Source organism: Malus domestica, chromosome 13 (assembly GCF_042453785.1).
Source record: "Malus domestica chromosome 13, GDT2T_hap1".
In the NCBI taxonomy this organism is placed as follows: domain Eukaryota; kingdom Viridiplantae; phylum Streptophyta; class Magnoliopsida; order Rosales; family Rosaceae; genus Malus; species Malus domestica.
Genome location: NC_091673.1, coordinates 12,293,122 through 12,415,761, shown reverse-complemented (window position 1 = coordinate 12,415,761; position 122,640 = coordinate 12,293,122). Strand labels below are relative to the sequence as shown.

Below are 122,640 nucleotides of genomic sequence, written 5' to 3'. Positions count from 1 at the left end.
CACAAGGGTAAAGGAACAGTATCACTGTTGGATAATTGGAAAGTCCCTGTGTGTCAACCTATGTGCTTCGTGGCAAGGTAGACTAGCAAACATGCCCAACCTTTACTCACATTCGAGAAAACTCCCAACAAGATTGCTTGCTCCAAAATCGAAGAGGCCGTCCTCCGAATCTCGAGAGCCAGACTCCCAACATGACTACTTTTTCAAAAATCGAAGAGAGGGTAAAGGAACAGTACCATTGCTGGATAATTGGAAAGTCCCTGTGTGTCAACCTCTGTGCTTCGTGGCAAGGTAGACTAGCAAACATGCCCAACCTTTACTCACATTCGAGAAAACACTCCTAACAAGATTGCTTGCTTCAAAATCGAAGAGGCACCGCCCTCCGAATCTCGAGAGCCAGACTCCCAACATGATTACTTTCTCAAAAACCGAAGAGACACCGCTCTCCGAATCTCGAGAGCCAGACCCCCAGCATGATTGCTTTCTCAAAAATCGAAGAGGCATCGTTCTCCGAATCAATCGAAGAGGCGCTCGCTTTCTCAAAAGCTGGGCTGCTCAGAGACCACGAGGGCCGATCTCAGAAATCAAAGAGACACTTACTTTTCCAGCCTTGTCAGCACCTGTCACACGCACACTCAGCTTTGCGGAAATTATGGGCATTCTGTCGAAGACTTCTGGTGAAGTAGAAAGCACATGAATCTTACTGCTCAATCACCCACTTCCCACACGCAACAATAGCTCATGGGTACCACAGATAACTTTGCCAAAGTTCTCTGCCAAAGTTGAGCACGTGAAGCTTGCAGCTCCCACTACATCGCTCTGACCAAGAAGAGTAAAAGAATAGCAAAGAAACAGCACTAACAAAGTTTAGACACATAAATTTTGAAGGTCTAGCTACCATATTATTACCCACAAGGGTAAAGGAACAGTACCACTGCTGGATAATTGGAAAGTCCCTGTGTGTCAACCTCTGTGCGTCGTGGCAAGGTAGACTAGCAAACATGCCCAACCTTTACTCACATTCGAGAAAACACTCCCAACAAGATTGCTTGCTCCAAAATCCACCGTCCTCCGAATCTCGAGGGCCAGACTCCCAACATGACTACTTTCTCAAAAATCGAAAAGGGTAAAGGAACAGTACCATTGCTGGATAATTGGAAAGTCCCTGTGTGTCAATCTTTGTGCTTCGTGGCAAGGTAGACTAGCAAACATGCCCAACCTTTACTCACATTCGAGAAAACACTCCTAACAAGATTGCTTGCTCCAAAATCGAAGAGGCACCGCCCTCCGAATCTCGAGAGCCAGACTCCCAACATGATTACTTTCTCAAAAATCGAAGAGACACCGCTCTCCGAATCTCGAGAGCCAGACCCCCAGCATGATTGCTTTCTCAAAAATCGAAGAGGCATCGTATCCTCGATAGGATTGCTTGTTCGAAAACCGAAGAGGCACCACTTTCCCAACTTCAAGAGCCGGATCTCCTTGGATAAAGCTTGTCTGTAATCTTCACACGCAACATCAGCTTTCCAGATACCACAGACCACTTTTTCAAAGTGCTCTGACAGAGTTAAAACATGTGAAGCTGACAGCTCCCACTACCGTGCTATGACCAAGCAGGGTAAAGGAATAACATTACTACTTGTTAGGGAGACTCCTATATATGTCGACCTCCATCCCCAACGGACAGGCAGACCTGCAAAAATGCTCAATCCTTCCTCATATCTGAGAGGGCACTCCCAACGAAGCCTTTCGAAATATTCAGCTTTCTTCCCCCCCCCCCCCGATAATACCTCTGCAAACAAGCTATACTAGAGCAAGAATATCTCATATCATCAGGGTTAAAAGCAAGAGTATCCCATATCATGCTTTTTCCCTGTCTTTTCCTTTGGCCTTGTTCTTACCTGCAAGACAAGGAGAAAGAGAGCAATCAGTCAGCACTTGGAATCAAGCTTCCAGCCAGGAACTGACTGCCTGGAACCCCTTACCTGATTACTTACCTGGCATTGCTCTCGAGTACTCATCTTTAACATCTTATGCTCCCAGGGAAGATACCGCATCTGCCTGAGGAACAGATAGAGCAAGTGAGAAGGATACAATGAAGCATGTGGAGACAAGCGTAACAGCACACGTGCCGATACATCCATTACTCTGTCAAAAGCAAAAGTATCCCATATCAGCAGGGTCGAACGTACTCTAGATTTGATGGACTTGTTTTGACCCTCAAATTCTTCAGTCGGCCTTATACTCTGGAGGAAACCAGAAAACCCTCCAGCTCAGTTCAAGAATAAGCCTGTGGAAAGTTACTTCTTCAAAAGCAAAAGTATCTCATATCATCTCTTCTCATTTTTCTTCTCTTTATCCTTCATGCTGCCTGCAAGATAAGGAGAATGTGAACAATCAGCCAGAGCTCTGATTGCTTACCTTGTCTGTCACCTCTTTCAGCAGATCCCCTAGCTCGGCGACTTGGGGACTCCTACTACATGGTTTGTATCGCGCTTGACCAAGTCTGAAACTACAAGTAAGCTTCAAGTGAAATTGATACATTACCTTGTGCATCTCCACCAGTTAAAGATATCACCCCTGGATGGAGGAAGAGTACTTCCAGAGAAGATGTCACATCTACCTATGAGACAGATAAGGCACGTCAAGACGATACCACACTCCGATACTTAGAAGTTTCGTGATTACGAGATCATTCTCCCACAATATTTCCTAATGTCATTTGTACTAAATCATTCACTTGTACTCACTAAAGGAGAGCTTGAACCTATGTACTTGTGTAAACCCTTCACAATTAATGAGAACTCCTCTATTCCGTGAACGTAGCCAATCTGGGTGAATCACGTACATCTTGTGTTTGCTTTCCTATCTCTATCCATTTATATACTTATCCACACTAATGACCGGAGCAATCTAGCGAAGATCACAAAAAGCGACCGTTTTCGCTACCTAGGATATATCTTGCAAGAGAACGGAGAATTAGAGGGAGATCTCAACCATAGAATACAAGATGGATGGATGAAGTGTAAGAGTGCATCCGGCGTGTTGTGTGACCGTCGTAGGCCACTGAAGCTCAAGGGAAAATTTTATAGGACGGCAATAAGGCCAGCGATGTTGTATGGCACAGAATGTTGGGCGGTGAAGTATCAACACGTACACAAAATGGGTGTAGCGGAGATGAGGATGCTTCGTGGGATGTGTGGGCACACGAGAAAGGATAAGATTGGGAATGAGGATATCCGAGGTAAAGTAGGAGTAGCCGAAATTGAAGGAAAGATGAGAGAAAATCGGTTCCGGCGATTTGGACATGTGCAAAGAAGGCCTACTGACGCTCCGGTTCGAAGATGTGACTACAGGACAGAGGTTCAGGGCCGAAGGGGTAGAGGAAGACCTAGGAAAACTTTGGAAGAGACTCTAAGAAAAGACTTAGCGTACTTGGATCTAATGGAGGACATGACACAAAACCGAGCGCAATGGCGTTCTAGGATTCATATAGCCGACCCCACTTAGTGGGAAAAGGCTTTGTTGTTGTTGTTGTTGTTGTTGGGTTGTTGCAGTTTTGGGGTAAGAACCGAAATAAAACCAAACCATTAGTTTTGGTTCAGTTCGATTTGATTTCAAACGATTTTGGTTTTGATATGTGCCTCACCGGTAGGCCCATTAAAAGATTTGCATTAATACAAGTATAAAACATTCAAACAAATTACAAAGTTCAAAACCTAGTCATTTGCAAACTAAATGCTTTATAGCATTAATACAACCCAATTGAAAACAATTCAAGATCACCATCACCATACTAAAATTCAAACAAAGTTCAACATCAAAATGCCTTATTCATTACTTTAATACAACCCAATTGAAAAAGTAAACTACCATACTTAAATTAAAGTTCAAACAAAGTTCAACATCAAAATGTATTATGGCATAAATATTAGTACAACGAAAAAATAAATTGCTCATGCAATTCACCAACAAAGTTTTGATGCTTTAAATCGCTCAACCCTTTCTTTTTCCCTTTCCTTTTAGAGACTTTACTCTATGAAGGTTTAGGAGGCTTTTAAGCTTGTGAACGGGCTTGAGAAGACATTCAAGTTTGAGAAAGCAATACTTGGGAAGACCTTAGACCTTGTGAAAGTGAAACTGATGGATGAGAAACCATTGAACCTTACCTTGTGAACCAGAAGTGTAAGATTACCTTGGAACTTGTCATTCTGGTTGTGATTAAGAGTAAGAGAGGCGATGCCTAAATTCGAATGAGTCAAGGCCAAGTTACGATGTGGATGAGTCCATATTAAATGTATGGACTCAACCAAATAACCAATTATATTATGACACCTAATTGACTATTAAAATAAATATTTTTTTATATTATATGGTGTGGTTAGTTTTCTGTTCGGTTCCAGATATTAAGAATCGAAATCAAACAGTTTCTTAAACTTGCGGTTCTGTTTTATACGTGTATCGGTTTTGGTTTTCAATTTCAAGTGCACACCCCTAACAAAAGGGAAGTCACGTATAAAAATCTGATAAAAATTTTGATATCGACACAATTTTAGTAAACAGAAAGAAATAAAAAATCCGATAAAAATTTCAATATACTTAGAGCAACTCCATTGTTGCTTATTGCCTTGGGGATAGGCAACCCAATCCACACCCCTCCCCAAAACACTCCAACTCACTCGAGCAATTGAGCTCAAGGCAAGCTCAATGAAAAAGTCAGGCAAGAATCGTCTGGCCCAGCACCCTACTTATATGACGCAAGGTTGAAGTCATCATGACATCAGCCACAATTTAAATTATTAAAAAATTATAAAAAGTTATTAGAAAAATATATAAAAATTTATAAAGAAACTAATTAAAGTATAAAAAAATTATAATTATTTTCTATAAGTACCTAACCATGTTCTTCCGCTTTACACTATATTTCAAATACTTTCAATCAATATTTTATTATTATCCGAAATTAAAAATAAAAGTTATCTTTTATTATTTTATAAAATAAAAAAATACTAATATTTTGGGGTTAATCTCTGTTTACTACATGAAGTTTCATGGTTTTCAACATTTAGTACATAAAGTTTTTTTCATCCCAGAGTCATACCTAAAGTGTTAATATTTGAAACTGTCCCAAAATTAACACTTTAGGTATGACTCTGGGACGAAAAAAATTTCATGCACTAAATGTTGAAAACCACGAAACTTCAAGGTAGTAAATAGAGATTAACCCAATATTTTAATAAGAATTTCCTAGGCTATTCAATTTAGAAGTGAAAATACATTTGACCAGTTATTATTACTATGCATTAAGATAATTAAGATGCCTATTATCCAGGAGAGCCTTACCGCACTGGAAGTGCTCTTATGCTTTTGCAAACCTTTTTTTTTTTTTTTTTTTTTTTTTGGCAAACCTGTTGTATAAAAAAATCTGAAATTGACGGGACCTTAAAAATCTGAAAATGTCGGGACCTTATCCTCCAATAGAAAGAAATATAATGGTGGGGCTGGCTGGGGATTTACAGTGCTGAATCCGGATGATTCTCAACTTGCAAATTTTGTGGTGGTGGATTCTTTGGATACAGAATAAGCATCCAAGTTGGGTCTATACCAAGCATGTGCGGAAGCTTGGCCCCAATAACATCATTAACAGCTTAAAGTAAAATGGCTGATTCCAAAAGTGCTTCTGTCATTTTAACTTATCATGGATGTGGATATAAGCAGTTATACCCATAGAACAAGAAACACGGATATAAAATCTAACTGTGCAGTGTGCACTCAGATAGGGCATGCAACATAAATGATCTTGCATTGATTTAGTCTTTTCACATGATACAATTACTGGATTCATCATTTTCCAGTTCCCTGATCAACAATTCCATCATTTTCTTATACATAGGCATGTAGTGATCATTAATCATCGTTCTAGAAAGTCGAAGCTTACTGTACAGTTCTCTACGTGTCTCGTATATACGCACTCGCTCTTCAGCCGGTGGCCCGTTGTCATCTAATTTAGTAGGATAGGATGAAGGGACTGATATAATGTGCATGATTCTGCCAGGGGGATAGAAACGATGGTTCTCTGAAACATCCGAGGAAGAGATCGACGTGCTGCTTTCTGCAACGTCAACTAGCATATCTTCTTCCTCGGTTATTTCTTTCACTGCGGCAGCTTCTTCCTCTCGGGCCTCGACATTGACTTCATGCTCCTGCCTCTTAAGCTCCTTCTCCAGTTCATACCACAACTCGCCTTCAGTAATGTCTTCAACAGAAGATGTAGCAGTATTTCCATCCACTGGCAAAAGCTGCTCCTCTTCATCGGTATCATCATGGCCTGATCCACCGCTAGAACTAGAGTCTGAGTTATTCAGCATTGGGTCTACGATTACTCCATCGTGAGATTCAGAATCCTTTTCACATATAATAGAAGATTCTTGCAAATCGTCTGCTTTAGAGTTTGGTAATTGGCCCACATTACGGCGACGTACACCCATGCAAGACCATGATGATATAGATGAATGGGTTCTCACAACAACATTCTGTGCACGCTTCATCACAACCTACAAGTTGCAAAGCATAGCCTGTTATAACACAAAGTATGAGCAAGATTGGGATACAAAGGATGCAGGGTGGACACTGGACAGCAGTAACTGATGTTCAATAATGATTATTAAACAAATAGACCAGTATAATATAATTCAAATGAGCCAATTAGCACCATTTCAGTAACGGTTCACAAGTACACTGTACAAATTATGAAACATAGATTTACCTGTGTGCTGCTGGATACTGGTCGCAATAGTGCACCTGCACCAGCAACCCTCGCTTTTGCACTAGCAATAGAAGGTAGACGAGAACCCAGAGCAGTTGCAGAGCGATAAACAACATTCAAAACTCTGGTCCGCTCAACTTGATCCCGCAAATCATTTAACCATGAGGAAGCTGTGACCTGATAATGACAAATTCTCATAAGAATTCTGGAAATGTCTAACAGACGAGAATCAAACTATACTCATTATTAGAAAGAATGAATGCTATATGCATCCACTTGAATATGGTAAAAATAAAATACCTCAGAGCGGAGGTCATCAACAGAAGCTGCTGAGAAAGTAGGAACCAGGTCGGAGCCATTGATTATAGTAGTGATGAAGTGCTTGCCAGATTCTGCCAACTCCCATGTTATACATGCAGCTGGAAAATGAAAATTAGGTAGGTACTTGAGCATTTTCTACCAAAGCAGACAAAAAAAGACCCAAGGAAACACTTTTTTGAAGCAAAGCACAGATACCAATACACCAACCTATAAGCATAAAACGACACCCCTACCCACACACATTATCTGTTCTTCAAAAGTAACGACTCAAATTTAATACCTTATATCTATTGAATTTATATGTGCATTTCCATGAACAAATGGATATGAGAACCATTAACAAAGAGAAATTCAGCAGACATACCTGGAGCAAATGTAATGCAAGTGCTTGAAGAGAACTCTTTTTGTTCTCGAAGAATATATGTTAACAACGCAGCTGTACCACCACCCAGTGAATGCCCAATAACCTGATATGCACATATCAACATTACTTAGGCATAAAACATGTATAAGCAGGAAAGCGATAATACAGCTTTTGATCAATTTTGAAATGTAAAATCAGTGACCAAGTGGCATGCTTTATTTAAATTAAAGTAATGGCATTTACCTTTACTTTGTAATCAGGATATTCACCAACAGCCTTAAGCAAGCAAGGAGTACTAATCTTAGCAATCCAACGGGCTGCAGCAACCATCCCACAGTGAGCATACCCTAGGATTAAGTTGCTTATTCCACCATCATGCAATACCGAATGGTGGAAAGGGGCCACTGCACCAGTTGCGGCAGTTAGTGTATCTTTGATGCTATGTGTACCACGTATTAATAGAAGGAAGCATTTTGAATTCTTATCATGTATAATTGTGAAGGCAGGCTTCAGAAGCTGCAAGCATATTGTTCTAATTAATAGATGAATCAATCACAAATTTTAAAGAGAATAATAAAACCAAAAGCTGCCTTCTCACAGAAACATAGAATTGCGAGCACCATTGTTTGCCACATGACAACTATACTCCAAACACAGTGGTTAATATGAATAAATTCTAGGACAAAACTCAATTCTCATTAATCGACCACTGAAGTCCATCTTTTTTGAATTTTTAACATCGTCACTCCATTATCACAGATATCCTTCTCTCATTTTCTGCATCAACTTAGACTCTTGAACCTGTTTCACTCTTACTTATGAAGTTGAAAAATTCGGTTGTGATCAAACGAAGGGCTTGTGAATATGGTATTGCTATAAGCCTATGACGATTTTGAATGACTAAGTGGGAAATGATGGATTTTAAGAATGTGGGCAGCTCTTGTTTGAATCTATGGATTTGCGGAGTATACTATTTTGGAATTCTATAATCCAAGGATTTGTTTGTATATGTTATTTGCTTAGCCACAAATTTGAGCGCTTAGACAGTTCTGCGGTACTAAATATCTACACAAAAATGTCTCAAAATATAGCATCTGTAGCTCGAATTTACGGAGCCAACCTGCCACTACTCTTGGTACCAAAAGGAATACGATCGATCCACATCAGTCCGATTACCAGTAGAACAATTTTGAATAAAAACATAAGCAAATGTAGACAAGTTATGAGCTTACTAACCCCGGCCTTGGGCTTCTGAAGAAGAACATCTTCCTGAGAAAAACCCCCGGACGCTAAAAACACCGGAAACGGTTTCTTCGAAAAGAGCATACAAAGCGTCAGCAACTTCAAGTAATAATTTAACTCCTCAACGATTTCAGACCCTTTGAGCTGCACACTACCACTACCAGCATACACACTCGCAACTTGTAAGTTACCCTGCGAATTAACCAAAAATTCAAGGACTTAATACTCAAATAACGAAACTTTTGCAAGCACAACCAACAAAAGAGCGAAAATTTGCAGGAAAGGACTCCAATTTTGAGCGAATTACTCACCTGCCGCCGCATGAGGTAGTTAATACCGAAGGCCAAGTCGCCGATCGGCCACTTCCCGAGCGTTTCGGAGTAGGTGAACCGGAGCGTATCGGACAAGGTGGTAAGCGACTCGACCCACGTGGCGGGCGCTTGAGCCGGTCGCCGAGAAAGCCGTTTCCTCGCCGATCTCATCTTTGAGAGCTTTCCACTCCGATCGCCGTCGTCGTCCCCGTCTTCCACCCCGCCCTCGTTCGTTGCCATCCTCCGATTGAGCACGTAGTAAAGAATCACGGCGGCTCCGGCGGCGGTCGCCATTGTTCCCGCCGCCATGTCGAGATCGAAAGCTTAAAAGAGTGACAGCACTAGCAAATTAACTCCGGAGAAACCAAAATTGATAAAATTCCAATAAATTGATCAGAAAAAAACAAAAAAGAGAGAGAATAAAGAGGGAACTGCGACGGTGAAATCACGATTTTAGGCCTCTAATAATTGGCGGGGTGGTGCAGGTAACATATTCTTTTGAATAGGGGTATTTTGGTCACGATAAGTTTTACGTTTTTGGGCGGAGGAAGGGCGCGCTGCGCGCACGTTACGGATAATGGAGTAATTTGGGTTTTGTTTGGGGTGGGTAGATTTGGCAATTAGGACAAAAGGCAACGGAGGATTTGAGGCTTGTCCGTGTTGGTTTTTTTTTTTTTTTTTTTTTTTTTTTTTTAACAAACGATATTATATATATTAAGAATGAAGGATGAACTTAATTTCATAATGGACTAATAATAATACGGTTTAAATTCGTCTTTGACGAGACTCAAACCTAAGACTTTTTGTAGAGCAAAAAGTAATCAATAAAATTATAAAGGTGATACATGGACTTTTGGATTAAAAGGACAAAATTACCCTCGAAGCACATCGGGATTCTCACGCGCATGCAATGGACAATAACGACTCAATCAAGGAAGAGTTAAAGGTGATCAAAATGGTATTTATTCAAATCCCTCTCATCACCCCTCATCAAATCCTTATTCAAAAGGTCCCAACTTTCCTATTTAATTTGGGATTAATTACCAAGTTAATTGCAAGATATTATTTCACATAAATCTTGCAATTACACTCACAATTTGACCATATATGGCCGATCCCTATTTTTCAAATTGGGCCGGTCACTCGCCTATAAATATTCTTATTCTCCCACTAAAATTCTAAGTCATTCTCTATCCAAAAATTCCTAACATACATTCTTTTTCAAATTCTAACTTTGGCATCGGAAATTCTTCGGCCAAAGTCCCCCCATTCATCGTGGGCGCGTGAGGCTTTTGGCCTTAATCTTAGGTGTTATTATTTTGCAAGTGCATTTTCATCAAAGGAGAAGACGGCGGAAATTTGTATCCACAAATTTGTGCTTTCATTGAGATCTTGATTCACACGCTCGAAGAAGACTTTCACATTCAAAGTTTCTAATTTCTCGTTCATTTGTAGATTTTTCATACGTTCTTATTCCTAGAATTTTCTATAAAATTATTTGAATAAACGTAAAAGAAAAGTACAATGACTAGAAATTCAGAAACCACAATGAACGGAATTTCATATGTTCAAGGATTTGGACCACAACGATCCATAAGGATCAACGCGACGAAGAGTGGAGCGACACCACCCCCACGGGGCACCACTATGGCAGCCACCACAGTAGCAACCATGGCAGCAACCCTTGGCGAGCCCACTGCCCACGGTGAACATGCCACATTGCAGCAGCAGGCCTAGGCCTGCACCACAAAACAGCCAACCCAGCGCAAAATAACCCATATTCAACAGGCCTACGGTGCTGCAATGGCAACTGAGGCCCAAGCAACTGCAGCAATTGGAACAGCCTAGCATGCTTCAAAACCGAGCCCAAGATCAGCAGGCACAAGCCACGCCAATGAGAGATGAAGCCTAGTGCACACACACTCTCGCGGCCCAATCCATGATCTAGCCCACTCTCGTGGCCCTCTAAACAATCAAAACTAGTTCAACTATCCCAACTTCAGATTTCTGGGCCAACGATTGAACCGGGGGTATTTTCACCTCATTTCTCTGCAGATTTGACATCTCTTAACTCAAATCTCGCGCCTGGAGCCCATTACACTTCCACTAGACAAGGAAACGCATACCGTCCAAGCTTTTCCAACCCAAATGGTGAACAACACTTGTCCCGACAAGTCATAGCGTTGACAAGTGCCATCGCGCAGCAGACGACCTTAATGAATCAACATATAATGTCGTCTTAGCGCACGGATGAACGTACACTCTCGGTTAGGCCCACGGATAAGTATACATTCATGGTTGGGACCACACTTCGATAATTAACATAAGCAACCTTCTAGGCGAAGCTAGGCCCGCAAGGAGCATCTTCCACCTGCCATAGGAGTAGGTAGCACGACGGACAGAGAGAAGCAGTCACTCAATCCGGCTCAAGTTCAACCGGCAGCCTGCAATAAATTCACTCGTCTACTAGGAACATACCATGTGCACCGCAACAACGGCATAGACAAGCCGAACACATGGAAGAACAACCTAGACCAACAGGTGACGACCAGGGGCAACCGAGAGCTCTGTTACCCCCAACGAAGGTAAATTCAAGAAGAAGTATAAAGGCTCATAATCGAGTGATTGAGTGATTTCTAATGCAATGAGGTCACTGATAAGGCACTACGATGAGACATGACCAACATAAGCAGGTCACAATTCACAGACGAGATCGAGCAAGCAGAACCCCCAAGCAAGTTCAACATGCCACATTTCACATCATTCAAAGGGGATGGAGACCTAGAGAAACACCTGAAGCATTACTGAAGCACAATGATCCTTTATCAAAACAATTATATTCTCATATGCAAGATATTCACCATCACTTTACAAGGCGAGGCATAAGATTGGTTTCATACCATGCTACCACAATTCATCTAAAGTTTCGATGAGCTTACTTTGGTTTTCACCAAGGAGTATTCATCATATTGCTCGATCAAGAAGAAGTCGGACCATTTGTTCAACGTCAAGAATAACCCAAAGGAGTCGCTTCGCTACTATGTGAAGAGGTTCAAAGCAGATAAGGTAAAGATAGTCGAATGCGATGACTCGATAGCTAATGCAGCTTTCCAAAAAGGACTTCCAGCAGACCACCCACTATTCGAAGAATTGATCATGAAAGAATATTTAACTCTCGTAGACTCTTTCGCTCTGGTAGAGAAACATGCATTTTGGGACGAAGCTCGACGAGCAGACAAGGCACCTGAGCTGCCTCGAAAAGAATCGGCAGTAACTCAAAAGAAGGAAGACATGAAACGGTACAACAACAAAAGCATGCATGAAGCCAAACGTATGGACCGATCCTCAACTAAAGGAGGCCCGGCACCCAAGAACTACTCTAAGTTCTCAATCCCGATCCACCAAATCCTCCACGACATCAAGAATGAACCATAGTTCAAGCTGCCGAAGCAATCAAATGAAGATACCTCCAAGTTAGACCATAACAAGTACTGAATATTCCATCGAGGTCCCGGTCACACAACTGACGACTGCTACACTTGGAGGAATTACCTAGAAAAGTTGGTGAAATAAGGCAAGGTCGACATATACTTGGACAAGCCAGCTACGCAGCCTAAAATGAACGCAGACATGGATGAAAACCCGCTAACTAAGATAATTCGAATCAATAACATCTTTGCCGAATCTGAGCACTTGGGGGCCACTAACAACTCCAAGAAAAGGAAGATCCAACAAGCTCTATTAGTCTACCAGGTCCAGGTAGTCAACACCCAACCTGAATCTATCTTTGGCTTCACCGAGTAGGATGCCGAAGGCGTCGACTTTTCACACGACGATGCACTAGTGATATATGTCTAACTATCCCACGCCATAGTCGACAAAATGATGATGGACAACGGCAGCGCAGTTAACCTACTCATACTCTCAGTTATTTAGCAGATAGGCCTAGAAAACATAATCATACATCGAGCGAAGGTACGTACTGGATTCAACGGTCACACTTCAGCTGCTATCGGTAAAATAACACTCGACATGAGAACACCCAATTGTCTCAAAACGGACGTTCATAATAGCTAGCGACATGTCTTCCTAAAATGAGATTCTAGGTCTGCACTGGCAAGAAAGACTGGGTGCGGTAACCTCTATTGAGTATCAAAAAATCTGATTCCAAATCCCGGGAGGAAGAGTCGGAGAGATCAAGTCAAACCAGGCCACATTTCAACAATACACTATGCAAGTACTAAATGAGTGAAAGAATAAGTCATTTACCCTTGTAGAGGATATTGAAATGTAGAAAGACAACTTTACCTTAACCGAAACGGGTCAAAAGACACTAATCACATATTTCTTGACCCAAAGCAGCGGTCGGACCACATCAACAATTTGGCGGAGGCAACAAAGCCCAACCTCGTTGATGCACATTCAAGGTAAATCCGAGCGATCTTGAATATGAAGTCCTCTGCTACTCTAAAGGAGATTCAAGGTCTGACCAGACGAGCAGCCGTACACAACCATTTCCTCTCACAGTTCATCGATCGATGCAAGCCTTTTTTCAAAGCCATTAAGAGGGCACAACAAGACAAATGACATGATGAGTGTGAAAGAGCTTTCCAAGACCTAAAGAAGTATCTAACATCACCTCTCTTACTATTTAAGCCGGAAGTAGCGGAGGACTTATACATCTACTTGGCAGTTTCAGAAGTAGCAGTGAGCTCTCCGAGCCCCATTACATGGCTCACGGCTGCTACCCTCCTTAACATGTTTCACACGCATCCCAGATGAAATAGCGTGCCTATATGCTTCAAGGAAATCTCTGAACAAGTCATCGAAGCTAATTTTGAAGTAAGTAGCCTTGAAGTAGCCCACTTTACTCAAAGACCTGCCTTGGCAATACAACAACGACACACCATCATCACTCTTGTAGCTTGAAGAAAACATACTCGAAGAAATTCTACAAAGACGCAAGGAAGAATCGTTAGATGACTACACAAAAAAATAAAAAAAATTAAGCATCAGGCCCCACGACCCAAGGACAGTAGTCAAGGGAGCCCATCCCGCGCTGGCTCTCATCTCTCCCTCTTGGCCTAACACGCCAGGCATTCTCTTGGCCCAATCCAAGAGGATGAGGGTTGGCGCCCCCACTCCTCTCTCTTTCTCACCTCTCCCACACTAGCCCAAGCCCAGTGGCCTAAAGCTCAGCACCCCAGCACCTCACAGCCTCGACCCAAGCTGAGCCCTAGCTCGCCCTTACGGCCTACGCCACTGCACCCAGACCTCAACCCACGCCGAGTCGCCACCGCACCATACCACCCACGGCAACAGTGTCGTGGCCCTTCAAGCCACCTTTTCACACATCCTCGACCCCCGTCAAGCCAAATTTCAAGGCCCGAGACTCCAAAAAATTACGAAGACAATGCAAAATTAATTAATTTTCTTACCTTGGTGCGGCTTGAAGATGAAGAAAGCAACGAAATACGATCATTTGTACGGACACGTGTAGAAGATTGCTAGAGAATGAGGAACAAATATCCTCTAACTTTCTCTCTCTTGTAAGGTAGAATAAATTGCTCCCTGAAGTTGATTTAATCATCTACTTAAGTTAGACTTAAATAGACTTTGGAAGTAATTTATTTCCCTTTCCTAGAAGGATCTAATTTCCAATTAATGTGGGAATCTACATCAAAATAGGAAACAATCTTACGTTTCCTAAAGCAAGGGAAGATTTCTGCACCTGCTATCATTTCCTGTGAGCAGCCCAATAAGTGTGGGGGCATTTGTGGAGCAAAAAACAATCAAGAAAATTATGGAGGTGACACGTGAACTTTTGGATAAAAATGACAAAATTACCCTAAAGGCACACCGGGACTCCCATGCGCATGCAACAAACAATAACGACTCAATCAAGGAAGAGTCAAAGGTGATCAAAATGGTATTTATTCAAATTCCTCTCATCACTCATCATCAAATCCTTATTCAAAAGGTAACTCCCAATTTTTCTATTTAATTTTGGATTAATTGCCAAGTTAATTGCAAGATATTATTTCACATAATATCTTGCAATTACACTTACAATTTGACCATATATGGTCGGCCCTTATTTTCCAAATAGGGCCGATCACTCCCCTATAAATAGCCATATTCTCCTACTAAAATTCTAAATCATTCTCTACCCAAAAATTCCTAAACACATTCTCTTTCAAATTCTAACTTTGGCATTAAAGATTCTTCGGTCAAAGTCTCCCATTCATCGTGGGCGCATGATGCTTTTGACCTTAATATTAGGTGTTATTATTTTACAGGTGCGTTTTCGTCATAAGAGAAGACAGTGAAAATTTGCATTTACACCTTTCAATTAGAAGTAAAGAGAAATATCACTAAATAGTAGTATTAAGTGATAACAATGCGTGTTGGTTTAGATGGAGAAATTTTTCAAAGTTGTATTATTAAGTGTGGAGTACTATTTAAACACTCGATATTTAGAAAAATAAAAATTTTATTTTATTTATTTATTTGTATCATTTATATTATATGTGTTGATGACTTTACCTTTATTAGAAAAAAATGGTAAAATAAAAAGTAAATGTAGTATTACTCTTAAAAATCTCTCGTTAAGATGGGCGGGGTAGGGACAAAAGGATAATGGGGCCCACGGGTTGAGGAAAGAGATGGCTGGATCCAACCCATCTCAATTCTCATGTGTGTGTAATTTTGTGCGCCATGGCGGTGAATGTTTATTTTATGAGGTGACAAGGCCCAAATGTTGCTAGGTTTGGTCACCCAATTTGATCCTACTTTGATAGACAGTAACTTACGTGTAGAACTAATACAATAGAACGATTTGGTTTTGATTCATTTCTAACAAAAATCATTGAGGAAATCGAACCACATTACCATGTCAAATCAATTACTGACGGTTGGTGTTGGATAATTCATACTTGCTACACATTTTTTGCATTTCCAACACGTGAAGTCATCCTACAATTCAGCATGTCATCAAACTTCAAAGTTCAGTAAGCCTTTTAAGGGAAGAGATTCTCATTTAAAAAAAATAAAAATAAGGATACTTTGTTGACCGTTAGATTTAGTTTTAATGAAATTTTGTGATTGAGATTAAATCACATGCCATATAATTTCATTAAAGCCAAATCTAACGGTCAAAAGGGTGTTCTATTTTTTTTTTTAAATGAGGATCCCTTCTTTTAAAGGCTTCCAACTAATATATTACATCGCTATGTTTAATAGCTTTGAGATTCCATTATACATTATTATAGCATCTCCAATGCACCACCGAAAAATTTGGATTCAAATCTTATATTTGAGTGTAAAGTTTTCCAATACACCACAGTGGTGTAAATGTGTTGAGTTATTGTATGACGGCGTGAATTTGAACCCTGTCAGTGACTAATTTAACATCTAATCTAACAAAATCTATTGTTTGACAAAACAAATAATATGAATACCACTTGATTGTGTTTTCTCCTACAATTCAAACATTCAAATCTTAAAATTCAAAATGAGTTTTAAAATTTTAGTCTTTGCATTGGAGAATGCAACCAAAATACATAAATCCACCATCTTTTTGGAACCCAAATTTAAGAATATATGTCTAGAATTTAAGTATTTGCATTAGAGATTATCCAATAATGAGTACCATACGTAAATAAAATGATAATGTTAGGGAGACTAAACTTGGAGATAAAATTTACAAATTAAATAATGTGTCACTAATATGAATGAGCGCGTTTATCAACGCTTAAGTAATAAAACAATCATCAACTTTTATGTCTTTTAGAGCATCTCCAAATGAGTCCAAATGAGATGTCAAAATATCCACATAAGCTATAATAGTAAAAAAGGACCAAATTAATGTTCTCAAACTGAAATTTCAATTTATATGTGGCGATGACATAAATTGGCAATACGGTTCTCATCGGCTTCATCATGGTGATGTACAACTCGCTTGTCCTCCAACTTCAAGTTTCAGCTAACCTCGCCTAGTATCAAGGCCAAAAACTTGTCGTGTTAGGTAAGTAGTGCATTCTCAAAAGAATGTCTAAATCACCAACATGAAATAACTCGCAAATAGCTAATTTGTTTTAGCCTTCCAGGTCGCAAAAATATTTTCAACAAAAGGATTGAGTCAACTGACATTTTGTAGTGTTGAGGAGAAGCCAATAAAGAAAAATCTCAGGAAGGGGTCATTGATCATAGTTGAAGGGAAAATTATTTTTATTGACCTTCAAATTGTTTCGATTGACATATGCCAAAAAAATGAAATGGTCATTGATTTGTGCCCGAAATATAAAAATTTCTAAACACATGAGAGCTAATTAGTCGTTTTAACCAATTCTTTTTGAGTTCTTGTCCTTTCTCAACTAATTTGGAATTAGACTTAAATTAAGAAGCTTAGGGCCCATTTGGTATTCTATCCAAAAAACTTTGATTGTTCCTAAAAATAAGGGTGACTTAGATTTTGGCCCTTACAATTCATGATTCCTACATAAAAACTCATTTACAAATAAACGTCCAATAAAAGCTCAAATTTAAAATCTGCAGCCACATCGGAACACTATTGACCTACTAATACAATTTATTTACACCCATGCCACTTTCCCAAATCCCTAAATTTATTCCAAATTAAAAGTTGTAGAAAAAGTGAAATAAAATATATAAATTGTTGTATTGCATTAATTGTATCCGTATCATACCAAAAATTTACCTTTTTTGTGATATATATATATATATATATATTTTGCATTAATTGGGAAGTAAATTAATTTGTTCCAATTATTAAAAAAAATATATACTAAATCCGTATTATATATTTTGAATCAAATAACACTTCTCTAACTTGTAGGTAAATTATTTTTCATGTATTGTTACATATATTAGACACATTTTATTGTTGTATAAATATAGGTATGACATAATATTTTTCAATATAATACATCAAATTATATTTCTTCTTGTTATGGGTAAATTATTCTCAATGTATTAGTGAAAAAAAGATATTATATTACACACGGGTTATAATTTTTTGTAGGTAAATTATTGAAAATTAAGTTGTAGGTAGGTAAATTAATTTTTTGTAGGTAAATTATTGGAAATTAATTTGTAGGTAGGTAAATTAATTTGTTCCAATTATATAAATATATATATACACACACACTACACCTAGATTATATATATATATAATTTTTTTTTTTTTTGAGAAAACCCCGATTATATTATTTGAATCAAATAACATTTTTGTATACATGGTAGGTAAATTATTTTTCATGTATTATTACATATATTACCCTATTAGGGACGTTTTTTGGTCAAAATATATAAAGTAGTATGTATATGATTGTTTGTAGGTAAAAGATAAAATAAAAAACATGATCCAATTCCTAAGTTTATGCAATCTTTTGTTGTTGGTATACAATATTTTGCATGAACATTTCAAATAGTAGGTAGGTAAATTAATATGGTCTAATTATATAAATACACACACACACACACACACATATATATATACACACATTTTGAATCAAATAACATTTTTGTACATGGTATGTAAATTACTTTTTTTTTATGTATTATTACATATATTAGGCTTTTTTTGTGTAAAAATATATATATGAACTCATAATACTAGATACATAGAATTAAGCCAACAATTCTCATATTTGATATTAATATGCAATGAATTTTTTAACATTAATGTCTTATTTTTCTTTTTACAAAATCATTAAGTCTCTCCTTACAATCTATATAGAATTAATTGTGCACATCAAATATGCAATAGGGGTATTTTGGGCATCTAAAAATGTAAAATGTGTAAAGTAATATGTAATTAATGAATTCACTTAGGTGGATCCTAGTCACTGGGGCTTTTTTAAGTAAAAAAATTATATCGGGTTTTATATGAAAAAAAATTGAATTTGAAGGGTTAAAGTCATATTTTCAGATTTTTAAAAATAAATTTTTTAGTTTGAATTCAAACTACCTTGAGCAGAAATTGGAGGAGAGAGAGAATTGGGAAAGATGAGGGAGGAAATAGTTGGCGAGGAGAGAGAAAGACAGAGAGAGGATGAGAAGGTGAGGGAGAGAGCAAAAAATTACGGTGAGAAGGTAAGGAGTGAGGAGAAAGAGAGGGTGATGGGACAAAGGGTGAGGAGAGAGAAAGAAGATAGGGTGTGACGTGGGGAGAGAGGAAAGAGAGGGTTAGGAGAGAGAAAAAAGAAAGGATTAGGAGAGAGCAAAAAATAGATGTTGAGGAGAAAACAAAAAAAACTTTAAAAACTCACTTTTAATGTTTTTAAGAAATAACATATGTTTTTAAGTTAGTTATGAATCTAAATTTTAAAAAGAGTCCTACCAAACAAGAATTCAACGCCTAAAACTCAAAAAATGGTTTTCAGTAAAAAAAGTTAGAGTCAAGTAGGATACCAAACAAACCTTTAGTTATTTGAAGGAAAGAGAACCCAAAATACCAAACCTTTGGTTTTGAACTCTTTTCTTCCTCCGGTCGTTTTTCGTACTTGAACTTCTTTTGAAGTTCAAGACATGATTTGCAGCCTTCCGGCAACAAAATGGTCATTACAAAAACCCCAAAACTTTTCTCTTTTCTTCATTATTTTGGCATGAATTTTTTTTTTACCAACAATCCTAGTCTGTGTGCTTTGATGGCCTTTATCACTTTTTGTTGTAGACTCGTTTTATTCTAATTGGGGTTGTTCCAGACTAATCAACTTGTAGATATGTCTCGATTATTTGAAATAGTAAGGCTAGTCCGATCCAGTGACTAGAACTAATTGTGCTTATATAGTGTGGTGTTGGCTAGGTTATCCTGTGTATTTATTTCATGTAATTGAAAATAATAATAATAATTTGAATATTTAATTAACTGTCAGTAAAAGGTAGGCCATAAATTCTTTTTATCCAGTTTGGTACTATACTTGAGTTTTATTAATGTCTATTTGAGGTGGTTGTCCTTTTTACCTAATTTGGTACTACACTTAAGTTTAACCAATGAGAAGAAGCTGAGTTATTTGAAGGAAGAAATTAACCCAATATAACATCGCCTAAATACCTAACCTTTTGTTTTCAATCTTGAAAAAAAAACAAAAAAAAAATCATTATAAGGAACTTTGTCAATGCATGTGTCACTGAAAAATTCGTATATGGATGTTTGCTTCAAAACTTCAAACTTTCTAATTTAAGCAACTGTATTCAAAGCTCGGAGTGTGGCTACAATATTTTGCAAAACTTGTGTCCGGAGAAAACTTTTTCCATGATTTTATTTCCATCACAACAAGGGATTTACATTTAGCTGAATGATGGATCATTTTTAGTAAGCCTTAGCCATGGACCATGGTCAAATTTTGGGTCTACATCCAACTACTTCATTAGTTTCATTGTTTGGATATTTGGAAGGAAACTTATATAAAATGACATTGAGCAACGTAAAATGCATTGAAATAATCCCAAAAAGATAAAACCAATGCACTTGGTATTGACCTATGTATTAGCCCTAATGGGATTGGAATTTCCTCCAAATAAAACAACCGATCCAATTCACAAAGAGGCTCGCCAATCTCAAAACAAAAGCTCCAAAAGCTCCAAATCCAAGACTTTTGATGATTTAATTGGCAAATGAAGAACGGCAAAGGTCAAATTCCAAACGCCAAGATTGCTCATATTAAGAAAGATTCCAGGAGAGAGGGTGGTGAAAGAAACTATTGGCAATTTGGCATCGGGCAACGAAAACAGGGCGCCTTTTCAAATGCGGATTCATACCCTACCACACCATAATCTACTCCTTATTAAATTGTTTTTATGATTACAATGATATGTTTTTACACCAAGAAAAGAGAGAGATCGGCTAAATCATACAATAGACAATCTAATTTAGTATTAAATTTGTCGTCTACGAGATTCGAAACCTATCACTTATAAGTGAAGAATAATATCATCAGGGCATTGTACTGAGTGTCTAATCTTTATTAAATTGTTTTTATGATTACAATGATATGTTTTTACATTAAGAAAAGAGAGAGATCGGCTAAACCATACAATAGACAATCTAATTTAGTATCGAATTTGTCGTCTACGAGATTCGAAACCTATCACTTATAAGTGAAGAATAATATCATCAGACCGTAGTACTGAGTGTCTAATCTTTATTAAATTCAAACCAAGGCTAAAATTCTAATCTTATATTTAACAGTGATTCATGCACACGTAAATAAATATTCTCTACTCCGAGTTCTACAACAAATGCGTGAACAAATATCTTTTTACATTTACCGGTCGGCGCCATGCGTGCATGGTCAAAACTTTTCGATGTGGTTGCAACGTAGATGAGCCTAAGCTTTTCTTTAAAACTCATAACAAAAGAAAAGAAAATTGAGATTAAAGTCATAGGAAAATGGTACAAGATTTCGATACAATTAAGGACCCTACAGGTAGAGTTGCAGGAAGCTCTTGTTTACCTACTCTTGATTACCAACTAATACCAAAGTTTCAACTGGGCATTATCTATGCAGTCGACTACATATTCTTCCACCTACTAGCCTCCTTTCTTCACGTGCAAGTTACTTCTTATTAGATTCAATATCAATGTTAACTTGCATGGCTCCTGTATATTGAAAAGAAAAATGTTATGGAAATTACATTATTATATGTTAGTTGTATGCATTATTTGATGAATAATGCTAAGTAAACTTTATTTGTAGACTAAATTTACATTTCAAATGATGTGTCATCAATAAAAAATAAATATGTTAATCAACACTTCAGTAATAATCCAATCATCAACTTCCATGTCGTTTAATTTATAAAATTTTGTCTACAAATTTAGTCTCTCTAGCATTACCCTTAATTAACACATCACATGATGCATTTTTGTAGTATAAATAAATAGTACGAAAGGAAAAAATAAAACTTGAGCGCAAAAATAAATGTTCTTAACTAACTAAGTTGAGTACGCTTTTGTTGCCTACCTACTAATTAAAACTCTCTCTGGGACTGTTCATCATGAGTTTCAACTTATAACCAGCTGCACCTTTTGTAGTTGCAATCTACTACTGCAAACAATCAATCTTCGGGACCCTCCATTTATATACAGCACCTTTGGTTGGATGAGTTTATTTTAGACACACTGACATTTGTAAAACAATAATGTTATTCATACCATGTTTTTGTACCACATTTTCATACTATCTTAAGTGGGCATTTGTTGTGGACAGTCACATCATTTGAATTAATCATATTTTTAAATTTAGTTAATTATTTAATAAACTAATAATTAAGAAAAACTAGTTAATTAAATGATGATTGTGGTATACGATGAGTCTTTCTTATTTTTTTCCTTGGGTTTTGCAAATTTTTAAATGATGTGGCTGTTCATATCAGATGACACCTAAAGTGGTATAAAAATGTGGTATAAAAATATGGTATGAATAACATTACTCTTTGTAAAATGACCTCTCATTGCTAACTTCTTCTACCAAGAAACCAACAAGTACCAACATAGTTTCATTGTAGCCACAATCTCCACCAACCATTTGCTTCATCTTAAATTCTTGCTTTGGAACATGTTCTAATTCTTGTACCATATTACTAACAAGTGAGAAGTATCACGATGGTCATTTCAATTTTATCGGATGTTTTAAGGGCAATGAGATATGTATATAGTCATCAACTAACTCTTAATCTCAAGGAAAGATGTAAATTGTTTTGAAACGGACAATTTTCACCTTAAAGTTCTCTCTTTAATCTATCGATACAAATTTAAAAAAAAAAAATTTAAAAAAAAAAAAAAAAAAAATGCAAATAACATCTCAAGATTTTGCAATTTTACCACCTGAAGCAAAAACTGTTTACATGTTTGTAAATTCTAATAGTGATGATGCCACAAGAGTTGATAAAAATACATTTGCATCTCCAATTTTACATCTTTGCATTGGAGTTACCATGATCCCTGTCTTTTCAACTAGTTCTTATAATTAGATACATGGATCATATTGTCCTACATATATGTTCATTAAACATCTTATATTTTTGGTTGAGATTTTAATTTCATTCATACACGATTAATTTAAAGTGGTCATATTCAAATATTCAATCAATATTTCCATTTTTTTCTTCTCCCAAAAAAAAAAAAATCAAATACATTATTGGAAATAAATATACCATTTAATTACAAGGTAGCAAAAACAACAAAATATATATACCATATAGTAAAAATCTCAACAATCAGATATGGGAAGAAAAACAACAAAATATATGTACCAATTCCTTTTGATTTAAATTTGAACCTCAAATACTAAGCTAAGGAAAATACGGAAAGGACCATACCACCTCAAAATTGATCCACGTGGCAAGATTATCGGACGACCCCTTCTTATTCCCTCGCTTTGCCACCAACTGATATCCACTTTCAAAATTCACACCCGCAAATTTTGCTCATTTTTCTTAACCGCTCCACCTCCCTCCCTCTCTCTCTCCAACCCCAACACAACAATTCAATTTCAAGCATTTTCTCTTTCTTTTCCATTTTCTCCGTTGGAGAGAAAAAAATGGGGCAGGATTCTGATTTGAAATCCCAGCTGGTGACTGAGATTTGCTCCGTTTCCGCGCGCGCCATTGCCTGCTCTCACCGGCATGGCGGCGGCAGCAGCCCTGTTCATTCGTCTTTCGTCGATTGGTATCGCCTCCTTCGAGTACGTTTTCTTGCACCTTTTGGATTCAAAATGTGAACCCATTTTGGGATTCTTCTTCTTTCTTCCCTTGTTTTATAAATTTCGAGATTGCTTGTAAATGTTTGTGGGAATTTGGAAATTCATAGGTGGAGGAAAATGCTGGCGCGGATGTTATAAGAAAGAGATATCATGAACTTGGTAGGTTTTTGTTGGTAGGTTTTGGGCAAAAAGATTGGCATTTTACATATTTCCAAGATATCAGGTATTATTGCTTGATTGGTAATATTGGTTGGGATTATTATTTCTTGTGCAGCTTTACAACTTCATCCAGATAAGAACAAACACCCAAAAGCTGAAATTGCATTCAAGCTTGTTTCTGAGGTTAGAATGGTTCTCCTTACAATTTCCACCATTTTGATTGTGTGTTGTTACTCTATAACCATATTGCACCCCTGTCCACTACAATAATGAAAACTTTGGGACCTTGGTTAGTGATTTCCAAACTCGCTTTTCCTTTTAATGCACTCTTCTACGTTGTTTTTTCCGTCTTTAGATTGAATAAATTAAAGAGGAATGGACAAAAAAGGAGAAGCGCAAAAGGAGCAAACGAGATTGTGAAATCACCTCTTAAATAACACTATCATTGCATCACTCTCCTCATATAGTACTATTGTTATAACAAATTGGCAATACGACAACGTATTGATATTTTATTTGTTTCATATCAAACTATTTAAGAGTATTTGCTACCGATATAATGAGACAGTATGGACAACATATCGAGATCATATCAATATAAGGAGACTATTTGCTATAGTCTATTTGACAGCAATTTCCTAAAGCTTTATGTTGGTAATATTATGCCTCACTTTAATTGGGGTACAACCGTACAAGCACTTTGGTGAAGGGTGAGTCCCATGTGACAACCTGACAGCACAGATTGGACGCCCAACAACATATTCATGTGTTATGGTGTGACCGCATTCAATTTCAATTTATGAACTAACTCAAATTTCTGATTTTTTTTTAATTGTTTTGCAGGCATATTCATGTCTCTCAGATGATGCAAAAAGAAGAGTTTTTGACTTGGAGAGATGGAGGAGGTTCTGCTCTGAGTGTGGCACAATCACCTACACAACAACCCACCACAACTCCCCAAGCACTGCCAATCCCAATCCTTCTTCACATCACAAGCCTTACAATCCCACAAATTCAAGGCCTTGCAAAGTAACCAAGGGACTGAAAGATGTCAGAAACAGATTCAGAGAGGAGGTAAGGGTGATAGAAAGCTGCTTGAAGGCCAATGCAGCTGCAGGAACACCAGGAAAGCAATCCTCCTCCTCACTATTTACTCCACCTGCTGCTTTTGATGCGTTTCAGAGCAGGTTCCCAAGGGAATCCCCTGTCTTCAACCCATCTGACCATAAGGTTCAGGGATACCCTCATCTTCGGGCTCGAATTTACGAGAAGCCGAAGAACTTTTGGCAGTTGAGAACTGGGCATCATGTACTCAATTATGAGCAGGGTAGAGGTAGTTATGATTCTCCAGTGTTTGAGGTCAGATCGGATAGTGGGATGTTTAAGAGTAGGTCTACTTGTGTTCGTTCATGACTGATTGATTGATTAATTGGAAAAAGATGACAGGCCTCTTTTTAGGCTCATTCAACTTTTTCTTCCTGCATTGTTTTGATTGCTAGATGATTGGTTTCTGTTTTCGATTCGACAAATAGTCTACGCTGAATTAATCTAAATTGTGAGAAAGAGATTATGAAATTGCGCAATTATAGAAACTAACGAGGACAGGGGTCGCTAGGTCATAAAAGCTCTTATTTTACGACGATAGAGACGATTGCTTCCTAATCACCTAATGATAAACCTAACCCAAACCATAGAGCTCCAGGCAAATATGAAGCGGATGGATACAAGTAATGCCTTGGAATGAAAGACAATTCCGAATCCGCTTCAGTGACGGGTGAGGCGGTAAGGCTTCCTGCACCTATGTAGTCTAGATTAAATTCATAAAGGCCAACGGCAAGCTAGTATAAAAGTGGTAGAATTATTCCAAGTATTTGATTCTTCCCCCAACTAAAGAGATCTTGGCGGAATTGCTACGTGTGAAATTGAGCACAATTTTATCGTTTCTCTTCCTTTCTCTCCTCTATAGAAAGAGAGGATGAAACATGGCGTGGTGTATTCGATCATCTGGTCAGCAAGACGTACGTAAGATCTCCCCCAAAGCGGAGATTGTGCTCTACCTAACTTGAGTGCAAGACATTTCAAGGATCTCATGAGAAATAGTAGGTAAGAAGTTGATTGTGTATAGAGTATTTGGTTTTCGTTGTCAAGCATCATGATCTAGCAACATTGCCTATCAACCAAATAAGCATCACGTAATGCGCTCGTAACTCAAACTGATTAATGCCCGAAGTTGTGTGTTTGAATCCAACCTTCCTAACATCGCTTGAATAAAAGAAAATAAGCATCTCAAATAGTAGCCCTCCCAATATGTTGAACGCACAACAATAACTCGCTAATCAGAGCCAAATTGTGTAAAAGTTTGAGATTGTACCAACCACATTACAAACTGTATAAATATAAGGTGGATTCTACAAAATTTTAAGCTGGCCTTTAACTACGTTCAGTCAAAAGAGTTACGCTGAAGGCAGGCTGCCGGAACGGAGTTGGTGTCACTTAGTGTTTCAGCTCAGGGACTTTACCACAATTTCCTCATTCTTTCTTTCCGGTAACTACTTTTGGCTCAGGAACTTTGAGAATGCCACCATCTATCAACTTCTTCAACTCTTTATTTGCCAGTTGATTGACCTTAGAGTCCGAAGATTCTAAGAATGCAGCAATCACCTTCCCACTGCAATCCCAGAGAAAGAAAAAAATAAATTAGATAAAACGACCCCGATAACTACAAATCTTATACAAAAACACTTCACGAGCTCAGAGAAAAAACACGAAAGTAATGCTCTAATTGATTCGTAGTTGTGAAATCCTCCTCTCACTATCATGTTGGTTGGGTTTTTTTTCCCCTAAAATGTTGAGTTTGAAATGTTTTTCTCTAAAGTGTAATATTATCGAGACTTGGGCGTGAAAAGTTGAAGAAAAGAAAATTACAACTACGTACAAAAGAAAGAATCACATGCTTTCTTATGCACATATCATAATACAGGGAAACAAGACAAAGAGGCTGACCTGTGACCTTGGGCCCACAAATCACACTTTCCTTTAAGTGCCTTGTTCCACAAAGTGGAAGCAAATGTGGGGCAGTCCAAGATTAGTTTTCTAATGGTCCGACTGGAATGGAAATTTTCAAGGATGTGTTCCTCTTTTGAGTCCTCTTCGGATTCTTGGGATTTAGGTTCTGCGACAAGAGATGCTATAGCTTCATATAGTTCATTCAACTTGTCATCCAAAGTTGGGTGGAGAATGCCACCAGCACCCCCAGTTGCAACCTGCAAAGCATTCAAACGCAAGAACACACGGAAGTGTTGAAAATTCTCAAACATTTCAGAATGCACATTTGACAAGCAAAGCACGGGAATTGGATGGAATGCTAAAACGTTTTCCATGGTTAATATATCTGCATTAAATGGAACTAGTGAAATAGGTACCTCATATATGACTTCTTTGCCAAAATTTGATCTAAGTAATTCCCCTGCACTTGTAATGCATACATCAACTAGCTTCTGCAAGGCATACCCGATCAAAGTCAATGTCTTAGTATAAAAGACGGTCAAGTTTAATTTAAATCAATTTCACTAATAATGTCTATGTTCAAATTGGAATCTGTTTTGTATTAAAAGCAACAAACCTCGGCCAACCCACTCTGGACTAACAACTCTTGCCTTCGAACGGCAGGATCCTTTTTTCCTCCCTCAACTGAGTGGAGGCCATCATCATGATTCATATCGGCTTCATCCAATTCCAAATCACTATTGGCCTCTTCACCAGATTTGTTAACCTTTGAAGATTTTGTTTCAGAATTGTCTGGTTCAACCTGAGAATACATAGAAACAGAGTAAGTTCTCATGCATAACGAATTACTGGCCACATACATTTCTATTTTCTACAAAAAGAGAATATGAAATCTACCTTGTTGGAAAGTGAAGGGATAGACAAACTGAGGGAAGCCAGGTCATCAGGAGTCAAATAACGTGAACAATTTGGATGAAGTAGCTGCAGTAATGGGCGCCTTCCATTCTGAAAGATTGCAATAGAAAAACATCTTTTAGGAATGTAGAGAATAGTTGAAATAGGACCACTAGAGACTGTAGATATGAAAACTTGATCAAGCCTTTATGCAGTAGAAAGAAATGACAACCTTATCGAGAACAAGATCCTTTAGGTTTTCTTGAAGCTCATTAATGACAACCTGTAATAAATAGTATCTGAATTAGAGAGGTTCACCAGAAATCTGTATATACCACAACCCCCTCCACCCCCCAGTGAAAAAAATAAATAAATAAATAAATAAAACCCTATCTGCAACAAACACCACAAGAAAAGCAAACCTTTGTAGTAAGCTTTGTGTCATCAACAGTTGAAACAAGGCAAACAAGCACCTGGGAAGTACAGAATTCATTCATTTTCAGATATGCAAAATATTAGAGTAAGCTGTATGAAGACAACTTAAACAATACAAAAAGAAGTATCAAAATAAAAAAAATTAATACACAATATCACACATAAGTGCTAAAGTAACATACAGGAAAAATAATAATAAAGTCTCCTAAGCTTACCATGCTTCCACCTTGATCAAGAGCTATTTTATGAACGTGGCCTTTCATTCCTTTAATTATCTTCTTTCTTTCCTAAAAACAAGTCATAAAATTAAAAGATAATGTAGATTAGTAGCCAAAATTCCAACACATTTAGTCAACTGACATCAATTTGCACTTGATATGATAACAATCTACCTTTGAACTGCCATGCTTGACACAGAGCATCCCAACCTTGGATCCATCCCTTGTGTGGATCACCCGAACAAGAAGTGGACCCGACAACTGTTTAATTACATCTGTGGCAGAGAACTTAAAACAAAAAACTAGATGTTTAGAAAGGAGAGACAAAATGACAAGTAAAGGCCTATATCGTAATTGTAGGCAAGATTCAGAAAATGATAATTTGCAATTAATATCTAAACCACACCTGCTCAGCTATTGTGAAGTACTCTATCAACACCCTGTGTACTATAGAGTGATCAATTATTCCTTTCTCTAAAATTGGTTGAATCACTGAAGTCATGTGCCGGAAGACTGAAGATTTCTGCAGATCTAGCTTTGAAATTATATCTAGTAACCTGAATTTGATACAAAGTGCAATGAGAATGTGATAACATTACATTCATGTAAAATGAATATACACAGCTCTTCCTTTACCTGCCCTCATTCTTCGAGACCAAGTCCTTAAACAACTGAAGCTCTGTAGAATATAGTTCCACCAAAAGCTCTTGCTTTTGAGTTGCATTTCCCAATTGGTATGCGTGCTCAACGACTATATGAGGATTTAGAAAAGTAGTAATAATATTATAACCGCTTAGAGAGTAATAAGGGAAACAAAAAAGGTTGGTTGGATATTGTATCTCCAAGTACTGCAGAGAGCATCTAACATACCTACAGAACCAACCATGTGACGAAGAAGGGAAGCAACATGTCCTCGGAGAGAGGAGATAAATGCCGCTAGCTGCTTTTTGGAGGCTGCCAAATAAAGCATAGGTAACAACTTAATAATTTCTCAGAAAACAAAAGGGTGTGCGCTACCAATGATATTCAAACTATAATAGTTTTGTATGAAAGTCAAAGAGTACAACTTTCTACATATCTACTTCCAAGCTCAACCTTACCATTGTCTAACATTTTGGTCACCAGATGAACAGCATATGTGTTGCATGCAAGAGTTAGAAGATGTGGCTGAAGCTCCTCAAAAACCGCATCCTTTTCCGCTTGTGAACAGTACTTAACGCAAGTCTAAGGTAAAAGGAGCACATAAGTACAGGCTGCTAAAAGAAAACAAGGACTTAAAACTTCAAATCATTTGATAAATGAAGATAAAAACCTGCAGAACACGAGAAGACACATGGGAACTTGCGATTTCAGGAATTTTCCCCTTCATTTTCTCTAACGCTTCACTCACCAACCTTACCAAAGTTCATAGATAACAAGAATAAGTAAATGAAGAACATGGCTTTACAGAGAGATGATTGAGGTAGAATTGCAATAGAACTCGTTTCAAACTACATACTTGGATCGATCTTCTTTGGATATATTTCGTTGCCGCATCTTCTCCCACAGATGTGCAAGCTCCTATGAAAATAAGGGGCAAAAAACAAGGTTCATCCCATTGCCACAATAAGCTCGTAGTTCGAGCATTTAAATGGGATTAACGACGCATGAATTAACGAGGCGGTACTAGTTTCGAACGCCTGGTGCACATTTTTGAATGTAATCATAAAAGGCCAAGTTTCATCAACCGATTAACATTCAAATTATGTCGCACAAGCACCACCAATACCTAATGATATTTTCCTTTCCCTATTAATCATTTGCAAATTGAAATGCTTATAAAAAGAAAAAAATTGGAGTGAACAAAACTCACTTGCTCTAAATTGTAATGACGCTTCCGCTTCTTCTTCCTAGCCTCCGCAAGTTCCTGCAACAATAGCCGCAAATCAAAATTGTTGATTTACCTTTAAAAAACAAAACTTCAGCAACATATTCTTATTGCAGGAATCAAAAATCCCAATTTCTTTGTTAAATTGATCAGATATCGACCTTGGCCCGGAGGCGGCCCTCTCGCTTCGACAGCGGAACTTGTTTCTCATGATCGAGTCCTGGTTCTCGGGGCTTGAAAGGTTTGGAGGGTTTCTTGAAGTCGGTGCTACGCGGATTTGAGGGCTTGGAGTCGAGGAGCTTGGTCTTCTTGGAAGAGGAGCTGTGGGTCTCCGGCTTATTGCCTGGGATTTGCTTCCTCTTCTTCGGCGAGCTCTTCTCCTGCTTCTTGGCCGCCATTGGAGTACTCTGGAGCTCTCAAATTCTCCTCTGTCTTGCGTTCTATTGAAGGGTTTTTTCGGGATTTTTTGAAAAGTAACCATATTTTAGACCCCATATAGAATTATAGCCACCATTTTAGTTTTTTTATAATTATAACCAAAACTTGATGTAAAAGTACTAATATACCCTTAATGACAAAAAAAATCCCCATTACTCTTAACCATGAAAAAACAACAATTAATTGAGATCTTAAAGCATAAAAGACGTAGCCTCTTGAATACTACTCGGTGCCCCTTACTCTCGAACCCCTCCATTTCCTACACTCTTTTTTAATCTATATATATATATATATATGTGTGTATGTGTGTATGTATGTATGTATGTATGTATATAGATATAGAGTAGATATAGATATTCACATATTGCTGTTAAATTAAGGGTATATTATGAAAAATTGGCAAATGGTGCTCATCTGGTTTAAGGTGAGAAACCAAAAGGTTGCGAGAGAGTTTAAAGCAGTTTTTGTTGTGAGAAACCCTAATATTAAGGGTACATTAATACTTTTACATCAAATTTTGGTTAGAATTATTATAAAACTAAAATAGTGGCTATAATTATATATAGGGTCTAAAATATGGTTACTTTTCCAGATTCGGGTATGGGCCGAGACGGGTTTGCTTGAACAGTACGTGGGTTTCCGGGCTCGCAAAGTTGTGAATTTAGAAAAATTAATTATTACCTGAACTTATTTTTTTCTTACAAAAAAATGTTTGGGCTAAAATAAGAGAAGTTTTTTTTTTTTTTTTTTTGAGTACCTATCTACTTTGTATAACGACATGCGATATGTGTAACAGTGTTCTGGGCACACTAAAATTCTCTCTTAGAATAAGGAGTTAAAGAAATCAAATTAATCCAGCTATCATTCGAAACGAGAGAGTCCATGTGTGTAATGCCCATTGGTGTAGATCAATAGTGAGTTGGTATTTGGGGAACCTGGAAATTTTTTTTCTCTCTTAAATACGGCTAATTTTCTGTTTGAAAACTTTAAAAAGAGTGTTATTTGACCATAGCCAAAATTGAAGAAATTTTGTACCAAAAAAAAAGTTGGAGAAATTTTTTATCTTGAACGGAAAACGAGCGTACACCACATGTTTTTATATAAATGATAAAATTTTTTATTCTTTTAAGCTATTAATCTTTTAACATACATATTTCACCATTTATATGTGTGTTATTAATTTTTTAACACATATATTTTATTATTTAAATTATGTACTATTCGGTGTTCCGATCATAATAAATTTTTTTTAAAAATGAGCTAAAATGCATTTAACTTTTCGGGCTTAGCTGGGGATTTGTCCTTTTCGGGGTGGGATGTGATGCCTCATGCTCCGGAAAAAGAAAAAGAAAAAAATATTAAGAAGATGCAATCATGTGTTGCTGGCAAGAGATCCAAGTGGAGGGCTTGCACGCAGACACCCGACAATGAAATGGGATGCGATGGACGTTACCCCGTATATTCAATCCCATTTTATTTTCAGCTTCGATTCCGGAACCCACACTCCCTTTTCAGGACTCCAATCACCTACTCCCATCTCCCACCTCCCACCTCCCACCTCCCACCTCCCACATCTCCCCAACCCATAAAATACCGACACGTGTACGCAACACGTAAAACTTCGGCGACCTAGACTTGGCCTCACGATTGAAGGCGTCGTACCGGATAACAGCCCTAACCAAATGGAATCTCCTCCTTTTACGAATGATGACCCACTGCGCCTCGCAGTTGTCCCTCAGTTCCCCACTCAGTAGATAAGCCAATGTACTTATCACCCATCGGCTTATCAATCGCGCACTTTCAGTGATAACTTATCAGTAATGGCTGATATGTGGGTGCCGAATAAAGTCTTTTTCTCTCTCCTCTTTATCTTTGTCTCCCTTTCTCTCGTTGGTGCTTCTGCACTGTTGTCGTTGAAAGCAAAATCATGGGACCTCAAACCCTAGACCCTTTCCACTCGCCCTAAAAAACCGATTGAAACCACCCCGCCCCCATCCTCCACCCAAAACGCTGCCGTTTCCTCCCATTTCTCCTCCGCCGCGGACGGAAAGATTCGAACTTGAGATTTGAAATCGAGGGGAAGAGAAGCGAAGATGTCGTCCTTGAGCAGAGAACTGGTGTTCCTGATCCTCCAATTTCTGGAGGAAGAGAAGTTCAAGGAGTCCGTACACAGGTGGGCATTTGTTTTTTAGTTTTCAATTTTTGGGGGTTTTTTTATTTAATTTTAGGGGTTTATGGTTTGAAATTTGAATTCGATGGAGCTCAGGCTGGAGCAGGAATCGGGGTACTTCTTCAACATGAAGTACTTTGAGGAGAAGGCGCTGGCTGGAGAGTGGGACGAGGTCGAGAAGTACCTCTCTGGGTTCACCAAGGTCGATGAGAATCGCTACTCGATGAAGATTTTCTTCGAGGTTCGAAAGCAGAAGTATCTCGAGGCGCTCGACAGGTTCCGATTTTGATCACTTCTGTTTCTCTGTGTGTGTCTACATGTATGATTGTTTTATGGAATGTGTTAATTGATTCTGTTTTGGTGATGGGGTCTTTGTTGCAATTTGGAAATGAGGTCAGGAATGACAGAGCTAAGGCTGTTGAGATACTGGTGAAGGATTTGAAAGTGTTCTCGACGTTTAACGAAGATTTGTACAAGGAAATTACGCATCTTTTGACCCTCGAAAACTTTAGGTGAATTATGTTTTAGTTCATTTTTAATGTATATGTAAGTTGGGTTCCATAACATGTTAATGAGTTTATCTGTGGGTTAAAACTCATGGAATTTGGGAACATGAAAAGTGGGGAATAAAACTTTAATTTTAATGTGATGCAGAGAAAATGAGCAGTTATCGAAATATGGTGATACTAAGTCGGCTAGAAGCATAATGCTAGTAGAGCTTAAAAAGTTGATAGAAGCAAATCCGCTTTTCCGAGATAAGCTTGCTTTACCCACTTTGAAGGCTTCACGCTTGCGAACTCTAATTAATCAAAGGTATGCTGGTGTTTGTAATGCCTTTCCACTTTTGAATTTTGTATGAAGACCTTGCAGTCAATATCATTGATTACGGTTTGTAAAAGTTGTGAAGCATTAAATTATGGTTTGTGCAGTCTAAATTGGCAGCACCAGCTGTGCAAGAACCCAAGGCCAAATCCTGATATTAAGACCTTATTCATGGACCACTCGTGTTCTCCAACAAATGGGGCTCGTGCATCCACGCCAGTTACTCTTCCAGTTGCAGCTCTTGCAAAGCCAACTTATGCTCCTCTAGGAGCACATGGTGGAGTATGATCATATCCTTTGTCATAATTTTATCGAATTTCAACTAAGCTGATGTTTTGATATATCAATATGTTTTGTTTGTTACTGTCATGTACAGCCTTTTCCGCCGGCTGCTGCAGCTGCAGCTAATGCAAATTTAGCAGGATGGATGTCGAATGCTAATCCTTCCATGTCTGTGCAATCAGCTGTTGTTGCCGCTTCACCCTTCCCTGTTCAACCCAGTCAAGGTGTGGTTTTCATTCTTCTGAAATTTAGGCTACAACAGCTTAACAAAAGTTGATTTTTTAGATCCAGGTTATTGTTTATTCACTTTCCGTTTTCTTTGTTTCAAACCACAATTTTAATAAGGTGACAATGTAGAATTAAGAAGAAAATATAGTCACTACTTATTTGTGTCAGTAACGAGTAGGGAGGTTAAAGAAACTCTTCTAGATTAGTTCTTTGTGCTGGGTCATTCCACCTGTTTATTGAGCATTATTTGCCTGTTTATTGAGCATTATCATACTAGTAAGAAGAATTAATTCAGTTATCTAATGTCCAACCAGAAGTATTTACTGTTGAGCTTGATTATCATTGTATTGCTTGCTTAAAGTATAAGATAACAGAATATATTTCATATTTTTCAAGCTATTTGGTTATTGACAACAATTTTGCTGCCTGAACAGGTTCTGGTTTAAAGCATCCAAGAACACCCTCAAATGCTCTTGGAATGAGCGAGTATCAAGGCTCAGATCATGAGCAACTAATGAAACGCCTGCGGCCTGCACAATCTGTTGATGAGGTATTATTGGACAGATTAAAGTTTCTGCATAAGTTATGGATACCTCTTTCTTGCATTTTATGGTTCTGCATTTGGATGTTCCACTTTTACGAACTATTATAGAGCTTCCTACTTCATTTATTCAGGTCAGTTATCCTCCCCCTACCCAGCATGCTTCCTGGTCACTAGATGACCTACCGAGGACCGTAGCGTGCACTCTTCGTCAGGGATTCAATGTGATAAGCATGGATTTCCACCCTTCTCATCACACATTACTTGCTGGTAGGTTTTATTTACCGCGTAACATAAATTGTGCTTCACCCGTCTTAGATTGAAAGGGTTGTTGTTAAAGTTTTGCTTTTAAGCAGCTTTAATCTCAAAGCTGACTTAAGATTTATGTTTATAAATAGTTGGATGTAGTAATGGTGAAATTACACTGTGGGAAGTTGGGATACGAGAGAAGCTAGTGACAAAGCCATTCAAAATATGGAATATGACTCCTAGTTCTAATGCAATTCAGGTGTGTATCATTACTCAGTCGGAACCTTAAACATCCTATCAGTATTCTTTATCCCGTCGTTAAAAACATCATATTTATGTGTGCTTAGTAGGTTCCATCTGTTTTCAAAGTAATGGTGTCTTCATGATATTTAGTTAAAGGTTAATATCAGAGGCCTGCACTACTTACGATTATTGAGCATTTACCACTTCTGTAAGTTGACTTTTAGCCTCTTATAGCTTGCTATGGTCAAAGATTCGTCAATGTCTGTAAGCCGTGTATCATGGAATCAAGATGGAAGCTTTATTGGTATGTGGAGCTGCAGTGCATCTCTAGCATAATTTGAATGCATAGTTGGATATAATTATGGGTATTTTTTTGTGTACAGGTGTTGCATTTACCAAACACTTGGTTCATTTGTACGCTTATCAAGGACCAACTGATCTACGGCAACATTTGGAGGTATGTTTTGATTCACTTTGTGCTAATTCAAGATCAAGAAGATATTTTTTGCCGCTTTACACTGATGTTTGGATTTGGTTTTCTTATAGATTGATGCTCACAGTGGCAGTGTGAATGACTTAGCCTTTTCTCATCCAAACAAGCAATTATGTCTTATAACTTGTGGGGAGGATAAGCTGATAAAGGTGGGGGACTAAATATTGCAGCTTTCTGTTTTTGTTTAACTTGATCAATATTAAATGGATTATTTGTTTAAAAACATAATAGGTTTGGGATTTGGCTGGAAGAAATCTATTCAGCTTTGAAGGTCATGAAGCGCCTGTTTACTCAATTTGCCCCCACCAGAAGGAGAATATTCAGGTAAATCATGTCCATTTGCTGAAGTCTGCATATGTGTTATGACCACTTAATGTTACTAGTTCTCAAATGACCGGTTGAATGTGGGTACTCTAATTTTATTTATACGTTACATGGCCTGTTCAGTGGCGCTAGAGTTCATTGTGAATGTTCAAAGAACTAAATAGCTCGAAGTGGTAGACTTTCTCATTTAGTATGATATTGGTTTGTTTACCTTGAAATTCCTTGTTACTTGTACATTTAAATTCTTATATATCCTGTTATGCCAGTGGAATTTCACAAAAGTTCTTATAAGATAACTAATTATGATGATTACTGTTATTATAATAACTAACCGAAAATGAGTGAGACAATGGTGTCACATCAAGCTGCTCTTGCCGTTGTCGTAATTTTACCTTTTTATCTTTGCAGTTCATATTTTCAACTGCTGTTGATGGGAAAATAAAAGCTTGGCTGTATGACAATGTGGGCTCCAGGGTTGACTATGATGCTCCTGGGCAGTGGTGCACCACAATGCTCTACAGTGATGATGGAAATAGGTACACAAGAATGTCCACATGGTTTATGCTATAAATTACCTTTGTCGCATATTTTCTGTTTGTGTGATGATGTATGAGTTATAACTGATCATCTTAAATCTCAGATTATTCTCTTGTGGGACTAGTAAAGATGGTGATTCTTTCCTCGTTGAATGGAATGAAAGTGAAGGGGCAATAAAGAGGACATATACTGGATTCAGAAAAAAATCTTCTGGCGTAGTGCAATTTGATACAACAAAAAATCACTTTTTGGCTGTTGGTGAAGATAATCAGATAAAGTTTTGGGATATGGATAATACAAATGTTCTTACTGGTACAGAAGCTGAGGGTGGACTTCTGGTAAAAGTCCTCATTATTCAGACATCTATTTCCAAACATTATAAGTTGAATAAAAGAATCTATTGTTTTGAGATTTCATTCATTGATTATGAACGTTGGGATTGCTTCAGACTCTTCCCCGCTTGAGATTCAATAAGGAAGGAAATTTGCTTGCTGCTACCACGTCTGACAACGGAATCAAAATTCTTGCTAATGCTGAGGGTCTAAGATCCTTAAGAGCAATTGAAACTCGATCTTATGAAGCATCCAGAGGACCTATTGAGATGAAGGTTCTTATATCTGTTTCCATGATATGCTACCCCTTTCATTCATTTGTACATTTCTGTTTCTAGAAAATTTGATTTGCTCTTTGTTGAGAATTTGATGTGTTCATGTTCCTTGATCAGGTATCTGGTTCTTCCATGGTTCCGAATGTCAACCCAACCATTAATAAAGTGGACCGTTTGGATACAAGCTCTCCTGCCAGACCGACTCATATTCTTGTACGTCATTTAAGTTATATAATTCACATTCAAATTGTTTTGTCATATTTTTTTTTATAACTTAATTATGATTGACTGGTTAGCATCAGCTTGAAAAGCGAAAGTACGATTGTAGCTTGTTAGTACTGAAATGTGGTAGCCATTGTCACCATACTCAGTTTAATATATTAACTAGGTGTATTGTGATTTATCCTTACCCTTATTTCTGCTCTAGCATCTCATTCTGCTGCATATTTGTTGTAGAATGGAGCTGATTCTATGGCAAGAGCTGATTCTATGGCAAGAGCCGATTCTATGGCAAGAGCCGATATGGCAAGAAGCCTGGAAAAGAGAAGCTTAGATGATGTATCTGACAAGATTAAACGTTGGGAACTGGCGGAAATTGTAGATCCCGTTCAGTGTCGAGTGGCTACCATGCCAGAAAGTAAAGATCCTGCTAACAAGGTTGGTTTTGTTTTCTAGTTCCCTCTTTTGTTGTTCATGGATAATTTTATTAAGATGGTCTTACTTTTTTAAAAGGTTGCTCGACTTCTGTACACAAATTCTGGTTCTGGCATTCTGGCTCTCGGTTCAAATGGGGTGCAGAAGCTATGGAAGTGGAGCCGCAATGAGCAAAATCCAAGTGGGAAGGTGATAGTCAACACCCACATGAAATACATATTTCTCTTTTCGTTCAGCTGCATGTATTTCAGTTACATGAACATATAATGTGTTAGTAACTTTCATGAAAATGTATCTGACTTTTTGTGGGTTAAAAGGCCACAGCAAGTGTTGTTCCCCAACATTGGCAACCCAACAGTGGTCTTTTAATGACTAATGATGTCTCAGAAAATGTTGAAGAAGCGGTTCCATGCATTGCACTCTCAAAAAATGACTCTTATGTGATGTCAGCCTGTGGAGGAAAAGTGTCTCTGTTCAATATGATGACTTTTAAGGTAATTTAATGCGTATATAGTGCAGATCTATCCTACAACAGTTTCTATCAACTACTACGGTTTGCATGATTCTGCATGCATTGGAATGACAAGCGTGTTTGGGATGAAAATTTTTTGGTTTGCAGGTAATGACAACTTTCATGCCACCTCCACCAGTGTCAACCTACTTGTCATTTCATCCTCTGGATAATAATATCATAGCAATAGGAATGGAAGATTCAACTATCCACATTTACAATGTTCGACTTGATGAGGTGATTGATTTAAGAATCTCTATATCTATTAACATGTGATTGAATTGCTCTTCTTGATTGCCAATATGAATCGTGCTGCTCTTCTGTTAGGTCAAAGCAAAACTGAAAGGCCACCAGAAGCACATTACTGGTTTAGCATTTTCTGTCAACCTTAAAATCATGGTTTCATCAGGTGCTGATGCTCAAGTATGTGACGGCTCTTCTTCTCCTTTTGATATGCAAGTTAATGTTTACCAGTGATTGGATATGTAAAGAAAATGATTTTGCAGCTATGCTTTTGGAACATGGATACATGGGATAAGAGGAAATCGGTTCCACTTCAGTTGCCCGCTGGAAAGGCGCCTGTCGGTGACACGCATGTGCAATTCTATTCTGATCAAGTCCGATTGTTGGTATACCATGAGACTCAACTAGCATTATATGATGCGGCCAAATCAGAGTGCATTCGGCAGGTAATAGAACTTCTTGGATGAGTTACTTTTGTTTGTGTGCACAACAGATCCCCTCATTTTTTTTTTTTTTAAATATTGCAGTGGACGCCACAAGATCTTCTGCCTGCGCCCATTTCTTGTGCAGCATATTCTTCAAGTAGTCAACTAGTTTATGCGGCATTTACTGATGGTAACATTGGAGTATTTGATGCTGATAGTCTGAAACTAAGATGCCGTATTGCCATGTCGGTGTACTTACCACAAGCATCATCAAACAGGTATTTAGCGCATTGAACTATGACCGGTTTATGAGGCGGCAATCTCATTCTATCAAGCATTATGTCTGATTTACCTAGATTTTCCCCCGTGTTAGTTTGAAAAATGAATTAGTTGAAGTAGAAGGAAGAAAAAGTTGTGCATCACCTCTTGATTAAGTTGAAAAACGAAAAAGAAGAAAAATTTGCCTTCTGTTATCACTAGAACCCTCCGTCGTATAGTTATTGATTATCTAAACTAGTTTCTTCCTGCCCTGCGACAGCCCATCAGTGTACCCGCTGGCTCTTACAGCACATTTGCAGGAGCCGTACCAATTTGCTGTTGGACTGACAGATGGATCTGTTAAAGTTATAGAGCCCTCGGAATCTGAGGGGAAGTGGGGAGTTTTGGTGCCCGTTGATAACGGAACACAGAACGGGTGGACAGCAACATCTTCGAGTAACAATCCAGCATCGTAGCGGCTCCATCTAGCGATTTCTATATCCATTTCCTAGAGTTGATTTGTGTTGTAATTGTATTGTATTCATGTACTACCACAGCAGACTAGTAGGGGGTATGTTATGTGCCTCACCGAATGTGTGAAGCACAGAGAGATCTAAGGTTATAGCAAAAATTCATGTATATTTATATGTTTATCAGATAAATGTGTTTAATTATTTCTTCAAATGTAGTAGTTCCTTTTCCCTCTGCTGCGTTATTACTTTCCCCTTTGCTTTTGCCTACTTATGAATGTCCAATACATAAAAACTGGAAACTTGTATATTTTGAATGAGGGGTTCGAACTCGTTACCTCATGTGCAGGAGCAAAAGTTTTTAACCACCTGAACTACAAATATTTTTGTACTTTCCTTGTATAGAACTCGTTGCATTTAAGAGAATTTAGTCATCAAACAATGACAAAAAATAAATTTATCCAGGTCGTTGGAATTTAATCCAACTTTTTTATTTGTACTATTAGGTCACTATGTGGCATGTGCCTTATAAAACGATCTATAAATGGTTTAACTTGGTAGATCTTGACTTGTAGTTTCATGTCAATTTAATAGGAAGAGACAGCAACCAGTTCCAGTTTACAATTACATTATAATTGAAGAAAAAACAAAAGACAGCCAACGTTGTGGAAGAGATATTTTTAATTATGATGGGAACACAGATAGTATACTATTTATTTTTATGTAAGTAGTGTAAAATTTTACTTTTTAGGTTATTAATTTTTTAACACACATATTTCACCATTTTTATAATCACATATAGTGTACTACCTCATGTATCGATCACACTGAAAAATCTATCGTCTTTAGACTTAAATTAGGTCGGCTAACCTTCACCATAGGGCGCACTGTTTGAAGGGTCCTGATTGGATAGTGGCCAACGATGTGTTCCCATCATGCCATGTGGGTCTTGACCAAATATAATGAACGTTTGACTGGGACAAAAATCTAGTTTGCAGGCCTAGCTAGGGTTATATTTGGCTCCTAAGCAGAGGAACGTGGACGTTTGTTATTTGTCATGCATGGGAATTTATCTGAGTTCCCATTCGATTTGAGTACTGTTTGTTCCTTAGTCGTTGCAGTTGTATCATATATGTACAAAACTTAGACCCCAAGTATTATATGATGTGAGATGCCGTAGCTTGATCATCACAAATAGTTTAGATTTTGCATTTCACGATCATAAGTTAAGTTGTATCAGCATCAGTCGTTTATAAACACGTAACTAATTATTAATTGTTGATGCATTATATAATTTATTGCATACGTCAAAATCATCTTACTGATCGTAACACTACCTTTTTATATTTGTACATTCTTTTGGTGCTTGCTAGTTAATTATTCTAGTAATTTTTTAGTGTCGATCTAGACCTATAGATGGAGCATGGAGTTCGGTGAGGGTTTCAAAATACCAACAAATACCTTTAGTTAAAAAGAGTGCTAAAGAGAAAACAGCTTAATTATATACTAAAAGGTCCCAATAGTAAAAGAATAATTCTAGATACTATCAAATAATGTGTGACCAATTAAATTTGTACTTTAATTCAAATTAGAATTTAACTGATAATCGTAATAAATTTTTTAATAATTTTAATAAAAATTTATATGATGTAGAACGTGTTTTAATGCACAAACTTTGTATGAATGAATTAGCTATATATCAGTCAACTTATTTTAGTACTACACAATAGCATGCATATGTCGCATGCAAAGAGGTTGGTACGACATAAAATGCTGATCTATATCATGAAAATTGATAGTTTTAATGGTAAAACACTTATCTCGAAATGATTCGAGTTAAATTTGATCTTCTATTTTATTAGAATAGAAGAAAGAAGCTAAACATCGACAACCTTTTTGTGTTGCCAACTGTGAACTATATTTCAAAGTCTTCCTTTACCTTTGTTCAATATATACATTTCAAATCTTTAACCTAAAAAAACTGCGGCTGCATGCATGAAGATATTCTCACTGCCCCCACATCGACATTTCCTAAGCTCAACTTTACGGCGACGAAGAAGAATATATGGATGCCTTTTGCCGATCTAGTAAAGCTACAAGATTGGTGCATGTTCTTCTTCTTCTTCTTTATATAAAACTCAGAGACTGAGAAATCTGAAAGTTGGAAATCTTTGGTGCACGTGATTTTTAGATTATTAATTAATTATTTATCAGTTTGGAGATGGGAGATTTGGGAAAAAATAGATCAAAACTTGTAGGTCAAAAAGTTGGACGATCAAACGAGGCAATGCTAAAAAGGGGTCTCTGGGTCATATAGAGAAACCCTAAAGAAGGAACAATAGTAGGGCCACCTTACTCCCTTGGGAGTAATTTGATCTTTATTACAATATGTCTTACAAATGCTACTGCTTTGCCAAAGGAAGAGCATCCTCCGAGCACAAGAGAAAAAGTATGATCATCATAACCAAACTTTTACATTAATTAGATGCTTCCCAATGAAACTTCTCTGACATTTTGTACCTTATTGGACACATTTGAGTGATTTGATCGGATTTGTATCCTCTCCTGAGCAGGGGATCCGAATCATTCTGATCAAATAACATGGACCGTTGGATTTTGATCTAACATCTACAATTATTATAACTTTTAGAGGGCTCCTTGTTTGTAGCCGTTTAATCAAAATCTAACAACCCTTGTTATCTGGTCAGGAGGATTCGAACCCTCTACTCAGGAGAGGATCCAAATCCCATTTAACCAACCATCTTTTATAAATTGTAGAAAAGTTGAAAGTTTCAAGGGTCAATGTCGCACTATTAATCACATCAATACCGTTACAACTTGACTACTTGCATAGCTCGATTGGTTTTGAGTATTATCATAAAAATAAAAATAAATAAAAATCAGTACAGTTAGTAGTTAAACCATTCAATATAAAAAAAAAAATTTAACTTCATACGATTTTCCACAAAAAAATAGGTTTTTAGCTATACATCTGGTGCAAACATGTCTTTGGATCGTGCTAGCTAGACACAAGTTAAACAAGCTTATACAAGCAAGAGGATGTACAACATTATACAACTAAGTTAGACATAAGTAGGTCGTGAACACAATTAGTTATATTTACAAGATTTACAGTCTACTAGTATTTTTCTTCATTTGTAAATAAGAGAACATAAAAATAAATCTCACAAACAATGAGTTCTATACCAAAATATGAATAGTTCATTGTGTAGGTAAAATTCTGTCCCATGATCTTGTTGTATAAATAAAAGAATTGATCATTTATATTATGAAAAAAAACAAAAATAAGCTAATTTTTTTTAAATATACTAAAAAATATCGTTAAAAAAAAAGACTCATAGAATTTCAACGTTTATTTCCTTGATGACAATATTAGCCGGTAAGTTAACAATTAACGTCGATTATAAAGTATGAACACCCACAACTTCATCCGTGTGAACATTTGAAAATTTTGCCCATTTCTAAGCCACCTGGAGATTGAAGACCAAGCTACCAACGAATCAGTAATTTTCACATCACCTTCTACATAATAATATAATTTCATACTTTTTCAGAATTTTTTTTTTTTAACAGACGATATCATTTATACTAAAAAGAAGGAGATGAGTTTTGCCTCATAATAAGCTAGCAATGATGTGGTTCAAACTCGCATTTGGCAAAAATCGAATACAAAATCTCATTTATAAGTAAAGATGAATACCACTAAATCGTAGTATTAAGTGGCAGAATATATTTTCTGAAAACAAAACAAAACAAAATGCACACCGTATTAAAAAATTAAATTAATAAAATGACGTGTCACACAGAAGTTGGGCCCCTTGTGTTTGTGTTATGTTCTGTCGAGTGTCCAGTCGAGTAATTGAGGCCAGGCTAGCACCTTTGCCATGATTGACTTGCGGGCCCCACTCCCCCTCCCCCTCTCCCCTCTCTGCTCTGTCAACCCACATGCGGTCTCAATGCCCCATGCACTCCTTCACTTATTTTTATTCCCTCTCACCCGCCGTCTCACCATTCCTCCCCTACCACCATCCCAAATTCCCTTACCTGGCGCAATATTTTCGTGCAACTCCGGTAATTTTATCACCTCCGATTTTATTTTTGGACTTTTAACTAATCACTTTTCAACAAATGTAAGCAAATAAGGACGCTATTACAAAACTAGATATGCTCAAGCGATTATTTACTTAAATTGTATAGCAATTATTTACTTAAATTTAATATATAAGCTACATTATATTGACGGTTATGCAACTATAAATTACCACGGGTCACAAAATATAGTCTAAAAATATGATTCTATAACATTTTACAATTGAAACTGGTAATTTTTTTGCCACTATTAATTCAATTTTGCAATTCTGTACTTTTAAGTCAAATGCTTAATTTCCTTTTAGACGAATTCAGATGTTTTGGATTTATTTTTTGTGAATGGTGATTTCGATACTAAATTATTAAAGCATAATACTTTGTGTGTTTCAGTCCAATTTTTTTCGCCCTTTAGCGTATAGATTGTTATGGAAAGAATGCTTTTTTTTATTATTATTACATCAAGAATTTACACTAATATATATTAGAAACTGAAAAAGAGTTTGAATACGAAACACTATAATTAAAGGATAATATTACCCATACATTTATTTTTAGTTCGATAACACATTCTTGTTTATTTTTTAATATTGATATTCTTCAATTTATTTGATCCGACTACCAAAAATTAAGAGAATGCATCAAGAATAAAAGTAGGAATGTGAATATGACTACTCTAACTAAAATGATAGCCGGAAATTTATAGTGTTTTTTTTTTTCCTGTGAAAATTACAGTGTCGCAAATGGAGGGCCGTTTCAAACATTCTGTCGGCGAGAGACGTTACTAATCAATTACTAATCATAATTGATTAAGGACGGTAAATATCAATTAGTGGCAATAAATGAGATTATTTTATTCTGATTTGTTTTGCTTCTATGTGCATGCCAGAGCTGGCATTCTGCAGTGTCTGCATTTTCTGCGATCCTTTTTTTACCATGTATTAATTTTCCATTTTCCAATTATAATTATAATTCTAGTTTTTCTTAGCATATATAAGTATTTATGCTTTGTGTCATTCAACAATTAATGCCTGTACACCACCACACGGTTAGAGCAATAAGGCAGCCCTTGCTCCTTGGTTGCTCTGCTTCTTCTTCTTCTTCTTCTTCCTTGTCCTTCTCTGCTCTGCACTTCTACTGCTTTTTGGCCACTCCTGCTGCAGAGAGAGAGCTTTCACTCATGAAGATGCTAGTAAGTACGTTTCTTTTTTCTGGGTTTTTTACTCTCTCTACGTTTCTTTGCCAATCTCGAATCCAAAGTCTTGATTTTTCTGATTTTTTTTTTCTGTCTGGTAAAAAAACAGTTGATCTGTGTGATGTTTGGATTTGATTTTCAATTGGGGTTTGTTTTGTTTTTTTTTAATCTACCTTTGAGTTTAATTATAGTTCACTCTATAGCTTGCATTGATCAACTCATAACCTGTCAAATGTTCTTGAAAAATCCCATGATTGCTGCTGAATTGTTCAAATTCTTGTTATTTGTACTTGTATTTAATTCGATTTATTTGTTTGTCCAATGAATTTGTATTTTTTTCTAAAGTGTTCTGAGAACCAGTGGCTTTTTCTAAATTTCCACCGTTTTCAGGTGGTGCTTCTGCTGCTGCTGGCCGTGAGTAATGCCGTCGAAATTGACGGAGAAGACGATGAGAAACCGTGTGATAATAAACTGACATTAGAGCCAAGGCCGCACAGTGTGTCCATCTTAGAATTTGGCGCTGTCGGAGATGGCAAGACATTGAACACTCTTGCCTTTCAGAATGCCATCTTCTATCTCAAGTCTTTCGCCGATAAGGGCGGTGCTCAGCTCTATGTGCCGCCGGGGAGGTGGCTTACCGGAAGCTTCAACCTCACCAGCCACCTCACACTGTTTTTGGAAAAGGATGCTGTCATTCTTGGATCTCAGGTAATGCTTTACACTGCAATGAGATGCTGGTGAACGCTTCTGATTCTGCGAAATCAGTTGGAGATGCTTTCGTTTCTCGCTTTGTTGAAATGTTTGTGGTATTGCTTGTTTAGGATCCGTCTCATTGGGAAATTGTTGAGCCTTTACCCTCGTACGGTCGAGGGATTGAACTCCCCGGGAGGAGATATCGTAGCTTGATAAATGGTTATATGTTACATGATGTGGTCATAACAGGTATGAAGAATCTCTCTGAATTTCGTTTGCTGCTTTTAACATGTTCTGTATCCGCGCGGCCTAATTATCATTTGCTCATGAATGCATAGGTGATAATGGAACCATCAATGGCCAGGGATCGGTTTGGTGGGATTGGTTTAGCTCCCAATCTCTGAACTACAGCCGCCCGCATCTTGTGGAATTCGTTATGTCTAAATACGTGGTGGTTTCGAACCTCACATTTGTAAATGCTCCCGCTTACAACATCCATCCAGTCTATTGCAGGTCTGTGAGCTAAGGCCACTGATGATTGCGCACTTGTTCTTTCATTTTTATTCATTTTTCGGTTATAGAACATATTAATGTTATATTTATAATTGAATGCAATGCAGTAATGTACATGTTCTCAACATATCTGTATCTGCTCCTCCGGACTCCCCTCATACTGTCGGAATAGTCCCAGGTTTGTGACATCTCTTGACTTCCTGCTGTGAATTTATGTTTAGGTATTGTTCTTATCCCGAAAAAATGGAAGTAGAAATGTTGGATAAAATTTGAGCTCCCTCCCCAGTTTTACAAACATATTTTCTATGTGCATCCTGAATTTTCCGTTGTTGGAAATAACTGAATGTGAAGAAACTTTTCGGCAAAACTCAAACTAATTTTCTCTGGGCTTTCAGATTCTTCTGATACTGTGTGCATAGAAGATTGCATCATTGGCATGGGGTATGATGCCATTGCTCTCAAGAGTGGTTGGGACGAGTACGGTATTGCCTATGGAAGACCTACCACAAATGTACACATCCGGCATGTCACCTTACAATCAGCTACTGGTTCTTCTCTTGCCCTTGGTAGTGAGATGTCCGGTGGCATTTCTAACGTACATGTTGAGCAGGTCCGCCTCCACAACTCCATTAGCGGCATTCAGTTCCGAACAACAAAGGGTAGAGGCGGTTACATCAAAGACATCATCATATCAGATGTCGAAGTAGAAAACATCTACATGGCATTTGGTGCCTCTGGCCAGTTTGGTTCTCATCCTGATGACAAATATGATCCTAACGCTCTCCCTGTTTTGGATCACATCACATTGCAAGACGTGGTTGGCACAAACATCACCATTGCCGGATGCTTCACTGGCATCGAAGAATCACCATTCACTTCTTTCTGTCTATCCAACATCTCCTTATCATTAAATTCAGCTTCGCCCACCACTTGGGATTGTTCATATGTTTCCGGCTCTTCTGAGTCTGTCTTTCCAGAACCATGTTCTGACCTCAATACCTCGTATTCAAATCCTTCCTCCGCCCACATTTCGCTGCTCACCGGGAATGGAAAAGCCGTGGTCTTATGATACCAATTCCGCCAAACTCCGGTTATACTTTTCAGCCAAAATCTACCATTGCCATTCAAAATTAGACCACATTCTTTTAAATAAGACACATATGTTCAGATTACTTGTTTCATCTTCTTCTTTTTCATCCTGTAGATTTGCAGTCTCGCATGTTCTTTTATATTCTGCGGATTATTTGTACAGCTTCATTTCTTCATTCATGTGTAAGCAAATTTTTGGTAGTGATGATGTAAGAGAACTTGGCTTTTTGTTTGTATTTTTCTGTTTAAATTTTCTTACTTTTTTACCCAGAATGCGGGTGCGCGTGGTGTCCTAGTGTGCGAGTTTTTACTATGTTCCGGTGTGTCCTACGCTCAAGAAAATCCCGTTACTGTTAATATTTGCTGTTAGGGAAACATGTCTGGTGAGTCATGGTACGGTAAATTGGTAACTGAGGAAAAAAGTGGAAGTGGGGTTGAAGTAAACAAAAGGGTATTTGTCGCCAAAGTTAAGACAGAAGGGGATGCCCTTTAAGTTTCACGTGGGGACTGTTTTGCCATACTCTAGCTCTATGGGGGTTTGTGTTAAGTCCTTGTTAGTGAATTTCATAAGGAGGCTCGTGGTTTAGGGTTTTGATCGATTGTCGGAATGAGGTAAACGATGTCCAAGGGTTGACCATTGTTATACTTCTCCAAGAAAAATATGGACGGTAAAATAACGTTGTGTGGAGTATACTATAATTGAGTACAGCGAAAGTTCTCTTTTCAACGTTCAAGAAGGTTTAAAGTTTAAATCTCATTATTTCGTAAGCGTTAAATCTAGTTGTATTTTTCTTCCTAGTAAGATCTCTTATTTATATGTTTTATGATCAAAATGTTTCCAAAACCTTAGAATTTTAGTCACTAAATCTGGAGGTTTAAACTTTATTATCACATTTTTTCATGTCACATGAATTCGTAACACGTCAATTCACGAAAATTTGTCTATACCCCTTTTTTTTCTCTATTTTTTTTCTCCAAATCTATACCCCTTTTCACTCTTAGAAAAGAAAAGAAAAACAAGTTTTAAGTTATGTTTGTCTGCCGTAAGTCACAAGTCATAACCATAATACCTAGTACCTGCCAACAAAATTGGTTTACTAAGAATGTAACATGTTTTAGCAATATGATTTGGTCCGAAGCCATAATAATCACAAGTTCAAACACACACTAGTATGTATTTTGGAAAGTAAAATACAAGTATGTTGTGTTATTCTAACTATTTGAAAAAACATCACCTCTCAATTTTGGACGTCCTGTAATTTTAGAGAAATTTTTACACACAATTGTCGTCTCACAATAGCTGATCAACATATCATCATTGGGAATCGACATTGTGAACTATGCAATAATTCCACCCTTCCATAAAGTTATTTTCCCTGTATTTTAAAGATAAAATGGAATTCGGAAGGTATTTTACATGATATATGGCACCTTGCAAGTTGTATGGAATATGTGGAGTTTGTGTTTTCTCATCGAGAAACCAACAAAGCAACGCACGCTGTAGCATCCTTCATGAAATCGGCAAGATATTCCTTTATTTGGGATTGTATTGGTCCTGATTTTCTTTTTAATATTATGCTGAGGATGTAAACTTATCAATTAGACTTTATTTAATAAAATCTAATCTTTCAACCAAAAAAAAAAGAAAAAGTAAACGATGGATCCAAATAAAAAAAAAAACCATAAAAATGGGCCGGTAGACAAACAAAGCCCAACATTTGAAAACAGCCCACATTAACAGCGAATGATGCCCTAAACGATCTTCAGCTGCCCTTACCCTCTTCTCTTCTCCACGTTCTGGGGTTCAGGGTTTAGGGTTTAAGCTCTGCACCTGTACGCAGCTCATACTTGTCCTCTACTACCAATCCCCAACTTCCGGCATGGCCTCGTCAAACATCAGAGACCTCCTGACGGCGTTCAGTCCGTCTCTGGACTTGTTGGCCATTAGCTCCGGCGACGGTCGAATCAAGGTACTTCTGTAATTTTATAGAATTTGGTTGATTTATTTCTCTATTTGTTATGAAACCATAATTTTCAGTTTCTGGGTTTGCGTTAGATTTGGGATACTGTGAAGGGGCAGGTCCAGACTGAGTTTACAGACATTGTAGCATCGGAAGATACAAGCATATATGCTAAACGAGAAAGAGGGCACCTCTCAGTTGATTACACTTGCATGAAATGGTTCTCTTCCGAACGAAAGGTTGTGAATTTGCTTTCGTTTTAGATTAACAAGTAAGCTGTAGTAAACTTTTTTTGTGAAATTAATTTTATTTTTGTGCAATGCCGTCCATTGTTGCAGAAGAAGAGGAAGCTTGGTTCCTCATTTTTGGTTTTAGGAACCGGTGGCGGCAATGTTTTGGCGCTTGATGTGGCTGCTGGTCATTTGAAGTGGAGAGTTAACGATTGCCATGCTGGGTTAGCTCCCTGCTTAAACTTTCTTATTTGTCTACATATTATGTTAATGTATATAATGCCTTGTGTTAATGTATGTTTTTGACTTCTCAATCCACCTAATTAATCTTTCTGTTGCATGTTCTGTTGGTGCAGTGGTGTTAGCTCCATATCATTTGCAAGAAATGCGTCGTGTATTTACACTGCTGGTGCTGATGGGATGATTTGTGAAATTGACTCTTTGACGGGAAACCTGTCAGGGAAGTTCAAAGCTTCCACTAAGGCAATCTCCTCTATGTCTGTTTCGTCAGGTATGTTACATATGTATATGTTCATCACCCTACATCTTATGTTACTATTGCTTAGTGCATTGTTCTGCTTAAGGTTCGTGTTTGATACTGCTTGGTTAAAATGACTTTACGAATAATACTATCTGGATTCAAGATTTCATGATCGACTGCCAATATTTATTCCAAGCCAATGAGCATCCTCTTCCATAAACCAAGATTTTACCAGGATTGTAGTTTAAGAGAGATGCGAAAGTGAAAGCGGGGTAGCTTATGTAATTGGATAACCATCACTGAAAACTGTCTTGACTGGATTATTAGCAATGCCTTTATGTTGTCTAGGTAACTAATTAAGTTGAGAAACGATAACTAATGATGGTTATGCATGGCAAGTTGGTAACTAATGCTGGCCAAGAACTGATTTGTCATAAGTCACAAATAGAGAAAAGGAATTCCGGTGGTGACATTAGTTCTAGTTGCGGTTCCTGTGGAGGTGTAGAGTTGGCCATTCAATATATATATATATAGGTGGAGAGGGTCTTAGTTATTAGGTTTCAGTCAGATATTTATAGTGCATGTAATACCTCTCATATTCTGTCTGTTGTATGTTGAAGCAAATTGTAGTTCCAACATCCAAGTGTATATAGTAGTTAATGCTAAAAAAATGTAAGATTTTTTGCTAAAAAAAAAAAAGTAAAATTTTGCAATATTTGTCAAGGACCAGCTTCATGTGCGTCCAAATTAAACCATATTGTTAGATTGTGCCATTTGGTATTTTTCTGATGGTACATTGTGGATGGCCTTTTCTCTGCACCAGATGGGAAAATATTAGCAACTGCGGCTGCACAAGTGAAGATTTTCAATTTGTCTAACCACAAAAAGATACAGAAGTTTTCTGGCCATCCCGTGAGTTTATGAATTTATTATATTCTCCTTTTTTCTATTACACTTTTTGCCTCTTTGGGTGCCTAAATATGTGTACATGTTAATAGTCTGCTTATCTTCAAATGATCTTTGCTGGTTTACCATTGTTAGAATGTGATTAGTAAGGAAATATTTTTTTTTTTTGATGAAGAAACAAATTTTTATTGCAATGAAACAATAAAAATACAAAAGCGGACAAGAAGTCCACAAAGACACAAACAAAACAAGATAAATAGCACCATCACCCATACATTTACCAACTATAAAAACAATACAAAACTAACTAATAGCTGCATTCTAGTTACGCCGAATTTCTGAAAAAGACAAATCTCTAAATTCTGTAGTAACTGAAGCCCACAGAGATGACCATAACAGAACATTATCCCACATATCCTCCCTTCTACTGCCTTCGTTGTTCTAAAAAATCTGCTTGTTTCTTTCCATCCAAATGACTCAAAAAATAGCTGAAACTATACATCCCCATAAGACCTTGATTTTCTTCCCCTTTCTTGATAATTTTTGTTCCTCTACCATAAGAGAAAAACAATGCCTCGGTAAAACCCAACTGATACCAAACTCCTTAAACAACTTCAACTAGAGATTTAAAGCCACCGGGCTGTGAAGAAACAGATGGTCAACATACTCTGAACTTTTCTTGCATAAAATGCACCAATCAGGTTGTAGACATGAGCTAGGTCGCCCTTTTTGGAGCATGTCACAAGTGTTAATTTTCCCATGAGCCACTAACCAAGTAAAGACCTTCACTTTATTAGGAACTTTAGATTTCCAAACCAGGCCATAAGCCTGAAAAACCCTATCAGCACAGCTTTTGAGAAGATAATCGCAATAAGATTTAACAGAGAAACTTCCTGAAGAATCAAGTATCCAATTTCTTGCATCAACCCTTAAGGGGTGAATGCGAACCTGATCCGAACTTGTCAGGAAAGATGACAATTCGTCTAATTCCACATCACACAAATTCCTTCGAAACCCAAAGTCCCAATTCAAAGAAAATTCAGCAAAACTAGCCACACTAGAAATACTCTTGTTATGAAACTTGGATAAGTTGAACAACCTCGGAAATGAGACTTGTAAAGATCTTTCGCCTAGCCAAATGTCTTCCCAAAATCTAATTCGATCTCCTTTGCCAAGAACAAAGAGAAAAGAACTATACCCTTGGGAAATATCCTTCCAAGGACTTCTACTTGTTCCAAACCGAACTATCTTGGAATCCCAACCATTGTTACTGAGACCATACTTGCTTCTAATCACTTTATGCCAGATGGAATCACTTTCGACTGGAAAATGCCATAACCATTTAGCTAACAAAGCTTTGTTTTTTACCAATAGATTGCCAATACCTAAACCCCCTTCCTCTTTAGGTTTTTGAAACTGTCTCCCAATTAATGAGGTGATCTTTCTTATCTTCACCAACACCAGCCCATAAGAATTTCCGCATTAAGCTTTCCAGATTCGTGACTACTCCTTTAGGAATCTTGAACAAAGATAGAAAATAAATTGGTAAACTTCCTAACACCGATTGAATTAAAGTTAATCTTCCCCCCTCCTGAAAGAAAGGCACACTTCCAGCTCTGCAATCTCTTTTCGACTTTTTCCACAATTGGGTTCCAGAAGGAGATAGCTCTAGTCTAGGATTACCTCCTAAAGGAAGACCCAAATACTCAACAGGCCAAGTGCCCACTTTGCATCCCCACAAACCAGCCAATCTCTCAAATTTTTCTTCCTCCGCATTAATACCCATTAAAGAGCATTTGCCCTTATTCAACTTCAATCCAAAGATAAAACAAAAACAATCTATTACTGATAAAAGATTAGACCAACCTTGCTCACTGCCAGATAGAAAAAAGATTGTGTCATCGGCAAATTGCAAGTGAGAAACTTCCACATCCTCATAACCAACACGCAACCCCTCAATCAGTCCACCCTCGATGGCTCTTCCCAGTAATCTACTAAGGATGTCTACTGCAATATTAAACAATAAAGGTGAAAGAGAATTGCCTTGTCTAAGTCCTCTTGACACTCCAAACTTACCCCTTGGTTGGCCATTTATTATGATGGAAAAGTTGGTAGATTTCAAGCTAGCCCAATATCCATTTTCTCCACCTATCACCAAACCATTTTCTTTCCAACACATTAACTAAGAAATCCCAATCAATGTGATCATAAGCTTTTTCAAAATCAAATTTAAACACAAGACCTTCCTTCTTTTTCACCCTTGTCTCCTCAACCACTTCGTTGGCCACTAAAATTGTATCAAGAATCTGCCTTCCTTTCACAAAAGCTCCTTGAGCCTGTGAGACTGTGCCACTAATTACCACCTTTAGTCAAGAGGCCAACACTTCTGATGAAATCTTGTATAAACTCGTTGTCAAGCTTATAGGCCTATAATTAGCAACACTAATTGAAATTGCTTTCTTTGGTATGAGATGGATGTATGTTTCATTTGTGACTGCGTTGATGAATCCGCTGCTATGAAAATCATTGAAAACCCTCACAATATCTGATTTTACCCCCTCCCAATGTTGCTGAAATAATTCCACTGTAAGACCATCAGGACTTGGTGATTTATCACCCCTACAATCAAACACTGCCTTTTTTATTTCCTCTTCTTCAAAAGCCCTCTCGAGCCATGTTGCTTCCCCTTCCTTGATTGGACTCCAATCAATGCCTTCTATAGTTTGACACTTCCTCCTCACATGCAGGTCTCTTTCCACCATTAGGGAGGCCAACATGTGTAAATCAACATATGTAGGGGTTGCATTTGTATGAATTTGAACTTAAGATATTTGATACCTGGAAAAATGTTTTATTTTATCGTTTGTGTCCAAAAAGTTCCAGCTATCAGGAGGGCTAACCTTCGTTTTATATTGTAGTGTTTTCTTCAGCCGTTCTTTTTTAATTTGATAATATTTTCTCAACCATTCATTAGGGTGCTGTTCGCTGTCTGAACTTCACTGAAGATGGGAAGTATATCCTCTCATCTGCAGTTGGTGAAAGGTATATTTCAGTGTGGAGTATAGCTGGTGGAAAAAAGCAGTCTGCAAGTGCTGTCCTTAAAATGGAGCACCCTGCTGTCTTCGTAGATAGCAGGTGTATAGACAGTGGGGAAGTTAGTGATGTAGGTCTATATGTATTAGCGATTTCAGAAGTTGGCATTTGTTACTTTTGGTTTGGACAGAATATTGAAGAACTACGGAATGCGAAGCCTACAAAAATTTCACTATCTTCTGAAGACATTTTGTCTACAACATACAAGGGTGCATTACCCACAATATTTGCTGCGGTTTTTCAAGGAATTGCGAAAGCTGCTTCTGGTCAGGTATTTGTCGCTTATGGGTCGCCAGTGAAGCCATCATTCCAGAAAATTTTGGTGCATTCTGGAACAGACATAAAGTTGAGTAGTTCCCATGATGGGGTTCTTCTACCAATGAGTCAGTCCCTTGTCAAATCTAAGAAACGACAAAATGTACAAAATAGAGGTAAGACTTTCTCACAACAAGTTTTCCCTCTTAACCACATTTAGTCTCATTTCTTGTGGATTCCCTGGGATATATAGTATGAGATACTGACTGATGCATTAGGGACCCTGCTGAGAGGAATCAAAACCATAGTTTTATTTTTCTTCTTTAGATGACGCATCTTGCATTAGCATTATTGTTCGTTTTTAAATTTCGCATGCCTGCTAGGATTTGATGCTGCTGATAACCCCTACATTTTATTCTGATTCTTGATTTTTGGCCGTCAGCTGACTATTTGTGCAATGATCCTACAGTTATTGCATTAGGTCGTGCAAATGCAGAAGAAGCCTTGCATCCAATGCCAAGGATTTTTGATTCACATGGGAAAAAGAAAAGACACGATAAATTGAGTTTTGACCAAGATGAAGAAATGGCTGATTTGGATGACAGCAGGGGTCACACTGGCCTTGTGAAGAGCAAAGGTGGGTGTTATAGTCACTCAGGAATGCATTTGAAACTTTTCTGTATGTATTAAAAGTAATCTTATATGGCTACCAAGGCTTATGTAGTGATGGCTGCAATATCTGTTTCCACCATACAATACTCTATTTTGAGCGTCAACATGGCTTACTAAATGTTATTTGACCTTTGGTCATCATATGTTTATTTACTTTCCTATTGGAAGTAGTGCAGAAGATATCCTGACGGTGGTTTTACCCGTTTCATATGTTATGTTGGTATGCACAGATGGCATGGTAGAACTTGAAGCTGACACTGCAGCAATTTGCATGGAGGACAGACTGAGATCATTAGGGATAATTAGTAAAGTAGATGACCATACATTCAACTCTACACTTAATTCTGCAACATTTAAGAGTATTGATCTTCAGACTAATATGCCACAGAAGAAGGTTGGTTTGTTTAGTATTTACTTATGTGTGAATAGTGGCATGATGTTGTACTTTTATATTATTATGTGCACTTCCTGATTTCTCCCTCCCTTTATTTTGTCCTGATCTAAATACATATGATCTACCAGATGAGGGCAGCTGTACTGTCATTAGAACCTGGTGACGCATGCAAATTATTGGGAGTCCTTGTGGCCATGTGGCAAACAAGGTTTGTTCTTTCTGTTTTGGTCTTCTTTGGGTTTTCATTACATGCATGCATGCATGTAGAGTTATAAGTCATTTTAAAGGTGTAGATTTATTCTTTATGCATTTTTTAGAACAGTGAATTGTTAGTTTGGTTTTATACAGACAGTTTGTGAATGCTTTAAGTTAACTTATGCATGTATCATGAATATATGTATTTTCTTCCGTGTGTGTTTTTTAAAGGATGGAAGAATTCTGAATTCCATAATATCTGGTGCGCTAATGTGTATCTGAACCTGGTCCGCGATTTGGTTTTTATGACTGTTATTGACAATTTATGCGATATAGTGATAGTTTGCTTTAATATTTTTTTTTATCTGTTTTAGAAAGCATTACAGTATAAGTTAGGTATGACTTGAATTTTAATCTTTGATTATCTCTAACAGGTCTAGCAGCGGGAATAATGTTCTTCCATGGATTTACAGCATATTGGTAAATCACAGTCATGATATCATGTCTCAAAAGTCTGAAACCCAGATGCTTAGCTCCTTGTTGAAGGTAAAATTTTGTGACCAATTCATACTAGTTTATTACCAGTCACTATTTGCTCCCTTATTTCATGTTTTTTTTTTCTTTTCATTTTAGTTAGAATGAGCGCTTGAAATGACGTGTTGCATGTTAAAGCAAATTTTAACCTTCCGTCCTCTTTCACTGTGTATAAGTTGTAATCCAGTAATTCTGAAAAACAATATGGAAGACTCGACTTACAATTTCATTATAAAGTTTGTGGTTGACGAAGATCTTCCGTTGAAATGTTCCCTGTTGAGGAATATGGGAACCTATGACTTACTTTCGTGTTTGACTTGCAGTTTCTTACTATTCCCCACAGTGCTGCTAGGTGCCTGCTTTGGGCTTATGCATATGATATACCATTACCCACTACCCCTTGATGGGCAAAGCCAATGCCTAGATGAATCTTTGGTTAGACTACCCTCAAGTCTTAAAGTGTTACCTCTAATAAAATGAATTTCCACAAATTCCACCTGAGCGTAATAGTTTTTGGATTTATTATCTGCCTTATAGGGACATAATCCAAAACTCTCAATACAAACTAGACTCGATCTTAAGTAATAATATGGATGAAGCGCTTAATTGATGTTCTCCTTGCAGGTTACCAAATCCAGAGGGGCAGCTATTCAGCCTTTATTACAATTATCAGGTCGTTTGCAACTTGTGATGGCACAGGTATATAAAACCTCACATTCTAACTTGAATTCAGTAATTTTGTTGACCAAGTTTTTTGGTTTTTTGGTTTTTATCTTTGATTATTGTTTTTGTTCTGTTTGAATAGATTGACAAGGCAACCCACACAAAAACTCAAATTTCATCGCACACACATGAAATGAATGAAAGCGAAGATGAGGATGATGTAAACGAAATTCATTATGGGGAAGAAGGCAATGATTCTGAGATAAGCAGTGATGATGATCAGTAGATGGATTTTGTGATGGGAGGTAATCAAAACTTTACCGTTATACATTCATTCTTTTGTCTTCTGTTTTACTTGTTATGATGATCTTTGTAGAAAAAAAGTGTTTGTATGGAGATGACTTAGTGTACCTACACTATTTGTCTACTGTTTAATTGATTATTACACTAGCTTGCTTAAGTTTAATCACCGCACCAATCAGGTCAATGAAGTCTCATCCTGTGGTTTCTGCTACATTATGGAGTAGATTTATTCTTTTTAATGGGGTGTCTATTATGGTCCAGCCGATCCATGCTTAGTTTTTCTTGAGGATTTTAAACATTTTAGTTGATATTGAATATATGATGACATGTAACACGGTTTTGTTATTGGATTTCATGGCATATGGTTTATTTTGCATTTGTCTGTTCATAAGTTGCATTTCCTGTGCACTTGTACTGGATTTAGGACAAAAAAGCTTGATGCGGTGCAATCTGTTCAACATCTTTGCATCTGTTAAGCAGGCAAGTTTTAGTGCTCGGTGTCTCTCCCTGTCCAAGCTTTAACATCCACAGTTATGTTTTCCTCGGATTACCCCTCTACTCATTACCATGGTGAAGAAATTCAGATTTCTCCTAGATAACAATTATGAGTTTTCTTTTTCTTCCTACATTTTCTCTGCAATAGCATAAACACAAGTGTATCACTGTATATTTTCTGCGACTTGCAAAAAGCACAAGCGATTTTGTAAAAATTGTGTTACCGCGTACTATTTATCTTGCTGCTAATGATATATATTAGGTGTTCAGTTCATTCAGATCGGGCGCATCTAGTCCGAAATATCACTACTTAGTTATAAGAAAGGGTCTTTACACGTAACTGAAATTTCTTAGTATTTTTATACATATAAATCTGAAGTATGACTTCTCCGATGAATATTTAAACCAGGAGCTTCCTCTCTAGGGCAGAAGTTTGATCTTGGAAAATGTCAGTGTTGTAGATTTTGCGAGGAGAGAAACTGGAAACAATGGTTTTTCAGATAAACATTTTGGCGAAACACGGTTTCGGAAACTCCAGGTTGCAGGCAGTATGTATTAGCCCTGTTGGAGAGGGATTTAAGATCAGTTCTTTCTTCACTTACAAGCTTGGAATCTCATTCTTTCTTCCCATAACATCACATGATTATAAGAAAAAAGTATATTTTCCTGCTAATATATTCTCCATCAACTTTCTGGCCGTGATTCTTTTGGGGATAAACAGCAGCCCTCTTTTTGCACCATTCTCTCTCTCTCTCTCTCTCTCTCTCTCTCTCTCTACATTACGGTGCACGCATTTGGATTTTCGTCGCTAAAAATTGATGTGATGTTTCCGTTGCCGCTCCCGTTGACATAGTGCTGCTCCTCGTTGTAATGGTTCGTCCTCCTGAAATGCTCGTTGTAATGGTTCGTCCTGCTCAAATGTGTGGGTTGTGGAGGCGGCTGGATGTATCGATATTCTGTAACAAAAGGTGATGGCCTGTATGTGTTGTAGCTGTGTGTTACATACATAGGTGGAGGTGGGGTGTGACTCATTGTGGTGGGGCTCATCGGAGGAGGGCCCATTGTGGCGGGGGTCATCGGGGAAGGGCCCATTGGGGTGGGGATAGGGGCAGGCTCCGGTGGAGGTCCTTGGCTGTTATGGTATCCGTTCCAGTAGCCATTGTAGCCTTGAGAGTAGCCATATCTATAGCCATAATCAGGTGGAGGGTTACCGTGGTGGTATATGGTATGAACTTCTCCAACGTCTCTTCGTCTCTGGTGGTGTATTTGTTGCCCAGGGTTAGTCTCAGCAGCTACAGGTGTTGGCGCTGCTGACTCTGGTGCTGGCTGTTGAGGCGGTGGTGATTGTCCCGGTGGGTGGTGACTCTGGTGGTAAATTGTATGAACTTCTCCAACGTCTCTTGGTCTCTGGTGGTGTATTTGTTGCCCGGGGTTAGTCTCAGCAGCTACAGGTGTTGGCGTTGCTGGCTCCGGTGCTGGCTGTTGAGGCGGTGGTGATTCTCTCGGTGGCTCTGCTGGCGAGGCAGCTTCAGCTGGCGGAGCTGCCTCAGCCGGTGGTGGTGCTTCTGCCGGAGGAGGATTTGCCACCTCAGGAGCTGGTGCACCATTCTCCGGTGCTTGTTCTGGCGGCTGAGGAGCAGGCTCTGTTTGTTGTTCTGTGTGGGAACATATGGTGGCAATCTTCCTCGTCTTCTTAATCGCTTTTACTATCTTCTCCGGATCCGCCCACCCAATTATTGTCAACTTTTGTTGTGGGAAGTCAATGTAAAGCTCATATATACCTGCAGAAAAAGAAAAATGATTCTTCACTGAAAAACTAGAAGCTAATAAAAGCTGCGTTCTTAGTGTAAGAAACATACCAAAAACAAAAAATTAAAAAACATGGAACTCTTAATTTCTCACCATTGATGCCATGTAGCGCTTTCTTTATCTTCTGCACACATCCGTTACAGTCCATTCGAACATGAATCTCCGTCACCCGAGGTTTCTGCATTTGACAAACAAAAAAATTAACGTAAGCATGGACTAATACATGTAATCTGGAAGTATGTGATTGCAATTAATTTAGGGGCATACCTCCATGAGATGCAATGAAGAGGGTGGAGGGAGGAGAGAGGTAGGGGATGAATGAAGAATGAATTAATAGGTGGCATTTTATTTGTACACATCGAAAAAAAAGGGTAAGGAATAATAGAAAGCAAAGATGTGGGACATGCAAGGAATCTCCTTTTCGAATTGATTAATTTAGCCTGCAAACTTCATTGTCAAATGTGTTAAAAGGATGGAAGAAAGGGATGGGTTTTGTATGGACGATGGAATGCTGAGCCAAAGAGAATTTTCCTTTTGTGTGTGATGGAATGGATGGCTGTGTGCGATTGAGGGACGAGAATTTTCCTTTTGTGTGTGATGGAATGGATGGCTGTGTGCGATTGAGGGACGTCTGTCTTTTGAGATGATTAGGATATCCAAAACCGTCCATGGAGAAAAAAATTAAAAGGGAGATGATCAGATGATTTTGTTTACATTTTCATCTAGTCATAGCTTTTGAGCATTGAATTGGAGTTCCACTAATCTTATGGAATCCTTTTGGCACAAGCAAACATCGACGTTCACACACATGCAAATGACAAAAAAATTAGGGTTGGAAAGCATAAACCTCCTTTCATTTTAGTCGTAAAGTTTGATGGAGATTGGAGAGTTGCAGATTCTTTCACAGGCTGATCATTTTAAAAGGTGTAACTCCAGTGTCAGCCTGGTTTTCGATGAGCTTAACCATCTTATATTATATTCTAGCTAAAGATAATATAAGATTTTTATTCTTCTCGGGAGAGAGATCGTACTAAACCACGGGTAACAAATATTGCATGATTGTGTTTCAATGGCATACGGAATATTGCATGATTGTGTTTCAGTATAAGTTTTTCATTCTTCTCGGGATTAATAAAAAATTGAGGTCATATGACTTCTATCATTATAAAAAGAATCAACAGTATATCAACACGTCTATCGATTATACATGCGATTATGGCTAAACATTAGTTTGGATCCAATTTTGTCGAAGATTATATATTATGTGGTACTGAAACATTGTCACGTAGTATAATTAATTCATTTATACATTATAACATGCAAATTGGTTATTAACACTATTCGCTTCATCATCAAACTGTCATCCACCTATATTATAACTCTTGGAGTAGTAATACCACATGCAAGTGTTTTAGTACCATACCCTAGTTCTTTTTATTTTTCTTAGGATTGATAAGAATCTTAGGCGGTATGGCACCTAGACGTACCAGTTTTGAAAGTTGTTTGACTTTGGTCACTGTGAGAAAGATACCAAAGAACACATAGTTTTCACTCATGGCTGATATTTCTGTTGGAAATTGGAACGAGTTTTGCATTTATAAGTTTTCTAGTACATCCAGTCGACTTCCCTCAAGACGTACGGCTTTCTGCTATTTAGATTACTTGGTGCTCCTTGTTATCTAACTAAATTGCTTGATGCTTTTGAGTTTCGATTTTAGCCGTTCTTTTAGAAAAAAAAGAGTGCAATTGTATTGTGTATTGGGGCTGGAAGTGACATATAATATATAGTAGCCAGCTCCAACCATCCAGCACCAAGTGTCGGTTGGGAATCATATGACATATGTATTATAATTTCTTAAAGGCTTTTTAGCTAAAATGGTCTCTGAAATTTGCATAACTCCTTATTTTGGTTCCTGAGATATCAAATCAATAGAAGTGGTCCCTGAGATTGTCCACCATCCATCATTTTGGTCATTCCATTAAAAACTCCATTAAGTGTTCCGGAGCTCTTGGCCGGAAGTTTGGGCAATTTTCAAAGCTTTGTAACTCATTCTTTTCTTAACCAAATTCGACCCATAATATATCAAAATGAAGATAGGAAAGTGTAGAATAAGATTATACCTATTTGGAAGCCCAATGTTTGCCGGAGATGGTCGGAAAATAGCCTCAAAGTTGACTGGTCTGAGGGAAAACTGGAAAACTCGTTGGAAACTGGATAAAATTTAAACGTTCATAACTTCTTCAATACTCAACGAAATCAAGTGATTCAAAACAAAAATCATACTTCTCAACAAGATGAAGAGAATGATGCATTTTTCAGCGGTTAACTCGTCATGGTTTGGTCGAAAAACGGCTCGAAAGTGGCTGTCTTGGTCTTGAGTTAGCCACTTTCGAGCCGTTTTTATGCCAAAACATGGCGAGTTAGCCGTAAAAAAAAAAGGTATCATTCTCTTCGTCTTGTCGAGAAGTATGATTTTTGTTTTTTAATCACTTGATTTCGTTGAGTATTGAAGAAGTTATGAACATTTAAATTTTACCTAGTTTCCGGAGAGTTTTCCAGTTTTTCCTCGGACCAATCAACTTTGAGGCTATTTTCCGACCATCTCCAGCAACCATTGGGCTTCCAAATGGGTATAATCTTATTCTATAATTTCCTATATTCATTTTGATATATTATGGGTCGAATTTGGTTAAGAAACAATTGAGTTACGAAGCTATGAAAATTGCCCAAACTTCCAGCCAAGAGATCCTGGACACTTAACATGGTTTTTAACAGAATGACCAAAATGATGGATGGTGAACAATCTCAGGGACCACTTCTATTAATTTGAAATCTCAGGGACCAAAGTGAAGAGTTATGCAAATCTCAAAGACCATTTTGACTAAAAAAACCTTTCTTAAATGATTGCGGTTAGATTAATGTGAAAAGACCCTAGTTTTCTTAGGACTGCATTTTGACCAAAAAGCTGGTTGTTGGCTAATTGTGTGTTATTATGAGGCCGTGATCTCATGGGGTGTGGAAGTGGGACTTGGTTCCTCTCCTGAGCTAATGGAGAGGATCCTCCTAGTCACTAATCAATGGCCGTTGGATTTTTATCCAACGGCTACAAACAGGGAGGTCTCTTAAAGTTATAATAATTATAGCCATTGGATAAAAATCCAATGGCCCATGAGTAGTGGTCAGGAGGATCATCTCCATTAGCTTAGGAGAGGATCCAAATCCGTGGAAGTGGGACTTTTAGGGTTTGACATGTAAAGTCGATTACTGTTTATTCTTATGGTAGATTTAGGCCTCCTTCAGCTGTGTGAAAAACAAAACAAAACAAAGCAAAAAAGAATTGGTATTGTTGTTTTAAACGTTTCTTGGTGATCCTAGCTCATCTTAAGTACCTTTCTTTCCTTTTCCTACGAGCGACGTTGGGGGAGGGAAGCAGACGCGAGATGTAGGGTGCCAGGTTGAATACTCTTAATCATTTGAGCGAGAATCCACTTAATTGCTACTTTGTGCAGATATTTGAGGCCATCTTTTATGTTCTCAAGGACCAACTTAAGCGTGCAAACAATAAGAATCTCCAGAAGCAGCTTAACCTAAATCCTAAAGCTGAAGATAATTTTGTTTCTGTACACAGACTCCATGATTACTAGTGTAACTTTATATCCCAAAAGGGTCAAAACAGACTCAGCCAAACACTGCTTGTGTTCTTTGAGATCTTTCTGATTGAACAAAAAGATTGAAGCAGCTGGAAATATTGGGGATCAGAAGGAATATAAAAGCACGCTGGCTGGCTAAAGTTTGTGAAGAATATTGACTAGCTTTCCATTGAGTCGTTGACAACGTTTGTGAGATTGCATGCAGTGATGTGTTTACAAAGTCCATTTCCCCAAAGATTGAAGAAAATTGACTAGCTTTTGTGACGTCAAACCTAAGGAATATACAGGCTGGTGTGGTGGCTATGCTTTTGCTTAATGCAATTTTTGGCCGATGATTTCCCATTAGTGACCAAAAACTGGATTCCAGTTTTGTACTAAAACAGATTATGTGAGTTGATGGCACCATGAATTCATATTTTTATGGCCCTACACTAAATTAACCCAAACAATGGGAGGGGAGATTCGAACTTGGGTAAAGAGGGAGACCGCACTGCTCTAGCCAACTTGGCTAAGCCCAAGTCTGCCGAGATGAAAGATATGAGCACAAATACTCAAGAAATCCACCTATATTTGGAACATATCCAAAGCATCTGAATGTTAATTTGGTAATTGGGGAAGACCAGCAGATCCTTCGATCTCTTACAATACGTTCAAGTAAATCCAAACAATATTCTTGTTTTATTAACCATGATGTCAACCCTTGTTGGAGGGTTCACAAGAATCCTAAACAATTAAATTGCAGCAATACCATTTATGGTTTGTTCCCACGTATATATAGGACTCCATGACCTCAAGAATAAACATTTGGGTTCTCCAAGAGGTAGGCTTCCACAACTTTGTATATCCCGATAGCACTGTTCTTGCCTGCTATGATTTCCTCTTCCTTGACCTCAAACTCCCCAATGGTGTTGTATTTACTTGTCATCTTGCAGATTGAGCTCCCATCACTAGCTGCCTCAAACTTCACCTCATAAGCAATAGACTCAAGCTTCTCACCTAATGCATCCCCTTCAATCATAGTGTACTTGCACACAAAATTCTCTACGTCAAGTTCGTCAATCCGGTGCTTCACGTATCTGAAATGGCTACCTACATCGTAAACCAAACGAAATATTCACTAAGGCAAGACATAAGAAACGTTGCAGAACTGCTGAAACAAAAGTTTATCTGTTTGTGAATTGTATGTCAGATTGCAAACCTTCCGTGAAATTGACTTGTTCAATGCTTCCTGCTCCTCCATCTCCCTGTGTTACATCGACGCTTGCGATGAACTGGGGCAACAGCTTTGGTATCAGATTTTTTGAGTCTATGATCAAAGCCTTGAACATGCGCACCGGGGCGATTGGGCAGAGGAACTCCTGTGTTATACTTGTCACACCCATAATTTGTAGATTAGTTGTAATAGCAGCCGTAGTTGGAAACCATTGGCAGCATGCATATATAGAGCTTAAGTTTGAGATGCGTGTGTATGTAGCTAGGTTGGTGTAATCAACGTGGAAAACATAAAAAATTAGGTTGTAGGGTAGGGTTGTAGCTGCAGTCTTTGAATGCCTTTCAAAGTTGCAAAGTATTTTGGTCGCTAAGTTAGACTTCGGTTTCAAACTTTAAAGATTCAACTCAGAAATACATGTTTTTAAACATATGGGCGGCGCTTACAAAATCTCTCAGTAACTGTGGCATCCTTTGGATCCTTATGAGGTCCAAGCTTTCCCTGCCTTGTAGTGAACCACCTTGCAGTACATAACATATTTACAGAGCGTGATATGGTAGTGAACCACCTTGTTAATCTAGGAAATAGCCGTGAGTTGGGGCTTAATTACTGTGTTTCATGACCCTCCTAATTGTATTAGGTCCTTTTTGGATGACAATTTACTACGTGTTTCTAGGCCTCATGTCATTATTTTCTTTTTGGGAATTAGCCTTGTGTCTCATCCAAAAAGGAGAAATATAATGACAGAGGTGTATACAACCATGTTCTTAAATCAGCTGCAAATTTATGGTGTTTCTACAACTAGTTCCTTATTTGCAAGTGTTTTAAATCCTTTCAACTCCAGTAAATCAAAACAAGTAATTTACTAAAATAAAATGACTGACAGAGTCCAATTAAGAATTTCAGGTTAGAATTCCAATCTGTTTACCATCTGAGATTTGCTCCTCCACTTTGCTTAGGATGGATGCTGCTGAGATATTTTGGTTGAACTATCTTGATAAAAAATGAAAAAAGAAAAAAAAATGGATAAACTACTTGTACACAGCCCAGCCCCTGATTTAGAATCAAAATTAAATATTTATCTTAATCACAATCTTGTACAACAACAAGAAAGTCTAGGAAAGAAGAACTGGAAAAGCACTTCGGGGAAAAAAGAAAAACAACATGAACCATATTTTTGATATATTGTCCACAGCAGAATTCCCAAAAATTGATAAAAACTTTCTTGAAAATTTTCAGATGTAGGCGCGAGGGTGTGCCATGAGGTAGGCTTCCAACACTTCATACATCCCAATAGCTCTATCCTTGCCAAGCTCAATGTCTTCTTCTTTGATCTGAATATCGTCTTTGGCTTTGTATGTGCTGGTCAAATGACAGATGCATCCTCCTCTTCCATACCCCTCAAACTTGACATCATAAGTTATGTATTCAAGCTTGTCCATCAAGTGATCCGACGCGTCGCTTTCGATGAATGTGTAGCTGCAGCTGAGGGCCTCCTTGTCCAAAGCATCAATCCTGTGCTTAACATATTTCATAGGACTAGCTGCACATCCCCAACAAAACCAACACAAAAATTAGATATTGTTTTCAGTATGTCGTCTTTATCCGATTGCCATATCGTCAATCTTTGGTTTAATTTTGAATTCGACAATTGAGATTTGATTGTGATCATTAATTTTAGCTAATTTGACTTTTTATGTGCTTAACAATTTACCTTCAGTGAAGTTGATCTGTTTGATGGTTCCAACTTCTCCTGAACCGCTAAGGAATTCAATACTTTTAATTGATGAGAACATGAGCTTGGGGCAGAGGTTGTGGGAGTCCAAGATCAAGGCGTTGAACATCCTCTGTGGCGTCACCTGAGTCACGAACTTCTGGCTGATCTTGGTGATTCCCATGTTTTCTTTTGCTTGATGAACACTTGGGGAGTTGGGATCAAAGAAACAGAAAAAAAAAAAAAGGTTCTGATTTGTGAAAATATCAAAGAGGGAGGGAGGAGCAAATTTTATCAGATTAATAATTTTAGGATGTGAATAATGCAGCAGAACTTTAGGTGGTGGGCTGCTGCTTTTTTGCTTGCAAGTTGTTGGTCTGAATAATATTTTTTAAGTCGTATTAAACTCTAATGGTGGAACCCCGATGTATAAGTTGGACCAAATGTAACCTAGTGTGGACTTTTCGACAAGGGGATGGAATCGGATAGTTCCTCTTTAAAAATGATCAACCGGATGACTTGTATTGACATGGAACTTCCATGCTCTGGAAGGTACGTTGTATGTTTTATATTTAGGAGGAAGACTGCTTGTAATGTTAGGCTTGCAGTGACATGGAATTTTCATGATCCAACTCTTCTTACTTTAAACAATAATCAAATCTTTGTCAAATTAGTATCAAATTCGAGTTTATATTCTCGTGTCACACGTTACTTCCCTTGCAATGTTCAAGTTTTGGTGTTAGTAGAGTTTGTTCAAGCTTTGGAAATAATTTGGTACCGACCACCAATGACCAATTATGTTTCCCTACTGATTGTTAAGCCTCCGCCGTGACCTCTTCAACTTTTGTAACACCTATCTGTGATGGAAAAACCTATATTATTACCATTTATCTCCATTAACAAGGGCAGAATTAGAAATTTTACAAGGTTGGGCTATTATTTCTTAGTTGGGCAAAGATCTAAATAGAGTTTTATTCCTTTACTAAAAGGGAAAAAGCTTCAACTGTTATGGGCCAGTTGATTGATTTTTGCATACGATTGAATTGTTACGATAAGATAGCTTGAACATTTTCAAATACGGCGTGACACTAAAAATTATATATATAACTTTAATCGGTGAGTAAAATACTGTAGTTTTGGAAGAGCAGTTCTATCGTTATCAAAATTGGCAGGGCAATTGAGTTATATTTGCCCTTGGCCCAAAAGTTGCAACTCCAACAGTCCAAAATTACTCTGGTAGGGGTGAGCTCCAGCAAGACAGTGGGGTTGCCCGCCCAACAATTACCAGGCCTTGAGCCAGCTGGCGAGAGATATGTCATTGCTAGGCTGTAGAAACAGGGGCCCCACCCACGTGCTTCTAAGCAAGGAATTAAATATTGATATTATCGGCGAAATATCGCCGATAATATCGTTTTTTTGACCCGGCGATATTTTTTTTAGTAAAAATAAAATATCTTTAAAATATCGCGATAATATCGCTAATATCGCGATATTACCGATATTAGCGATATTATCGCGATATTCGTCGTCGTCGCCGCCGCCGGGAGGTGAGAAAGGGATCCAGAAACCAGATCGAAGAAAATGGATCCAGAAACCAGATCGAAGAAGAAGGATCCAGAAACCAGATCGAGGGAGAGACGGAGACGGAGAGACCGAGGCAGAGATGGAGACGGAGAGACCGAGGGAGAGACGAAGACGGAGAGACCGAGGGAGAGACGGAGACGGAGAGACCGAGGCAGAGATGGAGACGGAGAGACCGAGGGAGAGACGAAGACGGAGAGACCGAGGGAGAGACGGAGACAGAGAGACCGAGGCAGAGATGGAGACGGAGAGACCGAGGGAGAGACGGAGACGGAGAGACCGAGACAGAGATGGAGACGGAGAGACCGAGGGAGAGACGGAGACGGAGAGACCGAGGCAGAGACGGAGACGGAGAGACGGAGAGACGGAGACGGAGAGACCGAGGCAGAGACGGAGACGTAGAGACGGAGATGGAGATGAGGTGGTGTCGCCGTTGATGTGGTGTGGAAGTGAGGGTGTGGGTTGTTCACGCGGAGAAGGAGAGAGTGCAGAGATGCAGAGAGTGCATAGAGGGTGAAGAGGGAGAATGAGGGTTGTTCACGGGGAGAAGGAGAGAGTGCAGAGAGTGCAGAGAGCGATGAGGAGGTGTCGCCGTTGAAGTGGTGTGGAAGTGAGGGTGTGGCGTGTGGGTTGGTTCACGGGGAGAAGGAGAGAGTGCAGAGAGAGAGCACGGTAGAGATGAGAGAGTGAGGGAAAAGAGAGATCTGAGAGAAAAGAGAGACGGGGACACAAAAGCAAGGTGGGCCCCCTGGGCACACCTATTAAGATCTAAAAATAATTTTAAAAGCAAGATAAACTCAAATTTAGTGAAAATACAATTTAAATTGGGGTGGGTGTAACAATCTACCCCTCTTAAAAGAATTTCGTCTCCGAAATTTAAAATCACTTACTAAACTGAAATACTAGAAAATAGGAAGAAGAATATATGTATAAAGAGAAATCAAGTCCAAATAATTACATCATATTAAAATTTGATTAATTTTTTTTTCAGTTACATATATTCTATATGATAAATTTCTATTTTAAATCAAGTCCAAATAATTATATCATATTAAAATTTGATTATTTTTTTTTCAGTTACATATATTCTATATGATAAATTTCTATTTTAAATCAAGTCCAAATAATTACATCATATTAAAATTTGATTATTTTTTTTTCAGTTACATATATTATATATGATAAATTTCTATTTTAAATCAAGTCCAAATAATTACATCATACTAAAATTTGATTAATTTCTTTTCAAGTATCTACTTTTGAACTACTCACCACGTTCACTCTATGTGATACTAAGTCACTCATGTATCTTACCATACAATGTATGAAGTGTAAAATATTGTACTAATTCATTATATATAAATGATTATGGTGTGTTTAAACTTATTTCATTAATTACTACATATTTTCTACACTTACAATGTTTGCCAGCTCGCTATATAATCAACTTAAATCAGTTAAATCCATCATGCAATGCATTTCCTTCCAATTTTTTGTGATAAACTAATAGATAATTGACTAAATAAACATCCTGCAAAGTTTCAATAAAAATTTCCAAGTTTTTCTTACAATTTCCGTGGTTTCCATGTAATTTTTATCGATATCGATATTATCCCGATATTTCCATCGATATTTCCGTGTTTTCGGACTACCGATATTTCCGATATTACTGATATTTTCTTCCTTGCTTCTAAGCACACTACAACAAAATTAGCTTTATGTGTTGAAGGATAGTGAAGATTTAATAAGGCATTATGTCGGATAAAACATATTCGACGCGACATTCAGTTAATGTTGGATAAAAAAGAATTCATGTTATTTATATCTGACATGAGAGATAAATGCTGGATACAACCGACATAAACATTGTATAACCGCCAGGATTTTTGAAGCACAAAATTCTCGCCCTTAACAAGAATTCCTAGCGGATAGTTTCTATTTTTTTAATATTTTAAACAATTCCTGGCTGTTATGAAGTTAACAGTGGCGTTTATAACTGTCAGAATTCTATTATTTTAGTGTTCTGTCCGTTATAGTAAAATTATTGTCATTTTTATCCGACATAGGTGGTTTATTTTATTATTTTCAAATTTCTATGCCGTCAGTTTTTCGATTCTTCTTTATTATCTTCATTTCTTCTTCTTCCTCATCTTTATTTTACTCATTTCTTACTCTTCATCTTCAATATTTTTCTTCTCTTCACCTCACCGTAAGTTTTTCAATTCTTTTTACTCTTTTTGCTTCTATTCTTTTCATCTTCTATTTCTTCTTCCGCCAAGCACCTCGTGGCTGATTTGTATTTTTTGATTTGATTTTGCAAGGGTTTTGTTTTAGTTAGCTGAGTACATAAAGAATAGATCGACGATGGAATTCTTTCAATAATTCAAGTTTTGTTAATGAACTTCTTGATGTTTAAATTTTTTTTATTCAACACACAAGATTTTTATTTAGAGATTTTAATTTAATTAGTAAGATAAATTAGGAATACTTATGTTCAATTAATTTATTTTACTCACTTAAATTGTTATGTAGAAATTTAAATAAATATTATTTAAAAATATTTATGTTAAATTGACAATATTTAATATAACATAAATTGGTAATATTTAGTAATGTAGGTATATATTATCTTGCACTTTAATTGCCAAGAGGATATACAAAACTTGAATTTAATAAATATTCAAAAGTAAATAAGCATATTTTTGTTAACCTTTTGTTGTTTTTTTTAAAAAAAAAAATTGTTTTACTATTATAGATGTTGGAAATTAAAAGATTGCAATCGTGATAGAGTTTGAGGGTTAAAAAATAGGGATTGAAAGATTGTACGCATCTTAGTTTCAACGTAATATTTTGCCATCGTAAAGTGGTAAAACATAGACAAGAGTTGGTTGACGATACCGTAAAATTTGGAAGCGTATACAAATGAAATTAATTTGTTTTTGGATCAAGCAGTTGCGAATGATGCTGGCCCTGATAAGTTTAGATGTCCTTGCAAACGATGTTATAATCAATATACTTTTGTTAGAAAAACTATTTTCGAACATCTTGTGTTGTATGATATGGATCAAGATTGCAAAAATGCTTCGTGGCGACATCATGGGGAGCCTAACATTGGAAAGCAAAATGTGGTAACTGGAAAAGATGAAACTAGAGATGGGTTGACTGATATTCATGATTTCCTTAATGATGTAATTTTCCAACCATTAACGGAAGAAGGTATTAGGCTGTCTACTGAACCCTCTATTGGGGAATGGCGTATGGAAGAGGTCAAAACTATTTTTAAGTTGCTTGAAGAGGTGGATTAAGATTTGTGGCCAGGTTGTAAGGAATTTAAAAAATTGGAGCCAGTTGTAAGATTGTATCAAATCAAGTGTTTAGCGGGAATGCCGGACGAAATTTTCACCACGTTACTCGAGTTAAGTAAAAGAATGTTGTCTCAAGGGGATTGTTTGCCTGAATCTTGTTATAAGGCAAAAACACTTATAAATGACTTGGTTTGACGTATGTGAAGATTGATGCATGCCCCAATAATTGCATGATCTGTTGAAAAGACACTTCAGAGTTGACCGCATGCTCGGTTTGTGGTAAATTAAAATATACAAATGCTAATGAAGAGGATGGCTCTAGGAAAAAAATTGCAGCTAAGGTTATATGGTATTTTCCTTTAAAATCACGATTGCAGCGGTTTTATATGTCGAATCATACAGCTGAACATATGAGGTGACACGCAACTGAATGTCCTAAGGATGAGTTTATGAGACATCATTCAGATTCTCCAGCATGGAAGCATTTGGATAATTTATATCTGGAGTTTACGTCAAAAATTTGAAATGTTTGATTAGGGTTGGCTAGTAATGAATTTAATCCTTTTGGGAAAATGAGGCAAGACCATAGCACATGGCATGTGGTGCTTTCAGTTTACAATTTGTCATCTTCGATGTGTATGAAGCAATCGAATTTGTTGTTGTCTATATTAATACCAGGACCGCGCAGTCCCGATAAAGAGATTGATGTGTACATGGGTCCATTAATTGACGAGTTGGATGAGTTGTGGGAGGTGGGCACTCTCACGTATGATGCGTATTCCAACCAAAATTTTACGATGAAGGTTGCCATCTTATGGACTATAAGTGTTTTTCGGCTTATGAAATGTTGTTGATCAGGGTGAAGTACAAATGGATATAAAGCCTGTCCACATTGCATGCATGATAAAAAATCTATTTACTTGCCGACAAGTCGTAAGATTTGCTATTTAGGGCATCAACACTATCTTGTTGATAATCATAGGTTTCAAAGGCAAACCACAACTTATAATGGTCAGCGAGAGCATCGTAGTGCACCAAGGCAATTGATAGGTTTACAATGTATCGAAGAACTTTCTACTTTGAGATTTACTTTTGGAAAACCAAACAAAGATGCTTCGATTGGGCAACGCAGAGGAAGAACTGAGAGCAGTAAAAGTAGTAAGAGTCAGTGGACGAAGAAATCTATTTTTTATGAACTAGGAGGCATCTGTTGATTAGACACAATCTTGATGTTATGCATATCGAGAAGAATATATGTGATAATGTGGTGAGAACATTGCTAGATATAGATAAAAAGTCTAAAGATGGATTGGCTGCACGTGCGAATCTTGAAGTCTTGAACATAAGACATAATCAACAACCACGAATCGTTTTTCCTGAGCTAATTTTCAAAACCATTTTGCTGTGCCATAAAATCAACGACCATGATTATCCAACAGTAAAAAATCTTAAAAAATCCAAAAAATTAAAAAAATTACCAAAGAATACCCAATTTATTTTTTTCTATAAATACCCAACCATCTTCTTTATTCCCCACACCACAACTCAATATTTATTTTTACTACAATTTCCTATATTTGTTTTCTACTTCCCAAATTCTTTTGTTACCAACAAAAATGAGTGAGAAGGCAAATTGGTCGTTAGAGGAAGACATTACTTTGCTTCATGCTTAGGTGCTTGTTACTCATTACCTAATCACGGGAATGAGATGAGAGTACAACAAATGTGAAAGAAGTTCATGCACAATTTGTCGAGCATATTCAAGGCACATCCCAAATTGAGAAATCTATGTCGAGTAGGTACAAACATCTATATAAAGATTTGAAAGGTTTGCGAGAAGCCCTTGCAAAAACGGAAAGAATTTATCGAAGTGGCTATAATGTAGCCTGTAAAGTAATAACACTTTCTTATTAAGTCTTTAAGGTTTATAGTCATCTCAAGGAAAATGTGAATTTTCTTGGACAACTTGATTAGTCTTAGTCAGTGTTTTAAAAAGAGGAAATTTGATATAAGTTTAATTCTTTTAGACATTAAGTAGAAATAGTCTAGTTTATTAAAATAAGTCTAATTCATTAAATTTAATTATTTTATTATCAATGAATATCTCTTTAATGATAAGATCTACTATAAAAATTAATTTTCTTTCTAATTATCTCTTCAATTTTCTTTCTTGTTCTTCCTCCTGCATTAAACCTCATTAATAGGTTTCTTTTTTAATTTTTATAATCAACCTATATCATAGGTTAATTGTATTTATCTACCTATATGACATATTCTTTTTTATAATCAATTTGTATTACAGGTTAATGTGTCTTGCTTGTAGATAATTTATGTTTTTCTACCTTTTAGTTATGCTTCATATCTCACTTATAGGTATAATATATTCATATATTTGTTGTTTGAGTGAGGTTATAACGTCCTGCCCCGAAATATTTATTTTCGGGAAATAATTCTGATGATAGGCCCAATTCAAACTTTTGTTTATTTTACTACCATTAAACACTACTCTTTATTTAACTTTCCTAAGTACTAAAAAAATCTACAACCAAAATTTACTTACAAAAAACATAAGACTTTATTTCATCTTATGTATCAAATTTCTTTTCTTAAATCAACTTCCCAACAAAATATAATTCTCAATTATGTAAGGTTGCATCTAACCCCGGTTAGACTGCCTACGTACCCTTGAGCGGGATCAAGCCTTTCGTAGTTCACCATGGATCCTTTTATTCATTTCCGAAAATAATCTAATAACGGCAATAAGCAACATTAGATTTCACAATTGAACCACACCAAATGGGTACCAACTTCGGATTTAAAAATATAAAAATATGCATGAGAAGATAGCGTTGGCCCACTAAAAATTACCAAATTTTACAGGCAAGTAGAGTTCAATGAGCGGAACAACTTTCATACCTGGGCTGAAGTCCAATTCAGCCGGGAAAGGCTCCAATTTCGCTCAAACTTGCCGGAAATCCTAAAAATGGGTGGCTTCGATCCTTCACTTCCGGTGTTCCACTGCATCTATAGTTGTTTGGGCTTTGTTTCTGACCTCTAGAGGAATGTTTTGGTGGTGGTAATTGAATGAAATCGTTTCAAAAATAGTGGATCTCGGGCAAGGTTTCCCGCAACACCCATGGTGGGTTTTCCACCAAACTTCAACTAAATTTCTTCTGATTTTTGGGTGTAAATGGTAGAGGGGAGGTTGGGTAGGTATTTCCAAGTGATGGATGGCGGCAATTTGCCATGAAACACTGCGAATGGCATCAGATTGCTTGTCCCCAGGTCGGGTCGGGAAGAACACCCGTTCACTCTTTTTTTTCTTTTTTTTTTCTTTCTTTTCTTTTCTTTCCCTCATTTCCCTCCCTTCCCATCAGGCAGCCCTTCCCTCATTTTCTCTCCTTTCTTCCTGTATCTCCTCCGTCCATCTCACTTCCTTCCTTAATCTCAGCCACACGTGGCTTATCCCATTGCTCCAGATTTTCTGGAGCCTTCCAAATTAATGGTAAAATGTCTATTTTGCCCTCCACTTCAAACGTCAATAACTTCTTCGTAATAACTCTGTTTCACAAGCAGGTTTTGCCTACGCGCACGTAGGGTCGTCCTCTATCCAAATATGTCAAGAAATCCAATAAAATATATAAGGATAAAATACGTCCTCATATCATTACGTTAAGCCATCTAGAGGCATTTTTGTCTTTTCTACTTAACGATAATTTTTTTTCCTACGCGCACGTAGGGATCCTTCTGCATCTGCTTTACACAATTTGGGCAGGTACTGTACCACCAGTTATATCGTGTGTCAAATCGCTTGATGGATGCTCTACACAAAAATGTCTCATCCTGTAAAATATTTTAAAACCATTTATATAAGGATGAACCATCATGTATATGGGTTTCACTAAAAATGTAAAAATTGCGGTGGTAAATTTTGACCCAAATATAAGAAGTTCTAATAAAGCTTCCTACCTTATATAAATCTGGATAAAAAAAAGCTAATTCATCAACTGTCACTCTCCTGGCAGTCTGCAAAATTTGAGCTTCATTCACTTGTCTCGAAGACGGTGCCAATAGTTTTACAGCTTCTGTGTTGATAGAAAACCTACATGATTTAAAACATAATATTATTTGAATAGCTTTAAAAAAAAAATCTGTTTTATTGTAAAAATAATAAAAATATCTTCATTTTTTTTAAATAATTGTCAATGCACTCACACTGATTTGTACGCATTTAGTTCCGGGATGTCTGGATCAAGAAAGAAAAGCGATGAGGTAGTGCTACTCAACACAATCTTGCATGTGGATAAAAAAATAACCGAAATAGCATAAGCAAAATATAAATAAACAATTCAAATAATTGGATGTAAGTTTAAAAATAATATCCAAATGCGATTCACAGGATTCCATGTTTGCCTAAATAATCTTAACATGTTGTGCAATGATTTGTTTGTTCACAAAGATTCCAATTTGAATAAGCAATTTTACAAAAAGGAAACCAAATTATGAAAATAATGAAACAACTTACTGAGTAGCACTACATTTAAACAGTTGCAAGGCAATGCCTTAAAAAGAAAGGAAGCATGCAATTTCAAATTAGAACAATACTTCTATTCAAAAGCAGCTAAAAATTAATAAACAAACAAACAAACAATTGTGTTTCCAAATGTGAATAGCAAACATAAACACTCATTTTATCATTGATAATAAATTATGTGAAAAACTCATTAGAGGCAACAAATATTTCGAAATGTTGTGTTAATAGCTAATTAACATAATCTATAGGAGGAAACAGAACAATAAAGATACAAAACAGGTTAATTTTTTTATTGAGTTAGGTACCAAGGTACAACTTCACTATTAGACTTGTGAAAACAACAATTGTTGGCGCAGATAATGTCTCCATTGACAAAGAAGAAAAAGTCTCTGCAACCCCATAATGTAATCTTCATCTCTTCTTTTCTATTGAAAAATAAAAATTTGAAATGGATATTCAAAAGGCAAGAAGAAATTTGTTTAATTTGTTATGAGTAAAGTAAGCACTCAACATGATAAGTATCATATAATGGTTTAACAATATTGATTTGTGAGATAACATTTACAAATTTTGTAACATGGATATAATAGATAGATAAAATAATTTAGAATCACAGAAAGCACAGAGAAGAAGCAACCTGATGTTTTCAATAGCTATATCACATTTATGTGCAATTCTCTGATTAATTTGCTTTGGTCCAACTCTTGCACACCAATTACATGACCAATGATATCTTGCAATTACACCAAAAATATAGTGGAAGTGTTAAAATTCATTTTACAAAATAAAAACAAAAGTTTTTTAATGCATATATATATATATACATATATTGTTACCTGTAAGGATATCAACCATGTTGAGGCGAAGATAAAGTGTGTTATAATCTTGCAAAAAGAACCGGTGTCTATGGATAGGTGGAAACACACTAGACAATTTTTTGAAAATTGTTTTCCTAGTGAACACAACTTGGGTATCATGTGGCACAACTTTGTATTGACCTCTCATTCTATTCGTACGGAAACCCATAATTTCATAGCAGTTTCCAGCTTCTATTTTCGAAGCAACAATTTCATAGTCCATCTCCGTTGTGCAAGTTTCAATCACATATTGCTTTGCAATCGATCGGGGTGGAAAAACGAAAAGAAAAGAAAAATGTTACAAATGTAATTGACAAACACAATCAAAATATGGATTATATTTTGTATAAGATAAATAGATAGGTATGCAGTTACAACACACTCTATTAACAGGAACAAAATTAAAGTTTATTATCTAACACGTAAAAAAAAGTCAGAAACAAAAATAATATATTTGCTGTTAATTATCTTTGTAAGTTGTAATTAAATTACTAAAATAATCGTTTCTCACCATTTCATCAAGTAATATAGAATGAAAACTGTATATTTTTGAAGAGCTGGTAATTATCTTTGCAAATAGTTGTAATTAAAATATTGAAATAATGTTCTCTCACCATTTCATCAAGTAATATACAATGCAGAGCTATATATTTCTGAACAGTTCCAGGGATTGTCGACTTCCATATCCTGCAAATCTGAACTTTTATCTTTGCTGCCTTTACATATGGTTGCAATTTATCAATATGAGCTACGTTTTCCATTTGACCTGCTCAAATAAAGCATAAATTTTATAAATTTAGAAATTCTTACAATGCAAAGCTTTAAACATAAGAAGGGAAAAAAAAAATGAGGGAATGACAAAATTCTTAAAAAAATTATTTTGTACAGAGAGTGAAACAATCGTGGGCACATAATTGTCAACCATTGCCATATATCTATTTGTCTCTATTTACAATGCATAGTCATTGGTTAATCCCATAATGAAAGCGATACCATGCACTAATTTTAGCAAAGCAGCTAAGACTTTTGTCAACTATGTTTAACAGCACCAAACCAAGCCTTAAAATTTCACACAGCCTAAAGCATAAAATATATTTCCACCTATTTCAAAAAGGAACAATGTTTTAACATGAAATTCAACAGAAAAACTTTAAAAGCAATCAAACAAATTTTAACTCGACTATAGACAGAACGTATACAAACTAAACCGACAATGTTAAAAATAGAAAAAAAAACAAACAAAGAAAAACATATAACACATCAAAATGCTATTAATAATATATGTTAACCATGAACAACACAACCTTATCTCTTTGCATCATTGCAAGACACTCTATTTATAAATATTTACAAAGCTCTATTATTGAGAAAGACCAACACCCCTTTTTTTCTACACCATGATCAGTTTGAATGTTCATATTTATAAAAATCACAGCTTTTTGTTCCAATTTTTCTACCTCCGCCTATTTCAATTAAACTTATTTTTTCACTTGGTTCAAATGATAGAAACTTACTAAAAGACACAAAATTTACTTCAACTATAAACAATGTCATCCAATGAATTACATTAACCTCAACTAAATCATACCGATACAGATTGAAAATTAGTTTATAGTAAACAACACAACACACTAAATCATACAATCTACTATCCCTATTTATAAATATAATCGAACTACATTTGCATCATCCAACTTCTCTCTAAGCAAACCAAAAAAACTCATCTTGCTTTTCCAACAGTTATAATTAAACCACTGAAATAACACCCAAAAAATAGAAAAAATTAAACAAAAGCAATCCCCCCCCCCCCCCCACATCAAATTATGTGTTTTTCTAGTTTAGTATAGCAACACCAACTCACATGTACTGCAATCATTGTTAAAGAATCACTCTTTAAATTTATACATCTTCAAATTAACAAAAGCAAATAAAATTTGGAAAAAAAAAACATGAATTAAGCCATGATAGCAAGTAATAATCAATAAGCAAAAAATCCAACCCTACAAAGAAAAACCCCAAATCTAAACAACCATTCACAACAACAAAATTTAAACCAAAGAGGTATCACAAATTAAAATTAACACTCCTAAGCACACAACATTGAAAAAGATAATCACTCACTCTCAACTAAACAGCACAGAACACTATCTTTTATAGCACTTTAAAATTTCTTGGAATGATAAGCGAAGAACATGCAGAAAAATGGAGATCAGAAAAGCAGAAAAAGCAAGATTCCAGAAAACCAAAATTAAAACGCAGCTGCAAATACAAAATCACAAAAAAAAAAAAAAAAAAAATTAAACACCCACACCATCAGGAAATGAGCGACAGAAGTTACCTTTTGCAAGAGAAATGAAGGTAGGTTAGAGCACAACTGAGGTTGAGAATCCTGACTGAGAAAAGTACAGAGGTAAAAAAAAGTAGAGAAAAAAAAGGAGAAGGAGATATGCGAAAGAGTAAAGTGAAAAGCAAAGGAAATATGGAAACAAAATGCATCAATGATTGACAGGTGGAAGTGGTTTTACAGTGCAAAAAAAAAAAAAGTAACATGGGGGAAAGGAAGGAGAAATGGGATGATCGACAGGTGGAAAGAAAGGCTGCTTTTACCGTGCAAAAAAACAAGATAAGCGAAAAGAAGAAGAAATGGGATGAACGTCATTTCTGACATTTTACTGTTAATAAACAGTAAAGTTGTCAGGAGTTAAACTCGGCACATGGTTTGTGGCACAAAAAAATATAAAAAATTACAAAGACCCACAGATGATAGACAAAGGATGATCATCATGTGGCAATCAAGGGCATAACAGATATTTAATTGTGCAAACCAGCAGCAAAACGGCTAAGCAAACGAAAATCAGGGGCATTTCCGCCCTTTCACTATTACTGAACATTGCCAAACTCAACTAAGTTTTAGTATATATAATATAATTTATGTAAATCAGAGTGCTCTAGATCAACTTGCATTATATATTTCCAAGTTGCTTCTAAATGTGGAAAATAGAATCTTAGCGACTTGAGCGTATTTATTTACACCTAGCCTGTCGTGATCGTAGCACTTGAGCGTATTTATTTATACCCAGCCTGTCGTACAGACCACTTTAGGTGGTTCCGACTTGTGTGCAAAGAACTAGTTGATGAGTTATAGATCCAACCATACAGATCATGTTAGGTGACTCCGGCTGGCTTACCATTTCATATTGGTTTATTTCACCTGACTTATTTATTTCTTAATGAGATTTGACATGGTATATTTGTGGAATTGTTATTTCGAATTTGGTTTTGAGCTATAAGCATGTGTGCTATTTTCTAGGAATTATACAGGTTTTACGGTAAGAGGTTACTACTTTTGATAAATGAAATGTTTTTGAAAAACTTTGTTTTAGCCCACTCACATTTTCTGTTTTACGCCCCTCCAGGTTTTAGGTAGGAGTACTCGTTGGTGGCTCACGAGGACTTGACGGTGGTTCTGACATTTCATCACAAATGTAGGATCATCTTTGGTGTTGTATAATTAGTATTCGTCCTACTGAACTGCATTTAGGCTACCTACGCTCTGGTTATGTTTAGTCATACTTATTCTCGTCTTTCACCTTATCTTATCTAGTGTTTTAGTCAATTTGGTTTTTTATTTAGTTGCATTTTTATATCTTATTCTTCCGTACTGCGCACATGGCTACGTCACCCTTATGTGACGGCCAGCATGCCTCGATTTAGGTTGGGGTGTGTCATTGCAAAATTTAGGAGATCCACATTATATTCCAAAAATTCCAATATAAAACTGATTCCAAATTTTTTGATAATTTCGACAATCCAAAATTTCGAAATTGGAAATAATATTTGATTTCGAAACATTTTTGAATTCGCATCGGAATGCTTATGTCCAATTCGATTCGACCAAAAATTACCCCTAATGTCGACTTGCCTTTTGTATGATTTTTTCCATTATTATTTATCAGGTATCTTTCGATTCATGCCCTTAACTTTACTTTTAGCCGATTATTCCGGTAGACTTTTATAATTAGCTAATTTTCTCTAACATTTAATTTAAATTTTTTTATCCAATGTTCTATTCATTTTGGTCACATGGAAAATGCTTGAGGGCAATAAAGTAATTATATTTTTTATGTTGACAACATATTCTCTTCCGCTAATTCTTTTTTTGTCAAACTTCTCTTCCGCTAGTTGACTCCGTACAATTTCTGTTTGAATTGGCCATGGTAGTCCAATTAACAACTGCAAAGTATTGGTTTTGTGCCCAAATTATCAAAACAAAACAACATTTTTGCCTTCATACAGTTACCATGTGATGTCTACCTGACCTAGATGACTTGAAAATTGGATAAAAAAAATTCAAAGTTTATTGTCAATGAAAATATTAATTATACAAGTTCAGATAGATATTCAGTTAAAAATAAAATTTAAAAAGAAAAATTTGGTAGCTCAATACAATTTCGGGGGAAGAAAGCGACAAATAGGTCTCCTTCATTTATGCAAACCCAAAAATTTATTGGTTGACCGAGACTGAAGCACGGGCTCAAGTCACCCGATCTACCGGCCAAGAAAGTCATTTAAACTTTTAAATAAAATAATCATTATCAAATTTGTTAGAATTTGCATTTGGTCACAGTTGTGGATGGAATCATTGGATGCACCAGGTCATAGCTCACCAAACTAGTAGGACCCAGCTCCTTATTATCTGTTAAGTTTTTAATTTTGGTTGTAATATCTCTTTGAAGTATTTTATTCCCAAACTAGTCGGTTCATGTTCGTCTACATCGAAAGGTATAAAATCCGGTTTAAAGGCAAAATTACTGTAGATCTTTAACTACTTTAGTTATAACGAAAGTTTATGATAATTACCAAGAGTATCTCCAAATATGATATTAAATAGTACATATTAGCAAGAATAGTAAAACAAACACAATATTAGTGTTTTTTTTCAATCGGAATACCAATTCTTATTTAGCATAAAGTAGATTGACAGCAAAAATAGTTATTGTTAAATTTGACAGCAGCTTTAAATTAATTTTAATTAATTATTAAAGTTTGTTTATTAGTTTTTTTATTGGTTTAAAACGTGTTGACTGACCATACTTTTGGGGTCTTTTGATATGGGTCTAATTGGACTAAAAATTGGGCTTATTTCAAAAGTTAAAAATCACTAAAAATTGGACCTATTTTAAAAAATGGGTTATAAAATTAGACCTTTTTCCAATTTTCCTACTTTTTTATTGGTTCACAACATTTGTTATAATTTAAAATTTGCGTTTAAAATTTTACGAATAAAACTTTAAAAGATATTAAAATTCATGTTTAGAATTTTCTTTTGGGATGGACAGCAGCAGTAGGTTAAAATTAATTTAGGTTATCATATTTTTCCAACTAAAGTAAGTATCACCTCAAATTTTGTGAGTACTAATTTATAATAATACTACATTCACAGTGCCTTATCATGTCCAACTCTTGAGCGGATGTGATCGATTTGTTTTTGGCGTAGTTGTCCGAATGGACTGAAGCAAAATATCAACTTTTCCAAGTCATTTGCTTTATAGTTTTAATATAGGGAGCGATCATTGAAAATTTCTTCGTGCCTCTTGGGGCTGCAAGAAGTTGGATATTTGTGGGCTCTGGTTATGCTGCAGAATTTGGGACAAAATCTGGTTTTGTTAGATAATATTTTGAAGACTTAACAGAGGATTAGGAAAGATTAAGAATTTTTCTCATTATTATTTGTCACGTTATGTGAAAGATAAATATGTAATTATTCAAATTAGTAAAATTCAAATTATTTTTTTGTCAATAGAGCTAAACCAATTTTAAGGTTTCCAAGAAGTTACTCAAAAAGAATAATAATAGAAGAAAAAATTATTACTGCAGATCAATGTTTGCAAGTGAGACATCAACTGATTAAAAAGTAATTTCATTATATTTATAGAAGATAATACACTCCGTTCAGTCTGCCAACTTTTTTCCAAACAAAGACATCGCAACAAGAAGATCATCACAACCATAACACTTATTTTTCAAGCCCAAACTGCCCAAACCATGGTTATTACTTTTGGCTGACGTGAAAAAAACATACAAAGAAAAGCCACACAACCTTCGACTGACCATATAGTAACGGTAACACCCAAAACACCATAGATACTTATGATTAATTTAGTTGTATGCGTCGGGGTGGTCCTTAAGGTAGCTCTCAATAAGCTTGAACAAACCATGGGCCTTCTCTTTTCCAGCCTTGACGTGCTCTTCCTTGATTTCAATGTTTCCCTTGGTGTGATAATGACTGATGCTCTTGATGGTGGAACCACTTCCACATGCCACCAACTTGGTCTCGTAAGATATTTTCTCGATGGTGTCTGTCAAAGCATCTCCTTCAATCAAAGTGTAGGAGTATGAGTAGCTTGCTTCGTCAATCGAGTCAATCCTGTGCTTCACGTAGCCGTACTGGCTGCCTGCGAGACAAATAAAACATATAATATTATTAGACTCTGGATACTGATCACATATAATCATCTAGAAATCCACAAATACTGCAAGTCTAACAACATCAACATGTATACGGGTTAATAAAATTTGTTAAACGAAACCATCGAAATCATTAACCGTGCTAATTAACTGACCTTCACCAAAAGTGATCTTCTTGATGGTTCCGGGGCCACCGTTTCCTTCAAGGATTTCAGCTTGCTTGATTGCCTGGGGTGCAATCTTGGGGATGAGGTTGTCAGCATCAAGGACAAAGGCCTTGAACAATCTTGATGGTGGAATCTCAGAGGTGAACTCGTTCTCAAATGTGCAGACACCCATGATGATTAAAAAAAAGGTTGGAAAATGAGCAAAGGAAGGATGATGGTTTTATTGAAGGTTGAGAGTATTGTGTTGGAGATGAGTACTGGGAGGTGGTATTTATAGGATTACAGTGGGGCATATTGTCATTTGATCATCCGATGTCTCCAAATTTACAAGGAATTTAAAATGTTTATTACAAATGGGGAGTGTTATCCACGTATCTCATTTTACTTCATACATATTTTTGATTAATTTTTATCAATTGATTTTCTTCAATTTATTCGATCCGATAATTAAAAATTAAAAAAATATGTAAAAAATCAAATATGATAAATGAATATCACATTCCATTACAAATTTGTGTCACTGGTGCGTTGGATAAGTACTCCAAGTGACAATATTTAATAGAAATTTGACTTGGTCAAATAAAGCACCTTTGAATTGATTAATAAAAAAATCCAACTGGTTTTTCCATTTTGGATAAGACGGTGAGAGTGTAGACAAGAAACTTAAGGCTTCTAGATGCATGGTTAGATTATTGGGAATTTTAACGAAAAGTACACGATACTCTTTATTCTAACGAAAAATTATATTTTTACACTAAAAAATTAATCCTGATACTATTCATTTTACCCTTTATTTTGTTCTTATCATTAAAACTCAAAGTTTTCAAAACTTTTTCATTATATATCCTTAGATTATTAGCTTCAATTATTCCCGATCGGCCCCACTTCTGGCTGTGCGTGCATATATAGTTTCTAGGCTGCTTTTGCAGATTCTAATAACAGTCGGAGTTTCCAAAAAAAAAAAAAAAAACTAATAAAAAAAGTTTGAAAATTTTGAATTTTAATGATGATGATAAAATAAAGGGTAAAGTGAATAGTACCAGGATTGACTTTTTAGTGTAAAAATGTAAATTTTGAATTTTAATGATGATGATAAAATAAATGGTAAAGTGAATAGTACCAGGATTGACTTTTTAGTGTAAAAATGTGTTTTTTCGTTAAAATGAACAGTACCGAATGCTTTTCGTTAAAGTTCTCAAAAAAAAATTATAAACAGTCGGCAGTTTTAATTAGATGGCAAAAAGTAGGAATGTAAGATGGAGATGATGCTTTTTGAAAATATCATGTTTGGAGCCTTAAAAATCATCAGATACAGTTCAAGGGAAAAAAGCAACCAAAGGATAAAAAAAGTACACACATTCACATGTTGTGACAAAATTGACCAACAATTATAATTTATAAATGTTAAAACGTTTTGGATAAATCGTCAAAATGGTTTTTGAAATTTGAATAACTCATTATTTTGGTCACTGAAATTTCAAATCGATAAAAGTGGTCCTTGAGATTGTCCACTATCCATCATTTTGGTCATTCTTTTAAAAACTCCGTTTAAGTGTTCTCGAGCTCTTGGCCGGAAGTTTGGGTAATTTTCAAAGCTTCGTAACTCAATCGTTTCTTAACCAAATTCGACCCATAATATATCAAAATGAAGATAGGAAAGTGTAGAATAAGATTATACTATTTCAAAGCCCAATGGTTGCCGAAGATAGCCGAAAAATAGCCTCAAAGTTGACTGGTCCAAGTAAAACCTTGAAAACTCGCCAGGAATTGGATAAACTTTAAACGTTTATAACTTCTTCAATACTTAACGAAATCAAGTTATTCAAAAACAAAAATCATACTTCTCGACGAGACAAAAAGAATGGTATACAGCTAAATCACCATGGTTTGGCAGGAAAAAGGCTTGAAAGTGGCTGTCTTGGTCTCGAGTTAGCCACTTTCAAGCCGTTTTTCGGCCAAACCACCGTGATTTAGCCGTCGAAAAACATATCATTCTCTTCATCGCGTTGAGAAGTATGATTTTTGTTTTTGAATCACTTGATTTCATTGAGTATTGAAGAAATTATAAACGTTTAAAGTTTATCCAGTTTCCGGCGAGTTTTCAAGTTTTCACTCGGACTAGTCAACTTTGAGGCTATTTTCCAGCCATCTCTGGCAACCATTGGGCTTTGAAATAGGTATAATCTTATTCTACACTTTCCTATCTTCATTTTGATACATTATGGGTCGAATTTGATTAAGAAACGATTGAGTTACGAAGCTTTAAAAATTGCCCAAACTTTCGGCCAAGAGCTCTGGGATACTTAACGGAGTTTTTAACGGAATTACCAAAATAATAGATGTTGGACAATCTCAGGGACCACTTTTATCGATTTGGAATCTTAGGGACCAAAGTGATGAGTTATGCAAATCTCAGAAACCATTGTGACAATTTACCCAAACGTTTTTAGTTTGGTTTGACTAATTATCATCGTGGTAATTTTTTTTTCTCTTGTTTAATTTGGGAGAGGATGAGCGAGGGGTGCTGAAGACTTCTTTTTATTTCAAAAATGGCAACTGGCAGTCAACATTGCCTATCAATTTCCAGTTGCTTTCTGAACAATTTCCAGTTGCTTTCTGAACAATTTCTTATTATGGAGTAAATTTATTATCTTGCGTTTGAGAATAGAAGTAAACTCCTTATTAATTTACTTGGAATCAAATAGTCGTCACAAATGTTGAATAACTAATGGTACATCTTATTAGTTATACTTGGGATGGATTTGTACAAAGAGAAAAAAAATTCAAAGTTCGTGAGATAAATTTTGTGACTGATAAACTAGTTAACTTGAGTTTATCGTGTTTACCTAGTTCAATTTATTTCGATCAAACGATTTATCTCTTGTCAACATCTCTCAATGGTAAACGATGTAGGGATCTTTAGACGAAGTGATATTTTATTATAGTTTCTCTTTGTTGGCAGCCCCACTGTTAACAAAAAACAAATTAATCCAAAGTTATAGGCTACTTTAGAGAAAAATGAGATTGATATAATAATGCAGAGAAACCAAAATTCAATCGCTTCATTCATGCGTGAAGTAATTAGTTGGATTAATGGAGTAGTTTGCATTACCAAATACCACATATGGACAGCAACAACGTGTCTCACAATTACAGCTGACCATGTAGATTCAAAATTTTATCTCATGCATGTGACCAATTAACTTTGCCTTACCAGAAAAAAAAAATCAATAAAAAAATTTGGGCAATAATTCTGCCGAAAGCTGAAGGAAGGTCGTCATACAAACAGGATTCAACGTGCTTATAACATGCATGATAATGCTTTCGCTTCTTTCAAATAATAAAATCAATCAATTATTATTTTTGTTTTATTAAAATTTCTACCACCTATATATAATCACGAATTCAATATATTTGTACCAAGGAAGAAAATATCGGTCATATCGGAAATATAGGTAGTCCGAAAACACGGAAATATCGATGGAAATATCGGTAAAATATCGATATCGATAAAAATTACATAGAAACCACGGAAATTGTAAGAAAAACTTGAAAATTTTTATTGAAACTTTGTAGGATGTTTATTTAGTCAATTATCTATTAGTTTATCACAAAAATTGGAAAGAAATGCATTGCATGATGGATTTAACATTATCAAGTTGATTATATAGCGAGCTGACAAACATTGTGAGTGTAGAAAATATGTAGTAATTAATGAAAGAAGTCTAAACACACCATAATCATTTATATATAATGAATTAGTACAATATTTTACACTTTATACATTGCATGGTAAGATATATAAGTGCCTTAGTACCACATAGAGTTCCTATGAGGTTCAAAATTTTCACTATCTTCATCATCTCTATGTGTAGAGTGAGTGTATTGTGAAGAGTAGTTATCCATTTTAATGAATAATCCAATTTAATGAATAATAATCCAATTTAATGAATAATAATCCAATTTCATAAAAAAATAATCCTAATATAAAACATGGTGATGAATAATAATCCAATTTGATAATAATCCAATTTAATGAATAATAATTCAATTTGATAATAATCCAATTTAATGAATAATAATCCAATTTGATAAAAAAATAATCCTAATATAAAACATGGTGATGCAAAATCTAAACAAGGCGATAACAAGCCAATTGGCAAAAATGATTAAAAAAATCTAAATTGTCTAACTGACCGACACTCTTATAGACTCATTATATCACTTTTATAGACTCATCTTACCCTTATAAATTCATTATTTTTCTTGAAATTGATTAGAATCATTAGAAAAACAATTTTTTGCATTTCCATATGCCTAACCAATAAATACAACTTCTACTATTTCCCTAAAATTATATATTTTCACTTTTTCTCTGAAATTGAGTCATTTATCCTAATCTAATCTAGACCCCCAGATTAATTTATATTTTCACTCTTTTTATGAAATTATATAAATTGTGCAATTGAGTCCTTTATCCTAATCTAATCTGGACCCTCCATCTTGATTCTCACTCTCTGTCACGCTGCCACGTGGCAGCCCACTAACCCTCACCCTATCTGTCTCTCTTTTCCCGAGTCCCTCTCGGACCCCTCACTCTCTCAGAGTTCTCAACTCTATCTCTCTCTCAAACTCTCGTTCTCTCCCTCCTTCTCTTCCGTCTTTGGGAAGCACGGCGACGCGCAGAGGAAGCTCGGCTTCCCCGATCGCACCCACACCCAGGCACACCCAAATCCGTCCACCCCGATGCCAGCGCAGCATCTCCACCACCCTCCTGAACTCTCCCTCCCTCTCCTCCGTCTCTGGGAAGCACGGCGACGCGCAGAGGAAGCTCGGCTTCCCCGATCGCACCCACACCCAGGCACACCCAAGTTTTCAGGTGAGATCCGACTAAACCCTATGTTGATTACCTCTTGCATACGTGAAATTTGAACCTTATATGTGAAATTGAAGTTCAAAATCGTGTTTTTGCAAGGTTTTTGGGACGAAATCGGCTTGGGAATAGGCACACCATCTCCGGCGTTCTTCTCCGATTGCACCGTTAAAAAAATATCGCGATATTTCCAAAATATCGCGATATTTTGACGAAAACCCCTTGGATACCACTTAAAATATCGATTTGGGGAAAAACCGATAATATCGGCGATATATCGCCGATATTATCGATATTTTCTTCCATGATTTGTACAACCAATTATTAATTTTTGTATTTCGTAGAACCAATTAGTAATTTTTTTGTTGCTCTATCAACTAATTATAGTTGACTAAATAGTTTTATAGGAAAACTAATGAAATGTTCAAAAAAACTTTAGCTTTAAGAAAAAATGACAAATAAAAGTGTAGTGAATAGTACAAGAAAAAGATAAAAATGTGATTTTTCATTAAAAATAAACAGTTTCAGAAGTGTTATGTTAAAATTCTATAATTTTATTGGTACAATAAACTTGAATTGGCTTAACAATATAGATCGAGTAATGATATACTTATTATATATTTTAATAAAAATATGGACCACTAAGACCATTTCCAAACCTGGGCTAAAAGCCAAATTACCTCCCCCCAAACACTCTCCAACCCATGTTAAAATTTTAGGCTAAATGCCAAATGTTATTTCTGGGCCAAATACCCCTCAGCTTTCCTCCCGGGCTAAATGCCAAATGTTTATCGGAATTTAAATTTTTTTAGATTAAAATGTTCATAAAATTAATTTAAAATAATCTACATATTTATTTATTTTTAAAAAAAATTGGTTTAAGAAAAAAAATTAGCCTAAGTTCATTCTTTAATAATTCCGGGCTAAAATTTTAGGGCAGAAGGGTTAGAGCAGAAAATATGTTTCTGGGTTAAAAGCCAAATTTTCCGGGCTAAAAAATTTAACTTTTAGCCCAAGGATTGAAGATGGTCTAACGTCCCATCTTTATTTTAAAAAAATACTAATATTTGAGAAGAATATCACTTTTTATAGATAAGCTCCTGTAAACAATTTTGCAGGTTAGGCATGAATATAATCCAGCCGGCAGTCTTGATGGGACCTTTCTAAAACTAGTCAAATTTTACAGACTTTGTCAATATTTTAGGGGTAAATTATACTTTCATACCTCAGGTTTGGAGTCAATTTCAATTCTTTACAACATTTTTAAAACATTTCACTTTCATACCTTAAGTACTATTTTATTTCAAAATAATACATCTGTTACATTTTCCATCCATTGATCTGTTAAATGCTGACGTGGTTGCCACATATATGCCACGTGGCTGCCAAATGTCTGCCACTTGGCAAATAAAATATTTTTTTTTAAAACCTGAATTTTCTCAAAAAAAAAAAAAAAAAAAAAAACCCACATCTGCAAGAAGAAGAAGAATAGGGAGGAAGAAAGAAAAAGAAAAAAAAATTGTCCCCCCCTCGCGACCCAGAAGAAGAAGAGGGAGGAAGAAAAGAAAAAAAAAAAATTTGTCCCTCCCCCCCCCCCACAACCCAGCTACCACCCTCACCCAGCTATCAAGAAGAAGAAGAAGAGGGAGGAAGAAAAGGAAGAAAAGAAAAAAAAAATTTGTCCCTAAACCCCCTTCCCCCAAGCCCAGCGACACAGACGAACAAGAAGAGGGAGGAAGAAAAAAAAAAAATAAAATAAAATTTGTCACCCCCACCCAGCGACCCTTCTCCTATCCCCCCCCCCCCCCGCCCAGCAACACACCTCCGGTCCCCCCTCCCGGCCCGGCGACCCTCCTCCCTTTTCTTCTTTTTCTCCTTCTTCTTCTTCTCGTCTTAGATGTGGGTTTCGTTTCAATTTTTTTTTTCTTTCTTCCTCCCTCTTCTTCTTCTTGCAGATGTGGGTTTCATTTTATTTTATTTTTTTTTGAGAAAAATTTAGGTTATAAAAAAAATTAAAAAATTATTTTTTTTGCCACGTGGCACAAATGTGGCAGCCACGTCAGTATTTAACGGATTAATGGATGGAAAATCTAACGGATGTATTATATTGAAATAAAATAGTACTTGAAGTATGAAAGTGAAATGTTTTAAAGTTATTGTATGAGGTTGTAATAGACTTCAAAACCTAAGGGGTTACTGTGTAATTTACCCTTATTTTAGATTGCTTGAAAACTAGGGGAATTTGAGGAGATAATTAATATGGAATTGGATCTCACCGGATTCAAATTGTGAAGATCTTAAGAATTATCATATCTTAATTATTTATTGGGTATCGTACGATAAAAAATTATTTCACTGTTTTTTATTTAAAATTAAACACAAATAGTATCTGACGAAAACCAGCCGCACGATATATGATAAACCGTTAGGATGTGAAAATATCTAGAATCCCTACAAAGTGGATCCGGAGAGAATCCTCTTCCAATTAACATCGCCTGTGTCAGTTCATTATTCGAGTGTTTATTTTTCAAATTGGCTAAAAAAATGGAACTTTAACGAAAAACTCATAGTACTGTTCACTTTAACAAAAAACCACATTTTTACACTAAAAAGTCAATCCTGGTACTATTCACTTTACCCTTTATTTTGTCCCTATTGTTAAAACTTAAAGTTTTCAAGCCATTTTCATTAGTTTTCCTTAAAAAAAATTGGTAAGAGTCAAATAGTTAGTTATCTAATAAGCTACATATTAGTATGATTGTTTTTGTCAATTAAATGATGGTGAAAAAACTTCTAAACTACATATTAATATAACTTTCTTTGTTAACTAAAAAATAGTGAAAATGACTATTTATTCTTCTATCATAACAAAAAAATTAAAGGTAGTAATATAATTTCACAAAATAAAATTTTACTATTTTTTGTGTACTACATGTGACTTTAACATTTCTAATTTTTTTTTAAAAAAAGCCCTCTCTCCTTCTCTCCTCACTCTACGTTCTCTCTCACTCTCTTCCTCACTCATTCAATTTTAAAAACAAAAATAAAACATTTCACACGTACTTTGTTTGTGGGCGTATATCAGTATACATTTATTTGTTTGAAAGTATATGCAATTGTACAGTGAAATGATAAAAGTAATTGCATCCATGTTCGCCTCTGTAACTGAATCGAAATACATCTATGCTTTCATCTTTACCACATAAATGATCAGGATCTAATTCAAGTTCCATGTTTTCACGATCTTTTGTCTTCATGTGACTTTTGGAAAATAAGAAAAAGCTGTATTTTTCACATGTCCCACCACATCGACATAAAGATTAACGTAGTTTGTCTTAAACTCGGATATTCCATTTCCACCGGATATGCAAATCCCATAACGAAAAGCCCTCACCATTTGCAAGTGTTGGGCCATGAGTTTCGTTTTACCCGATTATTTTACCCCGTCCTTTTAGTGTAAGTATATTATTTTGCAGGAAAAAAAGAGATTTTAGATGCGGTTCTTAATTATAAACATTTTTTAATTGAAATCTTGTTGATTTTTAATTTTTGATCGAGGTCTCTGAAATTAATGTGATAATTTATTTCTATGTACGTTACTATATTTTTTAAATTAAAAATTAGAAATTTTAGTTGTTTATATAAATGAGATTTTAAATAAAAAACCATAATTTGTGGGATTAAAAATATTAAAATATAAATATACAATTGTGTGTGTGTGACACATCCCGACCAAGATCAAGGCATACTGGCCGTCACGTGAGGGTAACGTAACCATGTGCATAGTGCGGAAGTAATAAGGACAAGAAATATACGAATAAATAAAAACAGAAAACTACTAAAGTGCACTAATAAACAGGAAGTGCTAGGAGTGAGATACAAGTGTAAATACTCCTAATCAGAGCATAGAAAGTCTAGGTGCAATCCAGTATGACAAGTACTAATTACACAGTACCAGAAAATGTTCTACAATTATTTTATTATGTCAGAATCGCCGAAATCCTCGTACGCCACCAATCGCAAGTTTACCTAAAACCTGGAAGGGTGCAAAACAGAAAACAAGAGTGGTAAAAAACAAATGTTTTCAAATTCATTTCATTTCTCAAAAGTTCTAACTCCTTATCGTAAAACATGTATAACTTTCCCATAAATAGAATATAAACATATGCATAAGTATATATGTAAATATCTCAATTCAAATCATGCTTCACATAATCATATTCATAAGTATGCCATGCCAAAACATAAAATAGAATAAGTAACTCATGTGAGAATAAATTCATGGAAAATAATATATTAGCTGGAACCCATGCATAAGTCTGTACGGCTAAATTCATAGCTCATTACTCAATACTACACTCTCATGATAGTTGGACGATAAATCGCTAGTCACCTACGAGTCGGAACCACCTATGATGGTCTGTACGACAAGACTGTGCATCTAAATTGGATCCAATGTGAGCATATGGTGCGGGAGGTGACATTATAAACAGGCTTGTGTCATATCTTTGGCTAAATCACAATCACCCTAGGTGCAGGTTTATGAGCTCAATGTTTCTCAATCACAACTTTAATCACATTCACAATTCATAACTCACATGGGCTTACCTGAGCATCCACAGCACCACAATTATATAGTATGCATCATATACCAATTCATATACAGAATATAAATTTATATGCATGGCATTTCAAGGCATACTTTCATTTAAACGCATTTTCTGGGAAACTCTCAAGTATATAAGTATATACTGAAAACCAAAAGCCTACTCACTGGTATGTCGAAGGGTCGTAGCCCCCGAGTCGCCCTTGACTGCGCTCGTCCTCGGGATAAGTCTCCCCTATATGCGAAACAACTATAAAAAGGTTAATTTAAAGCGCATGACCAATACTAGCTAATAACTCCTCATACATTGCTCAAATGAGGCGTTTGAATATACCAACGTGATCTACACAACCTCACGAACATCCCCATATTTTTAGAAAAATTTTCCGACCACCCACGCGCCGCGGCGCCGGCCAAGGCACGGCCAGACGTGCCATCCACGCGCGAGCACATGCCAGGCACACCGACGGTAACCTTAACGGCGTTAGGGAATATTCCGCTAAAAAGTAGCATATACCGTTAAAACTAACCTGACGCCGTTGGAATATTCCGTCAAACTTGATGGAATATTCCGTCGTCTCCTTCCTTGGTTCGTCGGACCGTCGTCGTCGCCGGAAAAACTAGAAAAACTTTAAACCTTTATATCTCACCCATTTTTCATCCAAATTTCATGAAACCAGTACCAAAATGAAGCTCTTAACTTGTAGAACATTTCCTTACCTGTTTGAAGCCCCAAAGATCACGGAACCTCACCGGAGAAATTCGAGAGAAACCGGCCAAACTTGAAACTCACAATCTCGACGTCCAAAACTACCCAGCGAGCTACCCCGAGCTTCGTGAAGACCTTCTAAAGCTCTCTGTGAGTTTAAAATCCTTTAAAAACTCTTCGTTTAAACGTGCATGAACAGTGCCAATTTCGGGGTAGGGTTTTTCACAGGTTTTCTAAAGCTTCCAAGTCCTAAAAATGGTATGGTTGAGTTCATGATGACGAGATGAAGGTGATGGTACTAATCACGAGCTCGATCTATGCAGAAATGGGTTGGTTTGAGGTTCGTTCGTACGGGTTGTACGGAAATGGAAGAAGATCCAAGAGAGGGAGGAGAGAGAAAGGTCAACGAGAGGTGTGGGTGTGTGGTCCAATTTGGGTCACTAATCACAACCAAAAATTACTAACTTTAAGTTCCAAAAACTTAGGAACTAACCAATTAAGTTTAAACCCAAACTTAGCCACAACACCACATAACAAACTCAATGTCCAAGGGCAATTTAGACATTTCACACCATCGAAACTAATATTTCGAGACGGGTTGTGACAGTGTGTGTGTGTATATATATATAAACATGGGTACATTCATCAACATTAACCAAAAAAATTATTGTATCAAAACATGGGCACATTCTTCAAAATCAAAAAAAAAAAGAAAAAAAGATATGAGGCTTAATAACATTAGTAAATTTCTTCGATTAAACTTGACATGGATACATTTTAAAATCCAAGAAAAAAGAATGTACCCATATAAGTTTAAAAATAGATTAGAAAAAAATTGAATAGATTTTATATAAACAAAAATGGTACATTTTACATATAACAAATTGGTATATTAAGAATGAGTACATTTTAAGACTAAAAAGTTTTACATGAATGGGTACATATAATTAGCATGGGTACATTTAGCAAAATAAAAAGTACAAATAAAAAAAATATATGGGTACAAATACAAATAAAATTTAAAAAATATGGGCACAAAAAGAAATTAATATATGAGTACAAATTAAAATTGAAAAGAAAATAGGTACGAATTTTTAAAAAAAATTACAAATTAAAAATGGGTACAAACTAAAACTAAAAATGACACACCTCGACCCAGAAAGGTCAAAGCATGCTGGCCATCACCGTGAGGTGACATAACCATAAGGGTAAGTGATGCAAAAAGTGAATAAATTTAAAACTAAATAGAACAAAAAAAATACTAAACAGTGAAAGAGTGTGCAATCGTGGGACGAACCTACTACAATTAGTCAGAGCGTAATAGACAGTAAGACTACATAAGAGTAGTCAAGATAACTAAAGTACACTTATTACACAACAGTGATAAGTTTGTACGTCTAAACAGAAGATATTGTCAGAACTGCCAAGATTCCTTGAGTGCCACAAGGAGTACATCTATATAGGTCCTGGAGGGGCGAAAAAACAAAGTTGAGTGGGTCAGCAAAACAATGCTTATACAAAATCCTTTATTTTCGAATATACTAACCCCTCGCCGTAAAACAAGTATAGCTTCCTTAAAACATACTAAGTAAGTATGTTAACAATAAAACAACAACAATATAATAGTATTATAACCAGAAGTATGCCAAATCATGATGCATCGAATGCCACAATAATATAATCATGTGATAATCAAGTATAACTAAGTGCTCATCCATCTAGGCTGACACACGAGTTTGAACAGATAAATTTTGACACGAACAGAACTAGGTGTAATCAATATGCTCTAGTACTATGATCACGTGAAGACTGGTGCAGAAGCACATCACATACAAGTTGGATTGCCTAATGCAATCTACCCGACAAGACTGACACCTAACTTGGATCCAAGGCAAGCAAATGGTGCACTGTGAACATACACGTGAAGGACTGGCCTTGGCCCTAGGGTGAGTACTAACACCGGGTGCAGCAAGATGAACATGTACAAATATGTATGAATGCCATGACAGTAATATCTTAACCTCATAGCAACACTTATCACAATTATATAGCAGATATCAATTATTTTGCAATATATATACGCAAAGTGATGCATTTATGAAATTTTGGAAATTATAAATACATATAGATATAAAAATAAATTGTCCACTCACAAGTACGTTGCTGGGTCATAACCCCCGAGCCTAGCTTGACCTCGAATGTCTTCGAGATACGTTTCCCCTAAATGTGAAATAACTAAAATAAAATTAATTAAAGCACATATACGGAAACCTAAATAAAACGCCCATAGTTTACTTAAACCTAGGGTTTAAATATACCATTGTGACCTACTCGACGTCACGAACATCCCCAAATTTTCAGAAAATTGTTTAGACCGCTCATGCACCCCCACGTGCCGTCAAGGGCATGGCCAGACACGCCCTACGTGCAGGCCAGTGCCTGATGTCCGTCAAGAATTTTCCGTTAAAAGCTAATAGACGTTAACGGCGTTACCTGACACTGTCAGGATTATTCTGTCAACTCTGATGGAATATTTCGTCTCCTTATTCGGTGAACCTTGCCATCGCCACCGTCTAGCTTGACCTCGAATGTCTTCGGGATACGTTTCCCCTATACGTGAAATAACTAAAATAAAATTAATTAAAGCACATATAAGGAAACCTAAATAAAACGCCCATAGTTTACTCAAACATAGGGTTTAAATATACCATCGTGACCTAGTCGACGTCATAAACATCCCCAAATTTTCAGAATTTTTTTTGGACGGCTCATGCGCCCCCACGCGCCATCAAGGGCATGGCGAGACGCGTCCCACGTGCAGACCAGTGCCTGATGTCCATCAAGAATATTCCACGGAATATTCCGTTAAAAGCTAACAGACGTTTAACGGCGTTACCTAACGTTGTCAGGAATATTCTATCAACTCTGATGGAATATTTCGTCTCCTTCTTCGATAAACCTTGCCATCGCCGTTTGCAACTCGGTTTTTTGCCAGATTTCTGGAAAATTTTTGAATTCACTATTCTTCTTCATTTCTCAACCATTTTCGACGCACTATTTATGGATTTGAAGCTAATGAAGAGTAGAATCGGGTTATACCTGTTTGGAGTCCAAAAAGTGGACAGAGATCGCCAGAAAAAGCCTCGAAAGTTCCGGCCAAAAGTGAATTCTTTGAAACTCGGTCGTTTCACTTCGACCTTCTTCCAAAACAAGCCTAGGACCTTTAAAACGTCGTGTAGAAACTTTCCCAAGTTTCAAAACGTCCTAACTCGTTCGAAAACACGTCGAACTTAGTGTGGCTGAGTCAGACCTCACGAGTTAACGAGTCAAAACTCGTCTAAACCAGGTTTCAAGAACATGGTTGTGATCGTGAAGATGAGAGGAGTATAATGGTGCGGTTTTTGGGTTCAATATGTGAGCTTTGAAGATTGTTTGAAGGTTTTTCAGAGAGAGAAAGCATACGGGAGAGAGAGAGAGAGGGAAACGAGAGAAAGAGGGTTCCTTTTTCTCTTTTCTGATTGGGGGACAAAAATGAGGGGAAGATGTGATTGGTGAGAGAGTGAATAATGGAGGAGGGTGCAAGGGATGGGCTAGGTAAAAACTAGGGATATGGTTTTAGATTTTCTACTGAAAAGAGTATCGAAAATCTATCCGGGATAGTGTTTTCGCACTGATAAAAATTTACGTACACCCGCAACGACGTGTACAATTTATATGCAATAGCGAAAAGTAAAAATGAAAGCGATAAGAATATGTCCACGTCACTTGCCAATTAGGGCATAATCGTCAATACACATACTCGGGGAGAAATTACATAGGAAAATTAGGGACGGGTCGTCACAAAAAATATATGATAAAAAATTTAGTCATAAATATAAATATACTAATTGTAACATTTTAAACATTAAATGAATATATTTAGAAGTAAAAAAATATTTTATTATTAAAATAATTAATGATGTTATTAATTATTAATATCCAAAGACCATGATCAAAAATTGAAAAGGAATATGATTTTAATCAATATAGTAACAAAATGAAAGATGAGAACCTAATTTCTCCAAAAAAACTCTTTGATTGCGTTTCAATGCTGTCGATGATCTTGTAATGTAATTGTAGTATACCTTAACAGTGTAAAAAGTGTTGTACTTTTATGCGCAAACGGAAGCGAATTCTAACAAAGTACCAATATCAACGTCGTAGGTGAAAGCTAAAACAAACAATCTCAAATTAACACAAGAGATTTACGTGGTTTGGCGTAAAGCCTACGTCCACGAGCGATGCACGGCGAGGAATTTCATTAAACAAACGGAGATTATAAAAAAGTGTTTTAAACTCTCACAACCCAAATCCCACAAATTACAAACCCTAAACCAAACGAGTAGAGAATCCAAAACTAACAGAGAAGATTCTCCCAAATTGCTCTCTAGCTCACAAACTCACAAATTGACTCTCACCAAATTGCCACACGAATGAGCCACACCAAATACACTAACCCTAAAGTCCTACTTATAGTGCATAGGACTTAGGTTACAATAAGAATTCTAATAGAAAATAAATCCAAATCCTAATCAAATAGGTAACTAACAAAATCTCTCCACCAAGGAAACTAACTAAGAAGTCAAAACCAAACCCAAATAGGACACCAAAAACAAATAGGTAACACAAACCTAATTTATTGCATCATCCTAATTTTGAGCCAAAAAACCAACAATCTCCACCTCGGAGAAATTAGCAAACTTCCAAATCAAATACAAACTTCACATTTGGGATACCAAAATACAAACACAAACATGCACCAAATTCTTTCGAAACTGATCTCCACCTAGACTCAAAAATTCCAAACGTCTTCAAACTTGAAATTTCCTCCAACACCTTTTCCAACAAATTCCATTACGGAAACTAACAAATACAAAACAAAATCCAAGCAAAAGCTTGAACATACGAACAAAAAGTGCGAATTGCACTCCACCCAAATAGCTTAAGTACCAAGCTCCACCTCTTCACATAACCTTTAGAGGAGTTCAGAACAACTATCTTCTGCAATGTTTGCATCAACACTAGCAAAAGACTTATCAAACAACTTCTTTTTGCCCTTGAGTTTAGGGCAATCTACTTTCCAATGACTTTCCTTATAACAATAGCTACAAGTGTTCTTTCCAAGTTTGCTCCTTTCCTTATTCCTTCCTTGAACTACCAAAGCTCCATCTTGTGTGTTAGACACTTTATTCTTTAGTTCTTTAGAATTCAAAGCGACTTTAACATCTTCCAAACTAAGACTTTCTCTACCAAATAGCATGGTATCGACAAAGTGTTCATACGAAGGAGATAAAGAACACAAAAAAATTATCGCATAATCCTCATCACTTATTTGGTCGTCCACACTTTTCAAATCCATCATAAGTAAATTGAATTCATCAACATGCTTATGAATTGATGTACTGTGACACCCTTAATTTGACGTTTTTTATTAGTTTTAAAAGTGTGAATTTACAAAAATGCCCTAGAGGCAAGGACTTTCACTTTCGTTTACCATCGTCTAGAGGAACGTATGACTTTTTCTTTTAGCGTATCCTTGTAGTACTTATTGGTACGAACGTATAGGCGAAAGCCATTTGCGAGTCCGGATTATAACGGTATAGTTATGGACTTTTGAAATTTTTAATTTATATTTCAATTTGTAAATTAATTTAACTCCTTCAAGGAAGTAGCCCAATCAAATTTTAGGCACAAATGACCCATCACATAAAAGGGAGAAAGCTCCCAGATTCCCTATCACCCACACCTCTGCGACCTCTCATTTTCCAAGGCCGATTCCGACCAACTCTGGTGGAGTTTTTCGACGCCACCACCACCATCTTGAAGATCTCATTCCCCTTTACAAAACCCACCCAAGAACCACCTTGATTAACCATGGTATATGGCGGTTTGAGGCCACGAAAATCAACAGTGCTCCGGCCACCATTTTCAATTTTTCAGCGAATCGGCAAAGCGATGGCCAATGTCAACACTTGGGCTTTATAGCCCATCATCCCAGGAGAAAATTCTGACCAACCTTGACCCCGTTGGACCACCGTAGACGACGAATCGACACCATGAAGCTTTAGGCACCCATCAGTTTTGTGGGCAAAATTGACCATCTTCCGTCTATTTTTGGACTTCGTGGCTGGTATGAAAGTTGTTCCTCTCTTTGAGATCTTCATTCTTGTAAATTTTGGTAAATTTTAGAAATAGTTGAATTTTCCGGCAAGTTGGGGCGGTCGACCGCCACCTGCGGCAGCGTGTGCGGCGACGCGTAGACCGAGGTACCCCTTACAAATCTAGTTCCGTTAAGGTCCGCCGCTTGAACATTATAGTAACCGACGATCCAACCGTTGGATCGTCACTAAACTTAATTAAATTATAGTACTTAATGTTTGAGGACCATAAAAACTTACGGATCGGGAATCCAAAGTACAGATCTTCCGAAATTAGATTTGTAAGTTCGTAAAATAAAACGTTGACTGGTGCTTGAATTGGCAATTGGCGGAGATCCAACCGTTGGATCGTAATGAAACTTTAGTATGACGTTTTAGAAGCACAATGTGGATCTTTTGAAATTACGGAATATAAATCCGAGATGCGGATCTTTCGGATCAATTTACGTAACGTTGTGGACCCTATTGTTGATCTTTGACCGACGATTGACTTTTGGTCAATGGGTCTCGAATTATTCTAGAACGTCATTGGGATGTGTTTTACGTAAGTTATATGTTCTATTGATAAGAGTTCTGAGACGGGACTAAATAATTGTTCTAGGTGAGGATCGTTAGTGATGTCTCGATATTCGTGCTAGGGAGTTGTAGCACGGACCTCAGGTGAGTGGGTTTTTTCCTTTTTTATCGTATGTATATAATTGATAGTTCCACAAACGCTTCTAAATTGATTTATGCATTTTATGCCATGTCATATATACATATATATATATATATATATTCTAAAATACTATGATATGGTTGAGTTTTATACTGCATCATGGTATAACCATATGCATATTACCTACATATAATTGTTGTGAATGCCTTGAAGTACTAAGGTGAACGCGAGACGTACAAGTAAGTTCAGGTAAGTTTATGGTGTTATTTGAATTGATTGAGTTATGGCATGACTATATTAGTGTTTTAGGCAACTCCGACATTGTCGTACGTGTTGCAATAATAGGCAACTTTGACACTGTCGTACATATTGCAATAGGAGGCAACTCCAGACACTATCGTATAGGTTGTGATAATAGGCAACTCCAACACTGTCGTACAGGTTGCAATAGGAGGTAACTCCGACACTGTCGTACATGTTGCAATAATAGGCGTACATGTTGAAATAGGAGGCAACTCCGACACTGTCGTACAAGTTGCAATAATAGGCAAGTCCGACACTGTCATATAGGTTGCAATAGGAGGCAACTCTGACACTGTCGTATATGTTGCAATAATAGGCAACTTCGACACTGTCATACAGGTTGCAATAGGAGGCAACTCCGACACTGTCGTACAGGTTGCAATAATAGGCAACTTCGACACTGTCGTACAAATTGCCTATGAGTCGTACATGTTGCGTTAGGCAAGTCCGACTCATGTGCTATCATAGATTGATTTATGAATCGCACAGGTTGCGTTAGGCAACTCCGACTCGTGGGTTATCATAGATTGATGAGCACCTGATTTTATTATGTTGTTGCCGATATGTAGTGATTTTGGATTATTCTTGGATTTAATGTTGATTTACATTTGACTTCATATTTATATGTAGTATGATTTCTTGGAAGCTATACAGGTATTACAACAAAGGGTTGTATCGTTTAGAAGGTCTTTATTAAGGCTTTATATCCAGGCCCACTCGCTTTTGTTTTTATCCCTCCAGGTTCTAGTAGCAGAGTTTTCGTATCGATAAGGATTCGTGGCAAGTCTTGGTAATGGAGATTACCTTTAACGGTATGATTTTCAATCCAGTCTACTGTACTTTACTTATGCTCTAATGTCACGTGTGAAATGTGTTCATTCCTGCTCACAGCGCACTCTCATGTTTATGCATTTTTAGGTTTAAATTTATTCACATATTCCACATCACCACACTTTATGGCATCGTCACCTTCCAGGTGTTGGCCAGCACAACTCGATTTGGAGTCCCAGTGGACAATCCGGGTCGGGATGTGTTATGTAACTTCATCTATACGAAGAGTATGCAAACTTTTCTTCAAATACAACCATTTAGCAAGGGATTTGGTCATATACAAGCTCTCCAATTTTATCCACAACTCCGGTGCAGATTTGATGCTACCAACTTTATGCAAGACTTCATTTGATAAAGTCAGCATGATTGCTCTAAGTGCCTGTTCCATAACGTCTTCTTTTTCTTCATCAGTCCACGAATTCGGCAAAGCCTTCACACCCTTTAGTGTTTTCAAAAGCCCTTGTTGAACTAACAAAGCAAGCATGTTCAATTGCCAAATACCAAAGTCATTGCCGTCAAACTTTTCAATATCAACTTTCACCGATGGCACATAAGGCTTCATAGTGATTGCCAAGCAAAGCCCAAGCTGAAACCTGGGCTCTGATACCACTTGTTGTACTTTTATTCACAAACGGAAGCGAATTCTAACAAAGTATCAATATCAATGTCGTAGGTGAAAGCTAAAATAAACAATCTCAAACTAACACAAGAGATTTAAGTGGTTCGGCGTAAAGCCTACGTCCACGAGCGAAGCACAGCGAGGAATTTCACTAAACAAACAGAGATTACAAAAGAGTGTTTTAAACTCTCACAACCCAAATCCCACAAATTACAAACCGTAAACCAAACGAGTAGAGAACCCAAACTAATGAAGAAGATTTTCCGAAATTGCTCTTTAACTCACAAACTCACAAATTGACTCTCACCAAATTGCCACACGAATGAGTCACACCAAATACACTAACCCTAAGGTCCTATTTATAGTGCATAGGACTTAGGTTACAATAAGAATCCTAATAGGAAATAAATCCAAATCCTAATCAAATAGGTAACTAAAAAAAATCTCTCCACCAAGGAAACTAACTAAGAAGTCAAAACCAAATCCAAATAGGACACCAAAACCAAATAGGTAACACAAACCTAATTTATTGCATCATCCTAATTTTGAGCCAAAAAACCCAACAAAAAGGTGTCGGCAAAGTAGCACTAATCTAATTGCAATAATAACACTATCATTCTATGTTGTTAGGTATAACCTTATTGGTATTATTACGTAGCATTGAACTATAAACTTTGACGAATATAGTATGATTTACATTTTTTGTAATTTAAATGTTGAATGTTAACGTCATGTTGTAACACCATTAAGTGTGAAGGTAAATGGTTGACATATATAAATTACAATGCATAATAATTTGATGAAGCCACTAATAATTTATTATAAAAAGAGTAATGTTATCTTTTTTTTATAATAAAATAATATTACTACTTTAATTTACACTAGAGATGAAGATGTTTGAATTCGAAACATAGTGGATTGAGGAATAATTCTTTAGGGAAAATTAGGTTCACATCCTTCTTTTTATTACTCCATTGATTAAAATTCTATTCATTTTAAATTTTTGATCAAGGTCCTTGGGTATTAATAACATAATTAATTATTTGAATAATAAAATATTTTTATTTTTAAATATACTCTTTTAGTGTGAAAAATGTTACAATTAGTATATTTATATTTATGGCTAAATTTTTTTTTATCATATATTTTTACTTTTAGTTTGTACCTATTTTTAATTTGCAAATATTTTTTAGGGTAAAGTAAAAAAAACTACCTCAACTATTGGTGTCACGACACTTTCATACCTCATCTTTTAAAATTGATAATGTCATATCTCATCTTATGAATTTGTGCCAATGTTATACCTTCCATTAGCTTGGCGTGAATTTCTCAGTTAAATGCTGACGTGGCTTGATCCAGGGCCCATTTTCTATTAAAAAAAAAAAAAATCATTTAATATTTTTTAAATATTAAAATAATAAAGCAAAGTAAAAAAAAAAAAAAAACCAACAATCAGTTCGTCCCCTTCCCCCCCCCTTCTCTCTCTTCTCCCCATCTTCTCTTCTTCCCCATTCCTACAACTTCAACCCAGAAAAAAGAAGAGAGAGAGAAAAAAAAAAACCAATTTGTCTTCCCCACTCCCCACCCCCTCTTCTCCCTGCACCCAACCTCCCCACCTTCCTACCCGCCCTCTGCACCCAACCTTGCACCCACTACCTGTAACCCAAAAAAAAAAAACTAGATCCCGTTGAGGTGGAATCGGGAAAATGGGGGGAATGGATGTGGAAGGAAGAGGGTGGGTGGGTATGCGGGGGCGGATGGACGAACTGGGTGTCATTTTTTTTTTGCTTTTCCTTCTCTCTTCTTCTTCTTCTTCTTCTGCAGGTTGGGTGTGGGTGGGGGGGGGGGACATACCCTTTTTTTTCCTTCTCTCTCTTCTTCTTCTGCAGGTGGGGTGGGAGGGACGGACGAACTCGGTTTCCATTTTTTGTTTTTTTTTTCCTTTTCTTCTTCTTCTTCTTCTTCCTCCTTATTCTTTCTGGGTTGCAAGGGATTGGGTTTATGGTGGGGAAAGGGGGGACAAACTGGATTTGGTTTGGGTTTTTTTTGGTGACTCACGAGGACTTCAACGGTGGTTCTGACAGAACATCATAAATGTAGGATCACCTTTGGGTGTTATCTATATCTAGTACTTGTCCTGCTTGACTGCATCTAGGATATTTATGCTCTGGCTGTGTAATTTACATTTAATCTCACATTAGCACTTTATCTTAGCTAGTAATGCTGCTAGTAGTTGGTTTTTATTTAGTCATATTTCCCTTGTACACCTTAACAGTAAGCCCCTTGCTCCCTCGCCCGCGCCAACTTCCATCTCCACCACTCGCTCCCCTCTCTCCTCTCTCTTCTCTCCTCTCCTCTTTCCTCTTTCCTCTCTTTCTCTCTCTTAGGTTTCTCTCTCCTCTCTCTCTCGCCAGAAGGGCAAAACCCTAAAGAGCCGTTTACACCCACTTGAGTAAGTTTTCTCTCTCCTTTATCCTATCTTTTCTCCCCTCTCTCACAGTCTCTCTTTCTCTATCTAAAATTTGAATATATGGGTCCTTGTACTATTAACCTGCCATTTACATTCTTGTGCATATTTGTATATTTAAAAGCTTCAAACTTTATTATGAATTTGTTATTTTTCACCTTGTTATACCCAAATCTCAGATCCCAATTTCTCAGATTACGAAACCCTAATTTGTTGTATTTGATTTTGGATGGAAATTCAGATCTGGGTGTTGTTTATTTGCTTGGTTGGGAGATATTGACCAGGAAACAGCTTGACGAAGTGGTTGACGGAGCTGGAGGTGAGGCAGGTGGAATTGGGGCTGAGAGTGAGAGCCGTGACGCTGTCGCAGCGGTGACGGATGAGCTTGGGATGGCTGGACAGGATAAGAGAGTCGTGGATGGTGATTGTGGGGTCGGAGGAGGACGTCGTCACGACTTGGTAGGCCTACTGGTCCCACAGCACCGATCAGTACGACGGCCACCCGTCGCTGCTCGTGGGCCTCTCGGAGCTTCAAAGTTCTGATCTTCATGGCTCTGCGTGCGGATCGACAGAAACTTGGATTTGGGTTTTTATTGGATTTTCCAGATTTCTTTGTTGTTTGATTTTTTTTTCATGGTTTAGGGGGTATTTGGGGCTGAGATTTGATCTAGGTTTTGAAAGTTTTAGCTCGATTTTTGTAGGGTTGTTGATTTTTTTTGGATTTTGGAGATGAAGATTAAGATGGGTTTAGGATGAGGGGTTTGGGATGATGAAGATAAAGCCATGGTTGCTGCAGTTTTAGGAACCACTACTTTTTTTTTTTTTTGAACCCCTTCTCAAAAAAAAAAAAAATCCACGCGGACCTCTTAATGACACGTGGCGTCCAGTCATTGTCCACATGGGCACCACGTCATCAGTTAACGGCAGATTTAACAGTTTGACTAACAGATGTATGAGACTGTCCCAAAATTAACACTTTAGGTATGACTCTGAGACGAAAAAAACTTGATGTACTAAATGTTGAAAACCATAAAACTTCAGGGTAGTAAACAGTCTTTTGCCCTAAAAAAATTGGTACATTTTACAAAAAAATTGGTACATTTCACATATAACAAAGTGGTACATTAATAAAGAAGAATGGGTACATTATAAATAAATGAGGGTACAAATAAAACATTAAAAATTATGAGTACAAATAAATTTTTAAAAATATAGGCGCTAAATGAAATTAAGACATGGGTACAAAATAAAACTAAAAAAAAATACTACAAATTAAAAAAAATGTTGCAAATTAAAAGTGGGTACAAACTAAAAATATAAATATATGATACAAAGTTTAGGCATAAAACATAAATATACCAAATGTAATTTTTCTATCATTGATTAAATATACAATGTCACGTGATGGTATACACATGGGTACAAACACAAATAAAACTTTAAAAAATATGGGCACAAAAAGAAACTAATATATGGGTACAAATTAAAAATGAAAAGAAAATTGGTACAAATTAAAAAATATTTGCAAATTAAAAATAGGTACAAACTAAAAATAAAAATATATGATAAAAAAATTTAGCCATAAGTATAAATATACTAATCGTAACATTTTTAACACTAAAGGAATATATTTAAAAATAAAAATATTTTATTATTCAAATAATTAATGATGTTATTAATACACAAGGACCTTGATAAAAAATTTAAAATGAATAGGATTTTAATCAATGTAGTAACAAAAAGAAGGATGCGAACCTAATTTTCCCCTAATATTATTTTCAATCTAAAGAATTACGATCACATCTTTTTTTTTTAATCTTAAAATTGTTCTTTTGTTGGTAATGCAGGAACTCTATGTAGCTAAGGGATTTTTTTTTGTTCTCCCTTTTTTCGGACTTACTGGGTTTGGTTACAGCAATGGCAACTAACGTTGAACATTGGCTATTGATACCTTTGATTTTTCTATGCTTCAAGACTTTGCCTGTTGCCTTGATGCGCTGCGCTGCCTCTTTATTGCCCATAGTGACCCGAAATATCTACTTCTGTACTGCACAATTAACTTAACAAACATTTATAGAGGATGGAAATGACTTGCAACTTATAAGACCTATGAATCTATGTTAGCAACAAAAAATTTATGGTTCCTGGAGTATGACATACTCCATATATATTTGTACCACATTTATGAGTTTGATATATTGAAGTCATGTGTCCAATATATTGAACTCATAAATTCAATAAATTGGTATTTCATTCAAATTTTCCGGTTTACTGTAGAAATGTGATTCTTATATGAGTTTAATATAAGGAAAACTAATGAAAACTTTGAATTTTAACGATAAAGACAAAATAAAGGGTAGTGAATAGTACTAGGATTGACTTTTTAGTGTAAAAATATGGTTTTTCGTTAAAGTTGACAGTATCGAGAGCTTTTCGTTAAAGTTTCCTTTAATATATTGGTATATAATCATACTCACTTTTTCCGACCTACTGTGTAAGATGAAGCAAAGTATGATAAAGCTAAATATAGAAACTTGGAATTCAAGAAAGAATTAAAAGATGATGTGTTGCTGGAGGTATATTTAGTTGATATTTGGAATATAATGCAGTCATTCCAATCGGTGAAGTTTATCTTTACCCCTCGACAATACAATCGTGCAGCCCATATGGTGGCGGCGTACGTTCTTAAGCATGGTGGGAGTTATGGTTGGGATGTATTAGGACCTCAATTTTTGTTTAATATTCTAGCTGAAGATGCAAATGTTTTCATTCGTATTTGACTTTTAATACATTTCTATCCTTTGACCCAAAAAAAAAAAAGGGTAACAAGTAATTATGCGTCCAACACGCTAATTTTCCTCGTTTCAAATCATATTCGTCCAACTTGTAATTGGTACCAAAATTTGTCTTGACACGCTAATTGTCCTCAAAATGCGTCCATGTTCAACATACATAATCATCCAAACATGTTTTTTCTTGGTCTGACATAACAAAGACACCCGATAAAAAAGAAAATATATAAGTACATATAACTCTTATCCTTTTAGTGTCATTTCAGGTTAATCTTAATATTTTTAATTAAATATTTCAAATAAGTAATCAACATATTAAAAATCACATCTGTAAAGCTCCAGTTAATATTTTTTGTTAAAATTGTACGTGTGGTAACAATAGTCCCCGCTAATAAGCTTTTTGGACAACAGAATTAAAAAATAAAGATTAAAATAACCAAAATAACAAATAATATGAAAAAACAAAATAAAGAAAAATCATGTCACCCCCACCTCCAAGCTGAACCTGCCACGGTCAGAACCCATCAACTGGGTAGTGGCCAGGAATGATTAGAATATCAGTTGGCTCCAAACTAAAATCTAAACATAAATTATATGATGAAGAAGCCATAAAAAGGTGTTGAATTGGAGCAAAAGTTAATCCCAAATTACTTCAAGAAGGTAATAGCTTAATAAAGAAGGTCGTTCATAATTCAGATGGGTTTTTGAGGAGCTTGATATTCTGCTCAAGCAAGTTCCTCATCCGCCAATTTTGTTTCAGAGTTCGAGAGGTGGTCAAGTTGGGCTGCTCAATCTTCCAGTTCTATAACCTTGAATTTCTTGCGCCTCAAATTTCTCATAAAAGCATCAGAAAGTGGGCAAAAAGGATGTTATCAAGTTTTTTCCAACTCATACGGTGATCACCCACTCCTTTATGGAACTTAGCCTCAAAAGATCAAGCTTTTCCAACATGGTAATCACATAAAGGATGGTTGTATGCCGTTCTCCTGAAAACCTAAAAGATAAATTAATTCTCACAACTTTTATTAATTTCAATTTCAATTTCTATTAAATCATGAAGAATTAAAAAGGAAAGACGATGGACGTGGGAAAGAATGTTAGAGAAGAGAACATATGCTTTGATTTTGAGTTTTATTTTGAAATGGGTGTAAAGCTCAATTTGCATATTAAATTGGGTTTGTGAGTGTAGTTTAGTTTAGGTAGTAAATTAGGGTTAAAGAGATATTAATAGTTTAATTAAAAATAAAATGAGTGTAGAATATAAAATAAGTGTAAAATAAAGTTATATGAGTTCAAATAAAAAAAAGCAAACTACTTTTAAAATAAATTCCAGCTTTTTAATAAGCAAACAAGCAATGGTAAATGAAGAAAATATTGAAAGGGGGGAGGAAATGGGGTTGCGTTGAGTCTGGATAGAGGGAAGGAAGGAGAGTTGCAAATTGGGAAAAGACCAAATTCTGAAACTCGAACCAAAATAAAAATCGGGAAGGGAGGCCTTGGTGGTGAGTGAAGGCTTGGTTGAGCTTATTAGAGGTTACTTTAGAAATAATAGTGGGTGAAAAAATAACATTTCAGTTTTTTAACTTTTGTGGTGGGTGAGAGTATGTGAGTGGGGAAATAAGACATTGAGGTGAATCTAACCAAGGAAGAAAATATCGGAAATATCGGTAGTCCGAAAACACGGAAATATCGATGGAAATATTGGGATAATATCGATATCGATAAAAATTACATGGAAACCACGGAAATTGTAAGAAAAACTTGGAAATTTTTATTGAAACTTTGCAGGATGTTTATTTAGTCAATTATCTATTAGTTTATCACAAAAAATTGGAAGGAAATGCATTGCATGATGGATTTAACATTATCAAGTTGATTATATAGCGAGCTGACAAACATTGTGAGTGTAGAAAATATGTAGTAATTAATGAAAGAAGTCTAAACACACCATAATCATTTATATATAATGAATTAGTACAATATTTTACACTTTATACATTGCATTTTTGGTTCTTCTCTGACAGAATTTGGTCTTCACGTGGAGAAGAAGATAAAGTAAGCAGATTTTTTGGTTCTTCTCTGACAGAATATTTGGTTCTTCTAAGCAAAGTCACTTCCAATTATTTCATACAAAACCGTGTGCCACACACACACATCCTCAAAGTTTTTTTCTTTTTTCTCTCGGATAACACACACACACATAACCATACACACATACACACACACACAAAACCATGGTTTTATACAAAACCATGGTTTTATACAAAACCATGTGCCAAAACTCTCTCGGATAACACACACACACACATAACCATACACACACACACACATAACCATACACGTGAACACACACACACACAAAACCATGGTTTTATACAAAACCATGTGTCAAACCGTGTGCCACAAACACACACACACACACACCCTCAATGTATTTTTTTCTTTCTCTCGGATAACACACACACACTTCTCCCTCATTCCACACACACACACACGCACACACCCTCCATCTACAGAGATCGGAGATCTCTCTTCTCCCAAACACACACACACACACAGAGATCGGAGATCTCTCTTCTCCATTCTCCGATCTCTCTTCTCCCTTCTCCGATCTCTCTTCTCCCTTCTCCGATCTCTCTTCTCCCAAACACCCACATACAAAGAGAGATCTCCGATCTCTCTTCTCCCAAACACACACACACACACAGAGATCTCTCGATCTCTCTTCTCCCTTCGCCGTTGATCGTGGCTCTGGCGAAGTCGGAGTTGGCTCAGTCGTCTCTGGCGGTGCGCCACTGAGCAAGGATCACGTTCAGTCATCTGGTTCGTCTTCGTCTTCGTCAGGTGAGATTCCATTGAAACCCTAAACCCTAAACCGACTTCACATATGTTGAATCGTTTATGCATGCGTGAAATCTGAAGTTTATATGTGAAATTGATGTTAAAATTCGTGTTTTTGCAAGGTTTTTGGGACGAAATCGGCCCGGGAATAGGCACACCGTCTCCAGCGTTCTTCTCCGACGTCGCCTCGGAGTCCGATTGCACCAAACTCAAAAAAATTTCGCCGATATTTCCAAAATATCGCCATATTATCGATATTATCGATAATATCGCGATATTTGGCTAAAAACCATTCGGATACCACTTAGAATATCCATCACCCGAAAAACCGATAATATCGGCGATATTTCGCCGATATTATCGGCATTTTCTTCCATGAATCTAACAACATTCCAATATTATCTACTTTATATACGATTTAAAAATAATAATATCCCACACATAATAATCATCTATCAAACAGTCCAAGTAGGAAATAGTTACAACTTACAATATGAGCTGAATAAGGAAAATGCTAGTTAAAGAGACCATTTTTTAGACCATACTAGCATTTTTGCATGCACTCACACACATTCAAAAGACCTTTTTTTAATCACAGGGCTCTACGTGTGAGTTATAGAGCTTTACTGCATTCATCTATGTAGAACGTTTGTGATTTGATACATGTTTTTATAAATATGAAAAATGAAATTTACTAAACTGACTATTATGTTTCGGTGCAACGACAGTAGCACATTTACATAATAAGGCTCATGTCTTAGTAGTTTAAAGAAATAAAAACAACTTTTGAACTAATTTTTCATCTCCTTCTATGTTGCTTTGACATTTATCCTATCTAAGATCCCACCTGCTATTAAATCAAAAGTTGGTTTGATTAGAAACGAACTTCTACATAAAAAAAAAGGTCATGAGAAGTCCTGCATTGTGGTCAGGAGAAACCAACTAAATCAATTTTAGAGATACTTGCAAGCTTTCGGTCAGAAACACCACAATATTTTTAAGTAATGGGAATTATCTAGTGCTGTCATGTTGACGAAAATTTTAAAATTGAATGCCAACACCTCTTGTTGGTCATTTTTTCACCTTGATACTAATGGTTCAAAATCTGCAATAAAATGATCAGTCCATATTCTCAACCACCCAACTCGAAACCCATATTTTTTTTGCAGCGAGTTTTCTATGAGAATCTAAACAAAGAAAACCGTATTAAAAATAATGCTCACTAAATGTAAAAGCTAAATTAGATTAACAGTCTCATGATGATAGGATAATTGGAAGATAGCCCATGGTGAAGAAAATTAGAATTTAAACCCTCATAGTGATGTCTATTAGAATTCAAGCCTAAAATTAACATTTCAGTCTAACTCTCCGTTAACATTCTCGCCCCCACCTCATCTTTTTTACCAGATAGGAGTTAGTATGTAACCAAGACGATACGAAATAGATAATTTTGAGATGGGCCCTAGATAGTAGAAAACCACGAAATCTTAAGAATATTGGTCAGTTAAACAGTTAAGTATGATTTATTTCGGTAATCCAGACAATAACTTGTCATCAGATTCTCATATGCAATTTTCAAAGCTTGGTAACTTAATTGTTTCTTAACCAAATTCGACCCATAATATATCAAAATGAAGATAGGGAAGTGTAGAACAAGATTATATCATTTGGAAGCCCAATGGTTGCCGGATATGGCCAGAAAATGGCCTGAAAGGTGACTGGTCCGTGGGAAAACTGAAAAACTCGCCGGAAACTGGGTAAACTTTAAACGTTCATAACTTCTTCAATACTCAACTACATCAAGTGATTTAAAAAACAAAAATCATACTTCTTGACGAGACAAAGAGAATGGTAACTTTATTGACGGCTAACTCGCCGTGTTTTGGCCGAAAAACGGTTCGAAAGTGGCTATCTTGGTCTCGAGTTAGCCACTTTTGAGACATTTTCCGGCCAAACCATAGAGAATTAGCCATTGATAAAGGTACCATTGTATTCGTCTCGTTGAGAAGTATGACTTTTGTTTTTGAATCACTCGATTTTGTTGATTATTGAAGAAGTTATGAACATTTAAAATTTACCCAATTTCAGGGGAGTTTTCTAGTTTTCCCGCTGACCATTCACTTTTCAGGCTATTTTCCAAGCCATCTCAGGCAACCATTGGGTTTCTAAATAGGTATAATCTTATTCTACACTTTCCTATCTTCATTTTGATATACTATGGATTGAATTTGGTTAAGAAACGATTGAGTTACGAAACTTTGAAATTGTCCAAACTTTCGGCTAAGAGCTCCGGGACACTTAACGGAGTTTTTAACGGAATGACCAAAATAATGGAGGATGGACAATCTCAGGAACCATTTCTATTGATTTTCAATCTCAGAAACCAAAGTAATGTGTTATGCAAATCTCAGGAATCATTTTGGCTATAAAACCTTTTAAATACCTGAACTTCGGTTTGCAACCTGTGACAGCCCGTCCCTAATTTTAAGAATTTTTAAAGTTTTAATAAAGGATTTTACAAAAATGCCCTTTGAGGCACGCACATCATTCGAGGTTAATCGTTGTGTCGTGCCATCTAAGATTTGTTTTCTTGACATATCCTCGTAGTACTCGTCGTTACGGACGCGTGGGCGCAGACGGTTCGTGATTTGGAGTTATATCGAAGAAGTTATTAACGTTTGAAATTTGGAATTTTAAGGAATTATAATTTTAGTAAAATATAGAAATTCTTTTATGAAATTGGACGGCCCAGATTTATTGATGAATGAAATGGATGGCTGGGATGAGGGAAAGGTTTTTGGTGTGTGTATGTGTATGAGAAGAAGAAACAGAAAACAGAAAAGAAGAAGAGACTGGGCAGAAATGCCCAATCGGAGAAGAAGAAGATGAGAGTGAACCAGAAGAAGGGAGAGGAAGAAGCTGACCAATCAGGGGACGGAAAGGAGGGAAAGGAGGGAGAGTGGTGCACGGGGGAACAGGAGGAATGGGTCACCCTTGACCCGCGCGACCCAAGCTTCCAAATCGGCGGGTTTTCGCCGTTTTCGTCCAATTTTCCGACAAATTGAGTCAAGGTACCACTCCTAATCATCATCTAGGCCTTCCCTCTTCACGTTTCACCCCAAGAATCATTGAATTTCGTTGTGATTTCGCGAAGAACACCCCTACGGGTGCCGCGACCCTTTTGTTTAAATTCTCCAAATTTTGAAATGTTTTCTTTCAATTACTAACACCTTTAGCATTCCTTTAGGACCTAGAACAAAGCCCAAGAGGTAATTGAGGCGTTGGAACAAGTTTGAAGGTCGAATTGGAAACACCCAAATTCTAGGGTTCTTCACGGTTTTGGTGAAATTGAAGCACTTCCAGGCCAAATTAGCATTGGTCTCAGGTATGAAAGTTGTTCTACTCATTGAGATCTTCAAATCTGCAAATTTTGGTAATTTTTGGAAATAGTTGAATTTTCCGGCGAGCCGGGGGCGGCCAACCGCCACCCGCGGCGGCCAACCGCCACCCGCGGCGGCCCGCGCGGCGGCGCGTGGCCAATGGCCCGCCAATGTCATTATTAGCTTGTGATTAAGGTTCTAGGTTCTGTTTTGATAATTGATGGACGTAAATTGAATAATTGAACCTAAGTTGGTTACGATTCGTGGTTAGGTGAAAATGTGAATTGACGATCCGACCGTTGGATCGTCATCAAACTTTGATACGTTGTAATACGTAATATTTGAGGATTATAGGAACTTACGGATTGGGAATCCGATTTACGGATCTTCCGGAATTGAAGTTGTAAGTTCATAAAATAGAATGTTAACCGTCACTTAGTTTTGGAAATTGACGAAGATCCGACCGTTGGATGGTAATGAAATTTTAGGATGTTGTCCTAGAGGTATATTGTGGACCTCTGGAAGTTACGGATTTGAAATCTGAATTGCAGATCATCCGGATCGAACTACGTAGTGACGTGTCTTATATAAGTTATGTATTCTATCGGCAGAATTTCTGAGGTTGGATTTGATTGTTGTTCTAGGCGCTAATCGTCATGACGCCTTGATGTACGGTGCTAGGGAGTTGTGGGCGAACTCCAGGTGAGTGGGCAGTTTTGTTTTTGTATTACCTTTATACTATTGATTTTTCCCAGAAAATGAATTTATATGAAGATATGCTTTAAAAATGCCATGCATAGAATTATTTGAAAATGTGAATTGTTATATGAATTACATGATTGATATATGATGCATACATGTTGCATGGTGCTGTGGAGGCACAGGTACGTCAGGTGAGTTCATTATTCATTTAATTGATTGATGTTTCGATGTTTGAGCTCATAATCTGCACCCTAGGTGTTAGTGCTTATATTATTCACCACACCGCACGCTCGCCTTGGATCCAAGTAGGTGGATGTCGTACAGACCATGTGAGGGTTCCGACATGCCAGTCGTACAGACCATTAGAGGGGTTCCGACTGGTGGGTGACCTTAGATATGCGCGCTGATGATATGATGAGAGAAGCACTAGAGCGTATTTTACACCTTTCATCGTATAGACTACCTTACGTAGTTCCGAGTGATGTGCAGAGTAGGGCCGTATAGGTCACTGTGGTGACTCCGGCTTAGTGAGATATTGAGCTATTGAATTAATCGTATAGGACCAACTGCAGGGTCTCCGATTGATTCCTTATTTCACCTGATTTATATTTTGATTGATGGCATGGCATGTTTTTCTTGAAAAATGTTAAAGATTTGGGATTCAAGCTTTGAGATTTATATGGTTATATATATATATATATATATATATATTTCTGAAAAGTGTTAAAGGTTTGAGATTTGAGAGTTTTGCTTATATATATGTTTATATATATGCTATTTTCTGGGAAAGTATACAGGTTTTACGGTGAGGGGTTAGAAATGTTTTAAATGAAAAGTTTTCGAAAAACTTTGTTTTACTGACCCACTCAATTTTGTTTTGCGCCCCTCCAGGTTCAAGTTAGCAGAGCTTTGGTGGCCACGAGGAATCCAACGGTGTTCTGACAGAATTCACAAAAGTAGGACTCACCCTCGGGTGTGTTATCTTAGTAATTGGAATTTTTTTTAAAGCTTCCGAACTGTGTAAATGGTTACGTCACTCTCACGTGACGGCCAGCACGCCCTCCTTCGGGACGGGGTGTGTCACAACCCCTAAGGAATCCACAACAAATCCATTATATCACACTCCATTCCACCATTTGGATTTAAAACTAAGAAAAACTAATGAAAATGGCTTGAAAACTTTGAGTTTTAACGATAAGGACAAAATAAAGGGTAAAATGAATAGTACCAAGTTTGACTTTTTAGTGTCACAAAGTTGATTTTTCGTTAAAGTGAACAGTACTGCGGACTTTTCGTTAAAACTCGCTTTAAAACTATAAGTTACTCATTGAGAGAGGAATGAATAAACAGAAAGAATGTCTCAAGTAAAAAGAAGAACGTAAATTTGATTTGACAATTTTTTCTTGGATCGCAGTCCCTAGTAGTAACAACCCTACAATGCTTGTCCTGGTACATTTGAAGAACCATGAGGTCATTTCAGATTGCAAAGTACAACATATTCCTAATCGTCAATTGTTATTGCAGCACTGCACATGGTATCAATTTCATCGCATGTCAGATTGAACATGGTATCGGGATTATTTCAGCACATGTCATCAATTTCAGAACACTATATTGCAATACCATCTACTTCATCAATGCCTAACAAATAAAATCAAAGATGAAAGGAAAATCAAATAATTGTGGGGATAAAAATCAGATTAAGTATCGAAATCCCCACAACCTTTTAGTGTTATTTTAAATTGGTCTCAACCTTTTAAACATTTCAAACTAGTACTCAACCTATTGAAAATGTCACATCGATTAAGCTCCAATTAAAACATCTGTTAAATTAATTAGAGTTACTTTGTCTTCAAAATCAATAGAAGGTCATGAACGCACAACCTCCACCAGCTAACGATCACCACCATCCTTATTAGACCATCACTTTCAAATCCAACTCAAAATCAACAACTCCACCCTACAACTCAAGCCGCCAACATCGAGAAGAAGGTCATGGAGGTCGTTGAAATGGTATGGGCTGTCATGATGCTGCCACGAACATCTTCATTATCCACACGGAAGAACTGGAAGCTTTACGAGTAGAAAATTAGTGAATGAGGAAATCACATGAGTAGAAACAAGCTCCTTGAAACCATATCTGAATTCTTAACCCTCTTCTTTGTTAGGAGATTGCCCCTTCATGTCATTTCAATTTGTGTCTATTTTCGATTCAATTCAATGCTTGTTTGATCGTTAGATTCCATATTATATAAACTATACTTGAAATTTAGATTTAGAGGCAACTACTATTAATGTTGACAATGATATACCCAGTTGGTGGATTTTGAATATAATCTATATTTGAAAAATTGACTGGGGTAATAGATGTGACATTTTCAATAGGTTGAGTACTTCTATGAAATGTTTAAAAAGGTTGAGTAAATAACACTAAAAATATGAGTCCAATTTAATCAACTAAACATCATAATTATTGAAGAAGAAAAAAATTCGAAGAAATAATTTACCTGCTCCTCCAAAAAAATTGTTGTGGCCTTAGAAATCAAAGAAATGAGAAGTGCAGAGAAGATTACCTGCTTTCAAAGCTCCTAGATAGTGTGGGCGTTAGTGAAAGAGAAAGGGCATAGGAGGGATATATGCTGTAAATTACAACTTGAGGTCATGCCAGATTGCAATTTGCATATAGATGGTCTAAACCATGTATGGCATTCTATCATATACTTAGTTTGCAACTCCGCAACTGTAATAATACAGAAATTCAGTCATTTTGAAATGCAACCCATTCAACTCAAAATAGAAATTAACGATAAATTTAAAGTGAAGGGAGAAGTACATGTTATTCAAACTGGTAATGCAGTCAACAACATTTTCTTGCCATTCTCCTCCAGTTGAAGCTTTTTTTTCAGAATTACTACATGTTTGGGCCCAAAATATTAGTTTGGGCCGAGTATAGAATTATTCTCGGCCCAGCATTTAGTTCTGGACCGGTTAGGTTGTGGGTTTCCAAACCTGGGTTGGTTAAGCCATGCCGCAAGACGAGTCGAATCCTGGTGCAATGAAGAGTCTCAGTAAGATTAATAACCCGGAAGTGAATCCGGCTTAATAAAGGACTAGGTTCACAATTATGGTGAAAATAGGACTGGTCGAGTTGGTATTTGATCAGGAGAAGAAGTCCTAATCCGGGTAGGGTTTTAACTTGACCTTGAAGGTATCCGGTGCTATAAATAGAGGAGGTTGTACATCATTCAAGGCCTCTCCAATTCAACACACAACTACCCTGCGCAAACTCTCTCAACAACTTTGAGATTTTTATTTTCTCTTTTCGCTGACACATCTTCCGTTGGCATCAACAGCACTGTGAAAGCAACCGGTGATATCTTAAGTCGACATAGATAACTCTGTCACCGTAGAATCAGCCGATCTCGCAGCATCTTCCGTTGGCATCAACAGCACTGCGGCGAGGACGGTTGGTTACCTATCCAAGTCTCAGTCGAGAAGGATTTCCAAATCCTTATTGATTGAGGTCATCTTATTAGCCTTCTTGACGAAGTGAGGTGTTACAGTTTACTGAGCTCGGCGCATTGCACGCCGAATTATTTTATGATTGGATACTCTCAAGTGGGATTTAAAGTTCGGCATTCAGACGGCCGAACCACGTTAACTATTAAGACTTATATTCGCTTTGAGTATTTGTGCCCTTACAATTTGGTATCGATTCGGCGTGAGTTTACTCTGACGAATAGCATCACTGTGACCGAATCCGACGACGACGATTCGTGAACTTCGTAAGAATAGTAGCCTTGTCTTCAGGTTCGAGAACCCAAGAGGCCGAGACATGTTCCTTCCTCGGTCGCAATCGCAAGACGCAGAAGTCAGCCGCGCACCCAACGCCTCATCAACAAATTTACTCGAGCTCGACGAGTTGGCACGCCCCGTATTCATCGAAGGACGTAGTTAGCTTATAGATTACTCGGCATGCGCGCCACGTAGGCTTGGTAGTTTTTAGGGTCAATATTTTGGCATGCCCAGTGGGACCCAATGCTAAACTACGAAGTTCATGCCAATTGAAACGCAATCGGTAAAAAAGAAAACAGCTATGGGAAAGTCAACAGCCGATTTGCCAATTCAAAACATAGGACAAAGTGTTCCGCAGGCGCAGAATCCCATTAGCGCTGTGATACCTGAGTCTACAAGCGCGATTCATCGAGAAAGGGAAGTTAATCTCGGCGGTCAGTCGCACAGTCTTGAAGTCCCTAACAGGAACACCTGCGTTCTCAATGAAAGGATAGTGGAGGATTGTGATGAGGATGGTGGTGATGGAACTGATCCACCAACAAGATCGTTTCTTTGCAAATGACTTGACGAGCAATCTCGAACGGTTGAACAGACGTTTAGTCGAGGAATCGATAAACTTCATGACGTGATACGCAATACCAGTGAGGCACAAACCAGATTACTCAAAATATTGGTTAGCAAGGTCAGTGACGGTAGGTCTTTCGATCTTGCCCAGCACTTGCCACCAAAAAATAATCTATTACCAATTGCACTGGCCGAGTCAACCCCTGTTCGGCTCAAACCAATTAACTTGGAAAAAGGAGGAGGATCAAATAGTAGGTCAGACGAATCCGACCAGCGGGCGAAGGCAACACCCGTCGATATGATTGAGGTCCAACGGATGATCGATTCGGCCATGAAGAAAGGGCCGAAGTTCCCTAAATTTATACATCCGTATCCGGCTTATGTGGAACAGTTCGAATACCTTAGAGGTTTCAAAATCTCGGATTTTAGCCTTTTCGCTGGAGAATCATCATTATCCTCGTTGGAACATGTGGCTCGTTTCACCGCGCAATGCGGAGATGTCAATAGCGACTGTTCAACTTTTCGCTAACCGGTTCAGCATTCGCTTGGTATATCAACCTCCCACCGAATTCTGTCCAGAGCTGGGAGAAGTTGGTCGAGAAATTTCATGAGCAGTTTTATCGGCCAGGGATGGAAGTGTTAGTATCCTCGTTAGCAAGGATGGCTCAAGCATCCGACGAGTCACCAATGGATTATCTTACCAGATTCAAATCAGCCAGGAATTGGTGCCGAGTACCTCTCCCTGAAGTCGAGTTCGTCAGACTTGCTCTGAATGGTCTTGATGTAGAATACAAAAAGAAATTCTTGGCGATAAACTTTCGGGATATGTATGAACTAGCCCAGCATGTCGAGCAATACGATTATTTGCTCCGTGAAGAGAAGATCTCGAAAGCTCCGTCCAGATAGACGATCTACAAAAATCCCACTGTCAGTTATGCATCGGCCGAAGGTGAATGTGTTAGCGTGGATGCAGCCGAGATAGTCATAGATAAGCCATACGTTTGCAAGGCACTGACTTAAATTGACTCTAAGGAAGTCAAAACCCGCTCGGCCCCTGAGGAAACAATGAAAACGTCAAAAGTCTATACTTTTGATATTACAAAGGCCGATGCAATTTTTGATCAATTGCTATCAGCGAAGATCATCAAACTTCGGCCTGGGCATACCATTCCCAAGGCTGACGAGCTTAAAGGAAAGATATATTGCAAATACCATAATACAAGCAAACATACGAGAAATAATTGCGTCGTGTTTCGAGACAACATCCAAAGCTGTATCGATAACGGCAAACTCAGATTTTTGGAAAAGAAGATGAGTGTTGATACTGACCCATTCCCCACGGCAACAATAAATATGGTAGATGCGCGCCTACTTAGGGACAAAGGAAAAGGGAAAGCAAAGGTCGCTACACCGCAACGTTCTCTGAATCAGAACTCTCGGCCACGTTTCAATGCTGATTTTCGTTCGAACAAACCACTTACAGGTCTAACGGGACCCGCTATTGTCAAGCCCATGACAGATTACAGCACTGATGAAGACAGTGGGACGGCGGTTTTATGCAGCAAATGTAAAGCAAATGTCAACACCGAGCCAAAGAAAAAGTCTTCTCCGCCTATAATGGAACAACCTACAACCGCAACACAGCAAAAGGTGATCAACGCAGGCCAACATCAAGGGGTTTTTTATAGGCTTGGTCTTAAAGTGAGGGTGGAAGAGACACCTTCAGTCAGACGGTGCCTCGATTTTGATGCTCCGTTTTATGACGAGGATTATTATATACGTAACTCTAGCAGCTCGAAATCATCGCAGAGCCAAAAAACTTTCAAACCTCCCGAACCTCAAGACTAGCGTTGGTATACATATCACTCTTCGAAAGGCGTCTACACTGCACTGTCCAAATCCCAGAAACGTCGGCACCAAAGAATAGACTGCATGGCCTGCCGACGGGTAGCCCAAGAAACTTCGATCCCTAAATGGCGGCCAAAGGAAACAATTGCCAACGACGATGAACGACCATCTCCAATGATTATGACAGAGTTGGTTCAAGGGAAACGGTTGGTCAATCAAGATATCGAAACCACGTTTGAAGAGGCTAATAAACGGATCAAACTTCTTCTTCGGCCCGGGGAAATGAAGGCACGCTTCGAGCATTTCAGGCAAGAAGCTGAAAGCAAATTGCCCCCGCCAGCCACACGAGAACCTTTGATCAAAATTCGACGGAATTTACATCCACCATTCCTCGGGGAGGCCTTGGAATATATGCGAGAGTTTCATAAAAAACATTCGGCCAACGATCTGTATGGTTTGCCGAAAGCATGTCAAGATACAATCGATCTCGTCCTAACTTGCCCGGATGCCAAGCGAATTATTCAGAAGACCTTAGACCCAGGATTGAAAGCTAGGTTCCAGCACATACGAGAAGCTCGTGTCCTTGGTTTTGAAGTCGACCCATACACTGATATCGATGCAGCCGACCTTCATTTCTCAATGGAGGACCTTCAGTATTTACAGTACCATTTCGAAGTCTTTTTGGCTGTTTCTCTCTTCGGCCTTACGGTCGATGAAATAACACGAGTCGCATGGTTGGATGCCTATCTCGACACCAGGGATGCTCGTATAATGTACCAAGAGCAAGCTCGTATCCTGGCACTAATCCCAGGCACACTTCTGATCTCAGACTCACTTGAGGCACCTACGCAGAACCAACAGGCTGCCGAAGAGACACCAAGGGAACAAACTATTGAAGGAGCAGAGGAGTCTCTTAGTATAACTCTAACGGAAGCAGATGCCGCAGTCGGTGACCCGGAAAGAGAAGAGGCTGAAGAAGATGATCGTAACCCGATGGGCTCGTCAGTATTAGATAACATGGAAATCAATATGGTCCATGTTTTGCTCGCTGATTTTCAGTCGAGCACAGCTCAACCAAATTTCCTCAATGGAGACGTAGTTGCCGAAGAAGCCGGTCACATTGATTTTGTAACCATTGCTGAAGTCGAGTCGACAACAAAAGATGACAATCTCAAGGCAGCTTTGGCTGAATTGTTTCCTCGCTCCTCATCGGCCAAACTTCATCATTTGAAGCCATTGTATGTAACGGCCCATATCGAAGGGTATCCAGTCTCCAAAGTTTTTTTTGACTGTGGAGCCACTGTCAATATCATGCCTATAAACGTCATGAAGGCATTACGTCGCTCCAATGACAAACTTATTCCCTCCGGGATCACAATGAGCAGTTTCGTCGGAGACAAATCCCACACTAAATGGGTGCTTCCTTTAGCGGTAAACATTACCGGCTGTAATCACATGACCGCCTTTTTTATCATAACTCCAAGACCGAGTATAATGCACTGCTCGGTCACGACTGGATTCATCAAACCAGCTGTATTCCTTCATCATTGTATCAAATGCTCATTTTTTGGGACGGAAAATCTGTCATTGTTCACCCGGCCGATAGTCAGCCATTCGAAGCTAACATGATCCAAGCACGGTATTATGATGACCACGTCGGCTACATCACCCTACAGGGTTTCAATGATGAAAGATGGTCGACTCAGATTTCTGTTCAAAAAGTTATCGAGGTTGGCGCCGAAACTATCCACTAGGATTCGGTGAGACTCGGTTTAGCAAACTTCATCCCCGACCCCAATGTTTGACACCGATCGGGAACAACATTGGGCCGTGATTTCATATACTATGGAACGACTGCTGGCTCATTGGTATACTATATCTAAGCAACCAAATTCGGGTGCTAACCTCGTCGAGTTCCTCGCCAAATGAGATAATGATTCTGTCTTATCTCTTGACAAAATTCAAGCTGCCTCGGCCGAGCTCGAAGACAATCGGCCCCAAGTTAAGGACCCCTTGGAAGAAATTAATGTTGGGACGGCCGATGACCCACGACCTTTATTTATTAGTGTTTTACTTCCCCAACCTATGAAAGCCGAACTTCGTGCCCTGCTTGAGGAATTCAAAGATTGTTTTGCTTGGAGCTACCATGAAATGCCTGGCTTAGATCGCACTCTCGTCGAGCATGAGTTACGTATTAAACCTGGATGTAAACCTTTCCGTCAACCACTTCAACGATTCTCGACCGAAGTGCAACTCGGTATCAAGGATGAACTGGTTCAGCTTTTGAAAGCAGGGTTCATTCGGATAGCTCGATACGTTGAATGGTTGGCCAATATCGTTCCTGTTTTAAAGAAAAGTGGTGCATTGCACATTTACATCGACTTCAGAAATCTGAATCTGGCAACTCCCAAAGATGAGTATACAATGCCGATTTCGGATTTGTTAATCGATGCCGCGGCGAATCATGCGATCTTATCTTTTATGAATGGCCATGCCGGGTACAACCTAATTTTCATTGCCGAAGTCGATGTGCACAAGACTGTTTTTCGCTTCCCGGGGGAACTCGGCACTTA

At 37.0% G+C, this 122,640-nt stretch overlaps 11 protein-coding genes and 2 long non-coding RNA genes across 18 annotated transcripts; 6 read left to right on the top strand and 7 right to left on the bottom strand.

The window, feature by feature from the left end:
• Nucleotides 1-5,779: 5,779 nt before the first annotated feature.
• On the bottom strand, nt 5,780-9,467 carry LOC103430771 (uncharacterized). Its single transcript, XM_008368915.4, has 7 exons — nt 9,005-9,467; nt 8,688-8,885; nt 7,695-7,967; nt 7,452-7,554; nt 7,067-7,185; nt 6,767-6,943; nt 5,780-6,554 (listed from the first exon to the last, which is right to left on the bottom strand). The coding sequence occupies exons 1-7, from the start codon at nt 9,311-9,313 to the stop codon at nt 5,820-5,822; spliced, it is 1,914 nt and encodes a 637-aa protein (XP_008367137.2). The 5' UTR covers nt 9,314-9,467; the 3' UTR covers nt 5,780-5,819.
• A 13,962-nt stretch (nt 9,468-23,429) lies between these two features.
• On the top strand, nt 23,430-25,360 carry LOC103430770 (uncharacterized). The gene is made up of 4 exons (XM_008368914.4): nt 23,430-23,715; nt 23,841-23,892; nt 24,008-24,075; nt 24,736-25,360. Exons 1-4 carry the CDS (start codon nt 23,572-23,574, stop codon nt 25,303-25,305), a joined length of 834 nt encoding a protein of 277 aa, XP_008367136.2. The 5' UTR covers nt 23,430-23,571; the 3' UTR covers nt 25,306-25,360.
• Nucleotides 25,361-26,239: 879 nt separating this feature from the next.
• Nucleotides 26,240-31,004, bottom strand: LOC103452852 (pumilio homolog 24-like). The gene is made up of 17 exons (XM_008392389.4): nt 30,474-31,004; nt 30,298-30,351; nt 29,944-30,005; nt 29,758-29,839; nt 29,546-29,669; nt 29,316-29,399; nt 29,082-29,196; nt 28,852-29,002; nt 28,620-28,733; nt 28,443-28,514; nt 28,215-28,265; nt 28,025-28,075; nt 27,796-27,903; nt 27,515-27,700; nt 27,315-27,389; nt 26,896-27,155; nt 26,240-26,560 (listed from the first exon to the last, which is right to left on the bottom strand). Exons 1-17 carry the CDS (start codon nt 30,708-30,710, stop codon nt 26,422-26,424), a joined length of 1,965 nt encoding a protein of 654 aa, XP_008390611.2. The 5' UTR covers nt 30,711-31,004; the 3' UTR covers nt 26,240-26,421.
• A 1,531-nt stretch (nt 31,005-32,535) lies between these two features.
• LOC103452851 (topless-related protein 2-like) lies at nt 32,536-40,021 on the top strand. The gene is made up of 25 exons (XM_008392388.4): nt 32,536-32,923; nt 33,017-33,196; nt 33,319-33,432; nt 33,575-33,733; nt 33,850-34,024; nt 34,119-34,248; nt 34,687-34,802; nt 34,928-35,063; nt 35,192-35,301; nt 35,520-35,589; nt 35,669-35,742; nt 35,832-35,927; nt 36,010-36,102; nt 36,511-36,638; nt 36,743-36,977; nt 37,088-37,246; nt 37,364-37,459; nt 37,703-37,903; nt 37,979-38,089; nt 38,218-38,394; nt 38,520-38,648; nt 38,739-38,834; nt 38,918-39,100; nt 39,182-39,357; nt 39,618-40,021. Exons 1-25 carry the CDS (start codon nt 32,844-32,846, stop codon nt 39,811-39,813), a joined length of 3,420 nt encoding a protein of 1,139 aa, XP_008390610.2. The 5' UTR covers nt 32,536-32,843; the 3' UTR covers nt 39,814-40,021.
• A 4,768-nt stretch (nt 40,022-44,789) lies between these two features.
• LOC103452850 (probable polygalacturonase) lies at nt 44,790-47,640 on the top strand. Its single transcript, XM_008392386.4, has 6 exons — nt 44,790-45,106; nt 45,500-45,817; nt 45,931-46,051; nt 46,141-46,315; nt 46,423-46,493; nt 46,711-47,640. The coding sequence occupies exons 1-6, from the start codon at nt 44,918-44,920 to the stop codon at nt 47,382-47,384; spliced, it is 1,548 nt and encodes a 515-aa protein (XP_008390608.2). The 5' UTR covers nt 44,790-44,917; the 3' UTR covers nt 47,385-47,640.
• A 1,527-nt stretch (nt 47,641-49,167) lies between these two features.
• On the top strand, nt 49,168-59,487 carry LOC103452849 (uncharacterized). Of its 3 annotated transcripts, none has more exons than XM_029091363.2 (13): nt 49,168-49,374; nt 49,461-49,604; nt 49,704-49,819; nt 49,952-50,106; nt 50,900-50,988; nt 53,957-54,506; nt 54,800-54,967; nt 55,233-55,396; nt 55,525-55,604; nt 56,026-56,137; nt 56,750-56,824; nt 56,931-57,093; nt 57,996-59,487. In XM_029091363.2, exons 1-12 carry the CDS (start codon nt 49,285-49,287, stop codon nt 57,072-57,074), a joined length of 1,887 nt encoding a protein of 628 aa, XP_028947196.1. In that variant the 5' UTR covers nt 49,168-49,284; the 3' UTR covers nt 57,075-57,093; nt 57,996-59,487. The 3 variants fall into 3 exon arrangements, with proteins under 3 accessions (XP_028947196.1, XP_008390606.2, XP_008390605.2); XM_008392384.4 differs by lacking the exon at nt 57,996-59,487 and adding an exon at nt 57,572-57,860; XM_008392383.4 differs by lacking the exon at nt 57,996-59,487 and adding an exon at nt 57,516-57,860.
• LOC103452847 (extensin-like) lies at nt 58,110-59,825 on the bottom strand. Its single transcript, XM_008392382.4, has 3 exons — nt 59,663-59,825; nt 59,489-59,573; nt 58,110-59,367 (listed from the first exon to the last, which is right to left on the bottom strand). Exons 1-3 carry the CDS (start codon nt 59,666-59,668, stop codon nt 58,361-58,363), a joined length of 1,098 nt encoding a protein of 365 aa, XP_008390604.2. The 5' UTR covers nt 59,669-59,825; the 3' UTR covers nt 58,110-58,360.
• Nucleotides 59,826-63,701: 3,876 nt separating this feature from the next.
• On the bottom strand, nt 63,702-64,501 carry LOC103423970 (major strawberry allergen Fra a 1.07-like). Its single transcript, XM_008362043.4, has 2 exons — nt 64,245-64,501; nt 63,702-64,135 (listed from the first exon to the last, which is right to left on the bottom strand). The coding sequence occupies exons 1-2, from the start codon at nt 64,426-64,428 to the stop codon at nt 63,837-63,839; spliced, it is 483 nt and encodes a 160-aa protein (XP_008360265.2). The 5' UTR covers nt 64,429-64,501; the 3' UTR covers nt 63,702-63,836.
• Nucleotides 64,502-65,313: 812 nt separating this feature from the next.
• Nucleotides 65,314-66,526, bottom strand: LOC103409865 (major allergen Pru ar 1-like). The gene is made up of 2 exons (XM_008348652.4): nt 65,971-66,526; nt 65,314-65,799 (listed from the first exon to the last, which is right to left on the bottom strand). Exons 1-2 carry the CDS (start codon nt 66,152-66,154, stop codon nt 65,492-65,494), a joined length of 492 nt encoding a protein of 163 aa, XP_008346874.1. The 5' UTR covers nt 66,155-66,526; the 3' UTR covers nt 65,314-65,491.
• A 7,855-nt stretch (nt 66,527-74,381) lies between these two features.
• LOC103423969 (uncharacterized) lies at nt 74,382-78,786 on the bottom strand. 4 transcript variants are annotated; one of them, XR_003768175.2, is made up of 7 exons: nt 78,586-78,786; nt 76,862-77,013; nt 76,227-76,500; nt 76,028-76,123; nt 75,072-75,102; nt 74,826-74,958; nt 74,382-74,699 (listed from the first exon to the last, which is right to left on the bottom strand). XR_003768175.2 is itself a non-coding variant. In XM_029091926.2 (5 exons), exons 2-5 carry the CDS (start codon nt 77,006-77,008, stop codon nt 74,559-74,561), a joined length of 498 nt encoding a protein of 165 aa, XP_028947759.1. In that variant the 5' UTR covers nt 77,009-77,013; nt 78,586-78,774; the 3' UTR covers nt 74,382-74,558. The 4 variants fall into 4 exon arrangements, 1 of the variants encoding a protein (XP_028947759.1); XR_003768174.2 differs by having other exon boundaries at nt 75,072-75,148; nt 78,586-78,776; XR_011574551.1 differs by lacking the exon at nt 76,028-76,123 and having other exon boundaries at nt 75,072-75,148; nt 78,586-78,777.
• A 3,365-nt stretch (nt 78,787-82,151) lies between these two features.
• Nucleotides 82,152-83,128, bottom strand: LOC103452846 (major allergen Mal d 1-like). Its single transcript, NM_001404983.1, has 2 exons — nt 82,871-83,128; nt 82,152-82,702 (listed from the first exon to the last, which is right to left on the bottom strand). The coding sequence occupies exons 1-2, from the start codon at nt 83,052-83,054 to the stop codon at nt 82,407-82,409; spliced, it is 480 nt and encodes a 159-aa protein (NP_001391912.1). The 5' UTR covers nt 83,055-83,128; the 3' UTR covers nt 82,152-82,406.
• A 26,211-nt stretch (nt 83,129-109,339) lies between these two features.
• On the top strand, nt 109,340-110,573 carry LOC114820730 (uncharacterized). Its single transcript, XR_003768181.2, has 2 exons — nt 109,340-109,781; nt 109,901-110,573. It is a non-coding gene; the product is annotated as an uncharacterized lncRNA (long non-coding RNA).
• Nucleotides 110,574-112,614: 2,041 nt separating this feature from the next.
• Nucleotides 112,615-114,980, top strand: LOC139190370 (uncharacterized). Its single transcript, XR_011574550.1, has 4 exons — nt 112,615-112,849; nt 113,026-113,163; nt 113,803-113,860; nt 114,752-114,980. It is a non-coding gene; the product is annotated as an uncharacterized lncRNA (long non-coding RNA).
• The last annotated feature ends 7,660 nt before the right edge of the window (nt 114,981-122,640 follow it).

Coding starts and splice junctions, on each gene's coding strand:
- LOC103430771 (XM_008368915.4), bottom strand. CDS start 9,313: ATGGCGGCGGGAACAATGGCGACCGCCGCCGGAGCCGCCGTGATTCTT. Junction 8,886..9,004: donor ACTACCTCATGCGGCGGCAG/GTGAGTAATTCG, acceptor GTTAATTCGCAG/GGTAACTTACAAGTTGCGAG. Junction 7,555..7,694: donor ATCCTGATTACAAAGTAAAG/GTAAATGCCATT, acceptor TGTGCATATCAG/GTTATTGGGCATTCACTGGG.
- LOC103430770 (XM_008368914.4), top strand. CDS start 23,572: ATGGGGCAGGATTCTGATTTGAAATCCCAGCTGGTGACTGAGATTTGC. Junction 23,716..23,840: donor ATTGGTATCGCCTCCTTCGA/GTACGTTTTCTT, acceptor GGAAATTCATAG/GTGGAGGAAAATGCTGGCGC. Junction 24,076..24,735: donor CATTCAAGCTTGTTTCTGAG/GTTAGAATGGTT, acceptor ATTGTTTTGCAG/GCATATTCATGTCTCTCAGA.
- LOC103452852 (XM_008392389.4), bottom strand. CDS start 30,710: ATGGCGGCCAAGAAGCAGGAGAAGAGCTCGCCGAAGAAGAGGAAGCAA. Junction 29,400..29,545: donor GACCAAAATGTTAGACAATG/GTAAGGTTGAGC, acceptor TTTATTTGGCAG/CCTCCAAAAAGCAGCTAGCG. Junction 28,734..28,851: donor ACTTCACAATAGCTGAGCAG/GTGTGGTTTAGA, acceptor TTTTGTTTTAAG/TTCTCTGCCACAGATGTAAT.
- LOC103452851 (XM_008392388.4), top strand. CDS start 32,844: ATGTCGTCCTTGAGCAGAGAACTGGTGTTCCTGATCCTCCAATTTCTG. Junction 33,433..33,574: donor TTGACCCTCGAAAACTTTAG/GTGAATTATGTT, acceptor AATGTGATGCAG/AGAAAATGAGCAGTTATCGA. Junction 38,835..38,917: donor CATCAGGTGCTGATGCTCAA/GTATGTGACGGC, acceptor ATGATTTTGCAG/CTATGCTTTTGGAACATGGA.
- LOC103452850 (XM_008392386.4), top strand. CDS start 44,918: ATGCTTTGTGTCATTCAACAATTAATGCCTGTACACCACCACACGGTT. Junction 45,818..45,930: donor CTGTCATTCTTGGATCTCAG/GTAATGCTTTAC, acceptor TTGCTTGTTTAG/GATCCGTCTCATTGGGAAAT. Junction 46,316..46,422: donor ATCCATCCAGTCTATTGCAG/GTCTGTGAGCTA, acceptor AATGCAATGCAG/TAATGTACATGTTCTCAACA.
- LOC103452849 (XM_029091363.2), top strand. CDS start 49,285: ATGGCCTCGTCAAACATCAGAGACCTCCTGACGGCGTTCAGTCCGTCT. Junction 49,605..49,703: donor GGTTCTCTTCCGAACGAAAG/GTTGTGAATTTG, acceptor CCATTGTTGCAG/AAGAAGAGGAAGCTTGGTTC. Junction 55,605..56,025: donor GTGGCCATGTGGCAAACAAG/GTTTGTTCTTTC, acceptor TATCTCTAACAG/GTCTAGCAGCGGGAATAATG.
- LOC103452847 (XM_008392382.4), bottom strand. Junction 59,368..59,488: donor AGCGCTACATGGCATCAATG/GTGAGAAATTAA, acceptor CTTTTTCTGCAG/GTATATATGAGCTTTACATT.
- LOC103423970 (XM_008362043.4), bottom strand. CDS start 64,428: ATGGGTGTGACAAGTATAACACAGGAGTTCCTCTGCCCAATCGCCCCG. Junction 64,136..64,244: donor ACAAGTCAATTTCACGGAAG/GTTTGCAATCTG, acceptor TTTACGATGTAG/GTAGCCATTTCAGATACGTG.
- LOC103409865 (XM_008348652.4), bottom strand. CDS start 66,154: ATGGGAATCACCAAGATCAGCCAGAAGTTCGTGACTCAGGTGACGCCA. Junction 65,800..65,970: donor ACAGATCAACTTCACTGAAG/GTAAATTGTTAA, acceptor GGGGATGTGCAG/CTAGTCCTATGAAATATGTT.
- LOC103423969 (XM_029091926.2), bottom strand. CDS start 77,008: ATGGAAAACGTAGCTCATATTGATAAATTGCAACCATATGTAAAGGCA. Junction 75,149..76,861: donor GTATATTACTTGATGAAATG/GTGAGAGAACAT, acceptor TCCACATGCAAG/ATTGTGTTGAGTAGCACTAC. Junction 74,959..75,071: donor CTAAATGCGTACAAATCAGT/GTGAGTGCATTG, acceptor TAAATCATGTAG/GTTTTCTATCAACACAGAAG.
- LOC103452846 (NM_001404983.1), bottom strand. CDS start 83,054: ATGGGTGTCTGCACATTTGAGAACGAGTTCACCTCTGAGATTCCACCA. Junction 82,703..82,870: donor GAAGATCACTTTTGGTGAAG/GTCAGTTAATTA, acceptor TTTGTCTCGCAG/GCAGCCAGTACGGCTACGTG.